Genomic DNA, 144,179 nt, shown 5'->3' on the forward strand with positions numbered 1-144,179 from the left:
TATATTAATGAAATTGATTGCTAAAAAGCCAAATAAATCATACGATTAACTTTTTACCCAGATTTTTAAAATTATAACACAGACAATTATACATATATAATTATATTATTAATATGTATTTTATATAAGAATATGTTTAATTTTAATGAACTTTACTCACCAGAGGTTGGTGAATACTGAAATATATACAAGACACTAAAGATGACCTTTAATCCAGCAAAACTGAACATACAATATGCCCAAACTTATAAGACACTATGAAAGCACTGGTAAGAGGAAAGTTCATAGCATTAAGTGTCTTCATAAAGATATTGAAAAGATCACATACTAGGAACTTAATACCACATGTCAAATAATAAAAATCTATAGTAAAAAAAAAGCAAGCACACCAAACAGAAGTAGACAGAACAAAATAAATAGGGTTGAAATCCTTAAAATAGAAACAAAAGGAAAAGTACAGAAAAGAAAAATCAAGAAAACAACGAGTTAGTATGCACAGAAAATGAACGAGATTGATAAATTAAATAAAACAAAATCCAAAACGAAAGGGGGAAAATGTAGAGGATTGTTTGGTTATTTTTATAAAAAAACTTCATTCCATGGCTTATGCTCTAAGATCAAGAATCAACAATTGGGACCTTATAAACTGCAAAGCTTCTGTAAGGCAAAGGACACACTGTCATTAAGACAAAATGGCAACCAACAGATTGGGAAGTCTTTACCAATCCTACATCCAATAAAGGGATAATACTCAAAATATAGAAAGAACTCAAGAAGTTAGACTTGAAAGAGCCAAATTACCCTATTAAAAACAGGGTACAGAGCTGAATAAAGAATTTTCAGCTGAGAAATATCAAATGGCTGAGAAGTACCTAAAGAAATGTTCAAAATCCATAGTCATCATGGAAATGCAAATCATAACAACCCTGAGAGACCACCTCATAACCCATCAGAATGGCTAACATAAAATTCTCAGGTGACAAAAGATGCTGGCGAGGATTTGGAGAACAGAAACACTTTTCCATTGTTGGTGGGATTGCAAACTGGTACAACCTCTCTGGAAAGCACTCTGGAGGTTCCTCAGAAAATTGGACATTTCACTACATGAGGACCCAGCTATACCTCTACTGGGCATATATCCAAATGATGTTCCAATACATAACAAGGACACATGCTTCACTATGTTCATAGTAGCCTTATTTATAATTGTCAGAAGCAGGAAAGAAACCAGATGCCCTTCAACAAAGGAATAGATACAGAAAATATGGTACATCTACTCAATGGAGTACTCAGCTATCAAAAACAATGATTTCGTGAAATTCATAGGTAAATGGATGGTATTAGAAAATATCATCTGGAGTGATGTAACCTAATCACAAAACAACACACATGGTATGCACTTATGGATAAGTGGATATTAGCCCAACAGCTCAAATTACTCAAGATATAATCTTCAGACCACATGAAGCTCAAGAATGATGACCAAAGTGTGGATCCTTCATTCTTTCTTAAAAAGGGGAACAAAAATATTCATAGGAGGGCATTTTTAGACAAAGTTTGTAGCAGAGACTGAAGAAATGACCATTCTAAGCCTGCCCCACCTGGGTATATAGCCCATTTATATACAGCCACCAAAACTAGATAATATTGATGAAGTCAAGAATGCATGCTGACAATAAGACAACTGAAAAAAGATCGCAGGGATATAAAACTGGAAAGGAGGAAGCTAAAGTACCATTATTTGAAAATGGTATTATAATATACATTAGCAACTCCAAAAATTTTACCAGGGAATGACTATTGCTGATAACACCTTCATCAAAGCCTGATATGGCTGCCTGCTAAGAAGCTCAGCCAAAGCATGCCAAATACAAAGGTGAATGCTTGTAGCAAACCATTGAACTGAGATCGGGGTCCCTATTGGAGGAATTAAAGGATTGAAAGAGCTGAAGGGACTTGCAACCCCATAAGAACAACAATATCAACCAACCAGAGCACCCAGGGACTAAACCACTACCCAAAGACTGCATGTGGATAGACTCATGTCTCCAGCTGCATATGTAGCAGAGGATGGCCTTGTTGGGTACCAACATGAGCAGAAGCTCTTGGACCAGCCAAGACTGAATCCTGCAATGCAGAGGAATGTCAGGGGAGAGTGGGAAGTGTGGGTGGTTGGGGCAGGGGAACCCCTTTATAGAAGAAGGGGAGGGGATGTGATAGGAAACTTATAGCCAGGAAGCCAGGAAAGGGAGTAGCATTTGAAATGTAAATAAAAAATATCCAATAAAAAAGAAAAAGAACAGCATTCCACACAACTGGAAAATATAAAAGAATATAACATTTTTTAATAAATACAACTTTCCAAAATTAAATCAAGATAGGATATACTATTTAATATGCATATATCCCCTAAGGGAACAGAATCAGTCATTGAAACCTCCCAATAAATAACAGCACTGTCAAATTTCCCTCATGAACATACATGCAAAAATACTAAACAGAGGATTTGTGAACTGAATGCAAAACCACAATAATGATCATCTATCCATCATGATCAACTAGGCTTCATCTTAGACATGCATGAATGGTCTAAAATAGGAAGATCAGTAAATGTTATCCACTACATAAATAAATTGAAAGAAAAAATAAGCACCTCATTAATTTCAGAAAAGGTCTTTGACAAAATCCCAAACCCTTTTATGACAAAGATCTTAGAGACATTAAGATTCAAAGGATATACCTAAAGCTAATAATGGAAATTTGCAGCAAGTCAATTCAATATAAAATTAAATGGAGAGCTATCCAAAGCAATTCCACTAATATCAGGAAAAGACAAGATTGTGCATTCTCTCCATGCCTATTCAATACAATACTTGAAGATGAAATAGAGCAGTAAGACAACTGAACAAAAAGATGAAGGAGAATAAAACTGGAAAGGAAGAAGCCAAGGTACCATTATTTGAAATTGGTATTATAATATACATTAGTGACTCCAAAAATTCTACCAGGGGAATGCCTATTGCTCATAACAACTTCATCAAAGTGGATGGATACAAATTGACTCAAAAACAAAACAAAAAACAAAACAAAACAAAAAATCAGTGGCCCTACTGTATACAAAAGACAAATGGACGGAGACAGAACTCACGAAAACACCATTCTTCACAATAGTCACAAATATTATAAAATATCTTGGGGTAACCACAAACAAGCAAGTCAAAGAAAGACTTCTATGCCAAAAACTTCAAGTTTTAGAAGAAAGAAATTGAGGAAGATAGCAAAATGAAATGATCACCCATGGTCCTGGAGCAGTAGAATATGCATAGTAAACGTTCTACTAAAACCAATCTACATATTCAACTCCATCCCCATCTGAACTCCAATACAATTCTCTATAGACTTTAGAAATGTAATGCTGAAATTTGTTTGCAATACAAAAACAAAAAAAAAAAAAAAAAAAAAACAAGCAAAAACCCAGCGAGCAAAAGCAATCATGAACAACAGAAGAATTTCTGGAGGAATTCTGGAGAATTTCAGGAATCAACATGCCTAATTTCAAACTGTAATACAGAGCTCTTGTAATTAAAACCACACAGTATTGGTATAAACATAAACACCGAAAGAACATGTGTTACACTATCAACTCAGCAGGGCTGATAGGGGCTTGCAGAGACTGAATCGTCAATCTAGGAGCCTGTATGGGCCTGCTCTGTGTCTTGAGAAAACATAAATTATTTGATTAGCTTGATGTTCTTGTACAGTTTCTATGAGAATGGGGTTATCACTGACACTTGTGTGTGTGTGTGTGTGTGTGTGTGTGTGTGTGTGTGTGTGTGTGTGTTTGTGTTTGTGTTTGTGAGACTCTTTCTCCTACTGGGTTGTCTTGTCCTACCTTGATATAAGGGTTTGTGCCTGGTTCTATTGCACCCTTTTATGCTGTGTTTCATTGGCATCCCTAGAAAATCTGTTCTTTTATGAAGATAAAAACAAGGACAGAATATCTGGTCACCTGGTGAGGTTGGGGTTCAGACTAGGAACAATAAGTGGAAAGGAGGATTATGTTGAGATGTATCTTACAAAAAATAATAAATAAGAAGAAGAAAGAAAAAATAGAGTTTACTTTGAAAACAAGAACTCAAAAACTACAATTTCAAGAAGAAACAAAAATAAATAATAGTTAAAAATTCCATTATCATTCTTCTAGAACAATTGTCATCCATTTTTCTTATTAGAATTTGTTTAATTTTACATATACATGTCGTGTTTATATTTCTCCCTCCTTCATATAATTTATTTATATATTATTTATATACTTATATTTAGATATATAATAATACATTATTTATATACATATATGCTGATACCCACAAATAAACGTGGTCCACATCCTTCTTTATGGAAAGTTCTTTTTGCAATATTTGGTGAACATTACAGAGATCTACAACTGGTCAAAGTGCAGAGAAGCAGTGATTGTCAGGTACCCAAAACTAATGCATACATCTACAGTACAAACCATACACTTAAGGCCCAAAGAATGTCCTAGAATCAAAAACAGAGAATTTTTTTCTTTCTCCTTTCCATGCTTATGAAGTAAATGTGTAAAAGCAGAGAGAATAATTAAACATATCTCAGAGATTTCCATGAGGGATGGGCTTCTATTTATTTTAGACCGTAGAGCAATTAAGAACAGTGAGAAGAAGTTGCACTAGGTTTGGGGCAGTCCTGTGGTTAGGGGATGATTGCTAATCTTATTTTTTTTAATCTGAATTCTTTATTTTTGGGTAGCATGCTTGCTACTGATTTACATGGGCTCATATAAAAAGTAACTTCCCATTTTTAAAGATTATTTTTCAGGGCATCTTTTTTATTGGCTATTTTCTTTATTTGTATTTTAAATGTTATCCCTTTCCCCAGTTTCCTCTCTGGAAACCCCCTATCCCATCCACCCAAACCCTGATTCTATAAGGGTGCTCCCACACTCACCCACCTACTCCTGCCTCCCGGCCCTAGCATTCCCCTACACTAGCCATCAAGCCTTCCTAGAACCAAGGACCTCTCCTCCCATTGAAATCCAACAAAGCCATCCTCTGCTACATACGCAGCTGGAGTTATAGGTCCCTCTATGTGAACTCCTTGGTTGGTGCTTTAATCCCTGGGAGCACTGGGGGTTCTGGTTGGTTGATATTATTGTTCTTCCTATGGGTTGCAAACCCATAGCTCCTTCAGTCCTTTCTCTAAATCCTCCATTGGGGACCCTGTGCTCAGTCCAATGGTTGGATGCCAGCATCTACCTCTGTATTTGTCAGGCTTCTGACAAATGGAATTTATATGGGATAAATCTCTAGGTGGAGCAGTTTCTGGATGTCCTTTACTTCAGTCTTTGCTCCACACTTTGCCTCCGTATTTCCTCCCTTGATTATTTTATTCCTCCTTCTAAAAAGCCTGAAGCATCCACACATTGGGCTTCCTTCCTGTTGAACTTCATATGGTCTATGAAATGTATCTTGTATATTCTGAGACTGCAAGATTTTAAGAATTTCAGAAATTCTACATCAAGATTGTGTCTTCAACATATTACATGGAAGTAACACCCATGTCATTCAACTATATAACTGCCTAAGCAAACTTTGCTTTTTGCCATAAGGTCTTCCATTTCCCTGAAGCTTTCCAAATAGTATGGTGTAGTATTTGTAGTATGGGTAGTATGGTGGGCCACCTTGTCATTTCCGATCCCCAGAAACTAGGCCAATATAATTAGTTATATTCCCTATGGAGTTCTTTTTTTTTTTTCTTTCTTTCTTTCTTTTTTTTTTATTAACTTGAGTATTTCTTATATACATTTCGAGTGTTATTCCCTTTCCCGGTTTCCGGGCAAACATACCCCTCCCCCCTCCCCTTCCTTATGGGTGTTCCCCTCCCAACCCTCCCCCCATTGCCGCCCTCCCCCCATAGACTAGTTCACTGGGGGTTCAGTCTTAGCAGGACCCAGGGCTTCCCCTTCCACTGGTGCTCTTACTAGGATATTCATTGCTACCTATGGGGTCAGAGTACAGGGTCAGTCCACGTATAGTCTTTAGGTAGTGGCTTAGTCCCTGGAAGCTCTGGTTGCTTGGCATTGTTGTACATATGGGGTCTCGAGCCCCTTCAAGCTCTTCCAGTTCTTTCTCTGATTCCTTCAACGGGGTCCTATTCTCAGTTCAGTGGTTGGCTGCTGGCATTTGCCTCTGTGTTTGCTGTATTCTGGCTGTGTCTCTCAGGAGAGATCTACATCCGGCTCCTGTCAGTCTGCACTTCTTTGCTTCATCCATCTTTTCTAATTGGGTGGCTGTATATGTATGGGCCACATGTGGGGCAGGCTCTGAATGGGTGTTCCTTCAGTCTCTGTTTTAATCTTTGCCTCTCCCTTCCCTGCCAAGGGTATTCTTTTTCCTCATTTAAAGAAGGAGTGAAGCATTCACATTATGATCATCCGTCTTGAGTTTCGTTTGTTCTAGGGATCTAGGGTAATTCAAGCATTTGGGCTAATAGCCACTTATCAATGAGTGCATACCATGTATGTCTTTCTGTGATTGGGTTAGCTCACTCAGGATGATATTTTCCAGTTCCAACCATTTGCCTACGAATTTCATAAACTCGTTGTTTTTGATAGCTGAGTAATATTCCATTGTGTACATGTACAACATTTTCTGTATCCATTCCTCTGTTGAAGGGCATCTGGGTTCTTTCCATTTTCTGGCTATTAAAAATAAGGCTGCGATGAACATACTGGAGCACGTGTCTCTTTTATATGTTGAGGCATCTTTTGGGTATATGCCCAAGAGAGGTATAGCTGGATCCTCAGGCAGTTCAATGTCCAATTTTCTGAGGAACCTCCAGACTGATTTCCAGAATGGTTTTACAAGTCTGCAATCCCACCAACAATGGAGGAGTGTTCCTCTTTCTCCACATCCTCGCCAGCATCTGCTGTCACCTGAGTTTTTGATCTTAGCCAATCGCACTGGTGTGAGGTGAAATCTCAGGGTTGTTTTGATTTGCATTTCCCTTATGACTAAAGATGTTGAACATTTCTTTAGGTGTTTCTCAGCCATTCGGCATTCCTCAGCTGTGAATTCTTTGTTTAGCTCTGAACCCCATTTTTTAATAGGGTTATTTGTTTCCCTGTGGTCTAACTTCTTGAGTTCTTTGTATATTTTGGATATAAGCCCTCTATCTGTTGTAGGATTGGTAAAGATCTTTTCCCAATCTGTTGGTTGCCGTTTTGTCCTAACCACAGTGTCCTTTGCCTTACAGAAGCTTTGCAGTTTTATGAGATCCCATTTGTCGATTCTTGATCTTAGAGCATAAGCCATTGGTGTTTTCTTCAGGAAATTTTTTCCAGCGCCCATGTGTTCCAGATGCTTCCCTAGTTTTTCTTCTATTAGTTTGAGTGTGTCTGGTTTGATGTGGAGGTCCTTGATCCACTTGGACTTAAGCTTTGTACAGGGTGATAAGCATGGATCGATCTGCATTCTTCTACATGTTGCCCTCCAGTTGAACCAGCACCATTTGCTGAAAATGCTATCTTTTTTCCATTGGATGGTTTTGGCTCCTTTGTCAAAAATCAAGTGACCATAGGTGTGTGGGTTCATTTCTGGGTCTTCAATTCTATTCCATTGGTCTATCTGTCTGTCTCTGTACCAACACCATGCAGTTTTTATCACTATTGCTCTGAAATACTGCTTGAGTTCAGGGATAGTGATTCCCCCTGAAGTCCTTTTATTGTTGAGGATAGCTTTAGCTATCCTGGGTTTTTTGTTATTCCAGATGAATTTGCAAATTGTTCTGTCTAACTCTTTGAAGAATTGGATTGGTATTTTGATGGGGATTGCATTGAATCTGTAGATTGCTTTTGGTAAAATGGCCATTTTTACTATATTAATCCTGCCAATCCATGAGCATGGGAGATCTTTCCATCTTCTGAGGTCTTCTTCAATTTCTTTCCTCAGTGTCTTGAAGTTCTTATTGTACAGATCTTTTACTTGCTTGGTTAAAGTCACACCGAGGTACTTTATATTATTTGGGTCTATTATGAAGGGTGTCGTTTCCCTAATTTCTTTCTCGGCTTGTTTCTCTTTTGTATAGAGGAAGGCAACTGATTTATTTGAGTTAATTTTATACCCAGCCACTTTGCTGAAGTTGTTTATCAGCTTTAGTAGTTCTCTGGTGAAACTTTTGGGATCACTTAAATATACTATCATGTCATCTGCAAACAGTGATATTTTGACCTCTTCTTTTCCGATCTGTATCCCTTTGATCTCCTTTTGTTGTCTGATTGCTCTGTCTAGAACTTCAAGAACTATATTGAATAAGTAGGGAGAGAGTGGGCAGCCTTGTCTAGTCCCTGATTTTAGTGGGATTGCTTCAAGTTTCTCTCCATTTAGTTTAATGTTAGCAACTGGTTTGCTGTATATGGCTTTTACTATGTTTAGGTATGGGCCTTGAATTCCTATTCTTTCCAGGACTTTTATCATGAAGGGGTGTTGAATTTTGTCAAATGCTTTCTCAGCATCTAATGAAATGATCATGTGGTTCTGTTCTTTCAGTTTGTTTATATAATGGATCACGTTGATGGTTTTCCGTATATTAAACCATCCCTGCATGCCTGGGATGAAGCCTACTTGATCATGGTGGATGATTGTTTTGATGTGCTCTTGAATTCTGTTTGCCAGAATTTTATTGAGTATTTTTGCGTCGATATTCATAAGGGAAATTGGTCTGAAGTTCTCTTTCTTTGTTGTGTCTTTGTGTGGTTTAGGTATAAGAGTAATTGTGGCTTCGTAGAAGGAATTCGGTAGGGCTCCATCTGTTTCAATTTTGTGGAATAGTTTGGATAATATTGGTATGAGGTCTTCTATGAAGGTTTGATAGAATTCTGCACTAAACCCGTCTGGACCTGGGCTCTTTTTGGTTGGGAGACCTTTAATGACTGCTTCTATTTCCTTAGGAGTTATGGGGTTGTTTAACTGGTTTATCTGTTCCTGATTTAACTTCGATACCTGGTATCTGTCTAGGAAATTGTCCATTTCCTGAAGATTTTCAAATTTTGTTGAATATAGGTTTTTATAGTAAGATCTGATGATTTTTTGAATTTCCTCCGAATCTGTAGTTATGTCTCCCTTTTCATTTCTGATTTTGTTAATTTGGACACACTCTCTGTGTCCTCTCGTTAGTCTGGCTAAGGGTTTATCTATCTTGTTGATTTTCTCAAAGAACCAACTTTTGGTTCTGTTGATTCTTTCTATGGTCCTTTTTGTTTCTACTTGGTTGATTTCAGCTCTGAGTTTGATTATTTCCTGCCTTCTACTCCTCCTGGGTGTATTTGCTTCGTTTTGTTCTAGAGCTTTTAGGTGTGCTGTCAAGCTGCTGACATATGCTCTTTCCTGTTTCTTTCTGCAGGCACTCAGCGCTATGAGTTTTCCTCTTAGCACAGCTTTCATTGTGTCCCATAAGTTTGAGTATGTTGTATCTTCATTTTCATTAAATTCTAAAAAGTTTTTAATTTCTTTCTTTATTTCTTCCTTGACCAGGTTATCATTGAGTAGAGCATTGTTCAATTTCCACGTATATGTGGGCATTCTTCCCTTATTGTTATTGAAGACCAGTTTTAGGCCGTGGTGGTCCGATAGCACGCATGGGATTATTTCTATCTTTCTGTACCTGTTGAGGCCCGTTTTTTGACCAATTATATGGTCAATTTTGGAGAAAGTACCATGAGGAGCTGAGAAGAAGGTATATCCTTTTGCTTTAGGATAGAATGTTCTATAAATATCCATTAGGTCCATTTGGCTCATGACTTCTCTTAGTCTGTCTACATCACTGTTTAATTTCTGTTTCCATGATCTGTCCATTGATGAGAGTGGGGTGTTGAAATCTCCCACTATTATTGTGTGAGGTGCAATGTGTGTTTTGAGCTTTAGTAAGGTTTCTTTTACGTATGTAGGTGCCCTTGTATTTGGGGCATAGATATTTAGGATTGAGAGTTCATCTTGGTTGATTTTTCCTTTGATGAATATGAAGTGTCCTTCCTTATCTTTTTTGATGACTTTTAGTTGGAAATTGATTTTATTTGATATTAGAATGGCTACTCCAGCTTGCTTCTTCTGACCATTTGCTTGGAAAGTTGTTTTCCAGCCTTTCACTCTGAGGTAGTGTCTCTCTTTGTCTTTGAGGTGTGTTTCCTGTAGGCAGCAGAATGCAGGGTCCTCGTTGTGTATCCAGTTTGTTATCTATGTCTTTTTATTGGGGAGTTGAGGCCATTGATATTGAGAGATATTAAGGAATAGTGATTATTGCTTCCCGTTATATTCATATTTGGATGTGAGGTTATGTTTGTATGCTTTCATTCTCTTTGTTTTGTTGCCAAGACGATTAGTTTCTTGCTTCTTCTAGGGTATAGCTTGCCTCCTTATGTTGGGCTTTACCATTTATTATCCTTTGTAGTGCTGGATTTGTAGAAAGATATTGTGTAAGTTTGGTTTTGTCATGGAATATCTTGGTTTCTCCATCTATGTTAATTGAGAGTTTTGCTGGATACAGTAACCTGGGCTGGCATTTGTGTTCTCTTAGGGTCTGTATGACATCAGTCCAGGATCTTCTGGCCTTCATAGTTTCTGGCGAGAAGTCTGGTGTGATTCTGATAGGTCTCCCTTTATATGTTACTTGACCTTTTTCCCTTACTGCTTTTAATATTCTTTCTTTATTTTGTGCGTTTGGTGTTTTGACAATTATGTGACGGGAGGTGTTTCTTTTCTGGTCCAATCTATTTGGAGTTCTGTAGGCTTCTTGTATGTCTATGGGTATCTCTTTTTTTAGGTTAGGGAAGTTTTCTTCTATGATTTTGTTGAAGATATTTACTGGTCCTTTGAGCTGGGAGTCTTCACTCTCTTCTATACCTATTATCCTTAGGTTTGATCTTCTCATTGAGTCCTGGATTTCCTGTATGTTTTGGACCAGTAGCTTTTTCCGCTTTACATTATCTTTGACAGTTGAGTCAATGATTTCTATGGAATCTTCTGCTCCTGAGATTTTCTCTTCCATCTCTTGTATTCTGTTGGTTAAGCTTGTATCTACAGCTCCTTGTCTCTTCTTTTGGTTTTCTATATCCAGGGTTGTTTCCATGTGTTCTTTCTTGATTGCTTCTATTTCCATTTTTAATTCCTTCAATTGTTTGATTGTGTTTTCCTGGAATTCTTTCAGGGATTTTTGCGATTCCTCTCTGTAGGCTTTTACTTGTTTATTAATGTTTTCCTGTGCTTCCCTATGTGTGTTCATGTCTTTCTTGAAATCCTCCAGCATCATGATCAAATATGATTTTGAAACTAGATCTTGCTTTTCTGGTGTGTTTGGATATTCCATGTTTGTTTTGGTGGGAGAATTGGGCTCCGATGATGGCATGTAGTCTTGGTTTCTGTTGCTTGGGTTCCTGCGCTTGCCTCTCGCCATCAGATTATCTCTAGTGTTACTTTGTTCTGCTATTTCTGACAGTGGCTAGACTGTCCTATAAGCCTGTGTGTCAGGAGTGCTGTAGACCTGTTTTCCTCTCTTTCAGTCAGTTATGGGGACAGAGTGTTCTGCTTTCGGGCGTGTAGTTTTTCCACTCTACAGGTCTTCAGCTGTTCCTGTGGGCCTGTGTCTTGAGTTCACCAGGCAGCTTTCTTGCAGCAGAAAACTTGGTCTTACCTGTGGTCCCGAGGCTCAGGTTTGCTCGTGGGGTGCTGCCCAGGGGCTCTCTGCAGCTGCAGCAACCAGGAAGACCTGTGCCGCCCCTTCCGGGAGCTTCAGTGCACCAGGGTTCCAGATGGTCTTTGGCTTTTTCCTCTGGCGTCTGAGATGTGTGTGCAGGGAGCAGTCTCTTCTGGTTTCCCAGGCTTGTCTGCCTCTCTGAAGGTTTAGCTCTCCCTCCCACGGGATTTGGGTGCAGAGAACTGTTTATCCGGTCTTTTTCCTTCAGGGTCTGGCGGTGTCTCTGGCAGGGGTCCTGCCGCTCCCCCACGGGAGCCCAGAGGCCTTATACAGTTTCCTCTTGGGCCAGGGATGTGGGCAGGGGTGAGCAGTGTTGGTGGTCTCTTCCGCTCTGCAGCCTCAGGAGTGCCCACCTGACCAGGCGGTTGGGTCTCTCTCTCACCGGGTCTGGGAGTAGAGAGCTGCTGCGGGCCGGGATCCGCGGGTGTGGGACTTCCGGTAAACACAGAACGTGCCCGGTCCTAGAGAAATTCTGCTTCCGTGTGTCCCAAGCTCACCAGGCAGCTTTCTTGCAGCAGAAAATTTGGTCTTACCTGTGGTCCGAGGCTCAGGTTCGCTCGTGGGGTGCTGCCCAGGGGCTCTCTGCAGCGGCAGCAACCAGGAAGACCTGTGCCGCCCCTTCTGGGAGCTTCAGTGCACCAGGGTTCCAGATGGTCTTTGGCTTTTTCCTCTGGCGTCCGAGATGTGTGTGCAGGGAGCAGTCTCTTCTGGTTTCCCAGGCTTGTCTGCCTCTCTGAAGGTTTAGCTCTCCCTCCCACGGGATTTGGGTGCAGAGAACTGTTTATCCGGTCTGTTTCCTTCAGGGTCCGGCGGTGTCTCTGGCAGGTGTCCTGCCGCTCCTGGGCCCTCCCCCACGGGAGCCCAGAGGCCTTATACAGTTTCCTCTTGGGCCAGGGATGTGGGCAGGGGTGAGCAGTGTTGGTGGTCTCTTCCGCTCTGCAGCCTCAGGAGTGCCCACCTGACCAGGCGGTTGGGTCTCTCTCTCAACCCCCTATGGAGTTCTAATCCTGATAATCTATGACAGTTAAAGGCCTTAATAATACTCATTCTTCAGGATGCAAACTTAAGTTTTACATTAAATTTTTTCTAAAACCACATTAAAATTTCAGATCATTTTCTGGCCTGAATCTGTTCCATAGAAATATATTATCTGATTAAAGTATTTTAACATTCATCCTGTCTAGACTATATTGTAGCTGTCCCCTAAACAAAGTAAAATTTGACATTATCAAATAAGTATATTAATGATATGTGTATATATGTATATATTAATGTATATTGATATATATCATATATGTATATGCATTGAGCATATAACAAATTAAATGAAACTACATCAGTTTCAGTTAAAAATAATTTAACTGATATTTCAAAACCCATGTTCTAGAAGTACATTTCTTGCTTAGATAATTCCAGAAGAGCAAGCTATCTTACACAATTGAAAGCTAGCACGGGTGCTCTTTGGGTAAGTACACAATGAAGTGTTCTGGGGTTTGATTCAAGTAAAATAGAGTACAGCAGGCCCTATAAAATTCATAGGAATAATGTCATACTTCAAATGGTTTTTGGAAAGAAGCATGGCAAAAACAGACAGATGAAGAAGTACCATATATTTAAGACAGTATAAAGACTTAATTATACTGTACAAACACACTACAATTAATAAAAGAACAAGAATACATATTACTTGACAGTAGTCATATTTCTCCAGGCTTTCTTTGGAGGAACAGCACAAATAGAAACTCTATGAGACAGATACTAACTGTCAATATATGATATTTGTATTTCCCTCAAATTTGGAATTAAGTAAACATTTCCTTCCTAGGCTACTAAGGCCATTTGCAGAAAGAGCAAAAATAGAAAGGAAGTCTTTAAGTCTTGGAACTATGATTCAAACATGTCATTTTTTTATTACAGTCGTTTTAATTGAAACAAAATAATGACATATAATCAAGTAAACCATGTATCTTTAATAGTAAGTAATGGTTATCTGAGCCTGAATTAATCAACAGGAAAAGTGGTCAGAAGTACCAATTATTTCTATTTTTATTCATCTTACTTGATACTGAGTAAGATTAAGTACAGATTAGATGTGGAGGAGACAAGAGTGTTCCTGAATTTAAAGTATGCAAACAGCACAAAATCAACAGAGAGGGCAAAGCACTATTGATTTTTATAAAGTATAAGCTTGGATTGTACAATTGTCAGATTTCTCATATTGATTGATAGGTGGTAAACAGATAAAGCAAGAGGCTAATTACCTGTAAACTTTAGGATTAAAGTAAATCATGGAATCAAGATAAGAATAAATCAGAAAAAGAATAAATTTATATTCTCCATCTGAGGTAGAATGTAGCCAACCCACAAAGGAATATACAATGATTTTTGAGAGCCATCAATCTTAAAAAGGATAATTGTTTGATGAGTGTTATTATCATAGAAAACAATATTCAATGATATAATTCCTTTCTGGACATATATCCAATTTATTTTTTTGGTTGTGAGCCTAGCCTTTAACGGCTGAGCCATCTCTCCAGCCCTCCAATTTATATCTTGAATAGTTGTGGTGCATTTCCTCAAAGTGATGGTTTAATATTAATAAATTATTATTAAATCTACAATTCATAATAGTGATTATTCGTTACATGATATAATGGATATATTTTGACAAATGTATATTGTGTATATTATAATATCATCAAGAATGACTTCAGTGTCTTAAAACATCTACTGCATTCTTATCTGTTCACCCTACCATTTCCCCATATAGTACTCAGAGCTACTCATTTTTCTGTTGCCACAGTTTTAATGTTATAAATAACATAAATATCCTTAAATGTGATAAAGCTGGAATAATGCATTGTGTAACCATTTCAGATCTTCTTTTATATAGAAGTATATTTTCCAATTTCCTGAGTTTCTGTAGTTTAAGAGTTGACACTTTTTGTTGAAAAGTACCTTACTTCTTACAATTAGTCTAATATTTTTATTATCCTTCAGAAGAAAATTTTATTTGCTTTTAAGTTTTGTAAAGTTCAAGCATGTAAAGTTCATGCTTTGTACATACATGTGCAAATATTTGTTAAGCATCACAGAGTGGTTTCATTATTTTCTGCTAAGACTTTAATTTTGAAAGAAACTAGCAATCATTTTCAAGGAGATTTATACCACTTACAGATCCCATTAGACTGGAATTTTATTTCCTATTGATCTATACTTCTGGTAGTATTTGAAGTTGTTATTTTTTTTTATTTTAACCACATTAATAGGTTTGTGGTAGCAACATATCAATGTAGTTTTAATTTATCACAATTTTCTAATTGTCTCTATATACAACTCCTTTTGTTGTATCTTTCATGTTTAGATTTTTTACTTTTGTTAAATTCAAGATTATTTTTGCTTCTTGAAAACCACTGATTTGTCAAAAATTACTTTACAATATTAGTGATTATCTGTTCCTTTTTTATTATCTAAACAGTGTCCTTCATATGGTTGATTTTTTTTAATCAAGTCTAATTTAATAATGTTTTCCTTCACAGACTGTGCTTCAGGGGTTATATTTAAAACTTCAGAACCAAACTTAAGTTTGGATGAGTCTATCTTATGATATCTAGTTTTATGTATTTAACATTTATATTTCTATCTCTAATCCACATTGTTTATAATTATCAAATCTGAGACAGGATCCTTGTCCTGTTTGGTTCATCTTTGCATTAGTATATTCATTTGACCTGGCACTACTTTTTTGAAAATGGTGTCCTCTCTCCATTGAAAGAAGAAAGTTTTTCATTTATTTTCTTTTTCAAAAAATAAAGTGAACTCTGTTTATATGCAGTTTAAAAATTGCTGAATTTTTTCTTTTGTCTGCCCTTCTACCATAAAGTCACACAAAGATACATCTATATGTATACTATGCTATGATTTCAGAGTATTTTTTCTTCTTTCTACCTCTGCTTCCATGATGTTTTCCTCCTTGAACGTTGTTTGGAGAGGAGATGAAAATTAATGTCTCCTAAAGCAATCCAACTAAGTACAAACACACGACACTCCTTCATCCCTCAATCTAAAGTATTAAAGCAACAGATGTGTGTCATTAGGCCTGACTTATATTTGCCTCATAATTAATGTTTGAGAAGACATTCTTTCAGGACCTAAGAAAATATCTGAGAAGTGCCTTCTGAATAATAATGTATATACTTTCCTGAAGGGACTTTTAATCTCTAAGACAAGTGACTAAATCTTTTCTACTTTTTCCATGTTTCCCAAATCATCTACTTTGCGTTTTACATTTCATATATTTCTGGAGTTTTAGGAAGTGCTAACCAACTAAAAATAGTTATTCTACACATTTATATTTGTTAAAAGGGGTGCTCATTTTGAACAACAATAACTTGAAATTCCAATATTTGAATAGTATAGAAATATTAGATATGATGGCAGGTAATAAAAAATTGAGGCAGATAAAAATATTTTGTTAATAAGTTAATTATAATTTTAGGAAGAATTAGTGTATTGCAAATGATAGCCCTAGTGACTTTTTCTTTCAATTTCTGTTTAATGTGAATTTAAAACACAGAAAAACAAAAGTTTTGAGAGAAAATACTTAGAATGTCTAAATATTTTGTTATATTAAATAGCATATAATGTTCCCTGAAACTTGATCATATGAAAATATTCTATAATCTCCTGCATGTTTTTCCTCTACTATTATAAAATTAAAGTATAATTTGAAAGAACTGAGAAAGAAATAGGTTTGAATATCTGAAATTATGTGTTTGGATATTTATAGAAAAAAACACTAGTGAAACAAAAGAAGGATCATTTAGTTAGTTTTAATATATATATATATATATATATATATATATATATATATGCTACTATAAGACAAATGAGATAAATTTAAGAACAATAAATCATCAGTAAATATATGATCCATTCAAAAGAGATCTATTTCACTTTATTTGGTAGTACATTCTCAAACTTAAACAGAATTGTTACAGTTCTCCATACAGGTGTAATTTTTTTTACTACTCTCATTAAAACAAATTCAAAGATATAATTAGAGTTCTGATATTATGATTATCCCAGAAATAATTCATGCTTTTTTCTTTATGAGTAGAAATTTCAGTAATCTCAATTTGTTCCTAGTGAAAGAGTTCTCTCTCCTTACATTCTTCATGTTTTCCTTATTTTCCCCCTTTAAAAATAACAGAAAAGTTCTAATATTAAATATCATTTAAATGCATTTTATTCTATCAGATAACAAAATTGAAATTATTTAACAATAAACTATGTAACACGTATCAAAGAATTCTAAGCATTCTAGAAATTTATTAGGCCATTAAAGAATGTTGAAAATCCTATCATTCTATGGTTGATTAATTCACCATCTAGCATTGGGTAAATGTCTGATTTTTTATATTTTGTAAAATATAAAAAATTCAGAATATTTACTAAATCCATTATTCATTTAATGTAAAAAGTATTTTAGCAGATCTAATAAATATTTGATTTGAACTACTAGATATTATGATATCTACATAAATACAATATATGACCTCCAAGACCCTGTTTATTTCTCAAGTTCTTTATTTCTACATAAATCCACTTAGGGGAGCATGGCAGTGTTACTAGTCAACAAAAGAAAGGGTTGTAAATATTCAGTATCATCCTTTGATCACTGAATCAGAAATAAATATTAAACTGTCATGGCCTTTTAATTTGAAAATGATGCACCAACAGCTTATGCCCAGTTCAATAAAGCAATAAAGATTATTTAATATGTTAAGTCCAAAAAGGCAATGATGTAAGATAGAAGAAAAAAACAAAGAATGAGCCAGGAAAATCTCTATTTTGAAGTAAAGGCAAGTTGAACAAAACATCATTCAAAGGTTTAATAAATAATAATTGCTCTCTTCACTTACAGTTTGAATGGACAATGAGTTTGGGTATGAAGAAAGATCCCAGTGGATGTACAATTAAACTTTCATAATCTATTGTGTGACTATATCTGTGGCCATATGTGGATTAGTAATATCTAAAACTTAATTGACTGATCAGAGTAGTGTGCACTTTGTGTTTCACATTTCATCATTTCATTGCTTGTTAATCCTCCTAAACCACAAAAAAAAGTATTTTCCAAGGAAAATGGTTATATTTGAAACCATTAGTTTAAATCTTGTGAAGCATAAACTTATAGTTCTGTGGGTTAGTTATATCAAATGATGTTTTGCTGTGTTACATATGGTAAAGGATGTCTTTATAAAGCAAACACATGAAAGAATTTTTCTGAAGAAGACACAGATAATAGGATGTTTGGATACATCAAACACGTCAAAGATGCTTGCAGAAGGAATATAAATATGACCCCACAGACAGTGTGAGATAAGAACCATGCCTTCGTTTGGTTTGCTCTACCTTGCTATTCTTTGCCAAAGATATACATGTCTTGGTTTGCCTTACTTAGCATTGTTGAGCTCAACTTATGTTAACACTGCTATTGAAAGAATGTTGCCCAAGAACTGCTCATGAGATTCCTGTTGCAGCTTGCTGCTTCTGTGGCTTTGCCTTAGGTTGGTTGGTGAGCCTGAAGATTTCTTCAGAATTGAACTGCAGCTGCCTGGTGTCTATTTATTGAAAGAACTGGACGGTAGCTCTTGGTTCATGCCTGGTATATGCCTGCCTAGAAGACTGGACTGCAAACACTAAATCATATTTGGTCCACTTCCCCACATAATTTTTCTTTTCCACAATCTGTACTAGGTGGTGGCCTAGAGAAGAGGTTGAACCCTTATTAAAAGTAGGTTATAAAATGTAATACCTACAATCGTGCCTTTCATATTTCACTAAGACACAAATTCTTATTTCTATTAACATTAGGTTAATTATAATTCTTACCACATGATGTCATTTAGAGTAAACATAAAAGATGTATGAAATATTCAACTTATGTTAATAGTCAATTTAAAACAAGAAAACTCAATTGAATGTTGAAAATATGAGAACAAAAGATTTGGGATTGTAGAGACTTTGAAAATAAGAGTTGAAGGCTTTTTACTAGTGTTTGATAATATTGATAAAACTAGTTTCCTTATTTTTATTACAATTATAGTAAAAATATGTAAAGATTATATTTTGCACTACTTGGAATAAAAAGTGTAACCAAAAAAAGATAGGGTTCTAAAATAGGGCCTGCACCCAGAGACGATGCGTTCCCACACCACTCTGTAGCAAAATCCAGTGCGGGAGAGACCTGGACTCTCAGAAGTGCAGCTAATCCTGAGAGCTCAGGGAAGATCACTACCTTCTGCTCACTTTCCTGGCACAAGAGGAATCCACTTAGGGGCCTCTGGAAATAGAAAACTAGAAGGAGTCAGGGAGAGGATCATTCCTGTCTCTGCCTGTGCCCAGAGCTGAAACCAGTCACCAGGAGCAGTGACAAACCTGAGAGCAGAGGTAATACCAACTCTTTTGCTCTGAGTTCCCAGCCTGGAGCCCTCAGGACAAAAACCTAGGAGCAGTCTGGGACAGGACCCTTCCAGTTTCTGCCTGCACCTGGAACTGACACAGTCCCACAGCTCTCTATACCAAGAACACTCTGGTAGAAAACAGGTCAACAGGAATGCTAACACAAAAGCCACTGTCAGTTTCAGAAAGACCAGCTTAGACCAGAGACAACCTGATGGCAAGAGGCAAATGAAGGAACCTAAGCAACAGAAACCAGGACTACTTGGAGTCATTGGAACCCAGTTCTTCCAACAAAGCAAAACTGGATAAATCCTAACATATGGAAAAAGCAAAATTTGGATTTAAAAATCACATCTCATGATGAAGATAGAGGAGTTTAAGAAGGACATAAGTAACTGCCTTAAAGAAAAACAGGACAACACAGGTAAACAAGTAGAAGTCCTTAAAAAGGGAAGACAAAAATCACTTAAGAATTACAGGGAAACACAACAGAACAGTGGTAGGAATTTAACAAAATGGTCCAGGATTTAAAAATGGAAATAGAAACAATAAAGAAAGCACAAAGGAAGACAAACCTGGAGATAGAAAACCTTGGAAAGAGATCAGGAGATATAGATTCAAGAATCACCAACAAAATAAAAGAGATAAGACAGAGAATATCAGGGGCAGAAGATACCATAGGAAGCATTGACACAACCATCAAAGATAATATAAAATGCAAAAAACTCCTAACCCAAAACATCCAGGAAATCCAGGACACAATGAAAAGATCAAACCTAAGGATAATAGATATAAAAGAGAGTGAAGACTGCCAAATTAAATGGCCAGTAAATATCTTCAACAAAATCATAGAAGAAAACTTTCCTAACCTAAAGAAAGAGATGCAAATAAATATACAAGAAGCCTACAGAACACCAAATAGATTGTACCAGAAAAGAAATTCTTCCTGTCATACAATAGTCAAAACAGCAAACACACAAAACAAAGAAAGAATTTTAAAAGCAGTAAGGGAAAAGGGTCAAGTAACATATAAAGACAGACCTATCAAAATTACACCAGATGTCTCACCGAAGACTACGAAAGCCAGAAGATGCTGGTCTGATGTCATACAGACCCTAAGAGAACACAGACACTTGCCCAGGCTACTATATCCAGCAAAATTCTTAATTAACATACATGGAGAAACCAAGATATTCCATGACAAAACCAAATTTCACAGTATCTTTCTACAAATCCATCCTTACGAAGGATAACGATGGAAAATTTCAACACAAGAAGGGGAATTATACCATAGAAAAAGCAAGAAAATAATCTTCTTGCAACAAAACCAAAATAAGAAAGCAACACAAATATAATTATACCTCTTACAATAAAAATCACAGGAAACAACAATCCCTATTTCTTAATAACTCTTAACATCAGTGTACTCCATCCCCCCCCACACACAAAGACATAGACTAACAAACTGGACACACAGAGAGGACCCAGCATTTTTCTGCATACAGGAAACATACCTCAGTGACAAAGACAGATATTACCTCAGAATAAAAGGTTGAAAAACAATTTTCTAAGCAAATGTTCCCAAGAACCTGAGGTAGTCCTTCTAATATCAAGTGAAATAAACTTTCAACCAAAAGTTTTCAAAAAGATAAGGAAGGACACTTCATATTCATCAAAGTAAAAATCCACCAAGATGAACTCTCAATCCTGAATATCTATGCTCCAAATTCAATGGCACCTACATTCATAAAAGAAACCTTACTTAAAGCTGAAAGCACAGATTGTACCTCATAAAATATAGTGGGAGACTTCACCACGCTACTCTGATCATACAAACAGAAACTAAAGAGAAACATAGAGAAACTAACAGAAATTATGAATCAAATGGATTTAACAAACACTTATAGAACATTTAATCTAAAAACAAAAGAATATACCTTCCTCTCAGCACCTCATGGAACCTTCTCCAAAATTGACCATATAATCTGTCACAAAACACGCTTCCACAGATACAATAGTATTGAAATAATCCCATGCATTCTATGAGATCACTACAGACTATGGCTAGACTTCAATGGCAAAAAAAAATGACAGAAATCCCAGATACACATGGAAGTTGTACAATGCTCTACTCAATGATAACTTGGTCAAGGAAGAAATAAGAAAAGAAATGAAAGACTTTTTAAAATTTAATGAAAACAAAGGCACAACATACCCAAATTTATGGGACATAATGAAATCAGTGTTAAGAGGAAAATGCATAGCCCTGGGTGTTTCTAAAAAGAAAATGGAGCAAGAAAGTGAGGAGGAGGCAAGCAGCCTCTTTTATAGTGAATCAGGCATACCTGGCTGTTGCCAGTTAAATGTGGAACAGAGTCCAGAAGAAATGTTAACATTACCTGTTTCTTTATTTGTCAGGTGCTAGCAGAACCTCTCAGGGGACATGCATACCAGGCTAATGGCAGCAAGACTTTTTGGCATCATCAATATTTTCAGGGTTTGGTGTCTGCAGATGGGATAGATCCATAGGTGGGGCAGTCTCTGGATGGCTTTTTCATCAGTCTCTGCTCCATTTTTTTGTCCCTGTCTATCCATTAGAAAGGAACAACACTGGATTAAACTTTTTGAGATGGGTTGGTGAACCCATACCTCAACTTGGGGCAGTAACTATATATTATTATACGTGGTCTCTATCTTCCCTTTGTTTGACATTTCAGCTAATGTCAGCCCCATTCAGTCCTGATGGTCTCTCTCTCTTCCCTGGTGACTGTAACTTTATTGTAGCTACCCCCAGTTTCCCATCCCCATGGCTACATATTTCTACTCAATTTCCTGATCCTGTGTACTTCTCTTCTGTCCCTTCACATAGCTGACCCTAGTGAACTTTATTTTTCAGTCTTCCCCTCCTTATACCCTCCAAAATCCCATTCTCCTTTTACTTCCTGTGATTATTTTGTTCTACATTCTATTCAGGATTTAAGCAATCACACATTTGTATTCTATCTTCTTGAGCTTCATATTATTTTTGGGTTGTATTATGGGTATTTTGAGCTTTTGAGCTAATATTCACTTATCATAGAGTATATACTTTTTGTTTTCTTTTCTAACTTCATTAGCTCACTAAGGATGATATTTTCTAGTTCCATCCATTCTTCTGCAAATTTCATGAAGTCATTGTATTTAATAGCTGAGAAATAATCCACTGTGTAACTGTACCACATTTCAGTATCCATTCTTCTATGTTGCGGGACATCTGGGTTGTTACCTGCTTCTGGCTATTAAAAATAAGGCTGATATAAACATAGTGGAAAATATATCCTTGTTATACATTGGACTATATTATGGGTAAATATCCAGTAGTGGTAAAGCTGGGTTTTCAGGTAGAACTATTTTTAATATTGTGAGAAACAGTCAGATTATTTGCCTACCAAGGTTGGACCCCCAGTACAGAGGAATGTCAGGGGGTGGGAAGGGGGCTGTTTGGGGAGGGGGAACACCCTTATATAAGAAAGCGAGGGGGATGGGATAAAGGGCTTATGGCCAGGAAACTGGGAAAGCATTCGAAGTATAAATAAAAAATATGCAATTAAAAAAAAAGACATAGTCTAACAGTGGAACTATAAAATAGAATTAATTATTTTGCTACATGTAAGAAACACATCTTGGCAACAAATATAGACACTATTTCATGCTAAAGAGTTGAACAAATATTTTTCAAGTAAATGGACCCAAGAAACAAGCTGGAGTAGCCATTCTAATGTGTAGTAAAATAGATTTTCAACCAAAAGTAATCAAATAGATGGGAATGATACTTTATATTTATCAAAAGATAAATCGATTAAGATACCATCTCAATTCTGAACATATATGCTCCAACTGAAAGGGCAACTTCATTTGTAAAAGAAAAATACTAAACTTTAAGTCACACATAGAACCCCACACATCAGTATTGGTAGACTTCAACACCATACTCTCAGCAGTCAACTAGGCATTGAAATAGAATAACTGACTCTATGGATCAAATGCACCTAATAGTTTTCTACAAAATATTTCATCCAAACACATATTATACTTTCTTCTCAGAAACTCATGGAACTGTATATTGTTTAATAAAGGAAGCCAAAACAGAAACATGAAAATGGAAATAACCTCTTGCATCTTGTCAGAACATCATGGATTAAAACAACAACAAAAACAATAGAGAGCCTACAAACTCATGGAAACTGAAAAACTCTTTACTCAATGACCGTTGGGTCAGAGACAAAAAAAAAAGAACAAAAATAAAAAACCTTTCTATAATTCAATAAAAATTAATGTACAAAATACTAAAACTTATGGGACACAATGAAAGCAATGCTAAGAGGAAAGTTCAAAGCAGTAAGTGCCTTCATAAAGAAATTGGAGCAGTCTCATATTCGTGATTTAAATGTACACATCAAAACTCTAGAATAAAAAGAAACAAACACCCCTAAGAAAAGTAGACTGCCAGAAATAATCAAACACAGTGCAGAAATCAGTTAACGAGAGAGAGAGAGAGAGAGAGAGAGAGAGAGAGAGAGAGAGAGAGAGAGAAAGGAGAGAGAGAACAATACAAAGAAATAATGAAATGAGGACCTTGTTCTTCAAGAAAATCAACAAGACAAAGCATTAAAAAAACAAAAACTAACTAAAAGGAAAAGAAACAATATTCAAAGTAACAAAATCAGAAATGAAAATGGAGACAAAATAGCAGACAAGGACATTCAAGGAATCATTCAGTTGTAGTTCAAAAGCCTATACTCCACAAAATTGGAAAATCTAAATGAAATGGATGATTTTCTAGACATATATCACTTACCAAAGATAAATAAAGATCAGGGTAACTAAATAATCCTTTAAACCCTTAAGGTAATAGACAAAGTTTTAAAGGTCACACAACAGATAAAACCACAGGAATTTATAGTTTTAGCATAGAATTCTACAATACTTTAAAAGAAGAGCCAGTACCAATACTGTTCAAACTTTTCACAAAATAAAAACAGTGAAAATATTGCTAAACTCAATCAGTCAATTCAGGGTCACTCTGATACCTAAACCACATAAAGACTCAACAAGAAAGAGAATTTCAGACCAACTTCCCTCAAGAATATTGATGCAAAGATACTTAATAAAATACATGCAATTCAAATTCAAAAACACTTCAAAGGCACCATCAAGTAGATTTCATTCCAGTGATCCAAGGGTGATTCAATATGTAAAAACCCATCAAAGCATTTCCCCATATAGATAAAGTGAAAAAAATCACATGATCATTTCATGAGGTAGTGAAAAAGCCTTTGACAAAATCCAACACCACATCATGTTAAAAGTCTTGGAGAGATGAGTGATGTAATGCATATACTTAAAAACATTAAAGAAAATATACATCAAGACAAAAGCCAACATTAAATTGCATTCATATTTATCACCTTGCATGAAACTCAAGGCCAGAGGAATAAAAGGCTGTGGTGAATCTGATAGATGAGAAATGGGGGAATTGCCCAGAATGTACTAGTGCATAAGACAACTTCCTCAATAGGACACCAATATCTCAGGCACTAAAATCAACAAATAATAAATGGTACCTTATATAACTGAAAGGTTTTTTTATGGAAAAGGACACCACCAATAGAATAAATGACAGCTTATGGAATTAGAGAAGACTGTCACTCACTCTACATCTGACAAAGAGGGGGGAACACCCTTATGGGGTAGGGGGATGGGATAGGGGGGCTTATGGACAGGAAACTGGGAAAGGGAATAACATTTGAAATGTAAATAAAGAAATACATCCAATAAATGTTAAAAAATATGAAAGTCTTAAGAATAACAACAACAAAGAGCTAATATCTAAAATATATGAAGAAATCAAGAAGTTAGACACTAACAACCTAAATAACTCAATTGAAAAATGGGTACAGAGATAAACAGAATTCTGAACAGAGGAATCTCAAACGGTCAAGAAACATGTAAAGAAATGTTTATTGTCCTTAGTCATCAGGGAAATCAAATTAAAATCCCTTTAGGAGTGCATTTTACACTCATCAGAATAGCTGAAATAAAAAATAACTAAGATAAGAGCACATGCTGGTAAGGATGTGGAGAAAGAGGAATACTCCTGCATTGCTGGTGGGACTGCAAACTGTTACAACTACTCTGGTAATCAATGTGGAGTTTCCTCAGAAAACTGGGAATAGTTCTACCTTAAAATAGAGGTATAGCGCTTTGTGGTTGTGATGGTTTACATATGCTTGGCCCAGAGAGTGGAATGTGATGGTTTGCATATGATTGACCCAGGGAGTAGCACTATTAGAAGGTGTGTCCTTGTTGATGGAAGTGTGTCTCTGTGGGTAGGCTTGGAGAACCTCCTCCTATATCCTTCGATGGTGCTAAGTCTGTTCCTGGCTTCTTTTGGGTGAAGATGTAGAACTCAGCTCCTCCAGAATCATGCCTGCATGGATGCTGGGATGCTATCATGCTCCTGTCTTGAAGATAAAGGACTGAACCTCTGAACCTGTAAGTCAGCCCCAACTAAATGTCCTTTATAAAACTTGCATTGATCTTGGTGTCTGTTCACAGCATTAAGACCCTAACTAAGATAGAAGTTGATACTAGGACTGGGGTATTGCTGTGATAGGCCTGACAATGCTTTAATTTATAAGAATGTGTATTTAGGGACTTTGGATTTGGAAAGTAGTGGATGTTTTAAATGGGGCTTAATGGGCTATCTTAGTAGGAATGTGGAAGTCTTGGTTATTGAGAGAAATTTGAATTTTCAGGCCTGGCCCAAGAGGCATCAGAAGAGAATTTCTGTAAGTGCTATAAAGACTGCTTTTGTGGTATTTTGGTGAAGAATGTGGCTGCTTTTTGCCTTTGAAGAGTATGCCTGAGGCTAAGGTGAAAAGACTCAAATTAATAGTGTAAGAATCAGTCTGAAGACCCCCACTCAATAAGGCCGCAGAGACTGGGATCCCTGCAATCCACAAGAGGTTTATTGTTCCAATGTATGTTGGTGTCCCCCAGCACACAGGCAAGATGAGATCCCGAGCTCACAAACACACACTTTATATAAACATTTTGGTTGGGAATTCAGTGGTCGCTTGAGTTGGATGACTGCAATTGGTAACCCTGAACAACATTTAAAATTGGTCAACCCGAATGGAAAGGTTGTCTGCTTCATTTGGCCCTGTCCTTCACATCTTGTGGAATTTGTGGTATTCCTGGCATTGTTGTTTTTCAGGTCACTTCCTTCTCTGTCCTCCCCCTAGGCAGGGTGGTTCCCTGTTTAGGCCATTTCCTTAGCTGTCCTTACTCCAGGCAGGGTAGTGACTTGTTATTTCTGACTGGGTTCTCACAATTGCATTGACAAAGGAAGTCTCAGAAACGCCCATCATAGATTTTGTTCTCCATTAAGTCTCATTGAAAGATCCTAGCTCGAGTCTCAGGATGGTGTGCCCCAGGAAACACCGATCCCGGACGAGCCCCCAAATGCAAGATCCCCTAAGAGAGACCCTTTCTAAAGTCGTGGGAAATCGTGGACCCCAGACACAGAGAGACCATTTTGGAGGTAATAAGCAAAGGCGAGGTTTATTACGGAGATCTATTGCGGGGATCTCCGGGTTGACACGTATCCTGCGCAGGAGACAGAGGTGTCGACCCCGAAACTCAAAAGTCAGGGGTTTATATAGGGAAGGCTAGGGGGTTTGGCGAGGTTACACACAATTGGCTAATTTCTGGTGTGGCTATAAGTGATTGGCTCATTCAAACATGGCAGTGAGATTACAGCACAGCAGAAGAGTACGTGCTGACTGGGGCGTTCAGGATTTTAGAAGCTAGGGGCATATCAGGGTTTGAAGGACATCTGGTTAAGGTGTGACTCTGAGTAAGCTGGGAGGTGCCCTTCTGTATCTTTATGGCCTGTCAGTCTTGGCTGTAGGGCAGGCCCCACCCTGCCTGGACAGTGTTTAGAAACTTACTCTTTTAATTTTATATTTTAAACCTTAAATCTGTATACTTTTCTTTTCATCATGAAAAGCATCTTAGTGAAAAAGGGGAAGTTGAAAAAGAAAAAATACAAAATATATGGTTTGAGTATTAATGGGACACCCAGAAGTGAAATGGAGCTAAATCCTGTGTTCAAGAATATTAAAATGAATTAAAGAAGTAATGATCTTGGGCCAAGATCCTACCCAGCTAAGTTAGCTACAGATAACTTAGTACAATCCTTCAGTCCCAGGCATACAGATCTCTAAATTCAGGGTCAAACTACAAAGCAAGATGCAGGACAGCCAAATTTAGGCAGTGAAGGAGTTAGAAAAGTGGAAGCTAGTGATGATGTAATAGAACAAGGGGGCCATGTTCCAGTTCTTGAAAACAGCAGAACTCAGCATCTTCAGCCATGTGTCTCTGGATTTATATTCAAGAGGAGAAGAAGACTACAGGGACAATTGATGCTGGTTAGCTGGAGCTATGAAACAGATCAGCATCACTGAGGTAAAATCTTCTGGGAAGTGCTTTTTAGGAGCTGTGTTCCAGAGATCCCAAGTTGTATGTCATGCCGTGGCTGGACTTGGTAATGTATAAGAGTCACCCAGGTGGTACTGGTTTTGAAGGCATGAAGGTGCCATGAAAAGCAACTGAGGCTGGGAACTGTGAGAGGCTGTGGAAGGCCATTGGTGAAGGTGTACCCTCAGTTGCAATTGATGGCCCACAACTGAAGGAATCAGGCAAGGGAATTGATGATTGGCACCATGAAGAGAGTCTAGGACAGGCTATTGGTGAAGCATAGATGCAACTGAAGACGCCAGTGTATTTGAGATGCCAGTACCATGGGATTATCACCAAGAACAACAGCAACAGCATAGGGTGGATCAACCTGAAGTTAAACTGCTACAGAGACCAGAGCTGAGAGAATTAAAGCCAGCGCTTAAGAGGATTGTATGTGGATCCCAGACATTGAAACAAGCTGTAATGTTGAAGCTGCCTTGGAGACCCAATGATGTTAAAGATCCCAGAATCACAGGCTATCTGCTGAGGAAAGCTGCTAACAGGGAGTGGAACCAGCTCAGAAGAAAGAAATTTATTGTAGTCAACAAAGATGAAAAAGGAGTTGAAGATCTGAACACCACTTTGATATCAGACATGGAGATGGCAGAGTTTGAAGTTTTCCCATCTTATCATCTGTCTTAATTCAGGGATTATAATTAAATGATTAAATGGATCTTGGGAGAGACTTTGAACTTTGGACTTTAAACATTGTTGATACTGCTATAGACTATGAGGACTTTGGAAGTTGAACTAAATCTACTTTTTTATTTTACTTAGCATCAGTATGGCCTCTGTAGACTCATGTGTTTAAACAAGGCTATGGAGGTCAGGGAGTGGAATGTAATGGTTTACATATGCTTGGCCCAGGGAGTGGCACTATTAGAGAGTATGGCCTTATTGGAGGAAGTGTGTCACTGTGGGGTAGGCTTGGAGACCCTCCTCCTATCTCCTCATAGGGTGATGTGTCTGTTCCTGGATTCTTTTGGGTGAAGATGTAGAACTCAGCTCTTCCTGCACCATGCCTGCCTGGATGCTGGGATGTTGCCATGCTCCTGCCTTGATGATAATGGACTGAATCTCTGAGCCTGTAAGCCAGCCCCAATGAAATGTCTTTTATAAAACTTACGTTGATCATGGTGTCTGTTCACAGCAACAAAACACTAAGACAGAAGAATATGCACAAATGATATTTTACCATACCACAAAGATACACTCTCTACTATGTTCATAGCAGCTTTATTCCTAATATCCAGAATCTAGAAAAAAAAAACATTTCCCCTCAACTAAAGAATGGATACAGAGAATGTGGTTCATTTACACAGTGGAATGCTACTCAGCTTTTAAAAGAAGGACATCATGAACTTTCCAGGCAAATGGAAGGACTTAGAAAATATCAACCTGAGTGAGATATTCCAGACACAAAATCACTTATATGGTACATACTCATTTATCAGTAGATATTAACCATAAAGCACATGATAAACATGTTACAGTCAACAGACCCTGTCCCCGCCAGCGGGGATCCAGTTATTCAGGGTCCCAAAGAGGTTTTCTAACTGTGGGCCAAAATGGGGGTGAAGAGAAGGAGACCAAGCAAAAGTTCTGTTGTCAAGGTCTCATTTATTGGAGTGAACGTTACAACTTTTAAGGATTTCAGGTAGGGGGAGTGTCCTTTTTGAAACACAGAGGAGGGGGAGATGAATATATAGACAGTGATAGCTGGAGGCAAAGAGGTCAGGCGGTAGACAATGATGAGGTCAGGCGATGGAGACACCGGGTGTTGACTCAGGAGATAACTGGTATCTGCTCGAGCTGAGGCATCCCTTGAATGTTATCTTCCTGTGCCGTAAATTCATGGGAGAGGCTTTGTCCAACAATCTTAAGACCTATGGCTGTCATCTTAGGGGTGAATATTGGTGGCCAAACTGCCCGGAGTCACCTAGTCACTTTGAGCCATGCAGTCAAAAAGCGGCTAGGCCCAAATCCAATATGGCTCCATACATCTCCCCCATTATTTTTTTTAAAGACCATTAGGTGGAAGTAGTGGTCTGAGAGAGATCAGACATGCCTCACAGAGTGCCCAGCTCGGCCATAGTGAGCTACTTTTGCAGTTAGGACTGCACTCCAATGGCTAGGAATGAACTTATGCTGTAACACACCGTTCTGGGCTATACTTGTGTGTTTATTGTGGGAGAAACTGGGCAGAGGAGCATTTGACCTGCCCGTACATTTAAACGGGGTGTAGCCATCTCTGTCTTAGGATCGACCTCTTGAACCCAAGATTTATCCGTCATAGGATCACCTTGTCGCCCCCAAGGTTCCTGTCTTAGATTGGTCAAGGGTCAGAGGAAGTTGCCCATCCATGAGGATAGCTACATTAGATCATCTTCTCATTGCTCTTACTTGAGCCCAGGGGCGAAAGAGCAGGGGCCAGATGGCATTAATTTAAGAGATTGTGGAAGTTGAGCCTCTACCGATAAGTTGTAGGCACATCATCTTGTTCGTTGTCTCTCTGGTTCTCCTCAGCTGTTCCAGTCTCCAAGCGATGATAATGTACTGGAACAGAATTTCCAGGTATAATTCCAAATCTGATAGGGGCTTGACGTTCCGGATGTCAGCACAGTTGGAAAGAGAAGTTTCAGTAGAATCCAGTAGGTCTTCATTGCTCTGAAAAAGAAAACATGCATCTTTCTCAGGCGCCACCCTGGAATTTGTTATAAGGCTTTATCAATCTTGGAATTTGTTTGAAATTTATTGTAAAGCTTTATTAATCTTTCAGGGAGTCATCTGGCTCCCCCTTCTTTAGAATTATATATACAGGTGGACCCTTTTCCCCAGACTATCACAGGGTCAGGACCCTGCCACTGTCCAGTTAGGGGGTCCTTCCAGAGAAAGTGAGCATGATCCATATTGGTTGAGGGGTGCCATAAGCGAACGGTGGCTGAACGCCCTTGATTATCCAAAGTTAAGAAATTTAAAACAAAAAGGGCATGGGATAATAAAAATTTTGTGCTGCCTTTATGAGAATAGAGAGTTTCTTGGGCAGTAAGCTTTAACAGTGTATTTTTAAGGGCTTGATGGGCTCGTTCCACAATTCCTTGTCCCTGAGGGTTATAAGGTATGCCTGTAATATGTTTTATTTGAAATTGGGAGCAAAATTGTTTAAATTTGTGACTAAACATAGCCAGGCCCATTATCTGTTTTTAGCATTTTGGGTTGTCCCATAACAGAAAATGTGTAGAGCATATGAGCAATAACATCTTTTGTGGCCTCTCCTGTGTGTGCAGAGGCACATATGAAGCCACTAAAGGTATCAATGGTAACATGTACAAATTTTAGTTTTCCAAAAGATGGGACATGGGTGACATCCATTTGCCATATTTCTCCCGGGATAAGGCCCCTGGGATTAACCCCAATGTGTGGCTCAGGAAGTAGGGTCAGGCAGTTTTTACAATTTTTGACAATTTGTCTGGCTTGTTCTCTAGTAATTTTGTACTTAAGCCGCAATGTTTGAGCATTAAGGTGATGGAGTGAATGTGCCATTTGTGCCTCTTGTAAGGGATCACTAAGAGAAGCAATCATTTTCAGCCTAGTGGCTTTGTCCGCTAAATCATTACCTTCGGTTAAAGGTCCAGGCAGATTCGAGTGAGCTCTGATATGGCAAACAATGAATGGGTTTGGCCGGGCCCATATGTGTTTTTGTATTTCTGAAAATAGTTTAAAGGTAGGTGTTGAGGGTTGTATAGTAGAGACAGTCTCCAAGACTTGGAGAGCTCTGACAACATAATGGCTATCAGAAAAAAAGGTTAAATGATTGATTTATTAATTTAAATATTTCTAAAGCACCATAAAGTTCTACTAATTGGGCAGAAGCGTATGGGGTATTGACAGAAAAAGCTTGATCTTTAACAACAAAGGAGGCCTTTCCATTCTTAGATCCATCTATGAAAACAGTTAAGGCATTTGGTATAGGTTTCAGAAGATATAACCTTTGGGAAGACAAAGGGGGTAACATGGAGGAACTGTAATCATTTATCTCCTGGTAAATGAGTATCAAATATTCCCTGATCAATAGACAGCAGGACTGTCCAGTCATCATGTCTGTGCTGCAGCCAAGCAAGCTGCTCCTGTGAATATGGAGAAATAATAATATCGGGTTCGCGACCAAAATGGCGGGTAGCCAGCTTAAGCCCCAAGAAAATGGTCTGGCAAATCAAGGAGGGATAAGTATGAAGTATTTTAGCGGGGGTTGCGGGCAGGTGGATCCACATTAGTGGATCATTATCTTGCCAAAGGAAGCCTGTGGGTGTAAACCTTGTGGCAAAAAGAATCAGATACAGTGTCTTGGAGGGGCTGAAATAACCTATGAATTGTTGGCTGATAGCGTGTTCAACCTTTAGTAGGGACTTTTCAGCCTCAGGAGTCAGAACCCTAATGGAATTAGGATCAGGGCTACCCTTCAAAATTGCAAATAGAGGTTTTAAATCACTGGTGGTTAGCTTAAGGTAAGGTCTAAGCCAATTAATATCACCCTAAAGTTTTTGAAAATCATTTAAGGTATGTAGCTGCGATCTTCTAATTGTTAGCTTTTGAGAATAAATGGATGTAGGTTCTAATTGGAATCCAAGGAACAAAAAGGGATATTGTGTCTGAATTTTTTTCAGGGGCAATAGTGAAACCCCTTTTTTGTAAGGCCAAAACAATAATTTGGGCTAGTTTTTGAGTTTCCTGTAAACAAGTGGAGGAAATTAAGATATCATCTATGTAATTGATGATGTAAGCAGAGGGGAAACGCAGCCTTATTGGATCTATAGTTTGGGGCACATATCTTTGACACAGGGTGGGGCTATTAGCCATCCCCTGTGGTAACACGTGCCACTGAAAGCGGGGATTAGGGCCCACATGTTTAATGACAGGGATAGAAAAGGCAAAGCAGGCACAATCCTCTGGATGAAGGGGAATAGAAAAGAAACAATCTTTTATATCAATAGGAATAGCTATTGGAGAAGGCAAACCAGGTTGTAGGGCCCCCATAGGGACCATAGTTTTATTAACTGCTCTAAGGTCTTGTAACAATCTCCAAGAACCATTTTTCTTTTTTATGAAAAAAATAGGGGTGTTCCAAGGCAAAGTGGACTGTTCAAGGTGCCCTTGTAATAATTGTTCCTGCACCAACTGTAGGGCAGCTTGAACCTTTTCTTGAGGCAAGGACCACTGATCGATCCAGACTGGATCATTTGACTTCCAAGATATTTTATCAGCCTGGAGTGCAGGAGGAACAGCGTTCTCTATGAAAAAAGGTCTGCTCCTAAACCTCCACTATCTGTTTTGGGCGTGGGAGTCAAGGGTTCTGTGATTCCCTGTTCATTTCTACCTAATCCTTTTCCAGGGAGGAATCCTGTCCTTAACATTTGGTTAGTAATGACCTCATTGGAACTACACATCATCACCCCCATCTGGGAAAGAATATCCCTTCCCCAGAGGTTAACAGGAAGTTCAGAAACTACAAATGGCCTAACTGTGCCTGTATTATTCTCTTTATCTTTCCAGGTCAGGAGCCTTGAGCTTTGGAGTGTATCCTGTGTTTGACCTATTCCTTTTAAATGTGTGGTGGTAGCCTTAAGGGGCCAGGTTGAGGGCCAGTGTCTAGAGGAGAGCACTGTTGTATCCGTCCCCATATCTAAAAGGCCCTGAAATTGTTTGCCATCGAGCCAAAGAGACATCATGGGTCTTTCATCAGTTAACTTTTGGACCCAATAAACATCTGAAAAGCCAGGGGAGGAAGAACCCTGTATGAGGGAACTGCCCCATGAAGAGAAGCGGTAAAGCTTGTGCAATGCGTTGTCCGGCTCTAAGTGTTAAGGGCCCTGCGTGGCAGTGGCTAGAAATTTAATCTCTCCAGAATAATCAGCATCTATTACAGAGGGAAGGATGACAAGTCCTTGAAGAGCACTCGAGGCTCGCCCAATTATTAGGAAAAACATGCCTGGCGGCGGGGGCCCAAACTTTCCAGATTCTATGATAACAGTCCCCTCCTCAGGGGTTATAATCCTGGAGGTGGAGGAACACAGGTCCACTCCTGCGCTCCCTGCTGTTGCCCGGGATAAGTTGGCGTTGCAGGAGCTTGATGCTGCACTTGGGGGTGTGTGGTTACCCGTGGATAGGGGCCCCGTTGTGCCCCCCCCCCCCGCTCATTTCCCTGGACTGCAGGGAGGGTTTGTCCACTAATTTAAGTCTTAGACTGACATTCCCTGGCCCAGTGACAGCCTTTCCTGCAGCGGGGACAAACCCTCGGGGCATTTTCGAGAGCAAGCTGTCTAACGAGAAGCCCTTCACTTTCATTTTGACCTAGGATCCTTTCAGCTGCTTCTTGTAGTCTCCCTATAAATTGAGCGGAGGGCTCTTGTGCCCCCTGGATTATTTTGGTTAAGGCGTGGTAAGCGCCCCTGTAACGGGGACTGCTCTCCAAGCAGACAAAGCTGCTTGCACTGTTTTTGTGAGCACACCTGGAGACAGCCCCAGCTGTTTTTTCCTCGGAGGCAAATGAGCCCCTCCCACATAGCTTATCTGCCATCCAGGAAGCAGTTTTACTTAGGGGATTGTTTCTGTTTCTAGCAGCAAGGCTCTCTGCTCTATCTATAAATTCAGATTTCCAAGTCAAATATTGTCCTCTACTGAGGATAGATTGTACCACCTTGGTCCATTCACTAGGGGTCAAATACCCAGACCCCGCAAGTCCTTCTAGGATAGCCAAGGTAAAAGGGGCACTCATACCATAATTTTTAACAGCTGAATGTAATTCCTTTATGTGTTTGAGTTTAAGTTTCTTGTATAGGGGACACAAGGTCCCACCCTCATCCTGATCATGAAAGACCGGGGTGGGGAAAACCCCCACTCAAGTCTCAAGACGACGCAACCCCCCAAGAACTCACGAGAAACCAGTCTTGATGTAATAAACAAGAGGTGTATTTGAGGAAACAGAGCTCTGGGGACGACACGTATCTCACACAGGAGACAGAGGAGTCGACCCTGAGCCCAATTAAGGGAAGGGATTTATAGGGAAAATTACATAGGTAGTTGGCAATAGTCACACAAAGCAATTCCATTGGTTTGTAACTTGGACTCAGTTCAACTCTAGGCCGCCCTGCTTCTGGGGCAAGCTGACCCCAATTCTCGTTTTTCTCAGGACTGTTGAGTCAGGCCTTATCGAGGCCAGATGGTTTGTGGTGGCTATAGCCAGGCTACATCCCCAAAATATGTTGTGTTATTCTTTGCTGTGAGGTGCACTTGTCCTCACAGCAGGGTCAGTGGGGGATAGTTTAAAATCTTTATTCTTTTGGTTCTTTTTTTTTTTTTTTTCAGAGCTGTGGACCGAACCCAGGGCCTTGCGCTTCCTAGGCAAGCGCTCTACCACTGAGCTAAATCCCCAACCCCCTAAAATCTTTATTCTTTCAATCAGGGCTTTCCTCTTCCGAATCTGAGGGTCCCACCTCATAGTCATTTTCTTCTTCACTTTCTTGTTCCTCATTACGGTCATGATTAGTACTATCTGGTTCACGCTCGTCTCTGGCCGACCTATTTACTGTTCTAGTACTGTTTAACTCAGACTCATCCCTGGCCTGTCTGGCGCGTGCCCTAGTCATAACTGGGAAAGTTAGTTTTGGTTGGGGTTTTCTACTGGCCTTAGCTGGTCCTTTTTGGGCATACTGTCCCTTAGTCATGGTCTCTTGTAAATTCTGGATTTCTAATGTAAGATCCCCCAATTCCTGCTGTAGGTGTAAGATCTATTTAAGCCCAGTAATTTGTACTTGAAGTGCAGTCTTAGTCTGATTCAGTTCCTCTACTACTGCGACCGGTAGAGGTGCAGGTGGGGCTGACGATATGGCGGGTAGATAAGGTGGGAGGCAGACAGGCCCAGACCTCCGAGTGAAGAAGATCTGAGCCTCCTGTGGCTCGGGACCATATCTCTCTTTCTCATACCTGGCAGCTTCCTCCTCTAATTCGGCCTCGGAGGCGGGATCTAGACCTGACTCAAAGCATTTGTTTTTCCCAGAAAATTCTTTAAGAGAAGGATAAATGGTTTTTGAATTTTTGGACATCTTGGGGTCTTCTAGAGAGTGTAAGGCTTTGGATGAGGGATTTCCCTCATCCCCAGGCATATCAATAACAATGGAAGGGCAAGGAGAATGCAGCTCCCCGTTTTCTTTTTCATTGTTACGTGATGCTGGCCACGAGGCTTGTAAGAAGTCCTCTGTGACAGCTAGGAGGCGGGCACTCTCTCCTCCTTCCTCAGCATCTATTATAATGTCTCTAATGATACCCCAGTAACTGAAAAAAGTCGCGGGCACTGGGTCGCTCACTTTCAAAAGCCTATTAATCTCCTGACCAACCTTATTCCAAGTATGGGGGTGAATATCGGGGCCACTTAAAATTAACCAAGGACATTTTTCATCTACGAAACAAAAAAAAATGATTAAATCCTTTTTCTTAACTCTTATTCCTCTCTCCCTGAGTAAAGGCTTGATTTCTCTTATGAAACAAGCCTCCTTAGACAATACCTTCCCCATGGCAATTAGACAACAATTATTCGACCGGTCCTTACCTCCCTCTCCAGCGACGCACGAGCGATGCGGCCTGAAGAGTCCTCGATTCCCGCTGCAACTCTCTTATCTGTAGTCGGCCTTGCTTCGGGGTCCCTGTTCAGGCGCCACTTGTCCCCTCCAGCAGGGACCCAGTTATTCAGGGTCCCGAAGAGGCTTTCTACCTGTGGGCCAAAATGGGGGTGAAGAGAAGAAGGAGACCAAGCAAAAGTTCTGTTGTCAAGGTCTCGTTTATTGGAGTGAACGTTACAACTTTTAAGGCTTTCAGGGAGGGGGGGGTGTCCTTTGTGAAACACAGAGGAGGGGGAGATGAAGATATAGACAGTGATAGCTGGAGGCAAAGAGGCCAGGCGGTAGACGGAGATGAGGTCAGGCAATGGAGACACCGGGTGTTGACTCAGGAGATAACTGGTATCTGCTCAAGCTGAAGCATACCTTGAATGTTATCTTCCTGTGCCGTAAATTCATGGGAGAGGCTTTGTCCAACAATCTTAAGACTTATGGCAGTCATCTTAGGGGTGAATATCTTTGGCCAAACAGCCCAGAGTCACCTAGTCACTTTGAGCCATGCAGTAAAAAAGCGGCTAGGCCCAAATCCAATATGGCTCTGTACAAGACCCCAAAAAAGAAAAATAACTAGGAGGACCCATGAAGGGTGGTAGAACTTTTTTCTGAAGTGGAAATAAATGGATATTGGAGGTGGAAGGAGGAAGGGAAGTGGGTTTGAGAAAGAATGGGAAGGACATCTGGGTCTTGGGACATAAGCTATGGGCTAGTAGGAGGCTACCTCTAGGGAAGTGCTTGAGACCCTGGAAAGAGGAGGCTCCTGGGAGTCTATGGCCTTGAATCTAGCTCAGACTCCTAGCAGTGCTAAATATGGAGCCTGAAGTGGCCCCCTCATGTATCCAGGGAGGACTCCCAGTGAAGAGATAAGGATGCCAAATCATTTACAAAACTTTCAACACAAAGTGTGTACTGCCTGCAAGATGTACAGAGATAAAAATGGAGCAGATGTTGAGGGAATGTCCACCCATTGACTGTCTCAGCTTGGGACCCATTGCATGGGCAAGAACCTTACATAGTAGACTTCAGTTTTTAGCCATGAAAGAGGTTTATTAACATCTCAATATAATGCTTCTTGCATAAGGCCAGTTGCTTACATTGAATCCATTTTCAATGTATAATAGTTTGCAACCTAAAGGGAAGAGGGCCAAAATACGTAAGATTTTACCCACATCCATATGTTGATATTTCCATAATAGATTTTAAGTAAAAATCTTGATTACATTTGAATGTCAGGAGACTTTACATATATCATTTGTTTTTACTTCTCAAAAATAATAGGTAGATTTATACTTAAAAGGACAGAATACTGAAAATACAAAAACATAAGAATACTAATTGCTTCTTTGATTCAGCTTACATACTGTAGGCCCCTGAGTTTGCAAGGGTAATAAAGCATTCCTCAATCTTGACAGAATTATTAATCAAGGGATAAAATTAATGCTTTCCACAAAGATTTTTTAGACAAATATTCAACTATTTATGAAAATATTGAAAGCAAATGTACAATGCTTTAAACTATCACAAGGACACTCAGGAAAGATTTAGACAAAATTAAAAATTAAATCTAACACACCAAAATTTTCAAGCCTATTGCTCAGCTGCTGAGACTTGATATTCACTGTAAAAATTACTTGTCTTCAGTAAATGACCCTCATGAAACAGGTCATGAAGAAAAAATATTTATGAATGATCTGGTCCAGATCTATGCAGGTTCTGAGCTTGATGGTACAGTCTCTGTGAATTCATATGAGTCTTGCTCAGATGATTTAGAAGGGCTTTATTTCTTGCTATCTTTTATACCATCTTACAATCTTTTAGCTTCTTACTCAGTGGAGTTGCATGACCTCTAAGAGGAGAGATTTGATAGAAACATTGCCTTTTGTGCTGTGTGTTCCAGGGTCCCTCTGAGTGTAATATCTGGGATTAAGTGTCTCTATTTCTTCCTATGTGCTATAGAAAGAAGTTTCTTGGATGATGGTTGAACAGGATATTGGTCTATGAATATAGTAGAATATCATGGGTCTTTTATTATTTTTTTAAACAAGTAGTGTTTGGCATATAACCATTTTAGAACTCTTCAAAACCTAGTAAATGTGAGCAAATTTTACTTATTTAAATATTTGTTTTAAAACTTTGAAACTTGTGTCCTTTGTCTATTTCTCTAGCTGTACTAAAACTTGTTTTACTATGTGTTTATTGTCATGATAGCTTATGTTTGCTAACAAGCAGAAATCTTAATTATAATATATATATATATATCATTTGTTTTATTCATATTTATTTTGTATTTTTTATACTAGTAAATAATTTTTATTTAGAAATATATTGATATTCATGTTTTCCTTCATTTTTAGATATGGTTTCTGTATGTGTTATGTGTTCTAACTTTTGTTAAATGATTTACGGTTAAACAACTCATGCATTTGTATTTTTTCAGTATTCAGTCCTTTCAGTTAAAAACAAACAAACAAACAAAAATGTTATATCTGAAGCACACTACCCCTAGGAGTCACCTCAGAACATTTCAGACACGAAGTTCTAAGCACTGAGTAGATTTAGTACACTGGAGTGGCATGTGCTGAGAGCTTTTGGTACAGTTTCTAGATATTTGGCATTTGTCACTTTGCTCGGACAAGGAAGTAGGCTCAGATAAGAATATTAGAAACAGTGATCATGGGGCTTTGATTAATACTTTGTTCGGTTGCTATCTTGTGTGATCTCTTTTAGTACTTCATTTGATTGCATTGTCTTTGATCTATGAACTGACCATGATTTTCGGTGTACCTAGAATGATAGAAAACCAGACCATGAAAACATAAAACTGCTTCAGCCTCAGGATTGCCTGGAGTTGTGATAAAATGTTGTCTAATTTTTTTTTCTTTTCAATCTTTATTCCCTTTTGAGACCCTGTTGACTGACTGAGCTGGCTTGCTTAAGCATGCTAGATCAGACAATGGCTTCAAATAGATATCTCTGCAGATGTGCACTTTTGAGGAGAAAAGAGGGGTATATGCTAGGATGAGTCTGTAAGTATTGATATCTTAGACAATATAGGAATATAGTGAAATTTTCTTACTGGGGCTCAGTGCTTAGTCTCAGGAATGAACCAGTGGCCAAGTAAGGAAATAAGACTAAAAGGCTGTCTTTAGTGAAGCAATACAATGGTTTAGTAAGAACAAGAAGAGGAGAAGGGGCAAAATCTACTAGTAACATTTTACTATATTTTAATCTGTTAAAGATTCAGAATTTTCAAATGTGTAAATGAGACAAAGTGCCAGCAAGTAGAAATGGAAGTGAACAAAAAAAAAAAATCCTACCTTAATTAAGACGCTACTTGTAATTGGTACTTGTTGCATGTAATTTTATGGAAACATGCTTATTCCAGTTAGGCTCTGTGATCAACAGCCTCATGCCTCCCATCTAGTCAGCCCCCACAGCTACCTATCACTTCTCTGAGATCCTTTCTATACTCCAAGAACGGCTGCAGTCTGTATTCTCAAGCATTTGACAAAGTTCAACAGCCCTTTATGATAAAAGTCCTGGAAAGAATAGGAATTCAATGCCCATACCTAAACACAGTAAAAGCCTTATACAGCAAACCAGTAGCTAACATTAAACTAAATGGAGAGAAACTTGAAGCAATCCCACTAAAATCAGGTACTAGACAAGGCTGCCAACTCTCTCGCTACTTATTCAGTATAGTTCTTGAAGTTCTAGCCAGAGTAATCAGACAAGAAAAAGAGATCAAAGGGGTACAAACTGGAAAAGAAGAAGTCAAAATATCACTATTTGCAGATAGTATATTTAAGTGATCCCAAAAGTTCCACCAGAGAACTACTAAACCTGATAAACACCTTCAGCAAAGTGACTGGGTATAAAATTAACTCAAATAATTCAGAAGCCTTCCTCTACACAAAAGAGAAACAACCCGAGAAAGAAATTAGGGAAATGACACCCTTCATAATAGTCCCAAATTATATAAAATACCTCGGTGTGACTTTAACCAAGCAAGTAAAAGAACTGTATGGTAAGAATTTCAAGCCTCTGAAGAAAGAAATTGAAGAAGACCTCAGAAGATGGAAAGATCTCCCATGCTCATGGATTGGGAGGATTAATATAGTAAAAATGGCCATTTTACCAAAAGCAATCTACAGATTCAATGCAATCCCCATCAAAATACCAATCCAATTCTTCAAAGAGTTAGACAGAAAAATTTGCAAATTCATCTGGAATAACAAAAAACCCTGGATGGCTAAAACTATCCTCAACAATAAAAGGACTTCTTGGGGAATCACTATCCCTGAACTCGATCAGTATTACAGAGCAATAGTGATAAAAAGTGCATGGTATTGATACAAAGACAGACAGATAGACCAGTGGAATAGAGTTGAAGACCCAGAAATTAGCCCACACACCTATGGTCCCTTGATTTTTGACAAAGGAGCAAAAACCATCCAATGGAAAAAAGATAGCAGTTTCAGCAAATGGTGCTGGTTCAACTGGAGGTCAACATGTAGAAGAGTGCAAATTGATCCATGCTTATCACCCTGTACAAAGCTTATCTCCAAGTGGATCAAGGACCTCCACATCAAACCAGATATACTCAAACTAATAGAAGAAAAGGTGGGGAAGCATCTCGAACACATGGGCACTGGAGAAAATTTCCTGAATAAAACACCAATAGCTTATGCTCTAAGATTAAGAATTGACAAATGGGATCTCATAAAACTGCAAAGCTTCTGTAAGGCAAAGGACATTGTTGTTAGGACAAAACGGCAACCAACAGATTGGGAAAAGATCTTTACGAATCCTACAACTGATAGAGGGCTTATATCCAAAATATACAAAGAATTCAAGAAGTTAGACTGCAGGGAGACAAATAACCCTACTAAAAAATGGGGTTCAGAGCTAAACAAAGAATTCACAACTGAGGAATGCTGAATGGCTGAGAAACAGCTAAAAATATGTTCAACATCTTTAGTCATAAGGGAAAAGCAAATCAAAACAACCCTGAGATTTTACCTCACACCAGTGAGAATGGCTAAGATCAAAAGCTCTGGTGACAGCAAATGCTGGCAAGGATGTGGAGAAAGAGGAACACTATTCCATTGTTGGTGGGATTGCAGACTGGTACAACCATTCTGGAAATCAGTCTGGAGGTTCCTCATAAAATTGGACATTGAACTACCTGAGGACCCAGCTATACCTCTCTTTGGCATATACCCAAAAGATGCCCCAACATATAACAAAGACACATGCTCCACTATGTTCGTAGCAGCCTTATTTATAATAGCCTGAATCTGGAAACAACCCAGATGCCTGTCAACAGAGGAATGGATACAGAAAATATGGTACATCTACGCAATGGAATATTACTCAGCTATCAAAAACAATGACTTTATGAAGTTCGTAGGCAAATGGATGGAACTGGAAAATATCATCCTGAGTGATGTAACCCAGTCACAGAAAAAGACACATGGTATGCACTCATTGATAAGTATATATTAGCCCAAATGCTTGAATTACCCTAGATGCACAGAACACATGAGACTCAAGAAGGATGAGTAAAATGCGAATGCTTCACTTCTTCTACTTTCTTTTTCTTTCTTTTTTTTTTTTGGTTCTTTTTTTCAGAGCTGGGGACTGAACCCAGGGCCTTGTGCTTCCTAGGCAAGCGCTCTACCACTGAGCTAAATCCCCAACCCAGTTAATTTCCTTATATATACAATTAATAGACACTAAATTGAATGTTTATTAAACACAATATAGTGTTGAGTATAAACTGTTAATGAAGGTAGAATATTTTTGTTCTCTCTTAAGCACAGCCAGTTAACCAGGATTAATAGGAATAATATGTAGTGTCAGGAAATGAGATGATTCAGTGACAAGTACATGAAAATTAGAACTTCATTCTTTAACCCAAACACCAATTTCTTAGGCCTGACTGTATTAGCACTATACTGTTTTATTCAGTTTGTACTATTCATAACTGTTTTTTAAAGGATATAACAGTGACAATAATTTAAAATAATTATCTCCCATAATAGTAAATTTATATTAACAAAATTGGCCTGACAAAATCTTTAAACACTGTTAAATAGTCCTATTTCAAGTAAATCCAAGCAACCTTTTTATAATGAAACTACTCTGTTTTCAACAATGTAACCTTACATGATTTTCAATTTTTGTATATAAATATCATTTAGCACACTTATAGGCTCCTTGAGATGTTACAAAATTTGTATATCCTTATATGTGTGTATGTGTTGTATATATTTTTATGTGTGTCTGTGTGTGTTGAGAATATATATATATATATATATATATATATATATATATATATATATATATACAGTTGTAAAACAGGCAATATCATTTGGATTCTGAAAGAGTCCATAGGATGTACAAGATTTTACACTGACTCTTTCATGAATCAGATTCATCTGTAGAGCAATTGCAAATAGACCTCAATATACATTATATGATACAACTACCATCATTACTAGGTTTATATCAACATATTGTATTTTTTTTAGATCCAAATGATAAGATATCATTGCCCACTTAAACATACAAAGCCCAGTACCATCCATCCCTAGGAACATTAATAACAACCTGTAAATACCCAGAGCAGAATATTAACATTACCTGCCATGGCTTCTCACCCTCTCCTCTCTCCTGTCTCCTCCTTTCTGTCCTAGTCTCCTCCTCTTCCTTCAAAGTTTTCTCCGACCCATCCTTCCTTCTGCTCTAATTATACGCCTCCTTCTGTCCTGTACCTGCCCCTCACCTGTACTTTACACATTCAGGTGAAGTCACCTGAGTTCTGAGTATGTGACTAGGCAGCTGTCCTTGCGGAAGTGGAATTAACATCAAAATACAGATAATTTCAGGGCAAACCACAACATTTCCCCCATTTTATCCAGTTAAAAAGCCTTTTCACTTATATATAAATTGAGTACAATTGTTACCATTCTAAAATTTATGAAGCATATGATATTCTTAAAACCCAGTCGATCACTATATCAGTTAAACAGAACATTTAGTTATCTATTCCACCTTAAGAAAGGCTTACAATCTGTATTATATCTTGGCTAGCTTGTATACTATCTAATAACTATCCAATAAAATATTTATATTTAGAGTTAAACAGCCTGATAGGCTATGAGACTATAATGTCTTCAACCCCATCAGAAATCTAAGAATGACCAAATATAGGAAACCTAACACAGCTGCCAGAACTGAGAGGTTGTAGAGACAAATCTCCACTAGCACAGTCCCCTGTTAGCAACATGTGAGCACAAGTCTTCAGCCTTCTGGCCCAAAATCAACTGACAGACTCTTGAAATGCAGATTTTGAAGGGCTGATCACCCTGTCTTGGCAGGGTTTATCAGTCAACTATTCTGCATAATTTGTCCTTTTCTGGACAGTATTAGTCTGCAGATGAAATAGGCAGTTTTGTCCAGTGGCTGCCTAGCCACAAAGTATTGCCTCACCTGGAGGTAGAGATGTTCAAAACCATTAAATCCACCAAAGGGGAACTGTTAGGAGCAGATATGTCTGAACAAAAGATAAATAACTTTAAATCTCAAATTTTGTGGATTTCTGACGTTTTTGAAAACCGTCTATCTATATAAGACAATCTAGACTGTTGTCTTTATGTCTTAATAATATCTTGAAAGTTCTCTCACAAAGTCAGTAACATGTTTGCTATTTGGCCCTTAACTCACATGTGTAATCAACTCAGAAGTTTGTAATGACATGAATAGAGGGACTGGCTCTAATCCTTGTATTTTTAAAGTTTTAACAAATAAATTCTATATCAAAGCAAAGATATGATTTTAGCTTAGTTACCAAATGAGATTATGACTGTAAAATTCAATCTAACTAATTACTCCCTGTTAAATTACAACAAATTTTAAATTCCTCATAAAAACAACTTTAGAATAACCACTTTCAGCCCCCCCCCCCCAACTCCAGGGAATTGGGACGATGACTCTTCCATAACTTCTTCAAGCTGTACATGGGTGTTGAGATATCCTTGTGGGTAGGGGGTAGGAAGAATGAAGCAAATGCTGTAGCCAATGTGTCCTGACTGGACCCAGCTGAAAGTCCTTGAGACCAGCAATCCAAGAAGGCACACTCTGTAAAATACAACTCTCAAGACAAAAATTTAGGATCGAGATATCTTTTTGTTTGATTCTCCTGAATAAATTTTTCAGGCGGGCAACCTCTATCAAATCTGATCAGTATGACTCTGTGAGGTTTCCAGAGCCTAATCACACTTTTTAAAAACACAAAGACAAAATCTTTCTCCCAAAATATTGTGTTCCTTAGTCTGTAACCAGAAAAGTTTGTATCTTGCACTCTCTCCCAGAGTAATAATATAACCATAAAACTCAAAGTCATACCCATTATGAAGATTAAACAATTTTTTTAAAAAGGAAGTAAGCTAAACAATGAACCTGATAGTCTTTTTACTCTATGATATCAGGAAATTTACCCAAAATTCCCGTGGAGCCCACATTAAGAGACTTCGAGCCTCTTGTTGTGGTAAATATCAAAAGTAACCACGAACCCTCGCTAGTCGTCATCAATGAGCCATATGGCCTTTAGCAGGGTAATTCATAAGACAAACCAAATACTTTCTATCAATTCCAATATCAATAAGCAACATATCAAACAAGAACTTTAGCCCAAAATATCTCAATCTGTTAAGCTCTCTACCCGGAGCAACAGATTTTTGTTTAACCTTAATAACCTCTGTAATATATGCCTGCACTCACTCTCCCTGGTGTTACAGACATTTCATCACAACTCTCTACTTGGAGTTAGTGACTAATTTTTCCCTATCTAAGTTCTGAACCATAGATTAAAATCCCCACCTGATTCAGGTAATCTCTTTACTCTCTTCTTTCTAAAAACAAACTCAATTACCTTTTAATAATACCTGTAAGTAAGAAGTAGCTGTCTAACTAGGATTTCAACCCAATATTCCTGTGGAGCTCATGTTAAAAAGAATATGAGTATCCTGAAAGACTTTCTAAACAACTTTCTTTAAAAAGCAGCTTTTAATCTCTAACTCTCTAAGTTGCCATTACTTATCACACAGCAGGGGAACGACAGCCTGCCAATCCAGGTGGCTTTCCCTTTCTTTGAATTCCGCACTTAAGATATCACATGACTTAACATGGTTCCGGCCTCCTCTTACTTAGAAAATAAAAACTTGCTCTCAACTCTTAGGATTACTAGTGGATTCTTGCCCAACATTGGTTCGCCATCTGTTGTAAAAATATAGAAATAAAACAAGTATTGTTGGTCTTTTACCCTGCTTGGTCTGCACCGCGGTGTCCCAAGATATCTGCTAGATATCTGGGCAGAAACACACCCAGCCACACACTTTGCTACATTCAAACCCTCTCATAAAAGAATACACAACACAATAATCTTTGACCCAATTGGTAAGATATAATTGCCCACTTAAACATACAAAGCCCGGTACCATCCATCTCTAGGAACATTAATAACAACCTGTAAATACACAGAGCAGAATCTTAACATCACTTGCCATGGCTTCTCACCCTCTCCTTTCTCCTGTCTCCTCTTTTCTGTCAACAAATTGTATCCTAATGCCCAACTATGCCATTGTGCCCTAGGCCAAACATAAAACCTAACACTGCAATTTTTTATCTTAGCTATACTTATTAATACCTTCTGAGAGATGAAAATAATAAGAATTAAAGTGTTTGGCCTGGCAGAGTGTAGATATTCAATAATTACTAGTAACTTAGACAGGAAGAACTTGTCTATATGGTTAAATTTTCAGCAGAGACTATTATCTTTCCTTCCTGTCACAAAATCTGTTTAGCAATTGTCTGGGCTTATACATACACTAGCTAAAAGAAGTTAATTAACCTTAAAAATGGTTTATTTATAATTCATGTGTTCAGAGGATAGTACTGAATATTTCAATGCTATAAGTTTTAAAATTTATCATCCTGATTCAGATTTCAAAGAACTCATGAGTTTGTGCATGGTTACATTTCAAATGCACAGTTAATGTTCTCTTAACCAGTGTTTATAGATGAGTGCATACCTAACATCCTTTTCACCAAAAATAAGATTTGTCTTTGGAGCAAAATTCAACACATGAATTTCAAAGCAGTGTTTTAAAACTGGCAAACATGATAGTAAATATGCCACTTCTCACTGATGCATGTTGCATATGTAGCCACTTCCTAACTTTTATGATGTGATTTTTGACCCACAGAGTTTAATATCATGCAAGAATGAAGAGAGAATAAATAAGATTTTATACTATAAGGTTATATCTTGCAATAATACTTTTATTTGACAGAATCTTGTGTTTATGTCTATTTCAATTATATGTAAACTGTAAGGCAAATGTCTAAAGCTATTTTTAAAAGAACCGTAGCAATTCTTACATAAGTGGTTTTTTTTAGACTTTTTATAAGTTAGAGGTAATAAATATATTACTTTATGCAGAAAAATAAATTACCTTTGTTTTATTGTGCTGAAACTTAGAATGCAATAAAAAGGTAATTAGCCAATTTATCACAAATATACCAAACAGACCAATGATTTTGGTAACTACCAAGACAACTCAATTTTGCTTTACGATGCAAAACTTGTTTGCAAATGAATTGGAGATCATAAGAATTACTTACAATATATTGGTTACTAAAGCATGACAAAATTAGACTGCTACAAACAATTAATTGAACTTAATAAAGTTTTTAAATTATTTTTGTTCATTAGAATCCCCTTGAGGTTAATGATGTGGTCCTTTTTGTGCTGAAGAGAATAATTACATTTTAAAGAAACAAATCAAATCATTTTGTAAAGACTAAGACTCTCTTACAGGAAAAATACTTTTCTTCTCTTCTAAATCTAAATAATATAAGTTCATTTTATGTGTATTCTTACTAAATATTTTGCTAATATTTTTTTCACAGCAAACAGCAAACAGCTTGGCATTTTGGTTCATATGTTCATTTTTTTTCTTTTTCTTCTGCTCTGCAGATATGTAGAAGTAATTGTTACTTTCTAGGCAAGGCTTTCTGGCTTAGTTGTATATTGCACAGTCACTTACATAGTACATGAGATTCCATTTTTCTCTTGCTAACAAAAGAAACTTGCTTAGTTTGCTGCCTTTCCAACTGCCTTTGGGGGTAGTTTTATTAATGATAATGATATGACCTCTTTCTTAATTATATTTTTGTGTTATTTAATTAAATGGACTTTTTTATATTTAGAAAATGTAGAATGACAGTGAGCAATATGTACATATTACACTCTGTTAAATGACTAAATCTATCATTTAATCCATATATCACACTATATTCTTAATAGCATTTGTGATGAAAACACTGAACCTCTAACTAGAGTTTGATGAAGTCCCTATATTATTGATTTTGAGCTATGGGTTATTGATGGATTCTGGGAGAGAGAAATTCTCATTAGTTTGATACCTACTGACAAACTCACCATGTAACAATGAATAGTTTCAAAATCATGGTAGTACAGACAGCCCCAAGTAAACTCATTTGGTCACGAAACAATACAGACATAAACAGAATAGTAGGACTTCTGGGGAGGAAATAATAGGGGTGGGATATATATGATAGATATGATGTAGATATATGATAGATATAGATATAGATGTAATACTTTATATTGGTAGATAATTCTGCAAATGTTTGAGATCACTGAGAAGCTGACACCGGAAACATTTTCCTGGAAACCCTCCATTTCAGACTTAATTGTAGTTGTATCAAGGTATCTTCCTAGACCCCTTGTCTGGTGGGCTGATTCTATCCCCTCTGTAACATAAAAACAGTCCAACAGTATAGACATTTTATATTGAGAATGGCTGAAATGTAACCTGCTTCCATAATATTAATGTGCATTACAGAAGAGAAGCTAAATATTGAACCACAGGGCATTCAGCTTTAGAGAGAAAACTCAATTAAAAACTCCAATTGGCTTTTGCAACATCTCCAGTTACTTTCTGTTTGAAATTATCTCATGTTTTAATGATGATAAGTGGATATATTTCTATTTCTTCTTCTATTTGGAAACTTCACCAGTGCACATGTTCTCTCTATTGGGAAATCAAATGAAAACCTTAAAGACTCTTCCCCAGTCAAGTAATCCTACATGTTTTCAGTATAAAAAAAATGGATAAAATCGTACTTTCTTTCTTCCTTCCTTTCTTTCTTCCTTCCTTCCTTCCTTTCTTCCTTCCTTCCTTCCTTCCTTTCTTTCTTTCTTTCTTTCTTTCTTCCTTTCTTTCTTTCTTTCTTTCTTTCTTTCTTTCTTTCTTCCTAACTTCCCTCCTTTCTTCCTTCCTACCTATCATATATATCATCCATCTATTTTTTATTTTACTTTAAATTGCTATAATCATAATACTTTTGTTCACTCAAAACAAAAATAGTGGCCATTAAAACTTTTCTCTAGCCTATACAAAGATGTGTATATGCTCCCTATGTTTTCCATTCTTTTTTTAAAATTCTGGGTTTTCTTGTTTGTTTGTTTGCCTGTTTGTATGCTTTCTGAAAAACGAAAGAAACAGCATGGAGTTGAGTGAGTGAGAATGAGTGGGAAGCATCTGGAAAGAGTCTGGATAAAGAAAAACCATGAAAAGAATATATTGTATGATAAAATGGTTTGTAAAAATCATATAAAAATAAGAAATAAAAATAATGTAAAACTATGTTGTATACACATCCAATATACATTAAACTGTGTTTGTGTGTGTGTTTGTGTGTGTGTGTGTGTGTGTGTGTGTGTGTGTAAATACCTGTGTATATGCATATACATATATATTTTTACAAAGTGGGAAGAATGGAGGCACAGTAAGAAACATTTTGGTCAAAGAAGGAATGAAACTCAATGGAGCAAATGCTACATTCTCACAGATTGTGAAATATATCTCTCCTTTGAACTGATTCCATTCCCTAAATGCAAATCACTTTTGCAAATATCTCACAGCTCTGGCATTTCCAGTATCTTGGGTTCTTACTACAACACAGGCTTTACTTTCACAACTTCATGTAATTGTCTTTCATATCATCCTTGTAGGAAATGCACCCTTGCTACAATTTACCACACTTCAGAAGCATCTGAGGTAAGAATTTAAGAACCCTTCAGTCTTCTGTCTTTCAAGTCTCCAAAGTCAGCACCATGTTGATAACACTGCTAAGCTTGACTGAGAACTTAGGATCAACCCTGAACCACTTGGAGCACATTTGTAGGAGCTGTTATATGTTATCTTGGAGCAGAGGTGTCCTTTCATGTTTCTCCGTTCCCAAACTGAAATCTTAGCTAGGTTGGATTCATAGCCTGAGAGCACGTTCCTAATTGTTCCTGTCCTGAGAAGTAGGCCTCTTCACCTTTACTGTGCTACTCTGCTTAGCAATTAAATCCCTTCTTTTGGCTCATACTTGGAGTGTAAAAATAAGTTGCTTCTTTTATCTCTAAGCTGTACATTTTGTATTTCTATCTGCTTTCTGTTCTACTTGAATTTTTCATTATAAACAATATACAAAAATGTATGTATGTAGATAGATAGATGATAGACAGATAGACATAGGCATAGACAAAGGCATAGATATATATTAGATATAGATATGATTATGGATATAAATATAGTTATTATCTATTTTGAAATACCACTATCACCAGAAGCCACATAATTTAGCAAGAACCCAAATACAGGAAAGAGGATATCCTATTTTGAGTCTCTGATGAGAACAGTCAAGAGGATCCCCTTCCCCTAAAAAAACAATATGGGCTACAATAGCTGTTCTTGTTGGTTGCCTGGAAGAATTTGAAGGCAAAACTACCTTGCTGAAAATTCTACATACTTTGGTCAAAAGACTTGGAATAATCAATGTGTTTCTGATTTGAAACTCCCCTCCCTGAGGGCTTTCATAGTGTAAGAAGTTGTTATGCAAATTTCCCAAGGAGAAAAGTTATCAATAATCCTAGCCATTTGTAATATCCCAAAACCACAAGAATGATATCACTAGTAACATATCCTTAATAGTGCATTCATGGCAGTTGCATCATGATGTTGACCAACAACTGTATAGTGAACTAATTTTTTTCATTTGGAAAGCACTCATATATGTTATTTGTAAACCTTAGCAATAATCTATGTCTAGACAGATTATTGTCTTACAGAGAAACTTACAATATTCATATTATTAAAGTAACAGTTTTAATTGCATTGTAAATGTTCCTTACTGTATATAGACAAATGCTGTTCTTGTATCTCATCAAAGATGCTTCTTTATGCAACAGATAGAAGCAAATAAAGATCTATAACTTATTGAAAATATACATAATAGGTGAATATTACGTTCCTATTCCCAAATGGGCCCTCTATAATACAAATCCTGCAATGGAAGCTGCAGGAATATAACAGAAGATGGAGTAGAAACATTGTATGAGGACAAGGGCCAGTGTGACAGTCACATAATATCTTCTGAACATGAAATGATTGTAAGTACCGTGAATTCTCAACAATGTGGTTGCATATATAATACATGCAAAGACCACAGCAGTAAGCATATCAACACAGACTTAGAAAAATTGCCAAAGTCCCTATACTTAGGAAAACATATAGGCACTCAAATACTGCTGAAGGTAAGATAGTTTATTGTGCTTTAATTTTTTTCAGGAATAAGACCTTGTCTTGATTGATTTTACATTTCTGTGAAAATATTTAAGACCAAGTAAATTTATAAAAGAGTACATTTACTGGGACTTATAATACAAGAGGATTAGAATCTATGACCATTTTGGCAGGGAACATGGCAGCTGGCAAAGCAGACATGAAGCTGGAGCAAAAGCTGAGAACTTACATGTTGAGACAAAAATCTTGAAGCACAGAGGCTTCAAGAGCAGAGAGAGAAAGAGAGGGGGGATGGGAGAGGCGGAGGTAGGGGAGGGAGGGAGAGAGAGGGGGGGGGAATAGAGAAACGGAGACAGAGACAGAGGACAAAACAAGTTGCAATGGACTGGCATTTTGAAGAATCAAAAGTTATACAGTGATGTACCTCCTACAAGAAGGTCACACCTCCTAATACTTCTTCCCAAGCAGTTCTGACAACTGGGTACAATTGGAACAAATAATTTAAACATACAAGCCTATGGAGTATCATTCTTATTAAAATGACAAAATGCTCTCTCTGGCCCTGCTTAGGCTTGTAGGCATACCAAAATGAAAATACAATTAGTGTAGCTTCAAAATTTCCCATAGTGTTTTACAGTTTCAGCACTGTTAAAAGTCCAAATTGCAAAGCTCTTCTGAGACTAAGGGCAATCTCTTATCTGTAATCTGCTGAAAATGCAAAAAGCAAATTGCATACTTCAAACATACCATGTCACAGAAATTACATTATCATTCTAAATTGGAGATAGAAGGTTAGAGTGAGGAAAAATGGACCAAACCATCATCAAGATACAGCAGGGCAATTTCCAAATCTTTTAACCCATGGCGAAATATTTGAACAGCTTTCTAGATCTCCCATTTCTTTTAGATTTTTTGACTGAAACATAATGTTCTTTTAGAGTATTCCCATCCCCTGTATGCAGATGACTTTGATACACATCCCATGGCTCTGGTATCTTCCATATCTTGAGGTCTCCAACGCAATCCAGGATTCACCTTCACAGCTTCATACAAGGGCCTCTCTGAGCCTCCATGTCATGGCTCATCTCTCACAAGCCTGGCTTCGGTAGATTCCCTTTACCACAGAGGAAGGTGCAGCAACCACTTTATTCCTTTATTCATGACTCTAAATTCAGAGATTCATGGTTTATGCTGCCAAGTTACATTTCTTGCTTGGGATGGAACCTGGTCCTTTCCTTGATTACATTTTCATTTTCAATCAGACCTTTCCTTAAGATTCTCTTATCTATGAATACAATGTTACATATAATTTATGAGCTCAAATTTTACCTTTCCTGGTGCTCCTTTTCTCCTCAATTTGTACAGTTTGCATTTCTTTTTGCCAGTCTTTCTCCTTTTCATTGTGATATGTCCAAGAATTATCACGGATAACTATGTAAAAACAATTCATATGAAATATTCTTTGCAAATGAAATTTAGTCTTACAATCTTCAATTTAGCCTTAGGCAGAAAGCATCAACAATCTTTGCCAAAATATCACAAGCATGCCTTCTAACATATTGTTCCCCTTTTAAACATCTTGATCTGGGCCTTAATACTCCACTTTGCTCTCAGAAATACCATGCTTTAAACTCCTATTTAGATGATCCATTAAGCTCTGCTTAGAGAATTCAACCACTTTTGTATTCTAATGCCTGAAAATTTCCAGATTCTTACAAAACCCAGCATAGTCAGGTCTGTCCCTGCAGTATACCATTTCATGATATGAACCACTGTCTTAGTTACTATCTTTTATTGCTGTAAACAGGCAATGTAGAGAAAATTTAGTTTATTATTGCTTTGAGTTTCAGGTTAGTATATGATCATCATTGCAAGGATACCAGAGCATTGAATCACAGGACTGTGTGGAACTGGAAGAGGAAGTGGAACAGGAAGTGGAAGTGGAAGTGGAACTGGAACTGGAACTGAGCGTTTACATGTTGAGACAACAACAGGAATGGCACAGGCTTGAGGAACCTCAAATTCTATCACCAGTGACATACCTGGAAGAGGCTAATTTTCCTTCTTTTTAATCAGTAGCTCTCTCTAGTTCTTTGTTGAGGGTGGGACCTCATACATTTTTTTCTTCTGTGTTTTTATGTTTACCAATATCGCCAATGCTCAGTCCTCGTTTTTGCAACCATTTCTACAAGAGAGTCTTGCAGAGTAAATATCTTAATAGGCCGACTCTTACATTCATATTTCTTCCTCTTCTGTGATAAACCATACATTCACAAATTATGAGGTCAGTTATAAACACTGAGCCTCAACCCTTATGAACCCTTGATCTTTTCATTGTATCCTGCTGTGGTTATCTGTGATTGTTTTTGTTTTATGTAAAGAGAAACTTCATTGATGTAGAATGAATCTTTTGTATAAGAAATTATCTTGTTCTACCAAATTCATAGTAGTAGATTCTCTTCTAATATTCTTGTACACATAAGCCCAGGATATTGGCTAGATTTCTAGTACCAGAGGTAACTTCCTTTTCTGTTAAGAGACAGAGAGCTGTTGGTTACCATAAATATGTGAGTACAAACTATTGTACATTTATACATATTTTGTTATATTGGTGATTATTGTGAGTCATAGCTATTCCTGCTGGGTAGGACTGTTCGGTTTTTTTCCTCTCTTGGCAACTTCCATTATATTTTCTGGGACCATGGAATCTAGACTATATAAAAGAGACTTTAAGAATAGATATAGCTCAGATTATATGAATCTTCTGTCCTTATCAACCATGCAAAAGTAATTTTCTTTGGCTTTGTTGTCAGGCTTTTGTTAGTCTATAGTTCTAGTTATCTTAAGAGACATAACTATTTTTGAAATGTACACATAACCCCCCCTACACAGCCATATAAAACCACACAGAACCAAATGCACATATAATATCATATTTTTGGTAAATATAATAAGATGTCTTGAAGCTTTATCAAATAATCAAACAGCCTTAGTGTTGTTTGTCCTTCCTCCCTCTTTCACATTTCTCCCTTTTTGTCGCATTTATCCTGTCATTACCCTGTCACAACCTCACTCCAATGGTCTGTTGATACTTATAACTAAATGGTAGTCTACATTCACCACATTTTCATTAGTCATTGATTTACTGAACGGCTCTTATGGTGGTTTTTTTTTTTTTTGGCTAGTATTACTATTGCATAAATGAGTCTTTGGAGTCAGATATGAGGTAATTTGGGTTTATATTCACGGAAGTAGTGTAACTGGACAACAGAGTAGAATTATTTTAGATTTTGGGGATGATCCATTTTAAAAGTGGTTACACCAATCTGAATTTTTATCAAGAAGGAATCAGGGTTCCTGTCCCCACAACCTCACTGGAATTTGTAGTCAGTTGTTTTGTTGATCTTAGAAATTCTTCAGTAGAGATACAAGATCTTAAACTTGTTTTTATTTTTATTTTCTTATATGCTAAAGAAGATGAACACCTTTTAAAGTATTTCGTAGCAATTTTTACTCTTCTATTGAGAACTCTCTTTTTAGATCCCTGGGACATTTTTTATTGGGTCATTGGATCCTTGACTACTTTTGAGCCCTTTGTATATGTTGGATATTAATGATATATAGATGTCAGAGATTTTTTTCTTATTATATAGGTCTATTTTTCACTCAAACCAATTGTTTCTTTAGCTCTTCAGAAGAATTTTAGTTTAATGAGGGTGCAGTTAGACTTTCAGTTTCAGAAAGATGGAATCTTATTTGAGATTGGACCTGCCACTGAATCTGAATCTTGAGAATTGGCTAGATTACATGATAAGCAAGATCTGTCCCAGGAGGTAACATAACACATAGCTTTATTTATTTTTTTATTTTTAGTTTTCTATTACATTTTTTCTTTTATTAGATACTTTTATTTACATTTTAATGTTATCCCCTTTCTGAGTTTCCCCTCCAGAATCCCACTATCCCATTGCCCATCCCCCTGCTTCTATGAGAGTGCTCCCTCACCCATTCATACATTCCCTCCCAATTCTTCACCCAGACATTCCCCTACACTGGGGCATCAATCATTGCAGGTTCAAGGTTCTCTCCGCCCACTGATACCTAACAACTCCATCCTCTACTACATATGTTGCTGGAGCCACAGGTACATCACTGTGTACCCTTGGTATGGTAGTTTAGTACCCGGGTGCTGTGGGGGAACTGCTTAGTTGATACTGTTTTTTTTTTTATGGGGTTGCAAACCCCTTCAGTTCCTTCAGTCCTTTCTCTACCACCTCCACTGGGCACTCCATTCTCAATTCAATGATTGGCTGCGAGCATCCGCCTCTGTATTTTGTAGGCTCTGGCAGAGCCTCTCAGGTGACAGCTATATCAGGATCTGATTAGCATGAACTTCTTCCCTTTTGAAATATTGTCTGTGTTTCGTGTCTTTTTTTTGGGATGGATCCCGCAGGTAGAACAGTTTCTAGATGGCCTCTCTTTCAGTCTCTATTCCATATTTTGTCTCCATATTTCCTCCTGTGAGTACTTTTGTTCCCCCTTCTAAGAAGGTCACAAGCATCCACACTTTGATCTTTCTTCTTTTTGAGCTTCATGTGGTTTGTGGATTGTATCTTGGGTATTCTTTTAGGATAGTATGCACTTATCAGTGAATACATACCATATGTGTTCTTTTATGACAGGGTTGCTTCACTTAGGATGATAATTTCTAGTTCCAATTGCCTAAGAATTTCATGGACTCATTGTTCTTAATAGCTGAGTAGAATTCCACATTGTAAATGTACCACATTTTGTGCATCCATTCTTCTGTGGAAGGACATCTGGGTTCTTTCCAGCTTCTGGCTATTATAAGTAAGGCTGCGACGAACATAGTGGAGCATAGTACCTGAAGTCCTACCCAGACAAATTAGAAAACAAAAAGAGGTCAAAGGGATACAAATTGGAAAGGAAGAAATCAAAATATCACTATCTGTAGATGATATGATAGTATCTTTTTTTTATCTTTATTAACTTGAGTATTTCTTATTTACATTTCAATTGTTATTCCCCTTCCCAGTGTCTGGGCCAACATCCTCCTAACCCCCCACCTCTCCTTCTATATGAGCTTCACCTCCCCATCCTCCCCCCCATTACCACCCTCCTCCCAACAATCACATTCACTGGGGGTTCAGTCTTGGCAGTACCAAGGGCTTACCCTCCCACTGGTGCTCTTACTAGGCTATTCATTGCTACTTATGAGGTTGGAGCCCAGGGTCAGTCCATTATAGTCTTTGGGTAGTGGCTTAGTCCCTGGAAGCTCTGGTTGCTTGGCATTGTTGTTCTTATGGGGTCTCGAGCCACTTCAAGCTCTTCCAGTCCTTTCTCTGATTCCATCAAAGGGGGTCCCGTTCTCAGTCCAGTGGTTTGCTGCTGGCATTTGCCTCTGTATTTGCCGTATTCTGGGTGAATCTCTCAGGAAAGATCTACATCCGGTTCCTGTCAGCCTGCACTTCTTTACTTCATCCATCTTATCTAGTTTGGTGGCTGTATATGTATGGGCCACATATGGGGCAGGATCTGAATGGGTGTTCCTTCTGCCTCTGTTCTAAATTTTGCCTCAATATTCCCTGCCAAGAGTATTCTTGTTCCCCTTTTAAAGAAGGGGTGAAGCATTCCTCCTGGATTTCCTGTACTTTTTGGACCAGTAGCTTTTTCTGTTTTACATTACCTTTGACTGTTGTGTCAATGCTTTCTATGGAAACTTCTGCTCCTGAGATTCTCTCTTCTATCTCTTGTATTCTGTTGGTGATGGTTGTGTCTACAGCTCCCTGTCTCTTCCTTTGGTTTTCTATATCCAGGGTTGTTTCCCTGTGTACTTTCTTTATTGCTTCTATTTTCATTTTTAATTCCTTCAACTGTTTGGTTGTGTTTTCCTGGAATTCTTTCAGGGATTTTTGTGATTCCTCTTTATAGGCTTCTACTTGTTTATGTGTTTTTCTGCGTTTCTCTAAGGGAGTTCTTTATGTCTTTCTTGAAGTCCTCCATCATCATGATCAAATGTGATTTTAAATCTAGATCTTGCTTTTCTGGTGTGTTTGGATATTCAGTGTTTGCTTTGGTGGGAGAATTGGGCTCCAATGATGCCATGTAGTCTTAGTTTCTGTTGCTTGGGTTCTTGTGCTTGCCTCTTGCCATCAGATTGTCTCTGGTGGTACCTTGTTCTGCTATTTCTGACAGTGGCTTACTGTCCTATAGGCCTATGTGTCAAGAGTGCTGTAGACCTGTTTTCCTGTTTTCTTTCAGGCAGTTATTGTAACAGGGTGTTCTGCTTTCGGGCATGTAGTCTTTCCTGTCTACTGGTTTTAGCTGTTCCTGTGGGCCTGTCTCCTTAATCTACCAGCCATGTCGCTTGGAGCAGAAAAGTTGGTCTTACTGTGGTCCTGCTGCTCAAGTTGCTAGTGGGGACTGCTTTTGAGCTGTCCCTGAGGGCAGCAACCATCAGGGCCTGGGCTGCCTTTTCCTGGAGCCCCTGTGCACCACGGTCCCAGATGGTGCTAGGTGTTTTCCTCAGGAGTCAGAAATGTGGGCAGAGTAGTCTCTTCTGGCTTCCCAGGCGTATCTGCCCCTCTAAATGTTTAGCTTTCCCTCCCATGGGATTTAGGTGCAGAGAACTGTTGACCGGGTCCCTTTAGGTCCGGGCAGTGTCTGGACAGCTGAGGATCTGCTTTCAAGTGCCCCTTTCTTCTGGTTCCCAGAGACCGTATACAGTTTCCTATTGGGCCAGGGATGTGGGCAGGGGTGGCCAGTATTGGTGGTCTCTCCCGCTCTGCATTCTCAGGAGTGCTTACCTGTCTGGGTGGTGAGTTCTCTCTCCCAAGGGGTTTGGGAGCAGTGAGCTGTGGGCTGGCATGAGCAAAAGAGGTTGGGACTCCAGCTAAAAACTAGAAGTGTCCGGTCCCAGAGGAATTTTGCCTCTGTGTGTCCTGAGTCCACAAGACAGGTTGCTTGGATCAGAAAAGTTGGTCTTACCTGTGGTCTCATGGCTCAAATTGCTTTTGGGGGGCTACTTTTGAGCTCTCTGTGAGGGCGGCAACAAGGATGGTTTATGATAGTATCTTAAAGTGAGTCCAAAAATTCCACCAGAGAACTCCTAAACTTGATAAACAACTTCAGAAAAGTGGCGGGATATAAAATTAACCCAAACAAATGAGTACCCTTCCTCTACTCAAAGGATAAACAGACTGAGAAATAAATTAGGGAAATGAAACCCTTCACAATAGTCATAAATAATATAAAATACTTAGGTGTGACTCTAACCAAGAAAGTGAAAGACACCAGAACTTCAAGTCTCTGAAGAAAGAAATTGAAGAAAATCACAGAAGATGGAAAAATCTCCCATACTCATGGATTTCCAGAATTTGTATAGGAAAATGGCCATCTTATCAAAAGCAATCTACAGATTCAGCGTAATCCCTATCAAAATTCCCAGTCATATCTTCACATAGTTATAAAGACAAGTTTGCAAATTCATTTGAAATAACAAAAAAACCCAGGATAGTGAAAAGTATTCTCAACAAAAACAGAATTTCTGGGAGAATCAGCATCCATCCCTAACCTCAAGCTGTATTACAGAGGAATAGTGATAAACACTGTATGACAGGTAGATCAGTGAAATAGAATTGAAGACTCAGAAATGAACCCACATACCTATGGTTATTTGATCTTTGACAAAGTTGCTAAATAAAACCATCCAGATATTTTCAACAAATGGTGCTGGGTCAACGGAAAGTCAACGTGTAAAAAATGCAAATTGATCCATTCTTATATCCTTGTACAAAGCTCAAGTCCAAGAAAATCAAGGACTTCCACATAAAACCATCTACACAGGAAGTAAAAGAAGAGAAAGTGGGAAAGAACCTTGAACACACAGGCACAGGGGAAATTTTCCTGATCACAACATGAATGGCTTATGCTGCAAGATCAAGAATAGACAAATGTGACCTCATAAAATTGCAAAGCTTTTGTAAGGGGAAAGACACTGTCATTAGGTCAAAATGGCAACCAACAGATTGGGAAAAAATTGTTACCAATCCTACATGTGATAGACAAATCATTTCCAAGAAATACAAAGAACTCAAGAAGTTAGACTTTAGGGAACTAAATAACCCTATTAAAAATAGGGTACAGAGCTAAACAAAGATTTCTCAACTGAAGAATATGAAATGGCTGAGAAGCACCTAAAGAAATGTTCAACATCCTTAGTCATCAGGGAAAGGCAAATCAAAACAAATCTCAGATTCCACCTCACACCAGTCAAAATGGCTAAGATCATATACTCAGGTGACAGCAGATGCTGGTAAGGATGTAGAGAAATAGGAACACTCTTCATTGTTGGTGTAAATGCAAGCTGTTACAATCACTCTGGAAATCAGTCTGGCAGTCCTCAGAAAATTGGACATAGTACTCCCTAGGATGCAGCTATACCACTCCTGGGCATATACCTGAAAGATCCTCCAACACAGATTTATAAATGGCTGCTGAGTTTCTAAACTAGGGCCCTCATACTTGTGCATTTGTTTCCTTACTGGATAAACTGTCTCTCAAACTATACAAATATTTTAAAATAAAAAACAGAATATGAATTAGTGTAGCCATTTCATGTAACTGTTGCTCTTTTCTGTTTCTGATTCTCAAGAAGTATGTTCTGTGTGTTGAATAATTTATGTTTATTATGTGTAGCATTTCTACTGTTACAGGTCATGTAAAATGACTTTAAAATGCCTACAGCATGCTGAGAGCAAGAAAGCATAACATTTTTCAAAAAAAGTTTGACATTTCATTTTCAAGTTTTTACTATAAATTATCAAACTAAAATAATCCAAAGAGATTTTGATTTACCTCCTTTTAAATGTGAATGAATGCCAATTGGTAGCTTCAAAAACTACAAGCTTACCCACAGGTATACACACAACAAAAAAGCTCTATCAAAGGCTTTAGGATTTGACATTTTACGAATCAATAGTTTTCAAACTGGGGAAATATGCTATTAGAGCTATAAGAAGACTATCCAAGAGGCACTCTGGTATGAATAGATTTTTAAAGAAGCAAATTTCAAATTGTCAAGAAGATATATTCTGTTTGTTAAAATTATTATGCCTAAGAAGTAGTTGTCATAGAGGAATTTCTTTTTTCATAGCCCTTTTGAAATTGAACTTCAACTTACAAAAGGATGATGATGATGATGATGATGATGATGATGATGATGATGATGATGATGATGATAAGACAATGCTTTCACAGTAAAGTTTTACTTTGGAGTATTGCCTCTGGGTAGAAAGAAGTTGCAGTACCCAGCAAAGGAATCATATATAAATATATCAAAATATATAACAAAAATTGGTTGCTTTTGTTACTATTTTTGCATTATTAGGACTATAACTTCAGCTTAAAGTTATGCATTATGATAAGAGCTAACTAGGTCATTTTGATCTTCCTGATGAAGCCACCAAAGAAATGATATCTGTACAGAAAATGTGTATATAACTATTAAAGCTAAGCCCATTTATGCACTGCCAAAATACTGAGTACTAACAAGTTGGTGAAAATGATAGTCATTTTGGTCATTCAGACAATAAGAATAATAAAAATAATCTCAGTTTTTTATCACTTTTTAATCCAATTTAATGGATATGGCTACTTAATTGACAAGTCACTGAAAACACTGGTAATCCTAATCTAAATTGATGATATTAGATTTTAAATAATTGCTGGTGGCACTATGAAAGTTTGATATTATCTTAACTAATGATTCCCAAACCCAGTCGGTTGACGTATTCATAGAACCCATATTAAAGCTCATTAAGGATAGTTTTAAAAATAAGAATTCTTAATCTCCTATTTGTACAAATTTTCATTCCATATGTGTAGATTTGGACTTTCTGCTATGGAATTCTGCTGCCTAACCAAGATCTGTAACCAATGACCAAAGTTTATTATTCTTTGTTTTTTACTTTTATTGATCTTTGTGAGTTTTATATTATGTAGTCCAGTCCTGCTTATTTCCCAGTCCCCTCATATACACCCTTCATAAACATAAACACACACAAACACACACCACACCATCATCACCACCACCAACACTACCACTACCACCACCAACTACAAAAGCATAGAACACATGTCATTGTGGAAGTTGTAGCATGTCACAATGTGTCTTACTCTATATTTGTCTGTTTACACATCTTCAGTTGCAAATGTTCATTGCAATGGGTCATTGGTTTGGTTGAGATCTCTGGCTTCTGGGACACTCTCAATATTGGATCCTCATTGAGACTCCTCCTATTTATCCTGTTGCTGCCCTGAGTCATGGAGACCCCATAGCTTTGGAACAGCAAGACTGGACTTTTCATGTATCCTAACCATTCCCAGAAACTATATATTTTGGGGTGAGACAATTTAGAGACCAGGAGATGGGCCTGGGTCGTAGAGCTGACCTAGCCTATTTAAACCACTAGAACTCCCTTATATGCACCATCAGCACTAATTTTCTAGTTCTTTTCTGGCTTGGCAACCAAATGCCATCATTGGCAGGAGGAAGGGTCAAATCCTCTGTTTTCATGCCCTCAGGGTCAGCTCATAAACACTCATACCTCAAGATCCAGTTCCCCTGTGCTGTCCACTAAATGAAGGGTAACAGTCTTCCAAGATCTGCACCTTGTTAGGGACTGGGCCAGCTTGCTGACTCTCACACACTTGGAGCTGACTACAAAGTTTGGTGGTCTGAGCTGGATCCCTAGTACACACTTGATAGAAGTGGAACAGCTAATCATCAAATTTGTTTTCACTTCTCGACACTTACAGTATCATGCCTGCATACACACATGAGCTGCACAATATTGATACCAAACATTAAGTACATAATTGCAATAACAAAAATATTTTCCTATCAGATTGCAAAAACAATGTAGAACATTAGAGCTCCAGTTGTACTTAAGTAAAATCAATATCTGTCAGGTTTCTAAGTGTTTTAAGAGAGACATATATTTTTTTTTCATTTTTGCTTTTAGTAATGCAGACTATTTTTAATGCAGGGGAATATTATCTATCTTTGTATTAAGAAGACATAATATAAGAAATCTGAAGTGATTAAGTCATAACTGAGATTCTCAGTTTTGGAGATTTTCAAATTTATGCCATCATAGAGGCCAATACTGCATAAATTAACTCAAGTCACATTAAAAGTGACTGATCCTGTCTCCAACATAAACCTATGTATACCATTTGACTTAGATATAGAAATTATTTCACTACCTAAGGAAAAGTGTGATTTGGAGAGTGGCTTATCTCCCACCTAAATGTAGGATAGCAAAGGATATACACTATAGATAGAATCATCATCTGGGTAGAAGGAACTAAGATTATTGTTTTATTTAGGGCCTCTAACATAGACAAAAAAATAACTGTTTCCTATCTCATGTTTAATTCTATAGTCAATCTTTATTCAATAATTCAATAAATATTTATGGTTTTAATTCATTCCATCTATAATCAACACAAGAAATAATAGTAACTGCTTCCAGTTTCCATCTGCACCCCGGAGTTAACCCTGTGGCACAGCTCTCTGGACCCACATCCCATCACTCCAAAGTCCACAGGTGAGACGAACATTCTTGCTCCAATAACTGGCCATAGAAGGACCTGCAAGGAGAACATGGGGCTCGGGGTCAAAGAGCCACTGGTGACAACATCCTTCCAGTCTCCATCTATGCCCCAGAGTTAACCTGGTGTCACAGCTCTCCAAACCCAAATCCCACCCTGCCAAAGCTGGTCTCCCAAGAGTTCTAAGACTCCTAAGATCACAGTCTCACAGACTCAAAGGAAGGACAGGCTCCAGTCAAAGATAGCAAGAACAATTAACACCAGAGATAACCAAATGGGTAGAGGAAAGAATAGGACTTAAGCAACAGAAACCAAGGCTACTCGGTATCAGAACACAGTTCTCCCAATACAGCAAGTCCTGGATACCACAACACACTAGAAAGGCAAGATTTAAATTTAAAATCACATCCTGTAATAGTGATAGAGGTCTTTAAGAAGGACATAAATAATTCCCTTAAATATATAGTACAACACAGGTAGGTAAAGAAGTAGAAGCCCTAAAAGAGAAAATGCAAAAATCCCTTAGAGAATTACAGGAAAACATAACTAAGCAAGTGAAGGAATTGAACAGAACCATCCAGAATCTACAAATGGAAATAGAAACAATAAAGAAATGACAAAGTGAGTCAACCCTAGAGATAGAAAACCTCAGAAAAGAGACCATGAGTCATTCTATGCAAGGATCACATAAAGAATACAAGAGAGAGAAGCAAGAATTTCAGGTACAGAAGATACCATACAAAACATTGACACAACAGTCAAATAAAATGCAAAATACAAAAACACCTAACCCATAACTTGCAAGAAATACATGACAAATTGAGAAGATTAAACCTAAGGATAAAAGGAATACAAGAGGGTGAAGAGTTCCAACATAAAGGGCCAGTAAATATCTTCAACAAAATTATAGCAGAAAACTTCCCTAACCTAAAGAAAGAGATGCCCATCAATATACAAGAAGCCTACAGAACTCCAAACAGATTGGGCCAGAAATGAAATTCCTCCAGTCACATAATGGTCAAAACAGTAAAAAAGTAGTAAGGGAAAAAGGTCAAGTAACTTATCAAGGCAGACCTATCAGAATTATACAAGATTTCTCACAAGAGACTCAAAAAGACAGAAGATCCTGGGCAGATGGATACAGACCCTAGAAGAAAACAAATACCACCCAATGTTACTATACCCAGAAAAACTCTTAATTATGATAGATGGAGAAACAAAGATGTTCTATGACAATATCAAAATTACACAAAATCTTTCCACAAATCAAGGCCTACAAAGGATAATAGATGGAAAATTCCAATACAAGGAGGGATAGGACACACTAGAAAAAGCAACAAAGTAATCAACAAACCCAAAAGAAGATAAACAAACCTCTTTAGCAATCCTACATCTGATAGAGGGCTAATATCCAAAATATAAAAAGAGCCAAATGAGGTAGACTCCAGAGAAGCACATAGTCCTATTAAAAATGGGGTACAGAGCTAAACAAAGAATTCTCAACTCAGGAATATCAAATGGCCAAGGTACACCTAAAGAAATGTTCAGCATCCTCAGTCATCAAGGATTGAAAATCAAAATATTCCTGAAATTCCACCTCACACCAGTCAGAATAGCTAAAATCAAAAACTTAGGGCTCGTCAGCTGTTACAACCTCTCTGGAAATCAATCTGGTGGTTCATCAGAAAACTGGACATAGTATTACTTGGGGACCCAGCTATACAACTCCTGGGCATATACCCAAAAGATTTTCCAACTTATAACAAGAACATTCACACAATGGAGTACTACTAGCTATTAAAAACAATAACCATGGCAGCAGCTCTCTGCTCCCAGACCTGGTGAGAGAGAGACCCAACCGCCTGGTCAGGTGGGCACTCCTGAGGCTGCAGAGCAGAAGAGACCACCAACACTGCTCACACCTGCCCACATCCCTGGCCCAAGAGGAAACTGTATAAGGCTTCTGGGCTCCCGTGGGGGAGGGCCCAGGAGCAGCAGGACCCCTGCCTGAGACACCACCAGAACCTGAAAGAAACAGACCAGATAAACAGTTCTCTGCACCCAAATCCCGTGGGAGGGAGAGCTAAACCTTCAGAGAGGCAGACAAGCCTGGGAAACCAGAAGAGACTGCTCCCTGCACACACATCTCGGACGCCAGAGGAAAAAGCCAAAGACCATCTGGAACCCTGGTGCACTGAAGCTCCCGGAAGGGGCAGCACAGGTTTTCCTGGTTGCTGCCGCTGCAGAGAGCCCGTGGGCAGCACCCCACGAGCGAACTTGAGCCTCAGGACCACAAGTAAGACCAAATTTTCTGCTGCAAGAAAGCTGCCTGGTGAACTCAAGACACAGGCCCACAGGAACAGCTGAAGACCTGTAGAGAGGAAAAACTACACGCCCAAAAGCAGAACACTCTGTCCCCATAACTGACTGAAAGAGAGGAAAACAGGTCTACAGCACTCCTGACACACAGGCTTATAGGACAGTCTAGCCACTGTCAGAAATAGCAGAACAAAGTAACACTAGAGATAATCTCATGGCGAGAGGCAAGCGCAGGAACACAAGCAACAGAAACCAAGACTACATGGCATCATCGGAGCCCAATTCTCCCACCAAAGCAAACACGGAATATCCAAACACACCAGAAAAGCAAGATCTAGTTTCAAAATCATATTTGATCATGATGCTGGAGGACTTCAAGAAAGACATGAAGAACTCTCTTAGAGAACAAGTAGAAGCCTACAGAGAGGAATCGCAGAAATGCCTGAAAGAATCGCAAAAATCCCTGAAAGAATTCCAGGAAAACATAAATAAACAAGTAGAAGCCCATAGAGAGGAGACACAAAAATCCCTGAAAGAATTCCAGGAAAACACAATCAAACAGTTGAAGGAATTAAAAATGGAAATAGAAGCAATGAAGAAAGAACACATGGAAACAACCCTGGATATAGAAAACCAAAAGAAGAGACAAGGAGCTGTAGATACAAGCTTCACCAACAGAATACAAGAGACGGAAGAGAGAATCTCAGGAGCAGAAGATTCCATAGAAATCATTGACTCAACTGTCAAAGATAATGTAAAGCGGAAAAAGCTACTGGTCCAAAACATACAGGAAATCCAGGACTCATTGAGAAGATCAAACCTTAGGATAATAGGTATAGAAGAGAGTGAAGACTCCCAGCTCAAAGGACCAGTAAATATCTTCAACAAAATCATAGAAGAAAACTTCCCTAACCTAAAAAAAGAGATACCCATAGACATACAAGAAGCCTACAGAACTCCAAATAGATTGGACCAGAAAAGAAACACCTCCTGTCACATAATTGTCAAAACACCAAACGCACAAAATAAAGAAAGAATATTAAAAGCAGTAAGGGAAAAAGGTCAAGTAACATATAAAGGGAGACCTATCAGAATCACACCAGACTTCTCGCCAGAAAGTATGAAGGCCAGAAGATCCTGGACTGATGTCATACAGACCCTAAGAGAACACAAATGCCAGCCCAGGTTACTGTATCCAGCAAAACTCTCAATTAACATTGATGGAGAAACCAAGATATTCCATGACAAAACAAAATTTACACAATATCTTTCCACAAATCTAGCACTACAAAGGATAATAAATGGTAAAGCCCAACATAAGGAGGCAAGCTATACCCTAGAAGAAGCAAGAAACTAATCATCTTGGCAACAAAACAAAGAGAATGAAAGCACACAAACATAACCTCACATCCAAATATGAATATAAAGGGAAACAGTAATCACTATTCCTTAATATCTCTCAATATCAATGGCCTCAACTCCCCAATAAAAAGACATAGATTAACAAACTGGATACGCAACGAGGACCCTGCATTTTGCTGCCTACAGGAAACACACCTCAGAGACAAAGACAGACACTACCTCAGAGTGAAAGGCTGGAAAACAACTTTCCAAGCAAATGGTCGGAAGAAGCAAGCTGGAGTAGATATTCTAATATCAAATAAAATCAATTTCCAACTAAAAGTCATCAAAAAAGATAAGGAAGGACACTTCATATTCATCAAGGGAAAAATCCACCAAGATGAACTCTCAATCCTAAATATCTATGCCCCAAATACAAGGGCACCTACATATGTAAAAGAAACCTTACTAAAGCTCAAAACACACATTGCACCTCACACAATAATAGTGGGAGATTTCAACACCCCACTCTCATCAATGGACAGATCATGGAAACAGAAATTAAACAGTGATGTCGACAGACTAAGAGAAGTCATGAGCCAAATGGACTTAACGGATATTTATAGAACATTCTATCCTAAAGCAAAAGGATATACCTTCTTCTCAGCTCCTCATGGTACTTTCTCCAAAATTGACCATATAATTGGTCAAAAAACGGGCCTCAACAGGTACAGAAAGATAGAAATAATGCCATGCGTGCTATCGGACCACCACGGCCTAAAACTGGTCTTCAATAACAATAAGGGAAGAATGCCCACATATACGTGGAAATTGAACAATGCTCTACTCAATGATAACCTGGTCAAGGAAGAAATAAAGAAAGAAATTAAAAACTTTTTAGAATTTAATGAAAATGAAGATACAACATACTCAAACTTATGGGACACAATGAAAGCTGTGCTAAGAGGAAAACTCATAGCGCTGAGTGCCTGCAGAAAGAAACAGGAGAGAGCATATGTCAGCAGCTTGACAACACACCTAAAAGCTCTAGAACAAAAAGAAGCAAATACACCCAGGAGGAGTAGAAGGCAGGAAATAATCAAACTCAGAGCTGAAATCAACCAAGTAGAAACAAAAAGGACCATAGAAAGAATCAACAGAACCAAAAGTTGGTTCTTTGAGAAAATCAACAAGATAGATAAACCCTTAGCCAGACTAACGAGAGGACACAGAGAGTGCGTCCAAATTAACAAAATCAGAAATGAAAAGGGAGACATAACTACAGATTCAGAGGAAATTCAAAAAATCATCAGATCTTACTATAAAAACCTATATTCAACAAAATTTGAAAATCTTCAGGAAATGGACAATTTCCTAGACAGATACCAGGTATCGAAGTTAAATCAGGAACAGATAAACCAGTTAAACAACCCCATAACTCCTAAGGAAACAGAAGCAGTCATTAAAGGTCTCCCAACCAAAAAGAGCCCAGGTCCAGACGGGTTTAGTGCAGAATTCTATCAAACCTTCATAGAAGACCTCATACCAATATTATCCAAACTATTCCACAAAATTGAAACAGATGGAGCCCTACCGAATTCCTTCTACGAAGCCACAATTACTCTTATACCTAAACCACACAAAGACACAACAAAGAAAGAGAACCTCAGACCAATTTCCCTTATGAATATCGACGCAAAAATACTCAATAAAATTCTGGCAAACCGAATTCAAGAGCACATCAAAACAATCATCCACCATGATCAAGTAGGCTTCATCCCAGGCATGCAGGGATGGTTTAATATATGGAAAACCATCAACGTGATCCATTATATAAACAAACTGAAAGAACAGAACCACATGATTATTTCATTAGATGCTGAGAAAGCATTTGAAAAAATTCAACACCCCTTCATGATAAAAGTCCTGGAAAGAATAGGAATTCAAGGCCCATACCTAAACATAGTAAAAGCCATATACAGCAAACCAGTTGCTAACATTAAACTAAATGGAGAGAAACTTGAAGCAATCCCACTAAAATCAGGGACTAGACAAGGCTGCCCACTCTCTCCCTACTTATTCAATATAGTTCTTGAAGTTCTAGACAGAGCAATCAGACAACAAAAGGAGATCAAGGGGATACAGATCGGAAAAGAAGAGGTCAAAATATCACTATTTGCAGATGACATGATAGTATATTTAAGTGATCCCAAAAGTTCTACCAGAGAACTACTAAAGCTGATAAACAACTTCAGCAAAGTGGCTGGGTATAAAATTAACTCAAATAAATCAGTTGCCTTCCTCTATACAAAAGAGAAACAAGCCGAGAAAGTAATTAGGGAAACGACACCCTTCATAATAGACCCAAATAATATAAAGTACCTTGGTGTGACTTTAACCAAGCAAGTAAAAGATCTGTACAATAAGAACTTCAAGACACTGAGGAAAGAAATTGAAGAAGACCTCAGAAGATGGAAAGATCTCCCATGCTCATGGATTGGCAGGATTAATATAGTAAAAATGGCCATTTTACCAAAAGCAATCTACAGATTCAATGCAATCCCCATCAAAATACCAATCCAATTCTTCAAAGAGTTAGACAGAACAATTTGCAAATTCATCTGGAATAACAAAAAACCCAGGATAGCTAAAGCTATCCTCAACAATAAAAGGACTTCAGGGGGAATCACTATCCCTGAACTCAAGCAGTATTACAGAGCAATAGTGATAAAAACTGCATGGTATTGGTACAGAGACAGACAGATAGACCAATGGAATAGAATTGAAGACCCAGAAATGAACCCACACACCTATGGTCACTTGATTTTTGACAAAGGAGCCAAAACCATCCAATGGAAAAAAGATAGCATTTTCAGCAAATGGTGCTGGTTCAACTGGAGGGCAACATGTAGAAGAATGCAGATCGATCCATGCTTATCACCCTGTACAAAGCTTAAGTCCAAGTGGATCAAGACCTCCACATCAAACCAGACACACTCAAACTAATAGAAGAAAAACTAGGGAAGCATCTGGAACACATGGGCACTGGAAAAAATTTCCTGAACAAAACACCAATGGCTTATGCTCTAAGATCAAGAATCGACAAATGGGATCTCATAAAACTGCAAAGCTTCTGTAAGGCAAAGGACACTGCGGTTAGGACAAAACGGCAACCAACAGATTGGGAAAAGATCTTTACCAATCCTACAACAGATAGAGGCCTTATATCCAAAATATACAAAGAACTCAAGAAGTTAGACCGCAGGGAGACAAATAAGCCTATTAAAAAATGGGGTTCAGAGCTAAACAAAAAATTCACAGCTGAGGAATGCCGAATGGCTGAGAAACACCTAAAGAAATGTTCAATATCTTTAGTCATAAGGGAAATGCAAATCAAAACAACCCTGAGATTTCACCTCACACCAGTGAGAATGGCTAAGATCAAAAACTCAGGTGACAGCAGATGCTGGCGAGGATGTGGAGAAAGAGGAACACTCCTCCATTGTTGGTGGGATTGCAGGCTGGTAAAACCATTCTGGAAATCAGTCTGGAGGTTCCTCAGAAAATTGGACATTGAACTGCCTGACGATCCAGCTATACCTCTCTTGGGCATATACCCAAAAGATGCCTCAACATATAAAAGAGACACGTTCTCCACTATGTTCATCGCAGCCTTATTTTTAATAGCCAGAAAATGGAAAGAACCCAGATGCCCTTCAACAGAGGAATGGATACAGAAAATGTGGTACATCTACACAATGGAATATTACTCAGCTATCAAAAACAACGAGTTTATGAAATTCGTAGGCAAATGGTTGGAACTGGAAAATATCATCCTGAGTGAGCTAACCCAATCACAGAAAGACATACATGGTATGCACTCATTGATAAGTGGCTATTAGCCCAAATGCTTGAATTACCCTAGATCCCTAGAACAAACGAAACTCAAGACGGATGATCAAAATGTGAATGCTTCACTCCTTCTTTAAATGAGGAAAAAGAATACCCTTGGCAGGGAAGGGAGAGGCAAAGATTAAAACAGAGACTGAAGGAACACCCATTCAGAGCCTGCCCCACATGTGGCCCATACATATACAGCCACCCAATTAGACAAGATGGATGAAGCAAAGAAGTGCAGACCGACAGGAGCCGGATGTAGATCGCTCCTGAGAGACACAGCCAGAATACAGCAAATACAGAGGCGAATGCCAGCAGCAAACCACTGAACTGAGAATAGGTCCCCTATTGAAGGAATCAGAGAAAGAACTGAAAGAGCTTGAAGGGGCTCGAGACCCCAATAGTACAACAATGCCAAGCAACCAGAGCTTCCAGGGACTAAGCCACTACCTAAAGACTATACATGGACTGACCCTGGACTCTGACCCCATAGGTAGCAATGAATATCCTAGTAAGAGCACCAGTGGAAGGGGAAGCCCTGGGTCCTGCTAAGACTGAACCCCCAGTGAACTAGTCTATGGGGGGAGGGCGGCAATGGGGGGAGGGTTGGGAGGGGAACACCCATAAGGAAGGGGAGGGGGGAGGGGGATGTTTGCCCGGAAACCGGGAAAGGGAATAACACTCGAAATGTATATAAGAAATACTCAAGTTAATAAAAAAAAACAAAACACATTATTAGAAAAAAAAAACAATAACCATGAAAAATTTAGACAAATGGATAGAATTAGAAAATACCATCCTGTTTTATGTAACCCAGTTACAAAATGAGACACATTATATGCGCTCAAAGATTAAGTGGATATTAGCCAAAAGCTCAGAATGAATATCCAAGATATAATTTATAGACCAAACGTAGCTCAAGGAGGAAGGCCAAAATGTGGATGCTTCAGTCCTTAGAAGGGGTAACAAAATACTCAACGGAGAAAACCTGGAGAAAAACTGTGGAGCAATGAGTGAAGGAAATACCATTCAGAGACTGCCTCACCTGGGGATACAGCCCATATATAGATATCAAACCCACACACTATTTCTGGTGCCAAAAAGTGCTTGCTGACAGGAGCCTGATATAGCTGTCTCCTGACAGGCCCTTCCAGAATCTGACAAATATGTGGTGGAAGATGTTTCCAGCCAACAATTGGACTGAGTACTGGGTACCCAGTGGAGGAGTTAGAAAAAGTACTGAAGGAGCTGAAGGGGTTTGCAACTCATAGGGAGAACAATAGTATCAACCCACCAGACACCCCATATCAGTAGGAGGATAGGCCCTTGGTCCAGTGAAGGCTCAGTGCCCCAGTGTACTAAAATGCCAGGACAGGAAGAGGGAGTGGGTGGATGGGTTGGGGTGCACCCTCATAGAAGCAGGGGATGGGGGATGCAATAGGGGGTTTCCAGGACAGAAACTGGGAAAAGGGATAATATTTGAAATATAAATAATATATCCAATAATAAAAATAATAGTAATTATACCATGAAAATTTACCCCCCTAGTGTGTATTAAAAGTGGCTGAATGTGTACTGTCTTTGAAGATGTTTAGTTGTTTGTCAGCGAAGAATATTTTATTGGTAGGAACTGAAGGCATTTTGTGCTATGAGGATCTATCGAGCATTGGTAAGGCATTGTTTTGAGTAAAGTAAGATGTAACATAATTGGGACAATCTACTCTATTTAGAACTATATTCTGATAGCATTTCATTAAGTATTATATGTTTTCTTTTTTACATTTCAAATGCTATCCCCTTTCTGAGTTTCCCCTCAGGAAACCCCCTATCCCATCCCCCCACTTCCTGCTTCAATGAGGGTGCAACCCACCCACCCAGCTACTCCCCTCACTGGCATGCCCCTACAATGAGGCATCAAACCTTCACAGGGCCAAGGGCCTCTACTTCCATTGATGCTGGACAAGGCAATCCTCTGCTACAGTCAAGGCTGGAACCATGGGTCTCTCCATGTGTACTCTTCGGTTGATGGTTTAGTCCCTGGAAGCTCTGGGGTGTCTGGTTGATATTAGAATACTTCTCAGAACCCATATAAACAAAAAAATTAATAACTCCAATATTATGCCTCTGTTCCTCCCAGTCACACCCTACCTTTCCTCTTCTTCAGAGCCACATATTTTCTGTTTATCATTAAAAACCCAGGCTTATAAGGAACTAAATGACGTGAATTTATATGATAATATGATATATGGTATGATATTATATGGTATATCAAATACAAACACATCAGAATTGGGTAAAACAATGAAAAAGAAAGAAAAGACACCAAGAGTAGGCACAAAAATGGATACCCACTCATTTTTATAATCAGCAATTTTATTTAAAAAAACACTAATATTAAAACTATAATATATAATGAAGGACGTATAAGGTACAAAAATTTATATAAATAAATTGTAATTTTATATATATGAGAAGCTATGACACATTATAAGATAAAGAACTTCAAAAATGCCACTGAATTTGTTTTCTGTTGTCCGTCTTCTACTGGGCATGTAGTAAGTACTTTTAAATGTAGTCTCTTTCCCCAGTGAGACTCTTTTGAAGAACATTAGATTTTATTTGCAAGTAGTAATCAGTTGTAGATAACTTCTGGGTTTCTGTGTCCATTTTTCATTTCACCTCTCAAATCTACCTGTATGGATGTTTTAATTTTCTGTGCTTGCTAAGTTCATCTCTGTGAGATCATATCTATGTAGATCACAGTGGTTTAGATAGCCATTTTTTAAAATTGGTGTTATTGTTCTTCTCTGGCTTTTATACTGCATCCACTTTATTGGGGAGAGCCAGGTAGAAAGAGATTTTTATGGAGACATGCCATTTAGGCCCAAGTGTTACAAAATCTCCCTCTGTATAATGTCTGGTGGTGGGTCTCAATATTTGTTCCTATCTACAGCAAAAGTAAGTTTCTGATAATGTTTAAGTGAGGCAATTATTTTTAGTATAGTAGAATGTCATTAAGAGTCCTTTTACTGTTACCTACTTTTGGAAAGTAGTTTTTATCCTAAGGCCTATAGGTGGCTATTGTCATTTTTTGGTCTCCCAAGTTGCCAAGTATGGGTTCAACAACATGAAGGGGTACTTGCTTCAAATCACATAATGGCCACTTACTCATATAACTTTGCACTGCCATAGCACTACCATATCTTGCAGTCAAGACACCACTATAGCTGTTGATTGATGCCTGAGTCACCTCTCTGACAGCCACTGGGCTGGTACAATAAACAGCAGTATACAAATATTCGTACCATCTGGGCTTAGCTTCCTGCAGGTAAATCCCCAGGAGTTGTACGACTGGGACATGTGGAACTCGAGAGAGGCAGACACGCCTGGGAAACCAGAAGAGACTGCACTCTGCACACATCTCTGACACCAGAGGAAAACACCAAACTCCATCTGGAACCCTGGTGCACTGAAGCTCCCGGAAAGGGCAGCACAGATCTTCCTGGTTGCTGCCGCCACAGAGGGCTCATAGGCAGCACCCCACGAGCAAACTTGAGCCTTGGGACCACAGGTAAGGCCAACTTTTCTGTTGCAAGAGACCTGCCTGGTGAACTCAGGACACACAGAGGCAAAATTCCTCTAGGACCGGGCACTTCCGGTGTTTACCGGGAGTCCCAAACCCGCGGATCACAGCCCGCAGCTGCTCTCTGCTCCCAAACCCCGTGGGAGAGAGACCTCACTGCCTGGTCAGGTGGGCACTCCTGAGGCTGCAGAGTGGAAGAGACCACCAACAGTGCCCACCCCTGCCCACATCCCTGGCCTAAGAGGAAACTGTATAAGGCCTCTGGGTTCCCGTAGAGGAGGGCCCAAGAGCAGCAGGACTGCTGCATCTGAGACACCGCCAGAACCTGAAGGGATCTACCGGATAAACAGTTCTCTGCACCCAAATCCCGTGGGAGGGAGAGCTAAACCTTCAGAGAGGCAGACACGCCTGGGAAACCAGAAGAGACTGCACTCTGCACACATCTCTGACACCAGAGGAAAACACCAAATGCCATCTGGAACCCTAGTGCACAGAAGCTCCCGGAAAGGGCGGCACAGATCTTCCTGGTTGCTGCCGCCTCGGAGAGCTCGTAAGCAACACCCCACGAGCAAACTTGAGCCTTGGGACCACAGGTAAGACCAACTTTTCTGCTGCAAGTGACCTGCCTGGTGAACTCAAGACACAGGCCCACAGGAACAGCTGAAGATCTGTAGATAGGAAAAACTACACGCCTGAAAGCAGAACACTCTGTCCCCATAACTGGCTGAAAGGAAACAGGAAAACAGGTCTACAGTACTCCTGACACACAGGCTTTTAGGACAGTCTAGCCACTGTCAGAAATAGCAGAACAAAGTAACACTAGAGATAATCTGATGGAGAGGGGCAAGCGCAGGAACCCAAGCAACAGAAACCAAGACTACATGGCATCATCGGAGCCCAATTCTTCCACCAAACCAAACACTGAATATTCAAACACACCAGAAAAGCAAGACCTAGATTTAAAATCATATTTGATCATGATGCTGGAGGACTTCAAGAAAGACATGAAGTACTCCCTTAGAGAAACACAGGAAAACATTGATAAACATGTAGAAGCCTACAGAGAGGAATCGCAAAAATCCCTGAAAGAACTCCAGGAAAACACAATCAAACAGTTGAAGGAATTAAAAATGGAAATAGAAGCAATCAAGAAAGAATACATGGAAACAACCCTGGATATAGAAAACCAAAAGAAGAGACAAGGAGCTGTAGATACGAGCTTCACCAACAGAATACAAGAGATGGAAAATAGAATCTCAGGAGCAGAAGATTCCATAGAAATCATTGACTCAACTGTCAAAGATAATGTAAAGCAAAAAGAGCTACTGGTCCAAAACATACAGGAAATCCAGGACTCATTGAGAAGATCAAACCTAAGGATAATAGGTATAGAAGAGAGTGAAGACTCCCAGCTCAAAGGACCAGTAAATATCTTCAACAAAATCATAAAAGAAAACTTCCCTAACCTAAAAAAAGAGATACCCATAGGCATACAAGAAGCCTACAGAACTCCAAATAGATTGGACCAGAAAAGAAACACCTCCCGTCACATAATTGTCAAAACACCAAACGCACAAAATAAAGAAAGAATATTAAAAGCAGTAAGGGAAAAAGGTCAAGAAACATATAAAGGCAGACCTATCAGAATCACACCAGACTTTTCGCCAGAAACTATGAAAGCCAGAAGATCCTGGACAGATGTCATACAGACCTTAAGAGAACACAAATGCCAGCCCAGGTTACTGTATCCTGCAAAACTCTCAATTAACATAGATGGAGAAACCAAGATATTCCATGACAAAACAAAATTTACACAATATCTTTCTACAAGTCCAGCACTACAAAGGATAATAAATGGTAAAGCCCAACATAAGGAGGCAAGCTATACCCTAGAAGAAGCAAGAAACTAATCATCTTGGCAACAAAACAAAGAGAAGAAAAGCACACAAACATAACCTCATATCCAAATATGAATATAACAGGAAGCAATAATCACTATTCTTAATATCTCTCAACATCAATGGCCTCAACTCCCCAATACAGAGACATAGATTAACAAACTGGATATGTAACGAGGACCCTGCATTCTGCTGCCTACAGGAAACACACCTCAGAGACAAAGACAGACACTGCTCAGAGTGAAAGGCTGGAAAACAACTTTCCAAGCAAATGGTCAAAAGAAGCAAGCTGGAGTAGCCATTCTAATATCAAATAAAATCAATTTTCAACTAAAAGTCATCAAAAAAGATAAGGAAGGACACTTCATATTCATCAAAGGAAAAATCCACCAAGATGAACTCTCAATCCTAAATATCTATGCCCCAAATACAAGGGCACCTACATACGTACAAGAAACTTTACTAAAGCTCAAAACACACATTCCACCTCACACAATAATAGTAGGAGATTTCAACACCCCACTCTCATCAATGGACAGATCATGGAAACAGAAATTAAACAGAGACGTAGACAGACTAAGAGAAGTCATGAGCCAAATGGACTTAACAGATATTTATAGAACATTCTATCCTAAAGCAAAAGGATATAGCTTCTTCTCAGCTCCTCATGGTACTTTCTCCAAAATTGACCATATAAATGGTCAAAAAACGGGCCTCAACAGGTACAGAAAGATAGAAATAATCCCATGCGTGCTATCGGACCACCACGGCCTAAAACTGGTCTTCAATAACAATAAGGGAAGAATGCCAACATATACGTGGAAATTGAACAATGATAACCTGGTCAAGGAAGAAATAAAGAAAGAAATTAAAGACTTTTTAGAATATAATGAAAATGAAGGTACAACATACCCAAACTTATGGGACACAATGAAAGCTGTGCTAAGAGGAAAACTCATAGCTCTGAGTGCCTGCAGAAAGAAACAGGAAACAGCATATGTCAGCAGCTTGACAGCACACCTAAAGGCTCTAGACAAAAAGAAGCAAATACACCCAGGAGGAGTAGAAGGCAGGAAATAATCAAACTCAGAGCTGAAATTAACCAAGTAGAAACAAAAAGGACCATAGAAAGAATCAACAGAACCAAAAGTTGGTTCTTTGAGAAAATCAACAAGATAGATAAACCCTTAGCCAGACTAACGAGAGGACACAGAGAGTGTGTCCAAATTAACAAAATCAGAAATAAAAAGGGAGACATAACTACAGATTCAGAGGAAATTCAAAAAATCATCAGATCTTACTATAAAAGCCTATATTCAACAAAACTTGAAAATCTGCCGGAAATGGACAATTTCCTAGACAGATACCAGGTACCGAAGTTAAATCAGGAACAGATAAACCAGTTAAACAACCTCATAACTCCTAAGGAAATAGAAGCAGTCATTAAAGGTCTCCCAACCAAAAAGAGCACAGGTCCAGACGGGTTTAGTGCAGAATTCTATCAAACCTTCATAGAAGACCTCATACCAATATTATCCAAACTATTCCACAAAATTGAAACAGATGGAGCAATACCGAATTCCTTCTATGAAGCCACAATTAGTCTTATGCCTAAACCACACAAAGACCCAACAAAGAAAGAGAACTTCAGACCAATTTCCCTTATGAATATCGACGCAAAATACTCAATAAAATTCTGGCAAACAGAATCCAAGAGCACATCAAAACAATCATCCACCATGATCAAGTAGGCTTCATCCCAGGCATGCAGGGATGGTTTAATATACGGAAAACCATCAACATGATCCATTATATAAACAAACTGAAAGAACAAAACCACATGATCATTTCATTAGATGCTGAGAAAACATTTGACAAAATTCAACACCCCTTCATGATAAAAGTCCTGGAAAGGATAGGAATTCAAGGCCCATACCTAAACATAGTAAAAGCCATATACAGCAAACCAGTTGCTAACATTAAACTAAATGGAGAGAAACTTGAAGCAATCCCACTAAAATCAGGGACTAGACAAGCTGCCCACTTTCTCCCTGCTGATTCAGTATAGTTCTTGAAGCTCTAGCCAGAACAATCAGACAACAAAAGGAGGTCAAGGGGATACAGATCGGAAAAGAAGAAGTCAAAATATCACTATTGGGGCTGGGGATTTAGCTCAGTGGTAGAGCGCTTGCCTAGGAAGCGCAAGGCCCTGGGTTCGGTCCCCAGCTCTGAAAAAAAAAAGAACCAAAAAAGAAAAGTATATCACTATTTGCAGATGATATGATAGTATATTTAAGTGATCCCAAAAGTTCCACCAGAGAACTACTAAAGCTGATAAACAACTTCAGCAAAGTGGCTGGGTATAAAATTATCTCAAATAAATCAGTAGCCTTCCTCTACACAAAAGAGAAACAAGCCGAGAGAGAAATTAGGGAAACGACACCCTTCATAATAGACCCAAATAATACAAAGTACTTCCGTGTGACTTCAACCAAGCAAGTAAAAGATCTGTACAATAACAACTTCAAGACTCTGAAGAAAGAAATTGAAGAAGACCTCAGAAGATGGAAAGATCTCCCATGCTCATGGATTGGCAGGATTAATATAGTAAAAATGGCCATTTTACCAAAAGCGATATACAGATTCAATGCAATCCCCATCAAAATACCAATCCAATTCTTCAAAGAGTTAGACAGAACAATTTGCAAATTCATCTGGAATAACAATATCCCAGGATAGCTAAAACTATCCTCAACAATAAAAGGACTGCAGGGGGAATCACTATCCCTGAACTCAAGCAGTATTACAGAGCAATAGTGATAAAAACTGCATGGTATTGGTACAGAGACAGACAGATAGACCAATGGAACAGAATTGAAGACCCAGAAATGAACCCACACACCTATGGGCACTTGATTTTTGACAAAGGAGCCAAAACCTTCAAATGGAAAAAAGATACCATTTTCAGCAAATGGTGCTGGTTCAACTGGAGGTCAACATGTAGAAGAATGCAGATCGATCCATGCTTATCACCCTGTACAAAGCTTAAATCCAAGTGGATCAAGAACCTCCACATCAAACCAGATACACTCAAACTAATAGAAGAAAAACTAGGGCAGCATCTCGAACACATGGGCACTGGAAAAAATTTCCTGAAGAAAACACCAATGGCTTATGCTCTAAGATCAAGAATCAACAAATGGGATCTCATAAAACTGCAAAGCTTCTGTAAGGAAAAGGACACTGTGGTTAGGACAAAACGGCAACCAACAGATTGGGAAAAGATCTTTACCAATCGTACAACAGATAGAGGCCTTATATCCAAAATATACAAAGAACTCAAGAAGTTAGACCGCAGGGAGACAAATAACCCTATTAAAAATGGGGTTCAGAGCTAAACAAAGAATTCACAGCTGAGGAATGCCGAATGGCTGAGAAACACCTAAAGAAATGTTCAACATCTTTAGTCATAAGGGAAATGCAAATCAAAACAACCCTGAGATTTCACCTCACACCAGTGAGAATGGCTAAGATCAAAAACTCAGGTGACAGCAAATGCTGGCAAGGATGTGGAGAAAGAGGAACACTCCTTCTTTGTTGGTGGGATTGCAGACTGGTACAACCATTCTGGAAATCAGTCTGGAGGTTCCTCAGAAAATTGGACATTGCCTGAGGATCCAGCTATACCTCTCTTGGGTATATACCCAAAAGATGCCCCAACATATAAAAAAGACACGTGCTCCACTATGTTTATCGCAGCCTTATTTATAATAGCCAGAAGCTGGAAAGAACCCAGATGCCCTTCAACAGAGGAATGGATACAGAAAATGTGGTACATCTACACAATGGAATATTACTCAGCTATCAAAAACAATGACTTTATGAAATTCGTAGGAAATGGATGGAACTAGAAAATATCATCCTGAGTGAGGTAACCCAATCACAGAGAAACACACATGGTATGCACTCATTGATAAGTGGCTATTAGCCCAAATGCTTGAATTACCCTAGATGCCTAGAACAAATGAAACTCAAGACGGATGATCAAAATGTGAATGCTTCACTCCTTCTTTAAAAGGGGAACAAGAATACCCTTGGCAGGGAATAGAGAGGCAAAGATTAAAACAGAGACAGAAGGAACACCCATTCAGAGCCTGCCCCACATGTGGCCCATACATATACAGCCACCCAATTAGACAAGATGGATGAAGCAAAGAAGTGCAGGCCGACAGGAGCCAGATGTAGATCGCTCCTGAGAGACACAGCCAGAATACAGCAAACACATAGGTGAATGCCAGCAGCAAACCACTGAACTGAGAATATGACCCCCTGTTGAAGGAATCAAAGATAGAACTGGAAGAGCTTGAAGGGGCTCGTGACCCCTTATGAACAACAATGCCAAGCAACCAGAGCTTCCAGGGACTAAGCCACTACCTAAAGACTATACATGGACTGACCCTGGACTCTGACCTCATAGGTAGCAATGAATATCCTAGTAAGAGCACCAGTGGAAGGGGAAGCCCTGGGTCCTGCTAAGACTGAACCCCCAGTGAACTAGATTGTTGGGGGGAGGGCGGCAATGGGGGGAGGATGGGGAGGGGAACACCGATAAGAAAGGGGAGGGGGGAGGGGGATGTTTGCCCAGAAACCGGGAAAGGGAATAACACTCGAAATGTATATAAGAAATACTCAAGTTAATAAAAAAAAAAAAAAAGGAAAAAAAAAAAAGACACCACTATAGATAAAAAGTTTGTTTCTGGGATGATATTAACATTTATTCTTTGGTAGCCTATAGACTATCTTCTAGTATCAAAAAATGCAAGCCCTTATTTGTAAGGGTTTTATGTAGATATCAGCTTGACTTTTTCATGTTCAATGAGTTATTTAGTTGTTTTTCAATAACAGTTTATGGAGAGGCTATGTTGTTTTCCAATTCCCATGGGATCCTCTTGGCCAACAACTTAATTAGATATAACTGAGTACCAACACTAGAAGCTTTGTTTTGTGATAAGAGATGTCAAGTTGGAGCTGAGTCTCCATTATTTGGCAATTTTTAAAAAAAATCACATCCATACATCATTCTACTGTATTGGTTTCCATTCTTCCCCTCAGATGGCCCTTAATTTCAAATGCCTTTCCCCATATTCCTTCCCTGGTTCCCCTCTTCCCTTCCCTCTCTGCACTTAATTTTTCTGTTCCAGTCGCCACCTCATCCATCTATAACTTACTCTTCTACTTTTCCATTCCTAGAGAGATCTATCTTTACCCTATTCCTAAATTCTGTGCTTCTATCAATTGTAACTTGTTTTATTGACTTAACAGTTAATTTCTACACATTATTCAATGCATACCACATTTGCCTTTTTGTTTCTAGTTTACCTCATTCAAAATTATTTTTATTAGTTAAAAATGATGGGTATATCTACATCCCTGTGTCTGCATTTGCATGTTAGTACAGCTTCCTGTACAGTGTTGAAGATGGCATTGGGTCACCTGGATCTGAAGTTACTAATTCCACATTTTGTTGTTGTAATTTAGAATTTTCTTTCTATTAGATTCAGATATTTATCCCTTGTGATCTCATTAGTGTTATTAACATTTTCTTAAGACTGAAGATTATAAAATTTATTGTCAACTAAAAATATGTAAAAATAATTCATTTATTTAATTAGTATAATGTTTTACCTACATGCACTGAATGATATAAATGGAAGTATTTCCTTGTGCATTCTTACAGCTGTCCCTACATAGAGTGGAGATAGTACAAGTCAGATTTTTTTTAAACAGACAAAAAACAAGACTAATTACAAATGGTTGTGAAACAACATGTGCATGCTAGGTATTAAACTCTGGTCCTCTCGTACGTCAGTCAGTTTATTCTATCCCCTCAATTTGTTTGAAATATTAAACTATTAAGATTTTTTTCATTGTATGAATTTGGCTTCTTTATAAAAATAAAATGTCCATAGGTGTGTGTTTATTTTTAAGTCTTCGATTAGATTCCATTGATAAACATTTTGGTTTCCATATACATATCACAAAGTTTTTATCAGTATTGCTCTGTAGTATATTTGAGGTCAGGGTTTTTGATTCTTCATGAAGCTCTTTTATTGTTCAGGATAATTTTTTACTATCCTGGGGTTTTGTTTTTCTATATGAAGTAGATGATTGCTATCTCAATGAATATAAAATATTGTATTATAATTTTGGTGGGAATTGTGCTGAATCTGTGCATTGCTTTTGATAAGATGGCCATTTTCACTATGTTAATCATACCTATCCATGAGCATTGGGGACTTTTTCATCTTCTTTAATTTCTTTATTCAGGGACTTCAAATTTTTATACAGAAATTTCTCTTGCTTGGTTAGAGTTATAGCAAGATATTTGATATTATTCAAGACTATTATAAAGGGTGTTGGTTCCCTAATTTCTTTCTTGGACAATTTATCAATTGTATAAAAAGAGTTACTGATATATTTGAGTTAATTTGTATCTAGCTACCTTGCTGAAGGTGTTTATCAATTGAAGGGGTTCTCTAGCTGAATTACTTTGGTTGCTTTTGTATACTATCATGTCATCTGTAAATTGTGAAACTTGGAATTCTTTGTTTGCAATTTGTATCCATTTGACCTCATTTAATTTTCTAATTGCTCTAGCTAGAACTTCAAGCACTATATTTAGTATGTAGAAAGAGAGTGGGCTGCCTTATCTTGTCCCTGATTTTAGTGGAATTGTCTAAAATTCCTCTCCATTTAGTTTGATGTTGGGTATTGGCTTGTTGTATATTTATTGCTTTGAATATATATATATATATATATATATATATATATATATATATATATATATATATATATATATATATGGTGTGTGTGTTTGTCCAGCACCCCTGATTTCTCTAACACCTTGAAAATGAAGGGAATTAGATTTTATCAAAGGGTTTTCCAGTGTCAATGAGATGATCATGTGAATTTTTCTCTTTGGTTTGTTTATATGGTGGATTATATTGATAAATTTTCATATATTGAACAATACTTACACAAAACTAAAATCCGAATGGATGAAGGATCTCAATATAAAACTGGATACACTAAATATCATAAAAGAGAAAGTGGAAACTGCCTTTAAACTCATTGGTATGAGAGAAACTTTTCTGAACAGAACACTAATGTCTCAGGTTCTAAGATCAAAAGTTGATAAATGGGATCTCATGGAACTTCAAAGCTTTTGTAAGGCAAAGGACACTGTCAATAGGTCGAAATGGCAGCCTACATATTGGGAAAGGATCTTCACCAACTCTACTTGTGAGACAGTGCTAATATCAAAAATTTACAAAGAACTAAAGAACTTAGAAAACAACAGTACAAATAACCCAATTACAAAATAGGGAACAGAATTAAGCAGAGAATTCTCAACAGAGGAATCTTGAATGTCTTGAGAGCACTGAAAGAAATGTTCAAAATCCTTAGCAATCAGGGAAATGTCAATCAAAACAACTCTGGCTCTATCTTATACAGGTCAAATGGCTAAGATCAAAAACTCAGCAGATAGCACATGCTTGTAAGAATGTGATGCAAGGGGAATATTTTTCATTGCTGGTGGGAGTGCAAACTTGTTCAACTGCATTGGAATTAAATTTGGTGCTTTCTCAGAAAATTAGAACGGTATTACCTCAAGATGGATCTATATATACTCAACAGATTTTTCAAATTCCAACAAAGACACTTTTTTCTCTCTTTCCAACATAGTTCTGTTTATTAAAGGCTTTAGTCTGAAGATCTTTTTTTTTTTAAAATTTTACCCCATCTTTATTAACTTCAGTATATCTTATTTACATTTCGATTGTTATTTCACTGCCCAGATTCCCGGCCAACATCCCCCTAACCCCTGCACCTCTTCTTCTATAGGGGTGTTCCCCTCCCCATCCTCCCCCTATTACCACCCTCCCCCCAACAATCACATTCACTGGGAGTTTAGCCTTGGCAGGACCAAGGGCTTCCCTTCCACTGGTATTCTTACTAGGCTATTCATTGCTACTTATGAGGCTGGAGCCCAGTGTCAGTCCATGTATAGTTTTTGGGTAGTGGCTTAGTCCCTGGAAGTTATGGTTGGTTAGCATTGTTGTTCATATGTGGTCTTGAGCCCCTTCAAGCTCTTCCAGTCCTTTCTCTGATTCCTTCAATGGGGGTCCCATTCTCAGTTCAGTGGTTTCCTGCTGGCATTCGCCTATGTATTTGTTGTATTCTGGGAGTGTCTCTCAGGAGAGATCAACATCCGGTTCTTGTTGGCCTGCACTTCTTTGCTTCATCCATCTTATCTAACTGGGTGGCTGTATATGTATGGGCCACATGTGGGGCAGGCTCTGTCTGAATGGGTGTTCCTTCTGCCTCTGTTCAAAAATTTGCCTTCCTATTCCCTGCCAAGGGTATTCTTCTTCTCCTCTTAAAGAAGAAGAGATGCATTCGCATTTTGGTCATCCTTCTTGAGGTTCATGTATTCTGTGCATCTAGGGTAATTCAAGCATTTGGGCTAGTAGCCACTTATCAATGAGTGCATACCATGTGTGTTTTTCTATGATTGGGTTACCTCACTCAGGATGATATTTTCCAGTTACATCCATTTGCCTATGAATTTCATAAAGTCATTGTTTTTGATAGCTGAGTAATATTCCATTGTGTAGATGTGCCACATATTCTGTATCCATTCCTCTGTTGAAGGGCATCTGGGATATTTCCAGCTTCTCGCTATTATAAATAAGGCAGCCATGTACATAGTGGAGCATGTGTCTTTGTTATATGTTGGGGCATCTTTTGGTTATATGACCAAGAGAGGTATAGCTGGGTCCTCAGGTAGTTCAATGTCCAATTTTCTGAGGAACCTCCAGACTGATTTCCAGAATGGTTGTACCAGTCTGCAATCCCACCAACAAAGGAGGACTGTTCCTCTTTCTCCACATCCTCGCCAGCATTTGCTGTCACTTGAGTTTTTGATCATAGCCATTCTCACTGGTGTGAGGTGAAATCTCAGGGTTGTTTTGATTTGCATTTCCCTTATGACTAAAGATGTTGAACATTTCTTTAGGTGTTTCTCAGCCATTCGGCATTCCTCAGCTGTGAATTCTTTGTTTAGCTCTGAACCCCATTTTTAATAGGATTATCTGTATCCCTGCAGTCTAACTTCTTGAGTTCTTTGTATATTTTGGATATAAGCCCTCTATCTGTTGTAGGATTGGTAAAGACCTTTTCCCAATCTGTTGGTTGCCGTTTTGTCCTAACCACAGTGTCCTTTGCCTTACAGAAGCTTTGCAGTTTTATGAGATCCCATTTGTCGATTCTTGATCTTAGAGCATAAGCCATTGGTGTTTTGTTCAGGAAATTTTCTCCAGTGCCCATGTGTTCCACATGCTTACCCACCTTTTCTTCTATTAGTTTGAGTGTATCTTGTTTGATGTGGAGGTCCTTGATCCACATGGACTTAAGCTTTGTACAGGGTGATAAGCATGGGTAGATCTGCAATCTTCTACATGCTGATCTCCAGTTGAACCAGCACCATTTGCTGCAAATGGTATCTTTTTCCATTGGATGGTTTTTGCTCCTTTGTCAAAAATCAAGGGACCATAGGTGTGTGGGTTCATTTCTGGGTCTTCAATTCTATTCCACTCATCTATCTGTCTGTCTCTGTACCAATACCATGTAGGTATTATCACTATTGCTCTGTAATACTGCTTGAGTTCAGGGATAGTGATTCCCCCAGAAGGACTTTTATTGTTGAGTACAGTTTTAGCTATCCTGGGCTTTTTGTTATTCCAGATGCATTTGCAAATTGTTCTGTCTAAGTTATGAAGAATTGGATTGGTATTTTTGGGGGGGGAGGAAAGGGTTTATTTAGCCTACACTTCCAAGTTGCTGTTCATCAGTAAAGGAAGTCAGGACTGGAATTCGAGCAGGTCAGGAAGCAGGAGCTGATGCAGAGGCCATGGAGGGATGTTACGTACTGGCTTGCTTCCCCTGGCTTGCTCAGCTTGCTCTCTTATGGAACCCAAGACCACCAGCCCAGGGACACCACAATGGTTTGGGTCCTCCCACCTTGATCACTAATTGAGAAAACGCCTTACAGCTGGTTCTCATGGTGGCATTTCCTCAAGGGAGGCTCCTTTTTCTGTGATAACTCCAGTTGGTGTCAAGTTGACACACAAAACTAGCCAGTACAATTGACCCCTTTTCAACTTGACACACAAACACATTACTATTAAGCCTCAACCCTTACTTTCTTATTCATCCCCAAGATCTAAATAACTTTACAAGTCACACAGCCTTTACATATTAAAAGTACAATCCATTTAAAATGTCCAATATCTTTTAAAATTCAAAGTCTCTTAACTGTGGACTCCACTAAAATATTTCCTACTACAAGAGGATAAAATATCAGGGTACAGTCACAATTAGAAAGAGAAATCAAACAAACTGTCCAATGTCTGGGATCCACTCACAATCTTCTAGGCTTCTCCAAGGGCTTGGTATTTTGATGGGGTTTGCAATGAATCTGTAGATTGCTTTTGGTAAAATGGCCATTTTCACTATGTTAATTCTGCCAATCCATGAGCATGGGAGATCTTTCCATCTTCTGAGGTCTTCTCCAATTTCTTTCTTCAGAGGCTTGATGTTCTTATCATACAGATCTTTTATTTGCTTGGTTAATGTCTCACCGAGGTGTTTTATATTATTTAGGACTATTATGAATGGTGTCATTTCCCTAATTTCTTTCTCGGGTTGTTTCTCTTTTGTGTAGAGGAAGGCTATTGATTTATTTGAGTTAATTTTATAATCAGCCACTTTGAAAGTGTTTATCATCTTTAGTAGTTCTCTGGTGGAACTTTTGGGATCGCTTAAATAAACGATGATATCATCTGCAAATAGTAATATTTTGACTTCTTTTTTTCCAATTTGTATCCCCTTGATCTCCTTTTGTTGTCTGATTGCTCTGGCTAGAACTTCAAGAAATATATTGCATAAGTAGGGAGAAAGTGGGCAGCCTTGTCTAGTCCCTGATTTTAGTGGGATTGCTTCAAGTTTCTCTCCATTTAGTTTAATGTTAGCTACTGGTTTGCTGTATATGGCCTTTACTATGTTTAGTTATGGGCCCTGAATTCATATTCTTTCCAGGACTTTTATCATGAAGGGGTGTTGAATTTTGTCAAATGCTTTCTCAGCATCTAATGAAATGATCATGTGGTTTTGTTCTTTCAGTTTGTTTATATAATGGATCACGTTGATGGTTTTCCGTATATTAAACCATCTCTGCATGCCTGGGATGAAGCCTACTTGATCATGGTGGATGATTGTTTTGATGTGCTCTTGGATTCCATTTGCCAGAATTTTATTATTTTTGCATCGATATTCATAAGGGAAATTGGTCTGAAGTTCTCTTTCTTTGTTCAGTCTTTGTGTGGTTTAGGTATAAGAGTAATTGTGGCTTTGTAGAAGGAATTCGGTAGTGATCCATCTGTTTCAATTTTGTGGAATAGTTTGGAAGGAATTGATATGAGTTCGATGAATGTCTGATAGAATTCTGAACTGAACCCATCTGGACCTGGGCTCTTTTTTGTTGGGAGACCTTTAATGACTGCTTCTATTTCCTTAGGAGTTATGGGGTTGTTTAAATGGTTTATCTATTCATAATTTAACTTCCGTCCCTGGTATCTGTTTAGGAAAATTGTCCATTTCCTGCAGATTTTAAAGTTTTGTTGAAAATAGTCTTTTGTAGTAGGATATGATGATTTTTTTGAATTTCCTCTGAATCTGTAGTTATGTCTCCCTTTTCATTTCTGATTTTGTTAATTTGGACAGACTCTCTGTGTCCTCTTGTTAGTCTGGCAAAGGGTTTATCTATCTTGTTGACTTTCTCAATAAACAATCTTTTGTTTCTTTTATTCTTTCTATGGTCCTTTTTGTTCCTACTTGGTGATTTCAGCTCTGAATTTGATTATTTCCTGCCTTTTACTTCTCCTGGATGTATTTGCTTCTTTTTGTTCTAGAGTTTTTAGGTGTGCTGTCAAGCTGCTGATATATGCTCTCTCCTGTTTCTTTCTGCAGGCACTCAGAGCTATGAGTTTTCCTCTTAGCACAGCTTTCATTTTGTCACATAAGTTTGGGTATGTTGTACCTTCATTTTCACTAAATTCTAAGAAGTCTTTAATTTCTTTCTTTATTTCTTCCTTGACCAGGTTATCATTGAGTAGAGCAGTGTTCAACTTCCAAGTATATGTGGGCGTTCTTCCCTTATTATTATTGAACAACAGCTTTAGGCCATGGTGGTCTGATAGCACGCATGGGATTATTTCTATCTTTGTGTACCTGTTGAGGCCCATTTTTTTTTTTTTTTTTTTTTTTTGGAGCTGGGGACCGAACCCAGGGCCTTGCGCTTCCTAGGCAAGCGTTCTACCACTGAGGTAAATCCCCAACCCGAGGCCCGTTTTTTGACCAATTACATGTCAGTTTTGGAGAAAGTACCATGAGGAGCTGAGAAGAATGTATATCCTTTTGCTGTAGGATAGAATGTTCTATAAATGTCTGTTAAGTCCATTTGGTTCATGACTTCTCTTAGTCTGTCTATGTCTCTGTTTAATTTCTGTTTCCATGATCTGTCCATTGATGAGAGTGGAGTGTTGAAATCTCCTACTATTATTGTGTGAGGTTCAATGTGTGTTTTGTGCTTTAGTAAGGTTACTTTTATGTATGTATGTGCCCTTGTATTTGGAGCATAGATATTTAGGATTGAGAGTTCATCTTGGTGGATTTATCCTTTGATGAATATGAAGTGCCCATCTTTACCTTTTTTGATGACTTTTAGTTGAAATTCGATTTTATTCGATATTAGAATGGCTACTCAAGCTTGCTTCTTCAGACCATTTGCTAGGAAAGTTGTTTTCCAGCCTTTCACTCTGAGGTCGTGTCTGTCTTTGACTCTGAGGTGTGTTTCCTGTAGGCAGCAGAATGCAGGGTCCTCATTGCGTATCCAGTTTGTGAAGCTATGTCTTTTTATTGGGGAGTTGAGACCATTGATTTTGAAAGATATTAAGGAATAGTGATTATTGCTTCCTGTTATATTCATATTTGGATGTGAGGTATGTTTGTGTGCTTTTCTTCTTTTTGTTTTGTTACCAAGATGATTAGTTTCTTGCTTTTTCTAGGGTGTAGCTTGCCTCCTTATTTTGTGCTTTACCATTTATTATCCTTTGTAGCGCTGGATTTGTAGAAAGATATTGTGTAAATTTGGATTTGTCATGGAATATCTTGTTTTCTCCATCTATTTTTATTGAGAGTTTTGCAGGATACCATAACCTGGGATGATATTTGTGTTCTCTTAGGGTCTGTATGACATCTGTCCAGGATCTTCTGGCTTTCATTGTCTCTGGCGAGCAATCTGGTGTGATTCTGATAGGTCTGCATTTATATGTTACTTGACCTTTTTCCCTACTGCTTTTAATATTCTTTCTTTATTTTGTGCATTTGGTGTTTTGACTATAATGTGACGGGAGGAGTTTCTTTTCTTGTCCAATCTATTTGGAGTTCTGTAGGCTTCTTGTATGCTTATGGGTATCTCTTTCTTTAGGTTAGAGAAGTTTTCTTCTATGATTTTGTTGAAGATATTTACTTTTCATTGAGCTGGGAGTCTTCACTCTCTTCTATATCTATTATGCTTAGGTTTGATCTTCTCACTGAGTCCTGGATTTCCTGTATGTTTTGGACCAGTAGCTTTTTTGCGTTTTACATTATCTTTGACAGTTGTGTTGTTGATTTCTATGGAATCTTCTGCTCCTGAGATTCTCTCTTCTATCTCTTGTATTCTGTTGGTGATGCTTGTATCTATGGCTTTGTTTTTCTACATCCAGGTTTGTTTCCCTGTGTCCTTTATTGCTTCTATTTCCATTTTTAATTCCTTCCAACTGTTTGATTGTGTATTCCTGGAATTCTTTCAGGAATTTTAGTGATTTCTCACTATATGCTTCTCCTTGTTTATTTATGTTTTCCTGTGTTTCTTTAAGGGAGTTCTTCATTTCTTTTCTTGAAGTCCTCCAACATCATGATCAAATATGATTTTAAATCTAGATCTTTATTTTCTGGTGTGTTTGTATATTCAGTGTTTGCTTCGTTGGGAGAATTGGGCTCCGATGATGCCATGTTATCTTGGTTTTTGTTGCTTGGGTTCCTGTGCTTGCCTCTTGCCATCAGGTTGTCTCTGGTGTTACCTTTTTCTGGTATTTCTGACATCGGTTAGACTGCCTTATAGGCCTGTATGTCAGGAGTGCTGTAGACCTGTTTTCCTGTTTTCTTTCAGCCAAGTATGGGAACAGAGTTTTCTGCTTTCAGGCATGTAGTCTTTCCTGTCTACTGGTCTTCAGCTGTTCCGGTGGGCCTGTGTCCTGAGTACATCAGGCAGGTTGCTTGGAGTCCTGTCGCTCATGTTGCTCGTGGGGGGCTGCTTTTGAGCTCTTGTTGAAGGCGGCAACCAGGAGGGCCTGTGGTGCCTTTTCCGGGAGCCCCCGTGCACCACGGTCCCAGATGACATTAGGTGTTTTCCTCTGGAGTCAAAAATGTGGGTAGAGTGTAGTCTCTTTTGGCTTCCAAGGTGTGTCTGCCCCTCTGAATGTTTAGCTCTCCCTCCCACAGGATTTGGGTCCAGAGAATTGTTGACTGTGTCCCTTCAGGTCTGGGCAGTGTCTGGACTGCGGGAGACCTGCCGCCCAAGTGCCCCTATCATCCGGTTCCCAGAGGACATATACAGTTTCCTCTTGGGCCAGGGATGTGGGCAGGGGTGGGCAGTATTGGTGGTCTCTCCCGCTGTGCAGTCTCAGGTGTGCCCAACTATCAGGGTGGTGAGTTCTCTCTCCCAAGGGGTTTGGGAGAAGTAAGCTGTGGTCCGGGATCAGTGAGGTTGGGGCTCCAGCTGAAAACCGGAAATGTCTGGTCCCAGAGGAATTTTGCCTCTTTGTGTCCTGAGACCACCAGGCAGGTTGCTTGGAGCAGAAAAGTTGATTTTACCTGTGGTCCCGTGGCTAAAGTTTGTTTGTGAGGGGCTGCTTTTGAGCTCTTGGTGAGGGCGGCAACCAGGAGGGCCTGTGCTGACTTTTCCAGGGAAACCCCACTCCCCCCCCAACCACAAGGGCCTGTGCCACCTTTTCAGGGAGCCCCCCCCCATGCACTGGGATCCCAGATGGCGTTAGGTGTTTTCCTCTGGAGTCAGAAATGTGGTCAGAGTATAGTCTCTTCTGGCTTCCCAGACTTGTGTGCCCCTCTGAAGGTTTAGCTCTCCCTCCCACATGATTTGGGTGCAGAGAACTGTTGACTGTGTCCCTTCAGGTCTGGGCGGTGTCTGGACTGCGGGGGACTTGCCACTCCAGTTCCACAAAGACACTTTCTCAACTATGTTCAAAACAGCTTTATTCATAATATCTAGTAACTAGAAATAACCTCGATGTTCCTCAACTGAACAAATGGTAAAGAAAATGTGGTACATCTATACAATGGAATACTATTCAGCCATTAAAATAAAGACATCAGGACTATATTTTTCGGGATCATTTCTATAGTTCATTACTAGAGAAGTTTCTCTGATTGTGTAGAGTACCCGAAACCATGAGGACAAAACTTATTGTCCCCTCCTGAGTGTGAAGCTGCCTCTAAGTGCTGCTTCTGTGTAGCTGACTTTTGACAGTGATCATCGTTCTTTTCTCCTTTGGGAGCATGAGAGGGAGGGAATGCAGTTTCTTTGGACTTCGTTCTTTTTTTTTTTTTCCTTTCTTTTTTTTTTTTTACAAAAAATAAAATAAGATGAAATAAAAACTAAAGACCTAATAATTTTTTTATGGAAATGTAGGGAACTTGGGAATATAATCTTGAGTGAGGTAACCCAGTCCAAAATGAATATAAATGGTATGTACTTACATATAAGTAAATATTAGCCATTAAAAATAGGTACTCAACTATGCCCCAGAGACTCAGAGAAGCTAAACAGCAGGAAACAAGCAAGGATGCCTGAATTTCACCTAGCAGCAGAAATAAAATAGTCATAGGAGTTAGATGAGGGGAGTGAACTAGAAGGAATGAAAATAAGGAGAGAAATGCTGAAGTTCAGGATCAAGTGTGTGGAGGACAGAAGAGATGGGAAATAGACATAGGAATGAATGCAAATCTGAAACTGACAGATTTGTTGAAGAGCTGAAGTCCATTTCCAGGATGAGACAGAGACATGGGTTAAGGGAGACACCCAAGCATCAATGGGGGTGATATTATCTGTGGCTCAAAACATTGGTGATATAAAACCTGAACAGGTCATCTCCTGTAGTCAGGCAGCATCCCCAGAGAAGCCTAGGGACACCAGCCCACCCATAAAACTTTCAACCCAATTTTTGTTCTGTTTATAAGAAATATAAGCATAGAGGGTGGAGCAGTGACTGAGGGAATAGCCAGGCTTGAGACTTATCTCACGGGCAATCACCAATCCCTGAAACTATTAATGATACTTTTTTATGCTTGCAGACAGGAGCATGTTGTCCTCTGAGAAGCTCCACCCAGAAGCCTAGTTAGACAGATAGAGACACTGACACACAAACAGTGGATAGAAATAGGGGACTGTTATGAAATAACAGAAGGAAAGATTTCAGGCCCAGAAAGGGATAGGATCTCCACAAGAAGAACAACTAACCTGGACCCTTGGGTCTCTCAGAGACTGAATCATCAACAAAAAAGCATAGACATGCTGGATCCAAGCCTCCCCACAAATATGTAGCAGGTATGCAGCCTAGAATTCATCTGGGTCCTGAAGTGGAGTCTATCCCAAAAGCTGTTCCTGTATATAGGACATATTCTTTCAACTGGGCTAGCTTCTCTGGCCTTGCGGGGAGAGGAAGTGCCTAGCCCTGCAGTAACTTGAACTGCCAGGGTATGGGGATACCTAGAGGTACCTCACCAGCTCAGATGAGAAAGGAAGGGAGGTTGGGGAAAATTATGGGACAGGGTTACCTGGGGGGTGTAATAAGTAAAATGTGAAGTTAATAAGCAAAAAATAAAATTAAAATAAAAATAAAATTAAAGTAAATAAACAGTAACACAGTCACATCACATTTGACAGGATCACTGCTGTTATAATACATAGATATGATATTAGCAATAAAAATGTTTTCAAAACCAGATGTTCTCTAGCTATTTCCTTTTATTCCATTATTTCATCCAGGAATACAGGGAAAGATTGATAAAATCCAGGAAGTAAAACAAAGCAAAAGAATAATACCACGCTCAGGATGGTCATGAAACCTAAAAAAAATCTAGAAACAACCTCCCTATATTATGAAAGCAGTAACACTTGCTTGAGAAAGGAGAGACACTTCAGTATGTTAAGTGTTTCCAAGTCCTCTAGACAAATACAGGGATGAAGTTTCCACTCATGATAGGATGGTTCTCTTTATTTTCTGCCACCCACCTACCTCTAAGTAGCCTTTCTTCTACAATTTTATAAGAAACCCCAATGTAATCAGTATTTTACTAAGCTATGCTCAATTGATAATGTTTCCGTTATGCAGTGTTGGTGACATATGGGACACATATCTCATCTCTTCATCAAATGTTATGACATACAATTTATGCCAGAATAGCAACAGATATGATGGACAATTAATTGTGGATGGTCAGTTGCATGCTTTCTTCAATATCCAGTGGGATACTCAATTAAAGTTGATCTGTCTGAGAGGTAATCATGTGTGATGAAATTTTGAATAGTTCTATCTGTTTGTATTTATGCAAGATGATGTGACCTTTTGCTGTAATAACCACTGCATGCTCTTTGGGTTGAATACAACCATAATGGAGATATCTCAGAATGGAAAGTTGGTAGGTGTAATCCTACTGTGGCCTTTTCTTATAAGGTATAGTGTGACATCATTCCTTGAATGTGGTGTGTCTCCTTCCATGCTATACTTAAGAATATAGGGTGATCATTACAAATAATGCAGATAGTAGAAAATCCAAGTCTGGGAAAATCTACGGTATTACTTTTGGTGCTTTTGGTGGCAATAATATATGTAATTGAGTCTGAGCTGTCTGTCATAAATAATCTGCCCACTTGATTGAAGAACAATAAGAGAAAAAGACATGCAGGTACTATCATACATTATAGTTTCTGATTCTGGAGGAGGAAAACTGATGAAGGGAAATTGAAATGGACGTTTTGTCCTGTGAATTCCTACAGCTCTCACTACATAGAGTGGGGAGAGTACAAGTCAGATTTATGTTAAATAGGCAAATATGAGATCTAAACATATGGAAGCTACACAGGGACAGTAATATTTAAAGATAGAAAATAATACTTAGATATGGCCTTTAACACAGAGGGTGGGAATATCTATTAATCTGTATTTATATTAGGAGGAGATGGCCCAGTATGTTAAAAACTTACCAATTAAATTATTGGAATAGTAAATTATTTAAAGAAGTGATGAAATATCCTATCACAATCTAATTGATTATACTGTGAGGTAGGGTTGTAGATGGGATAATTTTAGTGTTTTGTAAACAAAAAAAAATTGGTCATATAACTTTCCATCTCTCTTTAGGGCAAAAAATGCATAATCAGAGGCATCTCATAAGAAATTAGTCCCCAGTGGACTGGCTTATATAAGCCATTAGGAAATATGGGCAGATGGCTCAGAATTTGAAGTATTGACAACACATACAGGAGGACAGGAGACTGGGCTGTTAATATACAATAAAATGTCAGGTGAATATGGTAGGATGCTTGGAATCCTAGACGCTTAGACAGGAAAGACAGGAGAACTTCAAAGTAAGCTAGCTCTTTAGCATGTCCAAATAAATGAGCTCTGGGCTCAATAATCAAGTGGGTAAAGTTAAGTGAGCTAAGACACAATCTCAGAACTGAGAACGTTAAGAGTGGGCCACTTCCTCCCTGCCTCTACCTGCTCTGGAACATATAACCAGGACACCCCATAGAGGACAGGCAACTTCCTCAGTCATGTAGCATAAAAACCTGCAGTTTTCTTTGCTAGTGATGTATGCAGATAGGCACTGGGTGTTCACAAAATGAGCTTTCCCTTCTAGGGTATTCCTTCCTGCAAAAGTTATTTAATCCCTGGTCCACCCTGAGTAAAGTGTATGCTTATACATCTGTCATCAAATAAAGTGATTGAAATAAGTAAGGACTATGGGAAGTGGAGGCTTCATTATAAAGAGCCATGCCTGAATCTTCCAGAGAAGGCTTTCTCTCTTTTAACTCCTTTGTATTATTGGCCCTCATTCTGAAGCAAACCTAGGTCCACTCCCATCCTCGACATTGCCTCTCCCTTCCAGCCTGGCTAGTGGACACCCTGAGGGAAATGTGGACCGGGTAACCCCATTCCCAACAGCGGCTGAGTACACAGGAGACTGGGAACCACAACAATCATCCCAGACTCTACTCTTTCCCAGTCCGGAAAAACATGGATTGAGAATCCCCATTTCAGACTGTACCCTTCATGGAGATCGCACTCTGGGACCCCCAGTGGTGATGCAAAGATATCTGTCATCCTACATGGTGGTGGTACATAACCAGCTAATACATAACACAGCTGCTGACCCATATAGATCCAAACAGGAACTCTAGTTTGAACAAAAAGTATGAGGGAAGGGAATCCCTTCCCTGAGTTAACAACTGATCAGAGCTTCTATGCAGACCCATGTCTGAAACCACACAGTCTTCTCGGGCATTAAGAACCCATACCCACTGCCAGCCCCCCCCCACCTTAGAGTGCCACCAGACCTCTATGCCCCTTCTTTACCTGTTCCATTTTCCAGGGTTTCGCATACGTGTCGGGGGCTAGCAGTGGAGGAGGTGGCAGAGAAGGCTCCTCTCCCTTCACCTGGGCAGGAAGAGTGCCCCAAACATAAAATAATGGGTGGAATCTTGCAGCTTGTAGCTTGGAACAACACGACTCATCCAAAACTTAATTTTCATGGTTCTTTGTTTAAAAGTTGCTTAAACGCTTTTTCTCCTCCCTAACTGGAACACCTGAAACATTGCTCTTGCTTTTTAACATCAAATTGTTCTAAAATTTTCAATTTGTTCAAAATTCTTTTGAACTTCAAAAAATCATATTGGATCTACCTCCCACAGACTAAGCTGACTACATTAATAACCATTATTTAATCCTTAATTAATAGAATAATACTATCTACATAAGCCCGTTTCTTTTTCACAGACAAGCTGAAACTGCCTATCCCAGATACATAATTAATATGGTTCTTATCTTCTTCCTGAGCTACCTGAAGCAGGTGAGATAAATAATTTTCAACTCTTCCCTTTGATTTCCTTAATGCAATACAGGTGACTTTCCACTTAAACTGACTCTATCCAGTACCAAGATTCCCTTAATAGCCTTGCCCTTTTCCTAAATCTATAGCAACCAATCACTGATGTGCTGACAATCAAACTGTTACAAACTTAATGTGTTCATTACCTCTATTTTTATGTAAAAATGTATAAAATAAATTAGCCTCCTACACAGAACTCTACCCTTGTACTTACATTTCCATATATCTATTGCTATGAAGAAATGAAGATATCACTGCTGCTATGGGCCAGACAGAGACTGACCAACCATTTCACCATCTCAACCAGCTCATCATTTCCTCCATCTCACCATCTCCTTGGACCTCTGGGATGTCAGCCACCTTCCTTGCTCAGGCATAGCAGCTGACAGGAGAGTTTTCAGGACTAGCAGGTAATGGCACCCACAAATGACAGACTTGTGTCCCTTTAGCAACAGCTGAGCTTTGCTAGGTCCTGGTGATTACTAAGCTTGGGGGCACTTGCATAATATTGATGTTTACCATGAAAAAGAAAATTATTTATAGACTTGCTCTCAAGATTCTAATCCACTGAACAATTAAGATGGTTCAATAATCCCTTATGTCAACATTTTTCTCCTCTCTGGGTTCTGAGTATGCCCAACTCAGCTGCAGAAACTCTACACTTCTCCTTATTTCCATCCACAAGACAATCATCTCATTCATTCCTTTCAAAAAATCTCAATTCATTTGTCTTTCCAACAAATTTTCTACAAATAATACTAACAATCAAGGAAATAAAAAGTGATTTTCTATTTCTCTTTCTTCTATGCCTCATTTCTTCCTGCCTGAACTCAATCAAGCTACTTCTAAGATGTACAGATCATTTCCCTGTGATTTAATTCTAAGTTCTACATGGCATTTCCATGTGGACCCTAATTTACACTGTCTTCTGCCCTTCTGGCTTCCCTGACCCCAGTGCCTCTGCCTTGTTGTAGCTACCTGCACCCTGTCTTTTGTCCTCTGGCTATCTTTCTGCATGTGCAGCAGGTTTCCCCTATTGGTGCCCTCCAGATTTTATTTCTGATTTTGAAATTCTCACCACCACAGACAAGTAGCCCTCACATCTTTTAAACTTAACTTGCTCTCACTACTCTGAAACTTCTACTTCCTAAATGTCCTGTATCTCTAATTTCTTTCCCTTCTACCCTTATCCAAAAAATTTTTAATGATAAAAAAGCAAGTATAAATTTCTTGATTATTTACAATTCATTTATTTATTTAATCAGCTATTTTTTATTTTTTCATTGGATAATTTTAATTTATATTTCAAATTATTCCCTTTCCAGGTTTCCCATCCATAAGTGCCCTATCCCCTGCCTGCCCTGCGTCCCCTTCTTCTATAAGGGTATTCCCTCTACCCAATCACCACCCCCTTCCTGCCTCAACATTTTGATATTCCCAAACACTGGGTAAACTAGCCTTGGCAGGACCAAGGGTTTCTCCTCCCATTGGTGCCCAACAAGGCCATCCCCTCCTACATGTGCAGCTGGAACCATGGTTCTGCCATGGTAATGGAATAGTCCTTGGGAGCTCTGGTTGGTTGCTATTTTTCCTCTGGGGTTGTAAGCCCCTTCACCCCCTGCAACCATTTCCCTAACTCTTCCAATGGGGGACCCCATTCTCAGTACAATGGTTTGGTACTAGCATTCGCCTCTGAATTTGTCATGCTCTGTATGAGCCTCTCAGGAGACAGCGATATAAGGCTCCTGTCATCATGCACTTTTTGGCTTCATCAATATTGTCTAGGTTAACAAATATTAGAAGGTATGGGACATTCCTGAAGTTTATAATATCTACAAGGACAAACATGGTTTTACAATCAGTAGCATTGGTAGAAAAGATATTTAAGGTGGTTGAGCTGCCTGCAAGTTCCTCAGAGAGCTCCTTCCATGTTCTTATTATTTGTTGTCACTGATACAAAGATAGAGTGTTTGATAATATAGCTGATTTTAAATGATTATCTCTTTATCCATGTCCCTATAAATAACCCCAATATACAAGTCTCTTAGTGAACTAGCCTTAGACTCAATTGTTTGTTTTTATTGTTTCATTCTTGGCATGAAAAACATATTTCTATACATCTCCAGAAGAAAATTATCCCTTAACAATAATTGGCATCTTTATGCTATTGACCATATCATTTACTCTTTCTTTTTTTTTAATTTTTTTTTATTTTTTATTTTTATTAACTTGAGTATTTCTTATATACATTTCGAGTGTTATTCCCTTTCCCGGTTTCTGGGCAAACATTCCCCTCCCCCCTCCCCTTCCTTATGGGTGTTCCCCTCCCAACCCTCCCCCCATTGCCGCCCTCCCCCCATAGACTAGTTCACTGGGGGTTCAGTCTTAGCAGGACCCAGGGCTTCCCCTTCCACTGGTGCTCTTACTAGGATATTCATTGCTACCTATGGGGTCAGAGTCCAGGGTCAGTCCATGTATAGTCTTTAGGTAGTGGCTTAGTCCCTGGAAGCTCTGGTTGCTTGGCATTGTTGTACTTTTGGGGTCTCGAGCCCCTTCAAGCTCTTCCAGTTCTTTCTCTGATTCCTTCAACAGGGGACCTATTCTCAGTTCAGTGGTTTGCTGCTGGCATTCGCCACTGTATTTGCTGTATTCTGGCTGTGTCTCTCAGGAGCGATCTACATCCGGCTCCTGTCGGTCTGCACTTCTTTGCTTCATCCATCTTGTCTAATTGGGTGGCTGTATATGTATGGGCCACATGTGGGGCAGGCTCTGAATGGGTGTTCCTTCAGTCTCTGTTTTAATCTTTGCCTCTCCCTTCCCTGCCAAGGGTATTCTTTTTCCTCATAAAGCACAGATTCTCTGCTTTTAAATGAGAACATATGTCATGATTTACTGCACAGCATTTGTTTTCTGTTTAATTTGATGTAATTTTTTACTCACATATGATACAATCAGATTAAAATAACTAAAACAAAGTTTCAACCTCAGGAAATTTCTATTATTTTTGAAAGAGACAGTAAATACTAAGAATTGTAAAATGACTATATGGTAATGAGTGCTAAAGAAATAAAAAATAATACCAGTGAAAAATAAAAGCAGTGGGAGATGTCTATTTTAGGTATTTTTTATAAGGTGATTAGAGAAATCATTTTTAGTGTGGTGACATTTGAATAAATTGTTCAGGGAAATAAAATTACAAACTGTGCATATTTAGGAAAGAACATTTTAGGCAGCAGGTACACCAAATGCAATAGCCCTCCAGCCTGGTTGGCATTTCTAATGAATAGCAAAGAGCCTAATGTGGAGAAAAGTTCACAAAGGGGGCACTGAGTGAGATCACATAGGTCAGGATATGTCCTGTATTTTAATTATATTACCCAAATCTCAATAAAAGCAGAAGAGCCACGGACAAAAATAAGAAGACTGCTCAGAAGTTTACTGCGAAGATTTTCATCCTAATAAATTTCTGAAAGGAGAGATAATGAAATATAGAAATTGAAATTTGTAGTGTAGGAAAATTTTATAATACAAAAATAGACTTTAAACTGTTAAGGGACCATGGTGCTAAAGAAATCACAAAGGGAAAATTATAGAAAGGTACGGAATTTGAAATAGGTATTTTGGATCACATAGGTAAATAAGAGGGCAGCAGACAGAAGAGTGGAAAGAAGCATGTTAAAATAAGTGTAAAGTTTCAAAACTCAAATAGGTTGGTGTATATAGTGTTAGCGACATAAAAAATATTATCACAGCTTCTATCTTCTCAATGACTAGGGGTTTAGATCACCAACTAGGAAACTGAGGTGCTGAGGAACTGTCAAATTGATTTCCACAGTGTTTCTAAAAGTTTACTATCCCATGAGCAATGGAGAATTCCTTTTCTTCCTCCACATTCTTCCCAGAATGTGTTGTCCCTTGAGTGTTTTAGCCGTTCTGATTGGTGTAGAATCTCAGGGTCATTTTAGTTTGTGCTTCTCTGTATGTCTAAGGATGTTAGACCTTTCTTCATGTTCTTTTTGGCCATTTCAGATTCCAGCTGCCAGCTGTGGGAGAAAGGGGAGAATCTCTAGGAAGTCCCAGAGGCCAGGGATTAGGGAGGCTTCCAGGAGTTAATGCAAGGTGACCTTAGCTAAGATGCCTAACAGTGTGGACATGGTACCTAAACATACCACTTTCTGTAGCCAGGCAGGACCCCCAGTGGAGGGATAAGGATAATAAACGCTCCTCAAAACATTTGACTTCTTCCTGTTTAAAAGAAATGCAAGGATGGAACAGAGACTTTAGGAAAAGCCAAACAATAACTGGCACAACTTGAAACCCATCTTATAGATAAGGACCAATCCATGACATTATCAGTGATGCTCTCTGTTATATTTCCAGACAGTAGACTAGAATACCTTTCCTCTGAAAGGCTCAACTCAGCGGCAGACTGAAACAGAAGCAAATATCCACAGCCAAACATTCAATAGAGGTCAGAGACACTTACAGAAGACTTGAGGGGAAAAGTTATAACCTATCAAAACTCAAGCTAATGCCTACAAAAACATTATGTTTAAATAAACTTTCTTCAAAATAAATTTCCTTTTTGAAAGATTTTCTGACAGGAATTAATTAGGCTATAGGTAATATTTTCTATATAAATATATGCATATTGGTGCCTACAAAAACCATTTACAATATAAGTAAAATATTGAACCAACTAAAACTTCTCACATTGTAGCTTTGTCCAGTGCTAAGTTTTTTCATTTTTATAAGTCATCTATAAGAACATGAAAACAAACCTCAGTGTTGTGGCTAATGCCTGTAAACCCAGCAAATTGGGTGCTACGGCAGGAGGGTTTCCATATTCTAGGCCATCATAGGGTAAAGATTGTTCATAGGGAATACAGGTCAGGATGGATGACACAGTGAGAATCTGTCCAAAAACACATGCAGATATTCATAAAATTACGCTCTTTATTATTCCTGTTAGATATAATTTTGCCTGAAAATGTACTTACCTACATTCATCTTAATGAGGATGCTAGGTTACCTTAGAATTCATTATTTAGTATTACTTTTAATGGTAGTAAAGCTGCCAAAATACTTCTATATTTGCTTTTTTACATTCTCTCACATCCTGAATGACTTCTGGAAGAATATATTTATATTTAGCCTCAGTTTGCTTATGGTACTCTTTGTTGTAAAGAAATATTCTCATAATGACTGTTCTAAATTGCAATCACTCATTGTCAACTCAAAAAATGCAGCTGTTACCTCAAGAATAAGAACCTATGACCCGAGGATCCCGGCCCGCAGCAGCTCTCTGCTCCCAGACCCGGTGAGAGAGAGACCCAACCGCCTGGTCAGGTGGGCACTCCTGAGGCTGCAGAGCGGAAGAGACCACCAACACTGCTCACCACTGCCCACATCCCTGGCCCAAGAGGAAACTGTATAAGGCCTCTGGGCTCCCGTGGGGGAGGGCCCAGGAGCAGCAGGACACCTGCCAGAGACACCACCGGACCCTGAAGGAAACAGACCGGATAAACAGTTCTCTGCACCCAAATCCCGTGGGAGGGAGAGCTAAAATTCAGAGAGGCAGACAAGCCTGGGAAACCAGAAGAGACTGCTCCCTGCACACACATCTCGGACGCCAGAGGAAAAAGCCAAAGACCATCTGGAACCCTGGTACACTGAAGCTCCCGGAAGGGGCGGCACAGGACTTCCTGGTTGCTGCCGCTGCAGAGAGCCCCTGGGCAGCACCCCACGAGCGAACCTGAGCCTCGGGACCACAGGTAAGACCAAATTTTCTGCTGCAAGAAAGCTGCCTGGTGAGCTTGGGACACATGGAAGCAGAATTTCTCTAGGACCAGGCACGTTCTGTGTTTACCGGAAGTCCCACACCCGAGGATCCCGGCCCGCAGCAGCTCTCTGCTCCCAGACCCGGTGAGAGAGAGACCCAACCGCCTGGTCAGGTGGGCACTCCTGAGGCTGCAGAGCGGAAGAGACCACCAACACTGCTCACCCCTGCCCACATCCCTGGCCCAAGGGGAAACTGTATAAGGCCTCTGGGCTTCCGTGGGGGAGGGCCCAGGAGCAGCAGGACACCTGCCAGAGACACCACCGGACCCTGAAGGAAACAGACCGGATAAACAGTTCTCTGCACCCAAATCCCGTGGGAGGGAGAGCTAAACCTTCAGAGAGGCAGACAAGCCTGGGAAACCAGAAGAGACTGCTCCCTGCACACACATCTCGGACGCCAGAGGAAAAAGCCAAAGACCATCTGGAACCCTGGTGCACTGAAGCTCCCGGAAGGGGCGGCACAGGTCTTCCTGGTTGCTGCCGCTGCAGAGAGCCCCTGGGCAGCACCCCACGAGCGAACTTGAGCCTCAGGACCACAGGTAAGACCAAATTTTCTGCTGCAAGAAAGCTGCCTGGTGAACTCAAGACACAGGCCCACAGGAACAGCTGAAGACCTGTAGAGAGGAAAAACTACACGCCCGAAAGCAGAACACTCTGTCCCCATAACTGACTGAAAGAGAGGAAAACAGGTCTGCAGCACTCGTGACACACAGGCTTATAGGACAGTCTAGCCACTGTCAGAAATAGCAGAACAAAGTAACACTAGAGATAATCTGATGGAGAGGGGCAAGCGCAGGAACCCAAGCAACAGAAACCAAGACTACATGCCATCATCGGAGCCCAATTCTCCCACCAAAACAAACATGGAATATCCAAACACACCAGAAAAGCAAGATCTAGTTTCAAAATCATATTTGATCATGATGCTGGAGGACTTCAAGAAAGACATGAACACACTTAGGGAAGCACAGGAAAACATTAATAAACAAGTAAAAGCCTACAGAGAGGAATCGCAAAAATCCCTGAAAGAATTCCAGGAAAACAAAATCAAACATTTGAAGGAATTAAAAATGGAAATAGAAGCAATCAAGAAAGAACACATGGAAACAACCCTGGATATAGAAAACCAAAAGAAGAGACAAGGAGCTGTAGATACAAGCTTCACCAACAGGATACAAGAGATGGAAGAGAGAATCTCAGGAGCAGAAGATTCCATAGAAATCATTGACTCAACTGTCAAAGATAATGTAAAATGGAAAAAGCTACTGGTCCAAAACATACAGGAAATCCAGGACTCAATGAGAAGATCAAACCTAAGGATAATAGGTATAGAAGAGAGTGAAGACTACCAGCTCAAAGGACCAGTAAATATCTTCAACAAAATCATAGAAGAAAACTTCCCTAACCTAAAAAAAGAGATACCCATAGACATACAAGAAGCCTACAGAACTCCAAACAGATTGGACCAGAAAAGAAACACCTCCCGTCACATAATTGTCAAAACACCAAACGCACAAAATAAAGAAAGAATATTAAAAGCAGTAAGGGAAAAAGGTCAAGTAACATATAAAGGGAGACCTATCAGAATCACACCAGACTTCTCGCCAGAAACTATGAAGGCCAGAAGATCCTGGACTGATGTTATACAGACCCTAAGAGAACACAAATGCCAGCCCAGGTTACTGTATCCAGCAAAACTCTCAATTAACATTGATGGAGAAACCAAGATATTCCATGACAAAACCAAATTTACACAATATCTTTCTACAAATCCAGCACTACAAAGGGTAATAAATGGTAAAGCCCAACATAAGGAGGCAAGCTATACCCTAGAAGAAGCAAGAAACTAATCGTCTTGGCAACAAAACAAAGAGAATGAAAGCACACAAACATAACCTCACATCCAAATATGAATATAACGGGAAGCAATAATCACTATTCCTTAATATCTCTCAATATCAATGGCCTCAACTCCCCAATAAAAAGACATAGATTAACAAACTGGATACGCAACGAGGACCCTGCATTCTGCTGCCTACAGGAAACACACCTCAGAGACAAAGACAGACACTACCTCAGAGTGAAAGGCTGGAAAACAACTTTCCAAGCAAATGGTCAGAAGAAGCAAGCTGGAGTAGCCATTCTAATATCAAATAAAATCAATTTCCAACTAAAAGTCATCAAAAAAGATAAGGAAGGACACTTCATATTCATCAAAGGAAAAATCAACCAAGATGAACTCTCAATCCTAAATATCTATGCCCCAAATACAAGGGCACCTACATACGTAAAAGAAACCTTACTAAAGCTCAAAACACACATTGCACCTCACACAATAATAGTGGGAGATTTCAACACCCCACTCTCATCAATGGACAGATCATGGAAACAGAAATTAAACAGTGATGTAGACAGACTAAGAGAAGTCATGAGCCAAATGGACTTAACAGATATTTATAGAACATTCTATCCTAAAGCAAAAGGATATACCTTCTTCTCAGCTCCTCATGGTACTTTCTCCAAAATTGACCATATAATTGGTCAAAAAACAGGCCTCAACAGGTACAGAAAGATAGAAATAATCCCATGCGTGCTATCGGACCACCACGGCCTAAAACTGGTCTTCAATAACAATAAGGGAAGAATGCCCACATATACGTGGAAATTGAAAAATGCTCTACTCAATGATAACCTGGTCAAGGAAGAAATAAAGAAAGAAATTAAAAACTTTTTAGAATTTAATGAAAATGAAGATACAACATACTCAAACTTATGGGACACAATGAAAGCTGTGATAAGAGGAAAACTCATAGCGATGAGTGCCTGCAGAAAGAAACAGGAAAGAGCATATGTCAGCAGCTTGACAGCACACCTAAAAGCTCTAGAACAAAAAGAAGCATATACACCCAGGAGGAGGAGAAGGCAGGAAATAATCAAACTCAGAGCTGAAATCAACCAAGTAGAAACAAAAAGGACCATAGAAAGAATCAACAGAACCAAAAGTTGGTTCTTTGAGAAAATCAACAAGATAGATAAACCCTTAGCCAGACTAACGAGAGGACACAGAGAGTGTGTCCAAATTAACAAAATCAGAAATGAAAAGGGAGACATAACTACAGATTCAGAGGAAATTCAAAAAATCATCAGATCTTACTATAAAAACCTATATTCAACAAAATTTGAAAATCTTCAGGAAATGGACAATTTCCTAGACAGATACCAGGTATCGAGGCTAAATCAGGAACAGATAAACCAGTTAAACAACCCCATAACTCCTAAGGAAATAGAAGCAGTCATTAAAGGTCTCCCAACCAAAAAGAGCCCAGGTCCAGACAGGTTTAGTGCAGAATTCTATCAAACCTTCATAGAAGACCTCATACCAATATTATCCAAACTATTCCACAAAATTGAAACAGATGGAGCCCTACCGAATTCCTTCTACGAAGCCACAATTACTCTTATACCTAAACCACACAAAGACACAACAAAGAAAGAGAACTTCAGACCAATTTCCCTTATGAATATCGACGCAAAAATACTCAATAAAATTCTGGCAAACCGAATTCAAGAGCACATCAAAACAATCATCCACCATGATCAAGTAGGCTTCATCCCAGGCATGCAGGGATGGTTTAATATACGGAAAACCATCAACGTGATCCATCATATAAACAAATTGAAAGAACAGAACCACATGATCATTTCATTAGATGCTGAGAAAGCATTTGAAAAAATTCAACACCCCTTCATGATAAAAGTCCTGGAAAGAACAGGAATTCAAGGCCCATACCTAAACATAGTAAAAGCCATATACAGCAAACCAGTTGCTAACATTAAACTAAATGGAGAGAAACTTGAAGCAATCCCACTAAAATCAGGGACTAGACAAGGCTGCCCACTCTCTCCCTACTTATTCAATATAGTTCTTGAAGTTCTAGACAGAGCAATCAGACAACAAAAGGAGATCAAAGGGATACAGATCGGAAAAGAAGAGGTCAAAATATCACTGTTTGCAGATGACATGATAGTATATTTAAGTGATCCCAAAAGTTCCACCAGAGAACTACTAAAGCTGATAAACAACTTCAGCAAAGTGGCTGGGTATAAAATTAACTCAAATAAATCAGATGCCTTCCTCTATACAAAAGAAAAACAAGCTGAGAAAGAAATTAGGGAAACGACACTCTTCATAATAGACCCAAATAATATAAAGTACCTCGGTGTGACTTTAACCAAGCAAGTAAAAGATCTGTACAATAAGAACTTCAAGACACTGAGGAAAGAAATTGAAGAAGACCTCAGAAGATGGAAAGATCTCCCATGCTCATGGATTGGCAGGATTAATATAGTAAAAATGGCCATTTTACCAAAAGCAATCTACAGATTCAATGCAATCCCCATCAAAATACCAATCCAATTCTTCAAAGAGTTAGACAGAACAATTTGCAAATTCATCTGGAATAACAAAAAACCCAGGATAGCTAAAGCTATCCTCAACAATAAAAGGACTTCAGGGGGAATCACTATCCCTGAACTCAAGCAGTATTACAGAGCAATAGTGTTAAAAACTGCATGGTATTGGTACGGAGACAGACAGATAGACCAATGGAATAGAATTGAAGACCCAGAAATGAACCCACACACCTATGGTCACTTGATTTTTGACAAAGGAGCCAAAACCATCCAATGGAAAAAAGATAGCATTTTCAGCAAATGGTGCTGGTTCAACTGGAGGGCAACATGTAGAAGAATGCAGATCGATCCATGCTTATCACCCTGTACAAAGCTTAAGTCCAAGTGGATCAAGGACCTCCACATCAAACCAGACACACTCAAACTAATAGAAGAAAAACTAGGGAAGCATCTGGAACACATTGGCACTGGAAAAAATTTCCTGAACAAAACACCAATGGCTTATGCTCTAAGATCAAGAATCGACAAATGGGATCTCATAAAACTGCAAAGCTTCTGTAAGGCAAAGGACACTGTGGTTAGGACAAAACGGCAACCAACAGATTGGGAAAAGATCTTTACCAATCCTACAACAGATAGAGGCCTTATATCCAAAATATACAAAGAACTCAAGAAGTTAGACCGCAGGGAAACAAATAACCCTATTAAAAAATGGGGTTCAGAGCTAAACAAAGAATTCACAGCTGAGGAATGCCGAATGGCTGAGAAACACCTAAAGAAATGTTCAACATCTTTAGTCATAAGGGAAATGCAAATCAAAACTACCCTGAGATTTTACCTCACACCAGTGCGATTGGCTAAGATGAAAAATTCAGGTGACAGCAGATGCTGGCGAGGATGTGGAGAAAGAGGAACACTCCTCCATTGTTGGTGGGATTGCAGACTGGTAAAACCATTCTGGAAATCAGTCTGGAGGTTCCTCAGAAAATTGGACATTGAACTGCCTGAGGATCCAGCTATACCTCTCTTGGGCATATACCCAAAAGATGCCTCAACATATAAAAGAGACACGTGCTCTACTATGTTCATTGCAGCCTTATTTATAATAGCCAGAAAATGGAAAGAACCCAGATTCCCTTCAACAGAGGAATGGATACAGAAAATATGGTACATCTACACAATGGAATATTACTCAGCTATCAAAAACAACGACTTTATGAAATTCGTAGGCAAATGGTTGGAACTGGAAAATATCATCCTGAGTGAGCTAACCCAATCACAGAAAGACATACATGGTATGCACTCATTGATAAGTGGCTATTAGCCCAAAAGCTTGAATTACCCTAGATCCCTAGAACAAACGAAACTCAAGACGGATGATCAAAATGTGAATGCTTCACTCCTTCTTTAAATGAGGAAAAAGAATACCCTTGGCAGGGAAGGGAGAGGCAAAGATTAAAACAGAGACTGAAGGAACACCCATTTAGAGCCTGCCCCACATGTGGCCCATACATATACAGCCACCCAATTAGACAAGATGGATGAAGCAAAGAAGTGCAGACCGACAGGAGCCGGATGTAGATCGCTCCTGAGAGACACAGCCAGAATACAGCAAATATAGCGGCGAATGCCAGCAGCAAACCACTGAACTGAGAATAGGTCCCCTATTGAAGGAATCAGAGAAAGAACTGGAAGAGCTTGAAGGGGCTCGAGACCCCAAAAGTACAACAATGCCAAGCAACCAGAGCTTCCAGGGACTAAGCCACTACCTAAAGACTATACATGGACTGACCCTGGACTCTGACCCCATAGGTAGCAATGAATATCCTAGTAAGAGCACCAGTGGAAGGGGAAGCCCTGGGTCCTGCTAAGACTGAACCCCCAGTGAACTAGTCTATGGGGGGAGGGCGGCAATGGGGGGAGGTTTGGGAGGGGAACACCCATAAGGAAGGGGAGGGGGGAGGGGGATGTTTGCCCGGAAACCGGGAAAGGGAATAACACTCGAAATGTATATAAGAAATACTCAAGTTAATAAATAAAAAAAAATATATTAAAATGAAAAAAAAAAGAATAAGAACTTATTCTGAAATCAAACTTGAATGACCGAATTCCAAAAACATATTCAAATTACCCCCAAAACCGTTTACCAGTGTGACTATATTTTCATAATAGAACTAAACAAAGACATAAATTTAGGCAGTTTAAAATTATTTTTGAGAATATAATAACTTTACATTCCCTTTTCCTTTCCCCTACTCATCCCCCTTGCTATTTTGAGTAAACTAATTGACTTTTTATTAATGTCTAAATATATAAGTATGGTCTGCCTAGTCTATACTTGTCTATATCTCTTCAATATTGTAATTTGGTATCATATAATCAATTGCTGTTCTTTTCCATTGGGAAGACTATTTCTCCCATGCTTAGCATTTGTTACCTCTAGTTCTTTGTATATATACTTTATTTATTTTGAGAGCTGCTCTCTCACCCCTTCCCTGTCCACATTAAGATGACTATTGGTGGCATTCTTGTTCAGTTCATGTGTAGGCAGTTCTGTTGGTGAGAATGTATGGTTGTAGCTTCTAACATCCCCAGGAGCTACAGTCTCACAGAAAATTTCATGTTCCTCTGGCTCTTAGTGTCTTTCATTGTGGAAGAAGGGACAGAAATATAGTAAATTATGGCACTTATAGGCTATATTGGTGGTCACCATAGGTAGGCAGGCTAATACAAAGTGAGAAAATTTCTGTTACAGGCCTTAGATGTTTGATAATATTCTTGGCATTTAGGCTACTAGTTATTTGCACACCCCAAAAGATATATCTAAGTAATCACAAGAGTATTAATTCAAGTACAAAGTTTAATGACTATTAAGGAGCCTGCCGATAGTGCAAGGTATCTTGGCTTTGAACCTACATTGCAACTATCCATAGAAATTCTATTTGATCAGCCATGTAGAAACTTCTAACGGAGGTTAAACATTTTTCCCTTAAGTTTAGTTCACAGTGTTCAGAAACTTATGGGTGTAAAAAGTTTAGTTGTAGCAGTGAGGTGTCTTAGAGAATAAAGTCACTTGACTTGAAAATCTGGTAACCTCAACTTTATTCCCCAAACCTGCTTTAGTGAAAGGAGAGGAACTACTCTGGAAAATTGTCCTTTGATCACATATGTACTGTGTCATGTTTGCCTATGCATACATCTTACAGGCACAAATACACATAATATGATTATATATAATTAAAAATTAAAAATAAGTATATAAAATTCAGTCTTGTAAAGACAAAGATATGATCTAACCAGTAATGGTTTAATATTATATGACTGCTCTGTGCTATGTAGTATTTAGTTATATGTAGCTAAGACAAATAATATAGGAAAGTAGTGATGAATATCAAGGATTCAGATAAAACTTATGTCTGATTCTTCTGGGAGGACATTCTTTTCCTTAAAAGATGCTTTCTAATGTCATATATAGATTCTATTTGCCCTAAGGTCAGATCATATCATAGAGGTAAATTAGCTGTAACAGTTTCAGGCATCACAGCCTCATGCCACATGTTCTAGGCCTGAAAGGATTGGAAAGACATGTCTGTTGCTCTAGATGGTATACACTAAATGTTCAGGAAATGACTATAGAATTAATACCTAATATTCTGGGTATATATCATCTTCCGTGTTTCTTCATTCATGTACATCTTCATTTTTCATGTATTTACAGTTTTTCAAATTTTGTTGGAGAATGCATTGAATATTTGACAAAAACAATAATGCCATAAATAGATATGTGAATATGGAAAGGGGAAGTCTAATGCCTCAACCCTACACAAATACTATAGGTATTTAAAGAATGAAGAAGCCAGGGTAAATCATGTTTCTCAGGGTAGAGGACATCAGCTGCATATCCAACTTCAGGTAACCATCCCTGAAACAAATATGTATAAACAGTACTACAAGAACAGAACAGATTGTATTCGTAATTAGGAGGTCATGGATTGGAAAGAAAGAAAAGGGTTCCTTGAAGGTTTAGAAAAAGATACAAAGAGGGCTATATAATATAATTATATAATTATCACAAATATTAAAGTAAAAATGATGACACATTCAATATGCTTGCCTGTTTAAATTCATCCAAGGATGAATACATATCAATAATTTTGTTTTATAAAATATATTAATTAATTACACTAGTGATATGGCTCAGTGAGAAAAGTACTTGTCATACAAGCCTGATGACCTGAGTTCCATCCTTGAAAACCATACAATAGTGGAAGGAAACAACTTTTTAAGGTTGTCTTGTCAACTTCTGCATTATGTCATGCACTTCCTCAAGCATATCTCTATTCCTCTCTCTCTCTCTCTCTCTCTCTCTCTCTCTCTCTCTCTCTTTCTCTCTCATAATAATAATAATAGTAATTGGAATAACAAATGTTAATTCCAATAATGGGTTTATTGTATTCTTTTTTTTTTTTTTTGGTTCTTTTTTTTTCGGAGCTGGGGACCGAACCCAGGGCCTTGCGCTTCCTAGGTAAGCGCTCTACCACTGAGCTAAATCCCCAGCCCCTAAAATGTGTAGCCCAGGCTGGCCTCGAACTCGTGATCCTCCTGCCTCTGCCTCCTTCAGCAAATCCTACCGGCGTGCGCCACCACAACCGGCGGTTTATTGTATTCTTTGACTGCATGCTATGTACTTCATAAATACTGGAAAATATTATTGAGTAGATACTAAATATTTTTATTTTATGCCACCTTTCATATAAGTTTAACAGTTTAACAGATCATTGCTAGTTTTTAAAAAGATTATTATTCTGTATATATTTATCATACAATGTTATATGTTTTTGGATGCTCTTATTCTATCACATAGTTTGAAATTCTTTTGGGTGGGGGTGATTACATAGAAAAATCCTGGCATATGCAAGTGTGTTTGTTTCTATTACCCAATATTTTATATCGTAGGTATTTTTCCTCTTGTCTTATACCATTTGCTACTCACTATACAAAAATCATTGAAGCAATATTTTACTATGAAAACTCAGAATTGTTTTCCTATATTTTGGCCAGAATCAACTTCACATTTGCTTCATAAAAACCCTTTTTCAAACGGTACTTATCTGTCTCCATAAAATAAATAAAATATCATTGCAATGTATTGTAAGCAGAAAGGACACTTTACTGAAATGGATTTCAAACTCTAGTATCTACCAAGATTACTCAGGATATATGGACATACAAATGTAACTTGATTGTTTTACTTATTAGTTTGTTACTTGCTCATTTTGCCACATGTATATGATACATTCTCTCTTACTTCCTGTGGTCATTTAAATAGTTATGGCACACATAGATTCTTGTGTCAGAATGGTGAACCCATAGAGAGTGGCACTTTTAGAATATGTGCCCTTGTTCAAGTAGGTGTGGCCTTGGAATAAGTATGTTACTATAAAAGCAAGGCCTTTGAGGTCCCCTAACCTCAATCTATATTCAGAAGATCAGTCCCCTGTTGCCTGCAGATTAAGATTTATAACCATCCACTCTTCTAGCACTATATCTACATAAACATTGCCATGCTTCCCACCATGATAATGGATTTAATCTCTGAAACTATAAGCCAGTCATAGTTAAATATTTGCCTTTATAAATGCGGGCTTGGTCATGTGGTTGTTCACCACAATGAAACCCTAACTGAACCAATGCCCCTCATCAATCAGGTATACAATCTCAACCACATCTGTGAGGACTGCTAACCTGGGATTGCTTCTCTGTAAACTCCATCTCTCAGTGTTTACACGTGTCATTAATCATAGGAAAACCCATATAACCATAGCCACAGTTTTGCTCACATCTTTCTGCCTCCCATTCTGTCTCATTCTATTTATCCCTCCTTATATCACTCTGTCTCCCTCCTTTTTTCCTCTTTCACACTCTCTTTTTGACTTCCTCGCTTCCCTCCCTGTCCATCACTACCCATCACGATCACTCTTCTCAATCCTCTTCCTCATCTCTGCCCATCCTCTTTACTTTGCCTTTTCTGTCTTTTCAATTCTCTTACCCTCTCTTCTTTCTCATGTTTCTATCTCTTTCTCCTTCCATATCTCTTTCCATCTTCTTTATCACTCTCTCCACTGTCTCTTTCTCTTTCAGCCTCTCTTCCTGTTACATGCTCATTCTCTCTTCCTTTCTAACTCTCTCACAGTCACTCATTCTCTACCTCTATGTCTCTCTGTCTGTCTCTCTCTCCATTTTTCTTTCCACACATATTTCTTTACTCTTCTTCTCTCTGTCACCCTTACTTCCTCTCCTGTGCTGTTGCTTCCTTTTTCCATCTCTTATTGACTTTTTCTTTACTACACTCCATTGTCTTTCTCCAACTCTTTCTACCCTCTAAGTATTTCCATTTATTCCCCTTGCTCCTTCCATTTATCTCCTTTTGTCCCTTACTCTGTCTTACACTACTCATTTCCTTCCCCACTTCTCTCTTGATCTCTTCCCCAAATCCCTATCTTTATAGTGAATGGGTGAGGATTTGACTCTGGATATTAGAGGAATAAAAATAAAAGGAGAAAAAAGAGGGGAAGGATGGAGGAAGCATTAATTTTTAATCCCTGTGTATTAATCTATGCAATAGATGCACAGTGCTTTGGTCATTTCCCAGATCAAACACTTGTTTTAGTTAACAAAGATTACAAACAAAGCTATTAAATATATGTAAATAGAGTTTCATAAGAATATATTTTTCTATTGAGTTAATAATTAGGAAATTTTTTCTCAATCCTATTCTGAATTTGTGTGGTCCCAGGATATGATACTCTGAAATATGTGTACTTGAGTTTCTCTGATACTCGGAGATAGGTAATTATGATATACACTATTCTATAAAAATAATATATATATAAATATAGTCATAATAATTATGAATATATTCTGAATTAATTAGTATATAATACATAAATATAATTTAGCACTTAGAGATGTTCAGACAAAGAATACTGATGAAAAGTAGCCCTGAAAAGATAGTGAATAAAATTTACATTTGTTTACATTAATGAAGAAAACTTCAGATGCATGGAGATTTCTTTCATGGAGAATATTATAGGTCATATCTTGCTCAGGTACACATATTTATATAAGGTGTTAAGTATTCTTTACTCACTGTTACAAGAGAGGTGTAATATACATGACATGGTCTTTTGTTGAATTGTATTCTCATAAAGAGAAAATTGACAAAAACTAATATTTACTCTATGAGTGTTTTCAAAAATTAGAATGATTAGCGTAAAGCAAGTTAGTGCTGGAAGGATCAGAAGTTCCAAGCCATCCTTGGATGCACACTAAGTTGGGGTCCGCTTAGGCTAAAGGAAAACTTGTCTGAAAGTAGGAAATTACTAGAACCAGTGTTTATCCTTGTGGATCCATCATTTTGGAGATTTAATTGTGAGCAACATCAGAAGTGCAAGGACTTCAAGGACCACAAAATAAAAACAGAATTTCTCCAAACTAGAATATTTTAAGAGTTATACTTATGGGCTTGGTTATGTTGCCAAGAAATAAAAGCACTTTCAATGACAGTGGTGACTCAGTGACTAGGAGCAAGTACTGTTCTTGCATGAGACTCACTCACGTTGGTTAGCTCAAAACCACCAGCAGCCTCAGCTTCATGATTATCAGATGTCTCTTGCACCTGTGCATATATGCACTTATGTACACATATGCACACACACACACAAACACACACACATACACACACACACACACAGAGAGAGAGAGAGAGAGAGAGAGAGAGAGAGAGAGAGAGTTGAATAATATGGAAAAGGGCTTCATTTCTTCTATAATCTTAAAGGAAATATCTGAATAGAATGTTCTTAAAAGAGGTACCACATAGTGAAAGTATGAAATGTGCTAGTCTTCCACAAATCAGATGACTTAGATCCACCTAGGGTCAAATAAATTAGACCCTAGGCATGGGTAACCATGAGTTCCACTGGATAACTGTGGATGAAGATCAAGGGTAGAGCTATTGTGAAACATAATGGGAAGCTTAAATAAAATGGAGAGATGCATGCCTTCATGTGCTATAAGTGTTTTGTTTGTGTGTTAGTGTTACATAACATTTTAAACCTTTCTTACTTTTGAGACATATTGCAGGTAGCTCAGACTATCTTCTATCACATTTAATAGCTGAAGATAACTGTGAACTTCTGTTCCTCCTACTTTCACTTTCCAGCACCGGTAGGATTAAAGAAGTGTTAGGGTTCAAACCCAAGGCTTCATGCATGAAATAAAAGCACTCTACCAACTGATCTACATGCCCAGCCTCCAGGCTTCACCTTAAGGATAAAAACAAAGGCAGCATTTTTATTCTCAAAACATCACACATATGGGAGTCTACATTATATCCTTCCTGCTGTCCAATTTAATTTCAGCTTTAAACAAGTTTAAGCCATTTGAGAAAAGAGAACTTTAGTTGAGAAAATAACCTCACAAAACTTTGTCCTGGGCAAGGCCTTGTTACATTTTATTAATTGATGATTGATGTTGGAGGACCTATCTCCCTGTTAGTAGAATCAGCTCTGGACTGTTATGTTGGCCCTGGGTACAATAAAAATGTATGCTGAACAAGTAGTTGGGGAATATGCAAGTCTGCAATTATCCTAAATAGCCTTTACTTCTGTTCTTGCCTGCTCCAGATTTCTGTCTAGGGTTTCTGGCCTGACTTTCCTGTATGACGAACTACAAAATATAAAATGAAATCAAACCCTTTACTTTTCCAGTGGATGTTGATCATGATGTCTTATCAACAAAATAAAATCCCTAACTAAACTAACTCTGTATGCCAATGTATTTCATATGGAGTTTCATGTTTTGAATGTTCTCAGCAGGCCAGGTAGACCATAGAAATAATGGACTTTTCTGGTCATGACAATGTACACCTACAATCTAAGTACTTGAAAGACAGGAGGATGATTAAAAGTTCAAGGCAGCGTTCAGCTAAACAGGGAGGTCCTCTGTCAAAAAATAAACAAAGCAACACAAATGGAAGGTTAACAAGTTGATAAGGGATTAAAGAACTTGCTGTACAAATATAAGAAATGGAATCCTCCAGCTCTGGGGGCTTCTAATGGAGAAATCATTTGTGGTATCCTATTCCCTGTACATATGCTAGCTATCTTCAGCACACACAGCTTTTCTCTGACACTTAAACTGATTCCATTTCCCATGTCCAGGCACATGTCCCATGATCCTGGCATTTCCAATATTCTGGAATCTTTACTGTAGCTTAAACTTCAACTTCATAACTTCATGCAACAGCCTGTTGGGGCTTCTCTGCCAGGACTCAAACTCTGTCACACAGTGCTTGGCCTCAGCTGTTCCTAATAACTTTCTCAATCTTGTATCTTTCATGTATTAAATTTATGAAAATGTAGACATTGCTACAAAAAATTCCATGACTGGCCTGAGACGTAGCCTAGCTTCATTGGACCATAGCTGTATCTTCTTCTTTGTGCTGACAGTTAGGAAACACTATCCTGTGGGCAGAACATCTTTGTCTTAAATGATACTGATCTCTTACTATGACAGCTGCATTCTTGTTTGTACTCTCCTTGTCCCAAACTTTAAGATTTCCCAGCTACCTTTTCTTTAGAAATCAAGTTAATTAATTATCTCAAAATCTAATAATCTCGGGTTCACTGTATATAGGCAGAGGAAGCCAGGTTCTTAGCCAAAATATCCAAGGAATAGCCCTTATCCTTATTTTGGATAAGAGTCCCAATTACCTAATCTTTACTTTTTGACTAATTATGTTATCTTTTGTAACCATTTCTAAACTTAATGGTTTTGAAAAATTTGATCATGTTTCATCAGCACCAGCATCGCTAGGAATTGCAAAACATATGGATTTGTCAAAGCTTTTTACCCATTTTCAGTTGTAGGATACAGTAATTTTAGTTTTGAGTAAATTCAACATATGTATGTTTTGGTACATAGTCCATTTTATAAAATACCATTTCAAAGATGTGTGGCATGGTTACTAAAAATATAAACATAAGATGTTAAAAACATAAAAAGTATGCAAAATGAAATATTTAGCTCACAGAGATCCAACTTCTCTAAACATGTCATACATTTTCTAGCTTCCATTCTCCATTTTATTTTATCTTAACTCATGGGGATTAATGATAAATAACTTTTTTTTCTCAAAGATGTTTTTTTCCCAAGTTCAAAAGATAAAGTCAAGTCAGCTTGAAAGTAGTCTTCCAAATTTCATAAATTTATGTTTTTATAATGTCATTGTTACAAAGATAACATTAAAACATCTTCTGATATCTTATATCTAATCATTATTGTGCTCTATCTTTCTCCCCTTGAAAGCTTCCACTTTCCAAGGCCCCTTACTAATAGTCTGACTTCTGCATGAATTTCAAATGAAGGCCCATTACTAAAATCTTACAGCTAACCTCCACAAATGAGAAAAAATATTTTATCTCTCTGGGTCTGAATTACCTCATTCAAAAAGATGGTTTCTGGCTTCATCTATTTACCTGATAGTTTTAGTGCTGTATTAATTAACAGAAGAGCTCTTGCTCTTTGTTTCTCTCTTCTCTGCACTCTTGCCCTCTTCCCTGTCCCTTCTCTCCCAATACCCCACCTCCTTCCCTCCACGTACCCCTCCCCCTTCCCTCCACAAGCTCCTGGCTGGCCCCCTTTGTTTCTTCATTCTTCCACTCTTCTCTCATTAAACCTCTCCACCTGGAAGGAAAAAAAATAACAGATGAATGATTTGTAAATATACCATATTTTCCTTATTCATTAATCAAGTCATGAACATAACATATAGGTGTTTTCTATTTCTTGACAATTGTTAATACAGCAACAATAATTATACATTAGTACCTATCCCTATGGTAGGATGTACTTTTGGGTATACACGGGAGTAATATAACTGATGCATTTTTTTTTACACTTAATGACATATTTTATTTGGTTCAAATTTTTATTAACTTGAGTATAACTTATTTACATTTTCGAATGTTATTCACTTTCCTGGTTTCCGGGCACACATCCCCCTAATCCCTCCCCCTCCCATTCTTTATGGGTGTTCCCCTCCCCATCCTCCCCTGATTGCCACCATTCCCCCAACAATCACTTTCACTGGGGGTTCAGTCTTGGCAGGCCAAGGGCTTCCCCTTACACTGGTGCTCTTACTAGGATATTCATTGCTACCTATGAGGTCAGAGTCCAGGGTCAGTCCATGTAGGTAGTGGATTAGTCCCTGGAAGCTCTGGTTACTTGGCAATGTTGTTCATAAAGGGTCTCGAGCCCCTTCAAGCTCTTCCAGTTCTTTCTCTGATTCCTTCAACGGGGGTCCTATTCTCAGTTCAGTGGTTTGCTGCTGGCATTCGCCTCTGTATTTGCTGTATTCTGGCTGTGTCTCTCAGGAGAGATCTACATCTGGCTCCTGTCGGCCTGCAATTCTTTGCTTTGTCCAACTTGTCTAATTGGGTGGCTGTATATGTATGGACCACATGTGGGGCAGGCTCTGAATGGGTGTTACTTCTGTGTCTGTTTTAATCTTTGCCTCTTTATTCCCTGCCAAGGGTATTCTTGTTCCCCTTTTAAAGAAGGAGTAAAGCATTCACATTTTGATCATCTGTCTTGAGTTTCATGTGTTCTAGGCATCAAGGGTAATTCAAGCATTTGGGCTAATAGCCACTTATCAATGAGTGCATACCATGTGTGTTTTTCTGTGATTGGGTTACCTCACTCAGGATGATATTCTCCAGTTCCAACCATTTGTCTATGAATTTCATAAAGGCATTGTTTTTGATAGCTGAGAAATATTCCATTGTGTAGATGTACCACATTTTCTCTATCCATTCCTCTGTTGAAGGGCATCTGGGTTCTTTCCAGCTTCTGGCTTATAAATAAGGCTGCGATGAACATAGTGGAGCACTTGTCTTTTTTATATGTTGGGGCATATTTGGGTATATGCCGAAGAGGGGTATAGCTGGATCCTCAGGTAGTTCAATGTCCAATTTTCTGAGGAACCTCCAGACTGATTTCCAGAATGGTTATACCAGTCTGCAATCCCACCAACAATGACGGAGAGTTCCTCTTTCTCCACATCCTCACCAGCATTTGCTGTCACCTGAGTTTTAATCTTAGCCATTCTGACTGGTGTGAGGTAAAATCTCAGGGTTGTTTTGATTTGCATTTCCCTTATGACTAAAGATGTTGAACATTTCTTTAGGTATTTCATTCGGCATTCCTCAGCTGTGAATTCTTTGTTTAGCTCTGACCCCATTTTTTAATAGGGTTATTTGTCTCCCTGCAGTCTAACTTCTTGAGTTCTTGTATATTTTGGATATAAGCCCTCTGTCCGTTGTAGGATTGGTAAAGACCTTTTCCCAATCTGTTGGTTGCCGTTTTGTCCTAAGCACAGTGTCCTTTGCCTTACAAAAGTTTTGCAGTTTTATGAGATCCCATTTGTTGTTTCTTGATCTTAGAGCAAAAGTCATTGGTGTTTTGTTCAGGAATTTTTTTCCAGTGTCCATGTGTTCGAGATGCTGCGCTACTTTTTCTTCTATTAGATTGAGTGTATCTGGTTTGTTGTGGAGGTCCTTGATCCACTTGGACTTAAGCTTTGTACAGGGTGATAAGCATGGATCGATTTGCATTCTTTATTCGACATGTTGAACTCTGGTTGAACCGGCACCATTTTCTGAAAATGCTATCTTTTTTCCATTGAATGGTTTTGGCTCCTTTGTCAAAAATCAAGTGCCCACAGGTGTGTGGGTTCATGTGTGGGTCTTCAATTCTGTTCCATTGGTCTATCTGTCTGTCTCTGTACCAATACCATGCAGTTTTTATCACTATTACTCGGTAATACTGCTTGAGTTCAGGGATAGTGATTCCCCCTGAAGTCCTTTTATTTTTGAGAATAGTTTTAGCTCTCCTGGGTGATTTGTTATTCCAGATGAATTTGCAAATTGTTCTGTCTAACTCTTTGAAGAATTGGATTGGTATTTTGATGGGGATTGCATTGAATCTGTAGCTTGCTTTTGGTAAAATGGCCATTTTTACTATATTAATCCTGCCAATCCATGAGCATGGGAGATCTTTCCATCTTCTGAGGTCTTCTTCAATTCCTTTCTTCAGAGGCTTGAAGTTCTTATTGTACAGATCTTTTACTTGCTTGGTTAAAGTCACACCAAGGTACTTCATATTGTTTGGGTCTGTTATGAAGGGTGGCATGTCCCTAATTTCTTTCTCGGCTTGTTTCTGTTTTGTGTCGAGGAAGGCTACTGATTTATTTCAGTTAATTTTATACCCATCCACATTGCTGAAGTTGTTTATCAGCTTTAGTAGTTCTCTGGTTAAACTTTTGGGATCATTTAAATATACTATCATATCATCTGCAAATAGTGATATTTTGACTTTTTCTTTTCCAATTTGTATCCCCTTGATTTCTTTTTGTTGTCTGATTGCTCTGGCTAGAACTTCAAGAACTATGTTGAATAAGTAGGGAGAGAGTGGTCAGCCTTGTTTAGTCCCTGATTTTAGTGGGATTGCATCAAGTTTCTCTCCATTTAGTTTAATGTTAGCAACTGGTTTGCTGTACATAACTTTTACTATGTTTAGGAATGGGCCTTGAATTCCTATTCTTTCCAGGACTTTTATCATGAAGGGGTGTTGAATTTTGTCAAATGCTTCCTCAGCATCTAATGAAATGATCATGTGGTTTTGTTCTTTCCGTTTGTTTATATAATAGATCACATTGATGGTTTTCCGTATATTAAACCATCCCTGCATGCCTGGGATGAAGCCTACTTGATTATGGTGAATGATTGTTTTGATGTGCTCTTGGATTCGGTTTGCCAGAATTTTATTGAGTATTTTTGCCTCGATATTCAAAAGGGAAATTGGTCTGAAGTTCTCTTTCTTTGTTGTGTCTTTGTGTGGTTTAGGTATAAGAGTAATTGTAGCTTCATAGAGGGAATTCGGTAGTGCTCCATCTGTTTCAATTTTGTGGAATAGTATGAATAATATTGGTATGAGATCTTCTATGAAGGTCTGATAGAATTCTGCACTAAACCTGTCTGGACCTGGGCTCTTTTTCGTTGGTAGACTTTTAATGACTGCTTCTATTTCCTTAGGAGTTATGGGGTTGTTTAACTGGTTTATCTGTTCTTGATTTAACTTCGGTACCTGGTATCTGTCTAGGAAATTGCCCATTTCCTGCAGATTTTCAAGTTTTGTCGAATATAGGCTTTTATAGTAAGATCTGATGATTTTTTGAATTTCCTCTATATCTGTAGTTATGTCTCCCTTTTCCTTTCTGATTTGGTTAATTTGGACACACTCTCTGTGTCTTCTCGTTAGTCTGGCTAAGGGTTTATCTATCTTGTTGATTTTCTCAAAGAACCAACTTTTGGTTCTATTGATTCTGTCTATGATCCTTTTAGTTTCTACTTGGTTGATTTCAGCTCTGAGTTTGATTATTTCCTGTCTTCTACCCCTCCTGTTTGTATTTGCTTCTTTTTGTTCTAGAGCTTTAATTTGTGCTTTCAAACTGCTGACATATGCTCTCTCCTGTTTCTTTCTGCAGGCACTCAGCACTATGAGTTTTCCTCTTAGCACAGCTTTCATTGTGTCCCATATGTTTGGGTATGTTGTATCTTCATTTTCATTAAATTCTAAGAAGTCTTTAATTTTTTTCTTTATTTCTTCCATGACCAGGTTATCATTGAGTAGAGCAGTGTTCAACTTCGAAGTGTATGCGGGCGTTCTTCCCTTATTGTTATTGAACACCAGCTTTAGGCCATGGTGGTCTGATAGCCCACATGGGATTATTTCTATCTTTCTGTACCTGTTGAGGCCCGTTTTTTGACCAATTACATGGTCAAATTTGGAGAAAGTACCATGAGGAGCGGAGAAGAATGTATATCCTTTTGCTGTAGGATAGAATGTTCTATAAATATCTGTTAAGTCCTTTTGGTTCATGACTTCTCTTAGTCTGTCTACGTCTCTGTTTAATTTCTGTTTCCATGATCTGTCCATTGATGAGAGTGGAGTGTTGAAATTTCCTACTATTGTTGTGTGAGTTTCAATGTGTGTTTTGTGCTTTAGTAAAGTTTCCTTTATGTATGTAGGTGCCCTTGTATTTGGGGCATAGATATTTAGGATTGGGAGTTCATCTTGGTGGATTTTTCCTTTGACAAATATGAGGTGGCCTTCCTTACCTTTTTTGATGACTTTTAGTTGAAAATTGATTTTATTTGATATTAGAATGGCTACTCCATCTTGCTTCTTCCAACCATTTGCTTGGAAAGTTGTTTTCCAGCCTTTCAGTCTGAGGTAGTGTCTGTCTCTGTCTCTGAGGTATGTTTCCTGTAGGCAGCAGAATGCAGGGTCCTCATTTCATATCCAGTTTGTTAATCTATGTCTTTTTATTGGAGATTTGAGACCATTGATGTTGAGAGATATTAAGGAATAGTGATTATTGCTTCCTGTTATATTCATATTTGGATGTGAGGTTGTGTTTGTGTGCTTTTCTTCTCTTTGTTTTGTTGCCATGGCAATTAGTTTCTTGCTTTTTCTAGGGTGTAGCTTGCCTCTTTATGTTGGGGTTTACCATTTATTATCATTTGTAGTTCTGTGATTGTAGAAAGATATTGTGTAAATTTGGTTTTGTCATGGAATATCATGGTTTCTCCATCTATGTTAATTGAGAGTTTTGCAGGATACAGTAACCTGGGCTGGCATTTGTGTTCTCTTAGGGTCTGTATGACATCTGTCCAGGATCTTCTGGCTTTCATCGTCTCTGGCGAAAAGTCTGGTGTGATTCTGATGGGTCTGCCTTTATATGTTACTTGACATTTTTCCCTTACTGCTTTTAATATTCTTTCTTTATTTTGTTCATTTGGTGTTTTGACTATTATGTGTTGGGAGGTGTTTCTTTTCTGGTCCCATCTATTTGGAGTTCAGTAGGCTTCCTCGATGCCTATGGGTATCTCTTTTTTTAGGTTAGGGAAGTTTTCTTCTATGATTTTGTTGAAGATATTTACTGGTCCTTTGAGCTGGGAGTCTTCACTCTCTTCTATACCTATTATCCTTAGGTTTGATCTTCTCATTGAGTCCTGGATTTCCTGTATGTTTTGGACCAGTAGCTTTTTCTGCTTTACATTATCTTTGACAGTTTATTCAATGATTTCTATGGAATCTTCTGCTCCTGAGATTCTCTCTTCCATCTCTTGTATTCTGTTGGTGAAGCTTGTATCTACAGATCCTTGTCTCTTCTTTTGGTTTTCTATATCCAGTGTTGTTTCCATGTGTTCTTTCTTGATTGCTTCTATTTCCATTTTTAATTCCTTCAACTGTTTGATTGTGTTTTCCTGGAATTCTTTCAGGGATTTTTGCGATTCCTCTCTGTAGGCTTCTACTTGTTTATTAATGTTTTCCTGTGTTTCTCTAAGGGAGTTCTTCACGTCTTTCTTGAAGTCCTCCAGCATCATGATCAAATATGATTTTGAAACTAAATCTTGCTTTTCTGGTGTGTTTGGATATTCCATGTTTGCTTTGGTGGGAGAATTGGGCTCCAATGGTGCCATGTATTCTTGGTTTCTGTTGCTTGGTTTCCTGCGCTTGCCTCTCGCCATCAGATTATCTCTAGTGTTACTTTGTTCTGCTATTTCTGACAGCGGCTAGACTGTCCTATAAGCCTGTGTGTCAGGAGTGCTGTAGACCAGTTTTCCTGTTTTTTATCAGCCAGATATGGGAACAGAGTGTTCTGCTTTTGGGCGTGTAGTTTTTCCTATCTACTGGTCTTCAGCTGTTCCTGTGGGCCTGTGTCTTGAGTTCAACAGGCAGGTTGCTTGGAGCAGGAAGGTTTGTCTTACCTGTGGTCCCGAGGCTCAAGTTTCCTCGTGGGGTGTTGCTTATGAGCTCTCAGTGTGTGCAGCAACCAGGAAGATCTGTGCCACCCTTTCCTGGAGCTTATGTCCACCAGGGTTCCAGATGGCATTTGGTGTTTTCTTCTGTAATCAGTAATGTGGGCAGAGTGTAGTCTCTTCTGGTTTCCTAGGTGTGTCTGCCTCTCTGAAGGTTTAGCTCTTCCTCCCATGGGATTTGGGTGCAAAGAACTGTTTTTCTGTTCGGTCCCTTCAGGTTCTGGCGGTGTCTCAGACGCAGCCAACTAGCTGCTCCTGTGCCCTTATCCAAGGGAACCCAGAGGCCTTATACAGTTTCCTCTTGGGCCAGGGATTTGGGCAGGGGTGGGCAGTGTTGGTGGTCTCTTCTGCTCTGCAGTCTCAGGAGTGCCCACCTGTCCAGGAGGTGAGCTCTCTCCTCATTTTTAGCTTTTTGAGGAACCCTCATGTTTTTGTCACCAGTTTGTTGTCACAACAGTGAATATGTTTCACCTTTCCAGAAGTATAATATTTCCCTTTACGGTATAGTCATCACACACTTCAGTCATAGACCATTGAGAAATGAAGTTGTTATTGATTTGAATCTTCATAGCTACTAGATAGTTTTTATAGACCCAGAAGGTACTATGCATACCACTATATGTAGAAAGGTCTTATCACCTATGACCATAACACATTTGTGAACCTTAAAACCTACAACTATCACCCGCTTAAGAAGATATATCCACTGGTATATTAATGTCATGAATATCAAAGAAGCAAGCTATCACTTTTGGATTATATTTAAGGCCTCTTTTATGAGGTGAAACCCTTATCTGACACAGCTATTAGTGCAAATAAACCATGTGTGTCCATGGGCCCTAATAGTAGAGTTTATTAAACTGACACCTAAAAACTTCTCATAATATCATCTGATCAGGAAATCTCTCCATCTTCATCAAAGAAGCCTTTTTCCCAGTACATAGTGAATAACATAGAGAATAACATCTCTGTTTAACATGCAGAGAATAAGTTATTTTAGACTGTTCAGATTAGACAGGATTATCTGAATATCTCCTCTGAAGACTCAAGGATTCTTGTGGAAATTGATGTAAAAGATTGTAAGGGATAGAAGTTGTAGATGACAAGACAAATGTATTTTCAGGACATGAAAGGAAGCTCCTTCTGTGAATTCATAGCAGTTCCTGACAAAATATAAATGATCTGAAAAAGTTCTAGCCACACAAAATCTTAGCATATAGAAGAGAAGTAGACACAATGTCCCACCACAAGCTGAGGAACTATTCACAACTGAGAACTCCTATAAGAGCAGGAGTATGGTTTTCTTCTTAAGGATGTGGCTCCTTGTTTGCCTGCCATGCTCTAGTAAATGGGCATTCATTTAAGAATACATAGATAAAACTAATTAGACTCATTCAGTAAAATAATAAATGAATATAGTGGATATGGAATAAAGACTGGATCTTTTACAAGGGGCTTGGATGACTATGATGAATTACAATATATGAAATTATAAAAATGTATGAAAAACTTTAAAATAAAACCCATATAAAAACAAACATCATGAAAACAGTAGTTAAGAAAATAAAAAAGTTCATAAAATGTTTTAGTTTGCTTTTCCTGCTCTGAAAATATAGTGACCAAAATCAGCTTAGAGAAGAAAATGTTTATTTACAGTCCATCACTATGAGTATCCAAGTTCAGAAATCACATCAACAACCTGAAGGCATGAACTGAACAATGGGCCATGGAGGAATGGTGATTCCTGACCTGTTTTCTATAATTTGTTCAGCTCTATTTATTATACAGTCCAAGATTTCCTGCCTTTGAATGGGAACAATCACAATAGGCTGGGTAGTCTTATATCAATCATTAATCAATGCCCCATAGACAGGACCACACAACAATCTACTGAAATCTATTCCTCAGATGAGGTTCCCTCTTCTAACACATGTCATGTTACCTTTCAATTTTGGCTGTCATCTTTAAGAAGATTGTTTTTGACTTTAATATTGATGGACAAACCTGACTGAAGAATAGAAAATATTTTATTATAAGGTCAGGTCATATGTATGTCTGTTCTCTGGAAAATTCAAGTTGATCATGCTGTGATTTAAACCTTTTCAATAATTTGATATGTTCTCTATGTTATGGAGTTTGACTCACATTATGAGTATATCCTGAGAAGATAAGATGTTCTGCTAAACAATTTTGAAATATTCAACCAAGTTCCTACAAAATCAAGTAAATAAAGGTTTTCTAGAAATACCCAAACCTGGGGAACCCTTGCAATTTTTGGACTATAGAAACCCTATGCTATCATCTGTTCTATGCTATTTTTTTCTAACCCACATTAGAGAGATATCCTTAGTTGACAGGAAATAATGGTGATTAATTTCAACAAAGAATTTCAGTAGTACTCTTTATACTAGCTTTGTGGGATTAACATGTAAGTCAAAAAAATGAGATGAACCACCTTATTGTTGCTGGTCTAAGAACTTGAGAGGTTTTTGAAATGATGATTTGTCGGCATTTTAAAAATTATTAGTAAATATGTAGGACTGGAGAGATGGCTTAGCAATTAAGAGCACTGACAGCTCTTCCAGAGGTCCTGAGTTCAATTCCTAGCAACCACATGGTAGCTCACAACCTTCTGTAATGGAATCAAATGCCCTTTTCTGGTGTGTCTCTAGACAGAGACAGTGTACTTATATACATAAGTAAATAATTTAAAATGTTCTATGTAATTACTTATGTGTGTGTAATTAGAATAAGGTAAGGTTTTATTACTATTATTATCAATTTTCATACAATATATTTTGAGCATGTATCATCACTGCAAACCTCCCATATTTTTCCAAACTTAATACACACTCAAATCAATGTTCTCTAAATAAATAAATAAATAAATAAATAAATAAATAAATAAATAAAGCAAAAACTTCAATCAGCCAATAGCAACAAATCAAGAAGTCAAAACCCTCCAGAAACAAAGCAAACAACAAAAAAGGAGTCCACAAAAATAACATTGAGTTAATTTTGTGTTAGCCAACTCTCCCTAGGCACAAGGCCAGCCCTGGAATGTGCCTGACATGTCCAGTGATAATCCATCAGAGAAAACTGGTCTTTTGTTTGCTGGTAGGTCTTAATTGAGAACAGAATTTACACATCATTGTTGGAATGTCATGTATCTTGAACTTGTGCAGATTTTGTATGTGCTGTCAGAGTCTTATGAGTTCATATGTTTAGCAATTCCACTTTGTCATCAATACACTGAAGAGGAAACATATTTCTATGAAACTTAATAAATACATTTGCCCCACTTAAGAACAAGGACAAATTTGTCATTTTATAGTTATTAGATCTGTCTTTCTCTTTTAGTTGTATATTTTATTTATTTACATTTATTTTTAGACACTTTTTGGATATTTTATGTATTTACATTTCAAATTTTATCCCCTTTCCCTGTTTGCCCTCTTCCATCACCCCTCCCCCGACTCTAGGAGTATGCTCTCCCTCCTATCCACCAACTCCCACCTTAACACCCTGGTATTCTCCTTAACTATGGAAATAAGCCTTCACAGGATCAATGGCTTTTCCTCCTACCGATGACAGATGATGCCATCTTCTGCTACATATGTGGCTGAAGCCATGGGTCACTACATGTGCACTCTTTGGTTGGTGTTTTAGTCTCTAAGAGCCCTGAGGGGGGTTTGGTTGATTGATATTGTTGTTCTTCCTGTCAGTCTTTTATCTAATTCTTTCATTAGGGTCCCCATATTCAGTTTGATGATTAGCTGCAGTATCCTCATCTGTACTGTTCAGCCTCTGCTATAGCTTCTCAGAAGACATCCATATCAGGCTCCAGTCAGCAAGCACTTCTTGGCATCAGAAATAGTGACTGAATTTGGTGGCTACACATGGGATGGATCGCCATGTGGGACAGTCTCTGGATGGTCTTTCCCTCAGTCTCTGCTATACTCTTTTTCCCTGTATTTCCTCCCATGAGTATTTTGTTCCCCCTTCTAAGACGGACTGCAGCCTCCACACTTTGGTCTTCCTTCTTCTTGATCTTCATGTAATCTGTGAAATGTATCTTGGGTATTCCAAGCTTTTGGACTAATATCCACTAATCAGTGAGTGCATACAATGTGTGTTCATTTGTGACTGGGTCACCTCACTCAGGATGATATCTTCTAGATCCATCCATTTGACTTACAATCTTATGTAGTCATTATTTTTAAGAGCTAAGTAGCACTCCATTGTGTAAATGTACCACATTTTCTGTATCTGTTCCTTTGTTCAAGGACATCTGGGTTCTTACCAGCTTCTGCCTATTATGATGATAGTGAAGCCATGGGTCCTTGCTATACGTTGGAGCAACTTTTGGGTACGTACCCAGGAGAAGTATATCTTGGTCCCCAAATAGCACTATGTCCAATTTTCTGAGGAACTACCAGACTAATTTCCAGAGTGGTTGTATCAGCTTGCAATCCCACTAACAATGCAGAACTGTTCCTCTTTCTCCACATCCTCACCAGAATCTGCTGTCACCTGAGGTTTTATCTTAGCCATTCTAACTGGTGAGTGCTGAAAACTCAGGTTTGTTTTGATTTACACTTCCCTGATGACTAAGGATGTTAAACCTTCGTTTAGCTGCTTCTTGGCCAGTCGATATTCCTCATCTGAGAATTCTATGTTCAGCTCTATACCCTATTTCTAATAGGATTATTTGTTTCTCTGGGGTCTAACTCCTTGAGTTCCTTGCATATATTATATATTAGCCCTCTATATGGTGTAGGATTGGTAAAGATCTTTTCTCGACCTGTTACTTGCCATTTTGTCCTATTGATAGTGCCCTTTGCCTTACAGAAGCTTTGGAATTTTATGAGGTCCATTTGTTGATTCTTGATCTTAGAGCATAAGTCATTGGTTTTCTATTCAGGAAAATTTTCCCTGTGCCTATGTGTTGGAGGCTCTCCCCCACTTTTTTTTTCCTATTTGTTTCAGTGTTTCTGGATTTATGTGGCAGCCCTTGATCCATTTGGACTCGAACTTTGTACAAGGAGATAAGAATGGATCAATTTGTAAATGTTTTCCCCTTTCCATGTTTCCCCATTGTAAAACCCCTATCACATTTCCTTCCCCCTGATTCTATGAGGGTTCTCTCCAATCCATTTAACCACTCTCATTTCATTGTCTTAGCATTCCTCTATACTAATACAACAATCCTTCAGTGAGCCAATGGCCTCCCCTCCCACTGATGCCAAATAAGGCCATCCTCTGATACATATTCAGCTGGAGTCATGGGCCCCCTCCTATGTATCTTTGGTTGGTGGTTTAGTCCCTGGGAGCTCTGTGGTGTCTGGTTGGTTGATATTGTTGATCTTCCTATTAGGTTGCAAACCCCTTCAGCTCGTTCCCCTAACTCCTCTATTGTGGTTCCTGTGTTCAGTCTGATGTTTGATTGAGAGCATCCACACCTTTATTGGTCATGCTCTGTCATTTAATAAGTGAACATCTCTTTACCAATATGTTTTCATTAAAACTGTTAAATAACTAAACTAATAATGTAAACATTTAGACATTTTCTAATATTAGTAAGTATTCACAACTCAATTGACTCTGTTAATGCATTCAAAACTGATATTACCACATTAAAAATGGCTGTTTATTGAAATTACTAAAATGTTAAAATAAGTATTATTTCCATTAGAAAATATTGCCTTAATAAAAATAAGCATGAGTGAAGTAATACTTTTTACATAGAAAAGATAGTCTCTCATATTTAACATTACTACTTAAGATTTTATTGTCTCTATTTTATGCATCTAAATTTAGATGGAATGCTGAATTTCAGTGCATGAAATAAGTGTTAGAGTTGATCGATGACTAGAAGGACACTGGGTTTGATTTTATTACTCACTGAGTTTTTCTAATGCTAACCCCTTAAATACATCAACTGTATTTATTTATTTATTTATTTATTTATTTATTTATTTATTTATTTATTTAACTGTATATATTTTTTAACTAATATCTTGCAAATTATATAATTTTATACTATCTCTTCCACTACATATCAAAATGTTACTCAGCAGAATTTTACTTTGTTAAATTGTTTTTTGTAAAAGGAATAGATATGTAAAAATATTAAAGTCATCAATTTATTCATCAAATACCTACAATATTTTGAATATATTGAAGGAATTATTATATCCAGTTTTTGTTGGTGAAAACATCTTAATATTTGTTTAACTCAGGCCTGGAAGGAATTAGTGTCAATTTTTATCTGAGTTTCGAAATGGGTGGATCCTTCAATAACATCTAGAATTGCCTTTCTACCTGAGAATTCTTGAATGTACACCATAAATTCTGCACCTGGAAGTAAAAAAAAAAATGTTCTCTGCCTGTGCCCGTACCTGAATGCCAGTCACCAGGAGAACTGACATGCCTGAGAGAAGAGGTAGGACTACCACTTCTGTTCCTAGGCACCTGCATGGAGCACACACAACCCGCAAACCCTGGAGCAGTCTGAGACAGGACCCTTCCATTTTCTGCCTGCACCCGGAGCTCAACCAGTCCCACAACTATCTGTACCAAGATCTGACTGGGAGTGCTGAGAAACAGGCTTACAGGAGGATCAAGCCACTGTAAGAGACAGCAAGTCCAACTAACATCAAACAAAATCTGATGGCCAGAGGCAAGTGGAGGAACCTAAGAAGGAGAAACCAAGACTAATTCACATCATCAGACCACTGTTCTACAACAAAAACAAATCTTGGATACCCTAGACACCAGAAAAAAAAATATTTGGATTTAAAATCACATCTCATGATGATGATAGGGAACTTTAAGAAAGACATAAATAACTCACTTAAAAAAATACAGTACAGCACAGGTAAACAAGTAGAAGCCCTCAAAGAAGAAACACAAAATTCCCTTAAAGAATTACAGGAAAACACAACAAAACAGGTTAAGGAATAGGACAAAATCATCCAGGATCTAAAAGTGGAAATAGAAACAATAAAGAAATCACAAAGGGAAACAACATTGGAGATAGAAAACCTAAGAAAGAGATCAGGAGTCATATATGCATGAATCACCAGCAGAATACAAAAGATTGAAGAGAAAATATCAGGGGCAGAAGATACCGTAGAACACATTGACACAACTGTAAAAGATAATGTAAGTCAAAAAAGCTCCTAACCCAAAACATCCTGGAAATTCAGGACACCCTATTATCCTTAGGTTTGATCTTCTCATTGTGGAAATAGAAGCAATAAAGAAAGCACAAAGGGAGACAATCCTGGATATAGAAAACCAAAGAAAGAGACAAGGAGCCATAGATACAAGCATCACCAACAGAATACAAGATATAGAAGAGAAAATCTCAGGAGCAGAAGATTCCATAGAAATCATCAACAAAACTGTCAAAGATAATGTAAAACAGAAAAAGCTATTGACCCAAAACATACAGGAAATCCAGGATACAATGATAAGATCAAACCTAGGGATAATAGGTATAGTAAAGATTCCCAAATTAAATGGTCAATATCTTCAACAAAATTACAGAAGAAAACATCCCTTACCTAAAAGAAGAGATGGTCAAAAACACAAGAAGCCTACAGAACTCCAAATGGATTATACAAGAAAAGAAATTCCTTTTTTCACATAATAATCAAAACACCAAATGCACATAACAAAGAAACAATACTAAAATTAGTAATGAAAAAAGGACAAGTGACATATAAAGGCAGACCTATGATTATTAAACCAGACTTCTAACCAGAGACTATGAAGCCAGAAGATCCTGAACAGATCTGATACAGACCCTCAAGAACACAAAGCCAGACCAGGCTACTATATACACCAAAACTCTCAATTAACATAGATGGAGAAACCAAGATATTCCATGATGAAATCAAATTTACACAATATCTTTCCAAAAATCCAGGTTTACAAAGGATAATAGATAGAAAACTCCAACACAGGGAGGGAAACTAGACTCTAGACAAACTGAGAAAGTAATCTTGCAACAAACACAAAAGAAGAGAACCACACAAACATAAATCCACCTCTAAAAACAAAAATCATAGGAAAGAACAATCATTGGTCTCAAAAATCTCTCAACATCAATGGACTCAATAACCTGATAAAAAGACACAGAATAACAAACAGGATAAACAAAGAGGAAACAATATTTTCCTGCATAAAGGAAACATACCTCAATGACAAACACAAACACTATATCAGAGTAAAAGGCTGGAAAATATTTTTCCAAGCAAATGGTCCAAAGAAACAAGCTGGGGTTGCCATTTTACTATCTAAAAAAAAAATAACTCTTAACCAAAATTTATCAAAAAGATAAGGAAGAACTCTTCCTTTCATAAAAGAAAAATCCACCAAGATGAACTCTCAATCCTGAATATTTATTCTCCAAATGCAAGGACACCTACATTCATAAAAGAAACCTTAATAAAGCTCAAAGACACATTGCATCTCACACAACAATATTGGGAGATTTCACCACTCCACTGTCATCAATTGACAGATAATGGAAGCAGAAACTAAACAAAAACATACAGAAAATAACAAATTATGAAACAAATGGATTTAACAGATATTTATAGAATATTTCATCATAAAACAATATATAGCTTCTTCTCAGCACCTCATGGTACCTTCTCCACAATTGACCATATAATCGGTCACAAAACAGGCCTCAACAGATACAGGAAGATTGAGATAATCTCATGCATCCTATCCAATCACCATGAACTAAGGCAGGTATTCAATAACAACAAAAATGACAGAAAAACCACATACACATAGAAGTTGAACAATACTCTCTACTCATTGATAATTTTGTTAAGGAAGAATTAAAGAAAGAAATTAAAGACTTTTAAAATTTAATGAAAATGAAGATACAACATATCCAAACTTATGGTACACAATGAAAGCTTTGCTAAGAAGAAAAGTCATAGCTCTGAGTGTCTCCTAAAAGAAACTGGAGAGAGTATAGACTAGCAACTTGACAGCACAACTAAAAGCTCTAGAACAAAAAGAAGCAAAAATACCCAAGAGAAGTAGAGTGCAGGAAATAATCAATCTGAGGCCTAAAATCAACCAAATAGAAACAAAAAGAAATATATAAAAAGCAACAACTCCAGGAGCTGGTTCTTTGAGAAAATCAACAAGGTACATAAAACCTTATCCAGACAACATAGAGGACACAGAGAGACTATCCAAACTAAGAAAATCAGGAATAAAAATAGAGATATAACAACAGAATCTGAAGAAATTTATAAAATCATCAGATCCTAAAAGAAAAGCCAGTACTCAACAAAACTGAAAATCTGGATGAAATGGACAATGTTCTAGAGAGGTACCAGGCGTCAAAGTTAAATCAATCAGAGAAACCATTTGAATATTCCCTTAACTCCTAAGGAATTAGCAGCAGTTATTAAAAGTCTCCCAACTAAAAAGAGCCCTGTACTGGATAGGTTTAGTGCAGAATTCTATCGGACCTTCATAGAAGACCTAATACCAATACAGTCCAAACTTTTCCACAAAATAGAAACAGAAGGATCACTATCCAATTCCTTTTATGAAGCCACAATTATGCTCATAGCTAAACCACACAGAGACCCGACAAAGAAAGGAAACGTCAGACCAATTTCCCTTATGAATATCAATGAAGAATAAAATAAAATACTCAATAAAATTCTCACAAACCAAATCCAAGAACATATCAAAACGAACATCCATCATGATCAAATAGGCTTCATCCCAGGAATGCAGGGATGGTTCAATATATGGAAATCCATCAACATAATTTACTATTGAAACAAACTCAAAGAAAAAAAATCACATAATCTTATTTTTAGACGCTGAGTAAGCATTTGACAAAATTCAACACCACTTCACGGTAAAATCTTGGAAAAAGCAGGAATTCAAAGCCCATACCTCAGCATAATAAAAGCAATATACAGCAAACCAGTAGTCAACATTAAACAAAATGGAGAGAAACTTGAAGCCATCCCAACAATATCAGGGACTCGGCAAGGCTGCCCACTCTCTCCCTACTTATTCAACGTAGTACTTGAAGCCCTCACAAGAGCAATCAGAAAACAAAAGGGGGTCAAATTGATACAAATCGGAATGGATAAAGTCAAAACATCACTATTTGTAGAAGATATGATAGTATCTTTAATAGATCCCAAAAGCCCCAAGAGAGAACTACTAAGCCAGATAAACAACTTCTACAAAATGGCTCGATATAAAATTAACTCAATCAAAAGAATAGCTTTCCTCAACCAAAGGATAAACAGGCTATGAAAAAATTAGGGAAATGACCCCTTTCAAAATAGTCTTAAATAAAGTAAAATAACTTGGTGTGAATCTAGCCAAGAAATGGAAAGACCTTCATGACAAGAGCTTCAAGTCTCTGAAGAAATAAAGTGAAGATTTCATAAGATGGAAAGACCTCCCATGCTCATGGATTGGCAGGATTAATATAGTAAAAAGGCCATTTTGCCAAAAGCCATCTACAGATTCAAGGCAAGCCCCATCAAAATTACAACTCAGTTCTTCAAAGAGTTACAAAGAGCAATTTGCAAGTTCATTGAGCATTCTACAAAATCTAGATATACCACCAACTATTAATAAGAGGAGAAAGAACAATTGTGCACTCAAGAATAGAAACCTCTAAGGTATAGTTAATGAACCTTAGGATTTTAGCCAGAAAGACTGTAGAATAGTGTAAGGTATGTCAACAGGTAAATGATTATGCAGCCAAGAGCAAAAAGGGCAAGAGACCTAGGGGAGAACAACCTGGGATATACTGGGAGGTCAACTTCACAGAAGTAAATTCAGGAAAGAATGTTTACAAATATCTCCTAATGTTTGAACATACTTTCCCTGGATAGATTGAGGCTTTCCCCACCAAGCAGGAAACAGCTACCATGATACCAAGAAGATCTTATAAAATATCTCCATGGTTCAGAGTGCCAGGGTAATTGGATTGGATAACAGTCCTGCCTTTGTTTCTAATGTAAGTCAGGGATTGGCAGAGATATTGGGGACTAATTGGAAGCTCCATTGCCCATACCATCCCCAGAGCTCAGGGCAGGTTCTCTCTAGAATGAAGAAAACCCTAAAAAAGACTTTAACTAAATTGTCCTTGGAGACTGGCAATGACTGGGTGGTGTGCCTTCCCGTGGCCCTGTTGTGAGTCTGGAACACCCCCTACCATTTTAACGTGACCCATTTTGAGATACTGTTTGGTACCCCAACTCCCTTGGTGTCCACTGGGTCATCCCTGGCAGTATCCTAACTCACTGATAGGAACCTCTTCTGGATGTTCCAAGCCCTTCAGTGAATACAAAATGAGATTTGGCCCAAACTGTCTGCCTTGTATGGTCCAGGAATGCCAGAGACCCTTCACCTTTTCCAGATTGGTAACTGGATCTAAGTCTGGAGGCATTGGGCATAGTTGCTGGAATCCCAGTGGAAGGGACCCTTTCTGGTGCTGTTAACCACTCCTGCAGCCTTCAAGATGCAGCCTGGTTCCATGCATGTCATGGGAAACCTGCTGATGCTATGCTCCCCAGGAACCCCCATTTGTCAGTACAGAAGAGGGACAATCCCTCAAGCTGAAGGCCCTGAAAATGTCTGTCTGAGGTATCACCTGTGGGAGACCCCCATTTACATTTGCCCTGGAGATAAAAGAAGCCTGGCAGAAGTTCAGCAATGCAGGGTGGTGGGGGTACAAACCAGTTTTACTACATCACCTGGGGACTCTAGACTACAGGAGACACCTACTGCAACCCCCTCCTCCTCTTGGGATTTAATCATGGTAAGAAGAAATTACATAACTGGGCGGCCCTACCAGGGGACTGAGAATATTGGGAAACACCACCTGTAACCCAATAATCATCAGATTCACCCAGAAAGGCAAAGAAACAACAGGATGGCTAAAGGAAAAAAAAAAAACTTGGGGACTCAGGTTGTACAAATTGGGGTATAATGATGGCCAAGGGGTTTTTTCCAGCATTACACCCACCCACCTCAGGGAAAGGCTAGGTCAGACTCCAGCTTCTTGCCTCAGGTCAAGGTTAGGCCAAGTTCCATTCTCCACCCAAAGCAACATTCTTGAGTAGAAAATTCTCAAAATGTACTGACTGTTGCTTGTTAGCCAAGATTTAAAGGTTAATATGCTTAGCCAGTAAGTTTAAACTGTAACTTTGCTAAGGTAACCTGTGCCCCTAAAAAGTATAAAAAAAAAAAATGCTTGTCATAGCCATTTGCAGTCACCTTCTAGTTACTTGCCTTGAAGGAATAATTGCAGGTCAACCTTGGTGCACTGGAAAATAAATCTCTTGTTTTTGTATAAAAAAAAAAAAAAGAAAAAAAAAAAGAAACAGAACAGGAATGCTAAGGGAAGTTAGTTTTGAGATTACTAATTATTTCACAAAAGTATTTTTAGGAAGGTATTTAAAAGGAGAAATAATAATGGTTAATGAAGTTGTTAAATGAAATATTGTAAAAAAAAAAGTCTTACTCTAGACCTTTTGGTCATTCTGTTCTTTTTCTTTTTTTTTTTTTTTCCGGAGCTGGGGACCGAACCCAGGGCCTTGCGATTGATATGAAAGACCCCCCCCCTAAAAGAAAAATTATACGAGCTTAAGGTCCACAACTATAAAAGTAAAAAGTAAGTTTTAAGATACACAAACTCAGAGCTGAATCAGGCAAGTCTAGGCACGCCCAGGCCCTCTGGGGCCTGCCAGGCCGTTAAGACTAACAAACCATAAAGATAAGGAAGAAGGAATGCAGGAACCAGCCCGAGTTATCGGAACTGACTCATAGGCCATCTGGCGGGAAGGGATAAGCCCCTAGCCCTTGACATTCCGGACGCCCCAGTCTGCATGTACTCTTTTGTTGTGTTTTAACCTCATTTGAATATGTTTAAAATAACCAATTGTGTAATCATACCTCCGCGCCTCATTTGAATCCACCAATCAAGTCCTTGTAACCACGCATCTGCTTCTGTAAGCCTGCTTCTGCTCCCCAGAACCCTATAAAAACCCGTCCTTGGTTCTGCTAGGCGCGCCAGTCCTTCCGAGTTGACTGAGACGCCCGCAGGTATCTACAGGTACCTGTGTACAATAAACCCTCTTGCTGATTGCATCCGGTGGTCTCAACCTGGTCATTGGGCTTGGGGATCTCCTTCCCGAAGGAAGATTCTCTCTGAGGGTCTTTCAGCTAGGCAAGTGCTCTACCACTGAGCCAAATCCCCAACCCCAGTCAACTTCAGAAGTCAGTTTTATTACTCCATAATATAGTACATGAGTCAAATTCAGGCTGGGAGTGGTAGCAGGAAACATTTAACCAGTTGAGCCATCTCTATTGCTCATAACATAAAGTTCTAAATCAAGTTTTGTTTAAAAGCAAAACGGCTTAATTATGGACTAGAGTTTTGCTTTTTTGGTATATCCTAACATAAAGACATTCATCATATTTCCTGAGTAATCTAAGGAAGGAAATAATGAAGGAAGAATGAAAATTAAAATTTAGAAATCGTATGCATTTTAAAGGATGCGATATTTGAGAAATGTCTAACATAGGCTTATATATTTGAACTCTTGTCTTCCCTACAGGGTCAGATATATGAATTCTGGGCTTCCCATACCCTCAGATATATGAACTATTGGTTTCCCCATAGGCTCAGATACATGAACTTTTGGCTTTCCAGGTAGTGCTGTTTGAGAAGATTCTGGAACTCAAATGACATGGAGCTTTGCTGGAGAAAGTATGCCACTAGAGATGGACTTTGAGAGTTTATTATATTTCCCCATGTCCAGTTTCCGGTTGGTTTTCTGTATGTGGCTGCAAATGTGATCTCTCAGCTTGATGCTCTCCCTGTCATCTACCTCTCCTGCAATTGTGGACTTTCCCTATTTATTAAGCAAAATAAAATGATCCCTATTTTCCATAAATTATTTTATGTCATAGTATTTTATAACAAGCTAAAACAAGATGTTTTTGGAATATAAGCTGCTGTGCATTAATTTAAATTTATAAAGTCATTAGGCCAATCAATATTATTAAAAAAAGTCTACTGAAATTCCCATAAACTTTATACTTTACCAAGTTGTATAGTAGTAATGTTATTTTCAGAAATGTACAATGGTTATATAAAGTATTACTATTAGAAAAAAATAGATAAAAGGTATTTGAGAATTATATATTGACAATATTTCTGCATGAATAAAATTAATCTAAAATAAAAATTGAAGATTAAAGAATTAGGCTTGAGATATTCTGGTTTCCAACTCTTCTGGGAGCAGAGACTCAGCTCTGGATAGGAATCCACACAGCACACAACTGAGTTGCAGCTTGACCCCAAAGTATTCTGAAATAACCAGGATCACAGAATCACAGACTCATAGGAAGGACAGTTTCCAGTTAGAGACAGGGAGAACAGATAAAACCAGAGATAACCAGATAACTAGAGGCAAGCATAAGAACAAAAGCAACAGAAACCAATTTGACTTAACAAAATCAGAACACAGTTCTCCCAAAACAGCAAATCCTGGATACCCAAACAAACCTATAAAGAAAGATCTATATTCTCATTTCATGAAAATGACAGAGGACATTGAGAAGGACATAAAAAAACCTTCCTTAAAGAAATACAGGAGAGCACAAGTAAACAAGTAGAAATCCTTTTTCTTTATATTCTCTCTCTCTCTCTCTCTCTCTCTCTCTCTCTCTCTCTCTCTCTCTCTCTCTCTCTCTCTTCTCTCTCTCTCTAGTTGGGTATTTCTTATTTATGTTTCAAATGTTATTCCCTTTCCCAGTTTGCTGTCCATAAGATGCATAACCCCTCCCCCTCCTCCTCTATAAGGTTGTTCCCCTCACCATCCATACCCCCTTACCAACCCCGACCTCGGACAATCCCCTACACTGAGCATCCAACCTTGGCAGGACCAAGGACTTCTCCTTCCACTGGAGGAGAACACATAAATCCCTTAAAGACATACAGGAGGAGGAGTATTCCATTGTGTAGATGTACCACATTTTCTGTATCCATTCCTCTGTTGAAGGGCATCTGGGTTCTTTCCAGCTTCTAGCTATTATAAATAAGGAGGCTATGAACATAGTGGAGCATGCGTCTTTGTTATATGTTGGAGCATATAACATATGGGTTCTCAGGTAGTGCAATGTCCAATTTTCTGAGGAACCTCCAGACTGATTTCCAGACTGGTTGTACCAGTGTGCAATCCCTACCAACAATGGAGGAGTGTTCCTCTTTCTCCACATCCTCGCCAGCATCTTCTACAGCCAGAGATTTTGATATTAGCAATTCTGACTGGTGTAGTTTTTTATTTTAGCAATTCCGACTGATGTGAGATGGAATCTCAGGGTTGTTTTGATTTGCATTTCTCTTATGACTAAAGATTTTGAACATTTCTTTAGGTGCTTCTCAGCCATATGGCATTCCTCAGCTGTGAATTCTTTGTTTAGCTCTGAATGCTATTTTTTTCTGTTATTTTTTTTTCTTTATTAACTTGAGTATTTCTTATTTACATTTTGATTGTTATTACCTTTCCCGGTTTCCGGGCCAATATCCCCCTAACCTCTCCCCCTCACTTTCTATATGGGTGTTCCCTTCCCCATCCTCCCCCCATTACCACCCTCCCCCCAACAATCACGTTCACTGGGGATACAGTCTTGGCAGTACCGAGGGCTTCCCCTTCCACTGGTGCTCTTACTTGGCTATTATGCATTGCTACCTATTCAGTTGGAGCCCAGGTCAGTTCATGTATAGTCTTTGGGTAGGGGCTTAGTCCCTGGAAGCTCTGGTTTCTTGTCATTGTTGTTCATATGGGGTCTCGAGCCCTTCAAGCTCCTTCATTCCTTTCTCTGATTCCTTCAACTGGGGTCCTGTTCTCAGTTCAGTGGTTTGCTGTTGGCATTTGCCTATGTATTTGCTGTATTCTGTCTGTGTTTCTCAGGAGAGATCTACATCCGGTTCCTGTTGGCCTGCACTTCTTTGCTTCATCCATCTTATCTAATTGGGTGGGTGTATATGTATGGGCCACATGTGGGGCAGGCTCTGAATGGGTGTTCCTTCTGCCTCTGTTTTAAACTTTGTCTCCCGATTCCCTACCAAGGGTATTCTTGTTCCCCTTTTAAAGAAGGAGTGAAGCATTTGCATTTTGGTCATCCCTCTTGAGTTTCATGTGCCGAACCCCATTTTTAATAGGGTTATTTGTCTCCTATTTGTCTCCCTGCCAGAACTGGAACATATCATCCTGAGTGAGGTAACCAATCACAGAAAAACACACATAATATACACTCATTGATAAGTGGATATTAGCCCAAATGCTCGAATTACCCTAGATGCACAGAACATATAAAAATCAAGAAGGATGACCAAAATGGGGATGCTTCACTCTTTCTTTAAAAGACAAACAAGAATACCCATGGGAGAGAATAGGGAGTCAAAATTTAGAACAGAGCCTGAAGGAACGCCCATTCAGAACCTGCCTGACACGTGGCCCATACATATACAGCCACCAAACTAGACAAGATGGATGAAGGAAAGAAGTGCAGGCTGACAGGAACTGGGTATAGATCTCTCCTGAGAGACATTCCAGAATACAGCAAATACATAGGCAATTGCCAGCAGCAAACCACTGAACTGAGAACGGGACCCCCGTTGAAGGAATCAGAGAAAGGACTGAAGGAGCATGAAGGAGCTTGAGACCCCATATGAACAACAATGCCAAGTAACCAGAGCTTCCAGGGACTAAGCTACTACCCAAAAACTATACTTGGATTGACCCTGGGCTCCAACCTCATACGTAGCAATGAATAGCCTAGTAAGAGCACCAGTGGAAGGGGAAGCCCTTGGTCCTGCCAAGAATGAACGCCCAATGAATGTGATTGTTGAGGGGAGGGCGGTAATGGGAGGAAGATGGGTTAGGGAATACCCATAGAGAAGGGGAGGGGAGAGGTTACAGGGATGTTTGCCTGGAAACCAGGAAAGGTATTAACAATTGAAGTGTAAATAAGAAATACCCAATTTAGTAAAGATGGAGAAAAAAATACAGGAGGAAACAATCAAGCAGGTTAAGTAATTGAACAAAACCATCCAGGATCTAAAATTGTAAATAGAAGTCTTAAAGGAACCAAAAGGGAGATAGCCCTGGAGATAGAAAACCTAGGAAAGAGAACAGCAGTCACAGATGCAAGCATTACCAACAGAATACAAGAGATAGAAGAGACAATCTCAGTGTTAGAAGATACCATAGAAGACATTGATACAAAAGTCAAGTTAAATACAAAAATCAAAAAGTTCCTACCTCAAAACTTTCAAGAAATTGAGGACATAATGGAAAAATAGAATCTGAGAGTAATAGGTTTTGAAAAGAATAAAGATTCCCAACTCAAAGGCCAGCAAATATCTTAAACATAATTAGAGAAGAAAAGTTCACTAACCTAATGAAAGAAATACCCATAAACATAAAATCAGTCTACAGGACACTGCAAGGCAAAGGACACTGTCATTAGTACAAAACAGCAACCAACGAATTGGAAAAGATCTTTACCAATTCTACATCTGATAGAGGGCTAATATCTAATATATAAAAAGAACTCAAGAAGTTAGACTCAAGAGAGGCAAATAAATGATTAAAAAATGGGGTACAGACCTAAAGTAAGAATTCTCATCTTAGGAATATCAAATGGTACCTAAGTACCTAAGGAAATGTTCCACATCCTTAGTCATCAGGGAAATGCAAATCAAAACAACCCTGAGATTCCATGAATATTATGAAGATAATTTTATATCCTTGAGTATGTTTGATTTTTCCCCTTAACATAGAAATATATAACTGTTTGAAATATTTGTACACTTTTATAACTTTTTATTTTTCTTAGTGGGTTCCAAATTATGTGTCCCAGTCCCACTCATCTTGGCATCACCTTGTATCTAGCCTCCACGATTGCAACCACCCCAACAGAATAAAAAAATCACAGTATGGGATTTGTAGAGTAATAGTGTGTGTCCCACTGTATGCCCTTTTATCTATAATTCTTTGTTTCCAAATATTTTCAGTTCAAAAAGTCTTAAGAGGCCTCTGCTTTCTGCTACACTATCTATACTGAAGCATAACTGGGACTCCTCTCAGATACCGTGTTTTCTCTGTTTCATGGACATCCTGTAATATAGGATCTATAGCATGGCCTCTTCAATTCACTGCAGCAGGTTATCAATGGGTTAGATATTGCAGTGGGCCAATTCACAGCCCTTGATCTGGGTATCTAAGTTAATCAGACCACTAGCTCTGCCACACTACCACCATCAGAGAGAACCCTGTCCAGGCTGCCCTATCCAATGTTGGAGCCATATCACAGGACAAGATGAACTCTCCTGCACGTATCCCCTCAGGACTGACTCATTATTGTGTATGCCATCAGAGACAGCTCTACTATGCTACCATTCCAAGGTGGAGGGGCAATCCTCCTAAGAGCTTAATCAGGTAACAGGCTAGGCCAAGTTTATAGCTCTTACTCCCTCAGGGCATACTTACCAGTAAACCCCACAAACAGGGCCAACTCTATCCTGCTGCTAAGGTAAGGTGATTGGTGCACTCTCTGGAATGCTGCCACAGGTGATGGACCAAGAAAGTTTACCTGATCTCATGACCCCATCAGTGGCAGCTCTCCCACCTGTCACAGGTGGTGAGGGCAAAAAAAAAAAAAAAAGGGAAGGGGTCTCTCCTTTGTCTAAACCACTGTAAAACAAACAAGAGACAGGTCCAGATCTCCCATGCACATGCCCTCTGGGCAGCTCACCAGCAACTCCCACATCTAGGGCCAACTCTACTCTGCTGCTCAGTCAAGGAAGGCTGTCACTAGAGGCAAGCCTTGAGGTCCTATATGCTCAAGTCTAGTCAGTGTTTCTGACAGTCTCTTTTTGCTGGTTGTGGATCAAGATGTAGAGTTCTCAGCTTCACCCCCTGCACAAAGTCTGTCTGTACACTTCCATGCTTCTCACCATGAAAATAATGGAATAAACCTCTGAAACTGTAAGCCAGCCCCAACTAAATGCTTTGCTTTATAAGAGTTGCTGTAGTCATGGTGTTTCTTCATAGCAATAATCCCCAAATTAAGACACCTCCCATCCTTACCCACCACTAATTTTCTCTGCAAATCTCTTTCTGACATTCATGTTTGATTTTACATCCTGTGATAGTGATTAACAGGTTAAGGTAATAGTAAATAAGCTCGAAATTAAGCAAATTTCTTTTGGTTCATTTACTCAAAATTTTATTATTATAACCTCAAATATAGCATTATTTTTGTTTAGAGTACAAATAAAAATCCCAAAGTAAAATTAACTACAATAAGAGGATATTAGCCAAAAAATTACAGAGTACCTAAGACATAATCCACAGAACTCAGAAAGGTTAACAAGCAGAAGGGCCCGTGTGAAGATGCTTTAATCCCACTTATGAGGAATTACAAGAAAGCAATAACAGGATGCAGAGGGAGGGAGGGGTCTTGGTGGGAGAAAGGATGAGAAGGGGAAAAGAGGAACATGATCAAGTATGGGGCAGGGAGACAGAAATCCCTGAGAACCAAGAGAATGAATGGAAAGATGCAACCTTAGGGAAGGGAGTTCAGGGAATCCTCTAGAAAACACCAGTGACCTTGGAGGTGAGTCACTCTCAGGACTCAAAGAGAAGAACCATAGATGAAATGACCAACAGTGGGGAGAGGAAACTTGTAGAATCTACCTTCAGTAGAAAGAAAGGCCATCAAGTGGAGGGATGGCAATCCCATCCCACAGTCAAAAATTCTGACCCAGAATTCTTCCTCTCTAAAAGAACTGCAGGAGCAAAAATGGAGAAGAGACTGAGAAAAAGAAGATACAGTAACTGACTCAAATTGGCTTCCATCTCAAGGACATGCTCCAATGCACGACACTGTTACTGATGCTATGATGTGCTTACAGACAGGAGCCCCTGAGAGGCCCAACAAGCAGCTGAGTGAGACTGATGAAATTACTTAGATTTAACCAATGGACTTGAATCAGGGACTCCTGTGGCTGAATCATGGAACATCTGGAAGAAGATGGAGAGGAGGATGGACCCATAGGACCAGCAGTCTCAACTAACCTGGACTCTTAAGATATCTCAGACATTGAGCTACCAAACAGGCAGTATACAGGAGCTGGTGCAAAGTCCATGACGCATATAAAGCACAGTACTGCCTTGTCTGGCCTCACTGGGAGATGATGCACCTAAACCTGGAAAGACTTGAGGAACCCTGGAGTGGGGAGACTTGGCAGAGTTGGGAGTGGAGTGGGGTACGGACATCCTTTTGGAGACAGCAGGGAGGAGGAATGGGATGAGAAACTGGGAGTGTGCACTGGGAGGGGGATAATGACTGGACTATAAAAGAATAAAAGTAATAAAAATATTTCTTTTAGTTTTGTACAGAAAACAGTTTATAAACCTTAGTTATGATTTCTTTCCTTATTATGCCATCTGAACTTCACATGTTTAAGAAGGGTAAAAATACATAGTCCATTAAAATACAAATGCTTCAACCAATTTTGTAAATATCTGCATTGCTGTTTTTTCTACTTATTCTAATTCTGTGATTCAGATTTATCTTGAAAAATGCATGTAATTCATATCTTAAAATATATTGGTCCTTATTTTTAAGATATATTTCATGTATTTATGTCCCTTGTATCTGTGATTGTTTCACACTCATCCTATCAAAATTTCAGAATCTTCACA

The 144,179-nt window shown here is 38.5% G+C and overlaps 1 non-coding gene across 1 annotated transcript; it reads left to right on the plus strand.

Annotated features, from left to right (window-relative positions):
- Positions 1-91,376: 91,376 nt before the first annotated feature.
- Positions 91,377-91,591, plus strand: LOC120099545 (small nucleolar RNA U3). Its single transcript, XR_005498693.1, has one exon. It is a non-coding gene; the product is annotated as a small nucleolar RNA U3 (small nucleolar RNA).
- Positions 91,592-144,179: the final 52,588 nt, after the last annotated feature.

The sequence above is a fragment of the Rattus norvegicus genome, chromosome X (assembly GCF_036323735.1).
Source record: "Rattus norvegicus strain BN/NHsdMcwi chromosome X, GRCr8, whole genome shotgun sequence".
Taxonomy (NCBI): domain Eukaryota; kingdom Metazoa; phylum Chordata; class Mammalia; order Rodentia; family Muridae; genus Rattus; species Rattus norvegicus.